The sequence below is a fragment of the Oryza brachyantha genome, chromosome 3 (genome assembly GCF_000231095.2).
Source record: "Oryza brachyantha chromosome 3, ObraRS2, whole genome shotgun sequence".
Classification (NCBI taxonomy): Eukaryota; Viridiplantae; Streptophyta; class Magnoliopsida; order Poales; family Poaceae; genus Oryza; species Oryza brachyantha.
In genome coordinates this window covers 22,808,326-22,922,806 of record NC_023165.2, presented here as the reverse complement: position 1 = coordinate 22,922,806, position 114,481 = coordinate 22,808,326, and the positions used below count along the sequence as shown (strand labels likewise).

At 40.8% G+C, this 114,481-nt stretch overlaps 13 protein-coding genes and 1 long non-coding RNA gene across 17 annotated transcripts; 5 read left to right on the top strand and 9 right to left on the bottom strand.

Moving 5' to 3' along the window:
- Nucleotides 1–2,329: 2,329 nt before the first annotated feature.
- Nucleotides 2,330–5,747, bottom strand: LOC102700320 (suppressor of disruption of TFIIS-like). Its single transcript, XM_006650384.3, has 7 exons — nt 5,595–5,747; nt 5,316–5,479; nt 5,124–5,161; nt 4,940–5,027; nt 4,569–4,799; nt 4,148–4,213; nt 2,330–2,769 (listed from the first exon to the last, which is right to left on the bottom strand). The coding sequence occupies exons 1-7, from the start codon at nt 5,641–5,643 to the stop codon at nt 2,584–2,586; spliced, it is 822 nt and encodes a 273-aa protein (XP_006650447.1). The 5' UTR covers nt 5,644–5,747; the 3' UTR covers nt 2,330–2,583.
- A 1,859-nt stretch (nt 5,748–7,606) lies between these two features.
- LOC102707573 (pre-mRNA-splicing factor 18) lies at nt 7,607–10,240 on the top strand. Its single transcript, XM_015834544.1, is given in 6 exon segments — nt 7,607–7,612; nt 7,757–8,341; nt 8,744–8,816; nt 8,993–9,036; nt 9,607–9,698; nt 9,700–10,240. Coding segments are annotated over 6 exon segments (1,086 nt in total). The 3' UTR covers nt 9,986–10,240.
- Nucleotides 10,241–11,936: 1,696 nt separating this feature from the next.
- On the bottom strand, nt 11,937–21,417 carry LOC102700039 (importin-5-like). Its single transcript, XM_006650383.2, has 19 exons — nt 19,849–21,417; nt 19,079–19,183; nt 18,926–18,991; nt 18,690–18,854; nt 18,448–18,522; nt 18,210–18,364; nt 17,765–17,900; nt 17,609–17,678; nt 17,401–17,528; nt 17,247–17,303; nt 16,595–16,780; nt 16,010–16,102; nt 15,374–15,459; nt 15,212–15,278; nt 15,038–15,104; nt 14,824–14,960; nt 13,807–13,898; nt 13,597–13,663; nt 11,937–12,429 (listed from the first exon to the last, which is right to left on the bottom strand). The coding sequence occupies exons 1-19, from the start codon at nt 21,274–21,276 to the stop codon at nt 12,265–12,267; spliced, it is 3,345 nt and encodes a 1,114-aa protein (XP_006650446.2). The 5' UTR covers nt 21,277–21,417; the 3' UTR covers nt 11,937–12,264.
- Nucleotides 21,418–25,491: 4,074 nt separating this feature from the next.
- LOC102699762 (protein ETHYLENE-INSENSITIVE 2-like) lies at nt 25,492–32,744 on the bottom strand. Of its 2 annotated transcripts, XM_006650382.3 has the most exons (7): nt 31,766–32,744; nt 31,388–31,474; nt 31,125–31,238; nt 30,835–31,047; nt 29,912–30,088; nt 27,096–29,738; nt 25,492–26,277 (listed from the first exon to the last, which is right to left on the bottom strand). In XM_006650382.3, the coding sequence occupies exons 1-7, from the start codon at nt 32,015–32,017 to the stop codon at nt 26,020–26,022; spliced, it is 3,744 nt and encodes a 1,247-aa protein (XP_006650445.1). In that variant the 5' UTR covers nt 32,018–32,744; the 3' UTR covers nt 25,492–26,019. The 2 variants fall into 2 exon arrangements, with proteins under 2 accessions (XP_006650445.1, XP_040378015.1); XM_040522081.1 differs by lacking the exon at nt 31,125–31,238 and having other exon boundaries at nt 31,766–32,743.
- Nucleotides 32,745–37,726: 4,982 nt separating this feature from the next.
- On the bottom strand, nt 37,727–44,805 carry LOC102699485 (probable linoleate 9S-lipoxygenase 4). The gene is made up of 9 exons (XM_006650381.3): nt 44,354–44,805; nt 43,052–43,341; nt 40,447–40,690; nt 40,013–40,351; nt 39,819–39,904; nt 39,613–39,720; nt 39,194–39,501; nt 38,830–39,093; nt 37,727–38,726 (listed from the first exon to the last, which is right to left on the bottom strand). Exons 1-9 carry the CDS (start codon nt 44,562–44,564, stop codon nt 37,943–37,945), a joined length of 2,634 nt encoding a protein of 877 aa, XP_006650444.1. The 5' UTR covers nt 44,565–44,805; the 3' UTR covers nt 37,727–37,942.
- Nucleotides 44,806–59,709: 14,904 nt separating this feature from the next.
- Nucleotides 59,710–64,923, bottom strand: LOC102723035 (putative linoleate 9S-lipoxygenase 3). Its single transcript, XM_040522335.1, has 9 exons — nt 64,734–64,923; nt 63,878–64,176; nt 62,534–62,771; nt 62,068–62,403; nt 61,885–61,970; nt 61,645–61,752; nt 61,174–61,481; nt 60,816–61,079; nt 59,710–60,719 (listed from the first exon to the last, which is right to left on the bottom strand). The coding sequence occupies exons 1-9, from the start codon at nt 64,921–64,923 to the stop codon at nt 59,948–59,950; spliced, it is 2,601 nt and encodes an 866-aa protein (XP_040378269.1). The 3' UTR covers nt 59,710–59,947.
- Nucleotides 64,924–82,362: 17,439 nt separating this feature from the next.
- On the top strand, nt 82,363–82,945 carry LOC107303889. The gene has a single exon (XM_015835173.1). The coding sequence runs from the start codon at nt 82,408–82,410 to the stop codon at nt 82,711–82,713; it is 306 nt and encodes a 101-aa protein (XP_015690659.1). The 5' UTR covers nt 82,363–82,407; the 3' UTR covers nt 82,714–82,945.
- Nucleotides 82,946–83,391: 446 nt separating this feature from the next.
- LOC121053810 lies at nt 83,392–89,026 on the top strand. Of its 3 annotated transcripts, none has more exons than XR_005811298.1 (4): nt 83,392–83,544; nt 87,166–87,481; nt 87,612–88,172; nt 88,312–89,026. It is a non-coding gene; the product is annotated as an uncharacterized LOC121053810 (long non-coding RNA). The 3 variants fall into 3 exon arrangements; XR_005811297.1 differs by having other exon boundaries at nt 87,166–87,575; nt 87,657–88,172; XR_005811296.1 differs by having other exon boundaries at nt 87,166–88,172.
- Nucleotides 84,056–87,911, bottom strand: LOC102722753 (linoleate 9S-lipoxygenase 1). Its single transcript, XM_006650379.3, has 9 exons — nt 87,707–87,911; nt 87,252–87,544; nt 86,568–86,805; nt 86,152–86,487; nt 85,982–86,067; nt 85,778–85,885; nt 85,377–85,684; nt 85,028–85,291; nt 84,056–84,940 (listed from the first exon to the last, which is right to left on the bottom strand). The coding sequence occupies exons 1-9, from the start codon at nt 87,891–87,893 to the stop codon at nt 84,169–84,171; spliced, it is 2,592 nt and encodes an 863-aa protein (XP_006650442.1). The 5' UTR covers nt 87,894–87,911; the 3' UTR covers nt 84,056–84,168.
- Nucleotides 89,027–89,935: 909 nt separating the features above from the next.
- LOC102722476 (F-box protein At1g55000) lies at nt 89,936–92,088 on the bottom strand. Its single transcript, XM_006650378.3, has 2 exons — nt 91,589–92,088; nt 89,936–90,522 (listed from the first exon to the last, which is right to left on the bottom strand). Exons 1-2 carry the CDS (start codon nt 91,874–91,876, stop codon nt 90,148–90,150), a joined length of 663 nt encoding a protein of 220 aa, XP_006650441.3. The 5' UTR covers nt 91,877–92,088; the 3' UTR covers nt 89,936–90,147.
- A 2,313-nt stretch (nt 92,089–94,401) lies between these two features.
- On the top strand, nt 94,402–98,258 carry LOC102707299 (N-terminal acetyltransferase B complex catalytic subunit NAA20). Its single transcript, XM_006651664.2, has 6 exons — nt 94,402–94,601; nt 94,727–94,817; nt 95,508–95,640; nt 96,517–96,586; nt 97,828–97,888; nt 97,983–98,258. The coding sequence occupies exons 1-6, from the start codon at nt 94,524–94,526 to the stop codon at nt 98,072–98,074; spliced, it is 525 nt and encodes a 174-aa protein (XP_006651727.1). The 5' UTR covers nt 94,402–94,523; the 3' UTR covers nt 98,075–98,258.
- Nucleotides 98,259–98,766: 508 nt separating this feature from the next.
- Nucleotides 98,767–102,461, bottom strand: LOC102707019 (adenylosuccinate synthetase 2, chloroplastic). Its single transcript, XM_040521572.1, has 4 exons — nt 102,121–102,461; nt 99,638–100,330; nt 99,249–99,560; nt 98,767–99,112 (listed from the first exon to the last, which is right to left on the bottom strand). The coding sequence occupies exons 1-4, from the start codon at nt 102,412–102,414 to the stop codon at nt 98,942–98,944; spliced, it is 1,470 nt and encodes a 489-aa protein (XP_040377506.1). The 5' UTR covers nt 102,415–102,461; the 3' UTR covers nt 98,767–98,941.
- An 818-nt stretch (nt 102,462–103,279) lies between these two features.
- LOC102706741 (pescadillo homolog) lies at nt 103,280–108,980 on the bottom strand. The gene is given in 15 exon segments (XM_006651662.3): nt 103,280–103,721; nt 103,989–104,183; nt 104,298–104,508; nt 105,044–105,165; nt 105,382–105,489; nt 105,589–105,869; nt 106,004–106,097; nt 106,669–106,779; nt 106,880–106,937; nt 106,939–106,962; nt 107,187–107,312; nt 107,404–107,523; nt 108,326–108,454; nt 108,711–108,796; nt 108,890–108,980. Coding segments are annotated over 15 exon segments (1,779 nt in total). The 5' UTR covers nt 108,914–108,980; the 3' UTR covers nt 103,280–103,631.
- Nucleotides 108,981–110,144: 1,164 nt separating this feature from the next.
- On the top strand, nt 110,145–113,662 carry LOC102706463 (denticleless protein homolog). Its single transcript, XM_015834543.2, has 16 exons — nt 110,145–110,351; nt 110,471–110,579; nt 110,703–110,767; nt 110,872–110,910; nt 111,009–111,105; nt 111,198–111,294; nt 111,404–111,470; nt 111,555–111,631; nt 111,806–111,878; nt 111,948–112,027; nt 112,106–112,190; nt 112,302–112,370; nt 112,455–112,522; nt 112,608–112,656; nt 112,866–113,322; nt 113,432–113,662. Exons 1-15 carry the CDS (start codon nt 110,145–110,147, stop codon nt 113,241–113,243), a joined length of 1,560 nt encoding a protein of 519 aa, XP_015690029.2. The 3' UTR covers nt 113,244–113,322; nt 113,432–113,662.
- The last annotated feature ends 819 nt before the right edge of the window (nt 113,663–114,481 follow it).

Below are 114,481 nucleotides of genomic sequence, written 5' to 3'. Positions count from 1 at the left end.
CGTCACGTGTGCGCGCTTCTCTTTGGTCCAACGCATCAGTGCATCACAGCACAGGCACAGCAACAGGGAGTAGTGTACGGCGTGTAGCCTATCCAGCAGGGTTTGAAAACGGTCGGAAACGGTCGAAAAAACTGTCTAACCATATTTATTCATGTATTTTTGTCTTGGAAACAGGAGCGGAGCAGGAACGCCGATCGGAAAAGCGAAATCGGTTACACGGTATATCGAAAATGATTCATTTCGATCGGAAACATTCCAAGAATGATCGGGAATCGATATTTCAAAACGAGAATAACAATAAAGGTCGCGCTGTCGAACAGATGTCATCGCGCCGCGCGGAGAGGAATGGAGGCGATGCCGACTGCACAGATGCCTACCCTAGCCGATCCGATGTGTCGAGCTGTCTATACGGAATTTGGGCTGGGCTAACTACCAAGCAACAGAGAGGTGCGAGGTGGGCTGGAAGATTTGGGCCATTTTGCAGCCCATGTACTGGAATAACCACATGAATTATTCCGGGAAAATATGAAAACCGTGAAAACGGTTAGGAAAACACCTAAACCGTTTTCGCTACCATTTTCATCGGTTTTCCTGTTTTTTTTCCGGTTTCTTATTATTTTTCATGTCAAAACGATATTCAGATAAAAAAATCGATATATGGTACTGGTCGGGACGGGATTTTCCGTCCCATTTTCAACCATACTATCCAGTATCCACACGGCGTACGCACGCGTGTGCTCTTATCCAAAACGCCGCCGTTCCGGATGCGTGGCGTGTGCGTGGTGGACGGACTGGTTGGTGTGGCCTTCCAATATCTTTTTATCAGGTTATCTCGATAAGAACGCGCGCGTTACGCTTCGTCCCCACGTACGCTCACCCACGCGACCGACGGCGACATGTGGTCTAGTAGCTCCATGTATAATGGAGCGAGCTGCTAGCTAGGCATCGCGCCGTTGCGGATGGCGACGACAGCTCGGCTTGACGACTGACGAGGTTAGCCGCGACCCTATCCCATTCCCATCTAACCTGCCCAAAGGCGAGGATAATTCTAGAGACGTAGTACGCACGCACGCACGCACAGTCTGTCCGCGTCAGCGCCCACGCATACACCGCGGTCGCTCGGTTGATGCGATCCCATCCCGCGCGCGACGCGTCGGTCCAATCAGCTCGCACACATCGCACGCACTTCATCCGTTTAATCATTTTTAGCATTAATGTCGTTATAAGGCTCCCGTTGATTCGAAGGAAAACATTGAAGTTTTGGAGGGTTTCAATCCAATCATAGAAATTTTCTATAAAAGCTTTTAAAATAAAAGATTGCATTGTATCGTTCTCTATAAATAGGGCAATCGTACAGAGTTATTGGAGGAAAATAAACATTATATATTACCTCTTTTTTTCTTCTTATATAATTCTAAATGTGTGCTTCTCCTATATATGAATCACACGATGATTTTGAACTTTCATGTGTTTCCAATTTCTATAGAAATCTAGTGGACATGTCATTTTATTCCTATACTTTTTTCTATTCTCGCATTTTCATTATCATATGTTTTAAAAGGCCCTAGCATTTATGGTAATTTACAGTAACACTTCACTTATCAATCACTTCACATTCAGAATTTTTTTTACTTTACCCACACATGCTCTCTCACTCCATCCATTACTCGCTATTAATAGGTATTATAGTCTTCCTTTTGTAATTTTATTTTTTACTCGATAATATAAAAATACATACTATATTTTATTAAGGCATAGTTAGCGGGTATAGTACTAATAAGGCTAATTATTTAAATATAAAAATAGCTCTCTCCATCTTTCACACTTGGCTAGCTGTTGGCTGTGCTGACAAGGGTAGGATAGGAGCTGATGAGTGGTGACGCGGGTAGTCGAGTATATGCCGAGCCATATGCTGTAGCTGTTTGCTGCTAGGATGGAGGTCACGGAGCATATTGTAACGACGACTACACAGAGACTTCGTTTTAAACGTGGGGAGAGCTTCTCGATTCAATTGTTTTTACCAGTTTAAAAAGAGCTAACTTCCACTTGAATCGAATCGTTTCATATTAAATCATGATTTCCCAACAGGTGGCCCAATCAGCTTCTACTGCAATTACTTTTTGTAGTCTGTAGGTCTGTAGTATATAGAGCATGATCTACTTCGTGATGGACATAAGAGCATTTTGTATAGGATAGTCGCATCTACTATCGTGTACGGTGACTCAACGATTTTGAATTAAAAAGAAAATGGTTGCTTCTATTTGTCCAGTGGAGCACAGAAGCACACACAGTAGTTTAATTCGTTCAAAAATAAAAGGACAGAAGCACATAGTAATCATAGACAATTCATGACTTGTTTATTCCCTTGCTCACATCACTTACATTTTACAACAACCAACGCTGATCAGAAACTAGTATACATACACATACGTACATGTTTCCTTGTCAGCCAGACCCCATGTACACTGCACACACACTCAGCATCAGCATCAGGAATCAGAATAATTTACATGATATATAATTAAGAGGCAGCTTTTATTAGTGGTGATTTGTTTATGTGCCAAATGGATTATTAGGAACCGATTACGCCAGGACTGACGTTGGCTGGATGATGGAGCTCAGGTCGGGCCTCATTCCCTTCTCCGCGCCGTGGTCGAGCTGCTCGCCGGCGACGGCGATGCCGCCCCAGATCTCCGGGATGGCTCGCCGGAGGCTGCCGATGCTCTCCAGCGCGTAGTCAGCCTCCTTGCTCCTCACCCTCTTGCCAACCTGAACATTAATTGAGGAGATTAACCAGTGTAAGCTCGTGTTCATGGAGGAAGCTTAGCTGCAAAGTATGCAGATTAGTTGGGTCTCTATGGGCCATGGCCCCTGTTAATAAGACTGTTCATCGATGCGATGGGTTAACGGCTATACGCAGGTAGAGAAGATATTTTTTTTTGTGTGTCTCTTGTTTTTTCCATTATTTTTCACTAGGTTTTGTTTTAGTTGAAAGGAATATATATAGATTTTTTTTTTGGGTTGGTGCGGGGTATTGGTTATAGTGCGTCAAAGAACACATAGCATCAAGAGCCAATTAACAAGTTCAACTCTCCTTAAAAAAATTAACATGCCCGACCAACGATCCATGGGGCGATTGTTTAGGTTTTCATAAAAAAATCCAAACGGTATTTTGAAAATAAAATATAATTTATAAATAAACTTTTATATATGTATTCTTAGCGATCTAAAAGTCAATGCTGTAAAATAAACTTCGGCGAAAAAACCTTAAAATGAAGTTTAAATTTAAGGTTTGGAATTTAAATTTTGGCTTATAAATGTAAGCAAAAACGAAAAGATGTGGTGCATTTCTCGGTGATCATATGTACCAGATGGAAAATTTTGAGGTTCTTAAACAGCATCTAATATACTAAATTTCTAATATAAAATTTTAGTACTTTCGAGTGTGTAGCACCAAGATACTGAAGTTTTATATTATCTCGGTATATGTTTTAAAGATGGTAAAATAGTATGCGACAAATATATCAATCACACCGACCAGACCACTGTTGACGACATTATGTCTATTTGTTGCCAGCCACAAATGCTAGAGCGCTAAATTATGTGACCAAGTGTGCATGTGCAAAAGCGGGTTAACCAATAATGCACACGCAGTTGAGTGCATAAACCAAACTCTTGGCATCACGGCAATGAAGAAAATGGGATATGCTTTTCTAATCCGACGAGTCCAGCACCATCAAGCGATGCATCAGCTGGCTGGAGGGACGCTGTGCGCACCGGCCACCTGATCGACCAACCCATCGACGAGAAACGGTGAAATGGACTGTCAGACAGCAATGTTGCCCAACACTAATAGTTTGATGTGAAAACATTCGTCGATGCATGGATATTTTCATCCCGGTTACTATAGGAATTAAGCCGATACCTATAAATTTCATGTAAAATTGCATTCAAGTTACGGCATTTTAGACACGGCTAGGTCTCGTCGGGAACTAAGTTTGTATGAATAGTTAGTATAAAAAATTCAGATTACCAAATAATCCGAAAAAAAAAGGAAATACTGTCACTTGGGATAAAATAGCTTTAACCACAGTGGTTTGCCAAAACTGAAGAAAGAATGAGATGTTGTCATGTTGTGGGTAGTTACCAGGGCGGTGCGGAGGCCAAGAGCTTTCCCCGCGGCGATGTTCCTCTCGCTGTCATCGAGGAAGAGCTGACAGAGCAAGAACGAGTTATATACTAGCGTTGTGATCATTGACAAGAGCGCAAACGAAGCACGTAAAATCACATATACCCTATGTGTGTGATATGTTTGTTTCGATGGAAAAGGATATGCTGATAAAGACCTGTTACTTGTTACTACTTTCTAGGCTTTCGGGTTTACACTTAATGTCGCTTTCCAAGATATGCATATATACTCCATGGACATATTCCCTTCTAAGAAGAAAAATGGAGGCACTGATTAACACGTTTGGGTTTGTGAATTTTCGGTTTTACTACAGAGGGCGCACCTGCTGAACCATGTGAGACTGAAGAGAGAAATGTTGAGCAGAGTGGCGGCGGCTTACCGTCCGGTGCGGATTGGTGCCGGCAACGCGCAGGGCGGCGACGATGGCATCGGGTGACGGTTTCAGGATCACGGCGGAGCGGTCGACGCCGGAGCAGTCGCACGGCGCCTGCTCGCCGAAGAGGTGGGGGTTCATGGTCTCGAAGCACACGACGGCGTCGAAGCATCCCTCGTCGACGCCCAGCCGCTGCAGCGCCCTCCTCATGTGCGCGCGGTCGGAGTTGGTGAACAGCTGAAAACACAGAGCGGCCGACGGCGTCACAACACGATCTGCTGGTTTAGCATATATCGATTCTGAAAAAAATAAAAATGCAGGAATTTCACGGCAAAAAATTTTGCAGGATGGATATGATTCATACGCGTGGTGCTTACCACTTTGCGCTGCGGGATGCTCCGCAGCAGGCCGGCGAGCTGCGGGTCCTCGGCGATCCGATCGTAGGGAAGCCTCCCGTGCACGTAGCTGCACAAATGAACAGGATCAGCACTCGGATTAGCCAGAAAAACCTAGCCGGTTGATTAGAAGCGCGATCCGGTTAATCGAATTAGGTGTGCTGACCTGTGGTACTCATCCGGGTGCACATCATAGCCGAGGGCCTGCCGCGGAAACCCCAAAAACCAAAGCCAAAGTCAGAAACGGAAACGGACGGCGAGGAAAAAAAAACCGCGGAAAAGTAGAAGAAGCCATTGTGAGGCCAGAAGGGGCGTTGGACTGGAGGAGAAGGCGAATTTGGCCAGTGTGGTTACGTACGATGAGGCCGGCGAGGGAGCTGCCGTAGGAGCGGAAGAGCTCGACGCGGAGCGCGGCGGCCCTCTCCGCCGTGGCGCCGCAGCGGGCCATGAGGAACTCGTCGATGTTGCGCTTCGTGGCCAGCCCGATGCCGGCGCTGCCCGGGTACAGCGTGTCGTCGAGGTCTTCACGCACGTAACGATACACGAAAAACAAAAACGATCGCGGCAGAGTTTAGACGGTTTCCGATCACGCTACCATAAGTGCAGAATCGAGAGACAGGCATAGGTGGTACCGTACCTAAGAGGACGCAGTCGAAAGGGGAGGAGGTGGCAGCGGGCGCGGCCATGGTCGGTCGATGACGCGACGGCGGCGGAAGGGAGGAGGTGAGCGGTCGAGCTCGAGCCGAGCAGAGCAGAGCGGGGCGAGGCGGGGGCTGATCAAAGAGAGCGAGAGGGGGGGAAGAGCGGTTTGGGAGGGTGCGTTTAAATAGAGCGGGAGCCGAGCTAGCCGGAGGACGCGTGGATCACGAGAGAGAAATGGTATATTTTTTTGGGGGGGTGCCGGGTGCGTCGCGTGGTGGTGGTTCGGCTCGTGTTCCTTCCGCCCCTCGCTGTACGCGGTGTGCACCGCTGGGCGGCCCGGGCCAGCCACGCGGGGCTCCTTTCTTTCCGCGTGCGCAGTGGCGAAAGAAGGGGGCAGGCACGGCGACGGCACCCCGGCAATCGTTAGCTTCGCTTTCGCGGTCGGTTTCGGTGTAATCCTACAGCCCTACCGCACGCACGGCATCGCTAGCGTTGTCTTGCGCGCCTTTTCACCGTGCGGTTCGCTCTCTCCTCCACTCCTCCGTTGCTACGGAGTACGGGGCTGTCCCCTTTCACGACAACAGGGCTTAGAGCATTCTAACAACTTATCTAAATTTAGTTTTATCATTCATATCTTTATGCACTCCACTAGATCATCTATATATGACATCATCTATATCTCTTTAGAGGATAGAGAGATCATCCAAATATGAATATTCTCTCTTCTAATATAGATGACATCTAAAAATAGATGACATGATAGTCGTTTTGTTGGAGCTCAATTTGTAGTCTCTATACTCTATTTTCAGGATAGACGATTCATATTTTAGAATATAGAGTGAGTATTTTTTTTTCCTGGTAAAATGATTGAATTGGGGGATTTACAACACCTCCTATAGCAAATTGATTATTAGAGAACAATTTCTCTAGTCTTGTTTGGTGTTTTTAGTTCATTTTTGCAAACACTGTAATAATTAGGTGTAACTCTTTTGAATTAAAGGATGGATTTTTTTCATCCACTATCTAAAAAAAATAGCGAATAAAATCACTCATCTGGCAAGTTTTTTTTTTGTGGAACTTACCAATCTAGAATATGGTTTCAAGCTTAACACATTTGCTCATGTTTATAATTATTTTTTTAATGGTATGGTAAATGTTTTTTTATATTTCGAAAAAGAAAATGAATCAAGACGAGATACCGGTAAGAAGATAACGAACACTGAATCGTTTTTATTTACTAATGAGATAAATTTATAATTGATAAGAATATATAAAACTATGTGATTTCAAACTTTGATTAAAAGAGCATAGTCATATAGAAAAATTAAAAATTCCAAATCAATACATATTCCGACGCCTAATCTAGAAAATTCCAAACCAACAAGATGCTACCATATATGACTTCAGTACGGCGCGACTCCTAAATTTTTAAACTTTGAAAATATTGAACTGTTAGATTTCGAACAATAAAACTGGGGACATTTAATCGAGATTCGAAAACCATTCTAATTTCCTCCATAGTACTCCGTCCGTAACGTCGTTGACTTTTTTATACACGTTTGACTATTCATTTTTTTAAAAAAATTATATAATTATTAATTATTTTAATATTATTTTATTCATTATTAAATATACTTATTTATATATTTATATATTTTTAAAAAATTAAATAAAACGAACAGTCGAACATATATAAAAAATTAACAGTGTCATACTGTTTTATAGGCTTGCTTTGAGCTTGAGCTACCTATTAGCAGGCCAAAATTGAAAATGGGCCAGCCACATATCGTCGCTCCATCTAAACCTCCGAAAATCGGGGATTCGAGAAGGTTCGAACCGCGCCCCCTTCGTCTCCGTGCCCGATGTTTCCAGAACCCCGCTACTGCCTCCCCACCACCTGGAATCCAAAGCCGATCACCTCTCCGATCAGCGGCGATCCAGAGCCAATCCATCGATCCGAATCGAAGCCACAGCTAACAACTCGGCGCCACCGCGAGCGGGCAAGCCATGGACGTCCTGAAGCGCGAGCTGCAGCAGAAGCGCCAGCGCCTCGAGTCCGACTTCAGCGGCCGCAAGCTCCTCCGACGCGCCGAGATCGAGTGCCGCGAGATCGAGCGGATCCGGGAGGTCGAGCGCCAGCTCCTCCTGTAGAAGCAGCTACGGTCCCACCACCGCGCCGCGTCGCCCTCCGCTCCAGGGGCGGCTTCCGCCGGCGTCGCGGCCGACGAGTCGCGGGTGGAGAACCGGGGCGACGAGGAGAAGGACGCACTCCCTAGGGAGGAGGTCATCCGGCGGCTGCGGCTGCTGCGTCAGCCGGCCACGCTCTTCGGCGAGGACGACGCCGTGCGACTCCGCCGCCTCCACGCCGTGCTCGAGGACCCCACGGCGCTCGCCGACGTCGACTCGGCGAAGATCGGGGAGGGGCAGACCAACGACTTCCTCCACGATATCCAAGCGCTACGGGCGAAGGCCGTCGCAGCATCGGCGGTGAAGCCCAAGGCTAGCGCTGTGGAGGGAAGAACGGTGGTGGGCGGAGGCGAGGCGAGGAAGGTACCGTTCGAGGAGCTCTGCGACGAGGACAAGATCATGGCCTTCTTCAAGAGGCTGATGAGCGAGTGGAGCCAGGAGATGGACGAGATGCCCGAGGCGGAGAGGCGGACGACGAAAGGGAAGGCAGCGGTGGCCACCTGCGAGCAGTGTGCACACTACCTCGAGCCGTTGTTCGAGCTGTGCAAGAAGAAGGTATGTAACAGCATTCACGTACAAACATTTTCTTGGTTGGTTTCAGAACAAATCTGTGTGACTATGGGTGCGGTAATTGAATTGGTTGAACCATTGAACACCTCTTATGCTTTCGAAACCCCAATTTTGGTACAAGTTTTTAGGATGTCCTAAAATTAGCATATGCAGCGCTACCAGCGCAGATTTCTGACAACATTAGAATTTTACAACCAATATTTAGTGCATAAAACATGTTAGGAACTTGGGATTGTGTGCATTTCACTCATATTGCAAGATTCCTTCCTTTCCAAGAACGACAAAGTTACATTGTTTAGGCATGAAGCCAATTGTTATACTATTAAACTAAGTGATTTGAGTGTGTTGTTATATGTTTTGATGTGTTCTCTTCTTAGTTCCTTGTAGTTTGAAGACATTGACAGAACCTGGCAATCACAATTCACAGCGCATCCAGTGAACAAGACATCAGATATTACATGTATTACTCTCATGTTTCAATCATTGTGTTCTCATATCATCACTTTCTCACACGATGCTTTCAGAGTAAATCTCTGTACACAGAAACACTATATTTGTTCTAATTTTTCTCTTGGCCGTTGTAATAGGACGGCGCTATTCTGAATCTGTAAAGACAAATCAATTATCTGTTTGCAGGTTATGCTTTTAGGAAGCTTGGTGATCCCTTCATGATTTCCCTGGTATTGGCTTACTAGTTATTATCTTCCCTCTAGATGATGACAGGAGAGAATTTGCTCTCTGGCTGATCATCATTTCTATGTGTTAATTGTGGCTACTTTGTTTTCTGTGTGCTACTGCAGTGATTTTCAACTGGAAGTATGATGTCCTCATTTCATTTGGTTAGTCTTTCATGATAATTGACTTAATATAAGGCTTGCTCTATGGTATGCTCCAAGAGCGACTATTTACCCTCATCTTTTTGCTTATGCCCATGCTTATAAGCCAAAATTTAAATTTTAACTGTAAATTTGGAGTTGATTTTGGGGTTTTTTTATCGAAGTTTATTTTTTAGCCTTAGTTTTTATATCGTTATGAATACGTATATTCTATAGAAATCATGGTTTGTAAGGAAGTAAAAGATACCAATTTTTTAGTATAAAATTTTGACATTTAATACATAATAGAAAAGATGGTACTTTAATGGACCTTCTAAAGGGATGTGTAAAAAAAAGGTCCGTATACCAGACATCCAGAAACAAAGTCATTTTTCTGATTATATATTTTGATATACCCAAAATATCCAATCACAGGCTCTCCCTGAAGATGTTCGTGGATCATTGCTGGAGGTGGTGAGGTGCTGCCTGAGACGGGACTACTTGGCCGCGGTGGACAACTACATCAAGCTCGCCATGGCCAATCGGCGTCACGATGGTGGGAATCCACGAGCGGTCGGCCCGTGAGAAGATCTACACCAACAGCGTGGCGCACATCATGAACGACGAGACGACCAGGAAGTACCTGCAGTCCGTGAAGAGGCTGATGACCTTCTGCCAGAGGAAGTACCCCACGGACCCGTCCAGGTCGGTCGAGTTCAACAGCTTGGCCAACGGCAGCGACCTGCAGTCCCTCCTGGTGGAGCAGAACGCCAAGAACTCGGGGGAGACGCTTCGGTTGGTGGCCGCGTCGTGACGAAGAATCTCCTCCATGGGGTGTATTATTGTCCTGCGTGTGTCCCGATTCTAGAGCACGCATGGTGAAATTGATGTCTTCCTTCGACGACATCGCTAGTAATTTGTCATGCTGTAATTGAAAATAATTACAGGCGTTCTGCTGAATTGTCTGTCCAGTCGTCCTTGTACTGTTAATTGGCTGATGATTAGTGTTGTTGTTGGACATCACAAAACTTGATCGAATGTTGCTTTTCTTGTTTGGCACATACTATAACCGAAGATTCTTGGAGTTGAACACTGAAATATTTGTACTTAGCATCAACGGGAAACGGTTGCTAATATATCCCGTAGGCTGAGGAGCAAAAAAAAAAGAAAAGAAGGGCCTGTTTGGATGCCGTCCGGAGCATCTCGCCTGACTCAACTCAGGCGTCTGATTTTGGTCATCTGCGGCTGGATCGACGTGCCTGAGCTTTGAGCGACCAGGCGAGGGCATGAACCAAACAAGCCCGAAATCCATCCAAGGAGGGGCTCGCGTATGATTAGTTAGTTAGTGAGAATAGCTTACTGCTACCTTCATTTTATAATAACTTTATTTTTATCCTATAATAACTTTATTTTTCGATTTATGTGTTCAACGTTTTTACCATTCGTCTTATTTGAAAAAACTTTTAAAAAATAGTCTTCTATAAAATACTATTTATATTTTATTATCTAGTAACAATAAAAATATTAATCATAAACAAATTCAAATAAGACGAAGAGTCAGAAAATTGTATTCAAAGACTAAAAAATAAACTTATTTCGGAACGGATATAGTAATAGCTTACTAGAGCGATGATCAATAGCTTGTTCGAGAGTAGGACAATGATCAATAACTTGTTCGGGAGGATAATCAGCCACACTCACACTAAGACACTGGGGGACTAGGACACAGTCCATACCCCTACGAAAGGCAAAAGGCAGCAGTGCGGAATTTTTCGCAATGGGTGAAAGGCTGACAGAGCAATGAAACTACCTATTCTGACTGGGTAAAACAGACCATTCTATAGGGTGAATCAAGCCAACTCTTTTCTGATTTAAGTTGGGTTCTTTTGGGAGGAAGTTTACGTGAAGTCCCATGAAAGATTATCTAATGAGAATGAGACTTGGAGAAAATTTTACGTGTAGAAAACTAATGCTTTTGTTTATCTGTAGCAATTATAGTATATCGAACATTCTGTATATTCCTTTTTCTTTAAAAAAACATATACTAACTCTGTCACAGAAATTAAGGTCGACAAGAAAAAACTAAGATGTCATTTAATAAATAAGAGATAAATTAAGAAATATCTGAATGAGAAGTGATTTATGAGGCAAGTATATGAATATGTGAATAATACCATAAATACTTATAGTTTATTACCAGATTTAAATTCTAAAAAATGCATCTCATTCCTAGGCACGAGCTAACCATCACCTATTTCAATCATAAGTACTAAGAAATCAAGCACCTGAAGCTCAAGTGCAATACACAACAATACACAACAGATACTACTCTCAGATAAAGTAAATATCATTCGTTTTGAGGTGTTCTTAGTTGCCGACTTAAACTAACGACTGCCCTCATAACAATCCCGACATAGAGCTATCAAAATATGCGTTCCTCCTAAACGTAAATGCAATCAGCACTGAACCACATCAAGCATATCAACGGCCTAAAGCTAGTGCCTAGTGCACTATCAGCACTTGCCCTCTAACAAGACTGCAGAGCAAGCAAACTTAACCTCTAACAAGACTATGTAGAGCAAACAATCTTCTGAAACCTGCATGAAATAATTGCAATTAGCGCAGGGGTATCAATGACAGATGCAACTTGAGCACTTACCTGTTCTAAAAAGTCTGTATAGCAAAGCTGAAGCCACCAAGATTATTCTAAAAATGTTTCAAGACAAGCAATCTAAATGCAAGAGGCAAGGTGGGGCGAGAAGTTGGAGAAAATATGATGTCAAAACATCGACGATCAAAATTGTGTTAATTTACATTTTCCAATCCAACTAAATTGCTAGTAAAAAAACAAAACATATAACTTTACAACTTCACTTGCAGTGAAGCGGAGATTGCTCAGCCCCATACACGCTCATGATATTCTGTGATAGTATACATTTCTGATGCAAACCATGCCCTTCATACAAAAGCTCAGGGCATTTGTATGCTGCACAAAACCCAAGAACCCAACCACAAAACCACATGAAAACAAAAAAAGGAAAGCAAGATGCCAAGGCCAGCCACATGCGTAACATTACTGATGTTACTGTTCAGCTATGACGACAACACAGACTGTAGTGCAAGCTGTTGCTGTGGCTGCAAAGAAGACCATGTTGACGCCAGTACTGAAGGAGGCAATGTTGTCTGAAGCTGTCTCAGCAAATTAACCATCTTACTAAAAGTTTGTTCTGTTGCCAGATCCTTACCCGCACATAATATCTGCATCCAAAAGGAAATAGATATGATGTTACAAACCAAAAAATGTTCTAGAAACCATGGTGGTTGATCACTTAAGTTTCACCCCCTCGTATGGTCTGATCTGAGCATCAACAAACAGCAAATTAGTATAACTACTTTCTCTTTCATAACTCGCAGAAAACAATCACCATTCTGGAATGTCTCACAAATATCTGATTTTCAGGGTTTGGACCAACAATGCTATGCTAGCAGTACATGAGACAGGCATTGCTATTTTTTTATTATCATCCAAATTAAAGATCTTTACATTGACATGTGAAAATCAGGAAGAATCTACAGTGAAGTTGCATAAGTATATTACAATTACTGTAATTCAAAACTTGCATAAAACTACCACATTAGTGATTAATCTATCCAATATAATATATTTTGTTACTGTGATATGACCAGCAATTTCCAATTCAACACAATAGTATAATGGAACGATGGAAATATGAAACATTCAATATTAGGACAGGAGAACTAAATGGGATAAGGGAAGTGACTACATTATGGACCAGATAAGCAGCAAAATGTCACAGAACGAGCACTACATAAACTGGTGATGTCGTTTATTCATTTGAGATCCAAATTGCCAATACCCTGGCACTATGTACTCTGTTGAAAATTATTTAACTGCTATACAGTGGTAGCTCACAGCGACCCAGTTCAGGATCAAAGGGTAATTAACCTGACAACCTCAGTTGGTGACAAAGTCCAAGTGGCCACCCAAATTCGATACTAGCTTATAGTAATACTTTTTTGTGTTAATTTCTAGACTATGTGCATATTTATAAGGTTAAGGCCTTAAGACATGAAATTGCATGTTTAAAAAATATAGGTAAGAATCCTATAGAACTGAAAGATGCACAAAGTTGTGCTGTGGCTTTCTATCACTCTATGTGTACTATTCTAAAAGAAAGTAATGGTGGTGGCAGTGAATCTGCCATCCACCGACTATATTATATATTTTCTTACCATCTACTTCTTTATGTATATAAAATATTTAAAAACAATCCTATATATTGGTTCTATTTTTTATCTCTAAAATATAAGTTCCAAACAATACTAACATACGTGTAATTCATATTTCTCCATAGCAAAACACGGGTATTTAGCTAGTATAAGAAAAAAAAGGTTAAAAGGTACCTCTGCAAAAATAGAGATAATCTTTGGAAGATATTGGTTGTTTTGACCCAAAAGCTCCCTATCTGACCTGCAAGCCAATAAAATTGAAAACAAAATCTTCAATGAAATGAAAAATAAACATGTTTAGCAATTAAAAAGATTGATGTTTCTACACCGTGTGTCCAAGCCAAGCTGCATAAACCAACAGAAAAAAATAAGATTGTTACTTACTTCTCAAGCATCATACATAGCTGTTCATGAACAATCTTAGCCTCGATTAAGTCATTTTTTAATGGCAAGCAACTTAACCAAGCAGGAACAACCTGTAAATATTTAAAGAATAATGCACGATCAAAACTTAGAAGCATTACACAGTTAAGGAATTACTACGCACAGTACAATAAATCAATTACTATTTGGAAGGGCTAATGTAAGTGCAAAATGGATAATACTCTATTAATGATTGGTCATGTCAATTATGTTTATCTTTTAGTACAAAATTAATCAAATCATACTGGGCAGTCACTCAAGTCTTTCAACCTGTTCATTCAATGTTTGCATGCAGCATACTGTATGCGGCTGAGGCCCTATTAGGATGTTACGTGCTTTAAGTATTTATCAATGACAACAGGAGAAACTTGCTATTACTTAGTTTCTATAGATAGCAGTTTAATTGATCAACAAGACAAGTAGCAACACCATGATTCCAAATGAAAATATGTAAATGACACCATGCCTTTCTGGATTCAACAAGGTGATAAATAAAGGATTTAAGCCCAATACTTGTCATATAGTATTAACCAACACTATATATGCCTTCTCGGAGTCTATAATAATCCTTTTAAAAGAACAATGGTGCTGGTGGCAGTGAACCTTCTACCATACCAAACCCTGCACTATGTTTTTTTAACCAAATGCTGGTTTAGTGAAGTCCTTCAACATTAGACTCTAGCCCTTGCCCATAGTATATTTTACTTTTGGTCTCTGAAATACAAATTTATCACAAAAAGGCCTATGGCCACCAAATTATAACATATATAGTATAAGAGCTAATTTTTCCATTAAAATCATGAAAATTGTCAGTGTTACCTGTAATAAAATTAGTGAAGGCTGAGTTCAATTTTTTTTAAAAAATATTTATTCATAGAACAATATTAACACATATGATGATATGCATGAGTGTTTAGCTAGTCTAACTTATCTGCCACTTCAGAATAAGAATATAAATTCATATGGCTCGTAAGACACCTGAGATGCATCAATGCCATCACGATGAAACTGACATATTTTCCCAAGAGCAGAAACAGCATTGTCATATGCCATCGCATTATCCAAGTCCAACGCATTAGGATGTTTGATTACATTGTGTAGTCTAGACAGGGCCTCTGCAGAAATGAATTAACAACATCATAAGAAATTCAGCAATAAACTAAGCCTAGTTCACAGTAAATGTACCACATACCACCAGTGTGAGGCCTAAATGCAGAGCCACCAAACTCAGCACAGATGCCAATACCATAAACTGCAGCCTAGAAGCAGCATAAATGCACACTCTCATTTTTTTTTAAATCAATGAAATTGATATGAAATATTGCATAATGTCATTGTGCATCAAGTAGAATATAAAAAATCAAACCTGTCTAATATCTGGATTTTCACTTGTGCAGGCTTCTAATAGAGAAGGAAGGTATGCATCATAATATCTGAGAAGAACAGACCATACAAATTTTGCCTCATAAAAATTTAGAAGAATCATTTCATTCAATAAAAAGGTTAAAAAGGACCATTAAACTGTTACCTGACAGCTGCTTCGCGACAGTGCTCTGCAACATCATCAAAAATGCATATAGCAATCCTTCTTTCCTCTACTGTTTTGTCCTTGGCCTAATATTATTGATCAAAATTAATAAAGGAAATACTTACAATGCCCATCAGGTTCTTATGTGTGTATTTGACAGTAAAACTTATGTAATCAAATGTTCTATAACAATCACAGGCTATGAGATCTGAAAATGAGCTCAAATTGGAGATATTTGCCATCACATAAGTTTCTATTCCCTCCATTTCATATTATAAGATGTTTTGGCCCTACCTAGATTCATCCATGGATCAATGAATATGTTTTATATATGTGTCCAGATTCATTATCATCCATATGAATCTAGTAAGTGCTAGAACATCTTATAATATGAGACGGAGGTGGCAGTAGTCTTTAACTCTTTATGTTTACTTTTCGGAACATCTATGCAAAGGATTTCTACGGAAAGCCTAATGAAATTCTGGGTAGAGGTTAAATCTGAAAACGACCCCTAAAAGATAAACTATGGTTCAAGGTTTCATACTGCTAAAAATCACTCTTGGTATAAAGTTCAGCATTCAGTATCTTGCACTTTCATCGCCAACTTCTAATCAGATAGTTCATCATTACACTTACCAACATAGGTGTCAGATAGACGGAAAGTTCATCGAAAAATGGAAGGAAATAAGTCTTGAATGTCTTAACAAGAGTGCCCAAACAATCACCAATCTGCAAAAGCCACAAAGGAAAACATGTATAAATTATTTCTAATAAAGCTCCGAAATTAAAAGTCACAGCTGTACCTCTGCCATCCAGTATAAGTTAAAAGTATAACAGTCATCCTTGCTCCTTTTAGTTACATTTTTAAGGTACCGTACTCTCTCATTCAACTTTACATGGCATCGTTTAACTTAGAAGTTAGCACAGTCTTGCAGATTGGACTTTGACCATTAATTTCTCTTGAAATATATTATATCTAACGAGAAATTCATGATCATATGAAAGTACACTGAGTAGCTCCATCAGATTTTGGATCACTAAATCTAATTGTTGGTCAAAACTTGCCAAGTTTGACACTATGAATAAGTGCACACCTTATAAATAAATGTAGCACTATTGTAAATTGCTCTATGTATCACAAAAAAAATTGAAAAACTGGTAGATCTATAAATATACCACTATTGTCCAAAAGTTCTAGCAGTCTAGTTTTCAATAGCTTACTTGATCAAAGATTTCATCCTCCTGTTCATTTTCTTCTCTGAGTAGATCCTCTTCTTCTGAATCGAAATCTTCAGCTTTTGCCCTCTCTGTTCGTTCTGTCCTCCTGAGAACACTCGCAGTTATTACTTCTTTAATTCCATCCACTATAGATCTGACCTGTCCTTCCTCAAGAAGTGTTCCTGATAACTGAGTGAAGAAAAGAGAATACAGATTAGTACAGTGGCCTGTATGGAGTAAAAAGGAGTGAAGCATAAAAATAAAATGGGAAAACAAAAAATATTTTTGTTACAGATATGAATGACAGAGTTTATATCCAGAGAAGTGGAATGGTACAGGATATGAGGATAGTTACACTAATGGCCGTAGTTTGCCAAAAGAGTCAATCAACAGAGTGCTGCAAATTTGTTAGCAGGAGTAATATGGTGCAGAGCAGTTAATACTAAATTCGCTCAAACCCAGCCCTGGGTAGTACCTCAAAGCATGATTTTTTTTAGTGTTTTACCATCAGTTGAAGCATAGTTTAAGAAATACTAACAAATCATATGGGCTGCACAAGCAAGATCTAGCTGTACAAAAAGTAAAAATATTGAAGTTTCTCAACTAAATTAAGCTCTCAGTGCAAAATCACATAAACTATAACTAGAGTACATACCTGTATGGATTCATTCAACGATTCCAGCATGCTTGCACAGATTTGTGTGTCGGGTTCCTGCATAAAGTTTCAATAACATGCTTAAACAGAACAGTGACCAACCAAACAAGTACTATGAAAAAGTAAGGAGTTTCAGTTAGCATGTTATGCTTACTTTATGTATAGCTTCTACAAGAGCTGGAACTATGTAATCAGATAGTTGCTTAAGATAAGATTCATCCCGACCTTGCGACTGGCTCTTCTCTATTGCCAACTTTGCTGAACGTAGAAGCTCAGGCATTGCTATGGAGATAACACAATGAACACATGAGAAAAATGTTAAACAGAAGGGAAAATACATTGAACATATGGTAGTTGGAGACCTGAAACAGCTGCCTTCCTAACTTCTTCATGAAAATAGAATTTGAGGAGAGGCACCAGAGTAGTTGCAACCTGTACAGGTTCAAGGTTCAGCTCAAGCTCTTCACATAACCACGCACACACAAACACACACAGTGTTCACAAAATCATAACATAACCTGATCAATCCATGGGAAAAAACCTTCCTTGAGCTCATCAGCATAACAACATAGCATATTACATGCTGTTGCTTTTTCCTCCAGCAGACTGGTTCGGATGCCAATTCTCTTATCTCCTAGCGTAATTGTCTCAACGCTGCATTTATGCAGGTAGTCAAATAAAACACAAAATTTTACAGACTTCATCTGGTGGTACAATCAGACATGAACAGGAGATCAACATTCAAATTATGCTCTGTTTGCCCATATGGATATGACACATACATGCAAATTTGAAACAGGAAACAAACTAATATCATGCCTGCCATGGTAGCATTCACCATGTTCAATCTTCTATCATGGGAATTTGGGAAGGTGACCAGCAGATGAAAATTAACACATGAAACACAACATTGTGGTAAGGTGCTAGTTTAACAAAAATAGGAGCGAACTCCCAAAAACATACCCCTCATCATCAGATTCACCATTTTCATCTTCTGGCCCAGCAGATGTGACACTCACGTCAGGTTTAAGCTGAGCAGACTGGAGCAGAGGAGGCATAACAACACTCATGTATGGCAAGAAGTCCTGACCTAGGCATTTACACAGCCTCGCCCATGCCTAGAAAATGCAATGAGAATAAGCAAAACTGAAGCAAATTAGTGATGGCATAAAACGGCATAGTATTTCAAGCTCCAGCATACTTGCAGCATGTAACTTGTTATAGGGTCATCAGCCTCCATCTGAGATCCTTGCAGTGTCATCAAAACTTCCATCACCTAGCAAGAAAAATATGTCAGCCAAGGAAACAATGCATTCAGAAAACAATGTTCAAATAAGATCATCAGCAATAAACCAGAAAAGTCATAAATAACATCTATATAACACATTTTGACCCCTTTTTCATCATGAATAATTATTTATCAGAGCAACTAGCAATCATTACCTGCTTAGCATCATCCTTAAATTTTTGTTTCCCAACGGCCATACCAACTAAGCTAATGCATTCCATGGATTTGGCCCGCAACATTCTATTTGATTTGTCAGTTGCATTCATGAGTATAGACTTGAGATATGGCATGACTGCGTCATAATATTTTTGGAAGTGCTCCTGAAACAATGAGATTGCAAAACGTTTAGCAAGATTGAGTGAAAAACTTTCAAAAGTATTTCGTCTTGTACCTGAGAAGAATCTGCAGCTGATGCTAAAGCAGTTAAAGCACCTTCTTGCACCATTTGGTTTCCAGTCTATGAAAAACAAACAAAATGTCCAAACATGAAACAAAAATTACTAATGTTTATGCTGTATAAAATGAAGGATCCATGATCATTTACCTGAAGCAATAACAGTAGTTTCCCAACTATCCCATCCAAGTATGGTGTCAAAATATCAGGCCTGCAGTTTTCGCTGAAATTCAGAATCGCAGAAGCTGCATGTGCCTGAATACATTGGAATATAAAACAATGATTAGAGCATGTCTTGCTGATAACTTGATGGGAATTAAGTACAAGTCAGTTGTTATTTGTAAGTATACTTCAAAGAAATCTAGTGGCCTGAATTAACAGACACCAATTTAAAAAATCGTGTAACCATTGGACACACTATAAAGATATTATGTGCAAATAGCAGTTTCATTAAACCTTCCTAGATCATTGCATCACGAAACTTGATAGCAAAAAAAAAACAGTGTACACAGGCTAGCATAATCACTTGCATTGTATGGTACTGTAAACATCAGGCAACCAAGGTGGAATGAGATTGAGGTTTGTAGTTTGTCGGGTTTTGAGAGTTCAGAGTTTTGTTTTTACCAGGTTGCATAGTTAGATGGTTGCAACTAGATAAACCCATTCTTTACCTTTGTAATGTAATTGAGAAAATTCGCATGTACAGTGTTCATTTGTTTAATTTCACAGCAGTGTCTACTCATTCTAATAATGTCAAAATAATATTTTGTTTCCACATTTCACTGAACTTGATACTTTTAGTGATACTTGTGGGTCACAGGACCGACAATGCTTTATAGTTTACACTATAAGATACAATGCAAATATTGAAAGAAGTGCAGCAGAGAGTTAAGAGTTGTAAGTCCTCAACAATAACTTGCCTGTACACGCGGATTCTGGAAATCATCCATGGATGAAGCCAATGCAGGAAGTACAACATGGTGCAATTTATTTTGCAACTCAGGCCCAAGGTCCGTCGACAGCTGCCCAATTGCGTTGATAGCTGCCCATCTCACCCGAGGATGAGGATCCTGGAAGGAATTCAGCACCATCCCAACTACCTGTTCCAGATTCTTAATCATAACCTTAGCACAGCCCTCTGCAATCTGTGCTATTGTAACTAGTGCCGCATGCCGTCTCTTCCACTCTTCAGCAGAAAAGAAAGAAGGGAGCAACTCAGCTGCCACAGGTAAAATTGTATTCCCACCAACAGCAATTGCAAGCCGGTCAAGACACTCCTGTGCGAAAACGTAGCTTCCAGTCTCTCCAGCATCCTCCTCCTCTGACACTGCAGCATGCCATGCAGGTTCATCCTGGACATCGAGCAGCATTGTCATGAGCACTGCAAAGAGCCGGCCCACATACCGTGGCAGCCTTCTCATCATCCCGGGTGCACGCTCCCTCGCTTCAGCAAGGGTAACAACAAACTCCACAGCAAGGTGGCGCGTGCCATCCTCTAGTCCAGGAGCCTCGGCAATTTGCAGCATGGAACCAACAACGTCAGGCAGCTGGCGGCGGAGGAACCGTGGTTCAGCGCCTGCAAGCTCGATCATCATCTCCAGCGCCTCCTGTGCGGAGCCCTCGTTCCCACAGTTGAGCGATTCGGCAAGGGCACGCATCATGGCAGGAAGGAGGTCCTGAAACTGGTCTCGGTCGGCAGCGGAGGGGAGGGACTGTATGAGGCTGATGGCGGCGTTGAGCCCAGCGACGCGGACATCAGCGGACGAGGGGTGCGAGAGCGCGGAGAGGAGGAGCGCGTGGAGGTTGGGGAAGCCGGCGGCGAGTTGGGAGGCCAACCGAGCTAAGATGTTGAGCGCCGACTCCTGCAACGCCGAAGGCGAGGAGGGGGAGGCGATGGACTTGTAGAGGAAAGTGAGCAGGTCGGGCCACGCGTTGGACGGCAGCAGGAAGGACGCGAGCTCGGCGACGGCGTCGGAGAGCTTCTTCGAGATGGACTTGGAGAGCCCCGGCGCGGATGCCGCGGAGAGGAGGAGCGCGCGGAGCGAGGACTGCGTGGCGGGGGAGAGCGCCGGGTAGACGAACGCCTGCGAGCCCGGGGAGATGAGGCGGCGCAGGAGCACGGCTGCCATGGGCGCGGACGGGTGCGCCGGCGAGAGCAGCAGGTGCGCGAGGCGGAGCGCGAGCGCGTCCGGGTGGGAGGCCCTGAGCGCGTGGAACGTCCCCTCCGCCCTCGACCTCGCCTCGTTCGCCGGCGACGTCAGGTCCCCCAGCAGCGCCGTCAGCCCCGCCGGGTCCGCCCCCAGCACCGCCGCCGCCGCCGCCGCATCACCCTCCGCCTTCGGATCCATGCGCCCCCGGCCCGGCTCGACTCAGCGGCGCGCGACCGCGGGGGGGACGAAGCGGAGGAGGCGGAATTCGCGTGGCCGCGCGGGATTTTTTTGGGTTTGGGGGCGGGAGGCGGGGGATTTTTGGAGCGCGGCGAGGCGAGGCGAGGCGACGCGAGGGGGGAGGAAGGGTTGGGTTGAGTACGATGCGCGAAGAGGAGTTGTGCTGGCCGTGGAGGCTGGAGGGGGAGAGGGCCCAGGTGAAGTTCGGTTATTGATGGTCCATGACGGGTGGGCCCGGGGCGTGGTTTATCAGAATCAGAGCAGCTCACGCTGCTTAATTATTCCATCATCTCTTTGATTTAGCGGTGGCTTTTTCTTTGCTTCTTCTCGTACTAGCAGTGGCTTTTTCGCCCCCTCCCTGGTCCGACTAATAATTTGTCCAAACGAAATAATTTATTAATAATATATATATATATATTCTTAGTGATCTAAAAATAATGCTAAAAATTAAACTCTAAGATTAAAAATTTAAATTTTAATGTTATAACATCCCAGCCCAAAACTTAATGGGAATTGATAGATACTCATACCAATAAGTTACAACTTTTTTTTCGGAAGCTTATCTCGAGAGAACTCCAAGGTTAAGTGTGTTTGGCCTAGAAAGTGCGCAGAAAAGACATGTGTGTTGGTTGTGTGAGGGAAGTCTTGATGTCCTAGAGCACAGGCCCGATCTAGGGGTTCCTAGGGTTAGGACATGACAGATGTATAAGTATAAACAAAAAGGCGACGTGATCGTGAGCGAAGTTTAAAGAGAAATGTGAACAGGAGAGCATGGGTAGATTTTAAGTTCCCTTCAGGATGATTGGTTTGTTCGCTCCGATGCGTAAATCAATCTAACAATTTTTGGTATTATTAATATTTGATAAGATTAAGATGTGTAGACTGTATTCGACGGTGAAGGTGATTAAGGGTCATGTTTGGGTTATCATCTTAATATAAATCTCGATAAAACCAAAATTTAATGGAGTTTATTCTAAACAACAAAGGTAAATAGTCCTGTAAAAACATTGGACGGTGTTATGACTTACGAGGAATGTGATAATGGCCCTAAATAACCACGTAGCAACGCAGTTCCTCTTTAATTTCCCAACAAAGTACACGGTCTATTAAGAAAAATCTTCTGAGCTTCTATTCTAATCTTCCATGCCTCCAAATAGTCTACATACCTGCCCAGATTTGAAAATTGTATTTGTATAATAAAAAAAACAGAAGCTATGGGCTGAAAAACCCATCTTTATCGTGTTGTGAGAAATTGGTTTATCATTGACTATTTATTACAATCTTAAACTGTCTGGACGGGCCATCATATCTCCGGCATACTAGTAACCATATATAAGATTGGCTTTTCTTTTTTCTTTTTTTCAAAGTATTGTCTACGACACAACTCATTTGTGGTGTGCAAAATGTTGAGTGATATAATGCATTGGGTACCTAATAAGTCGTCCAACAAAAAAAATGACGTAGGATAACTTTGACGGCTGGAAACGTGCAGCTAGACTTACACAATCTCGACTTGGGATGCATTCTTTTAGAAGACGGGATAAGAAATAATTTTAATTTTTTTATATAAGCGGTACAATTGTTGCTACAAAGTTAAAATTTTATATTATAAAATATGAGATGATAAACTTATATGTATTTTTTGACAAAATATCATTTAGTAGTTCGGAAAGTATTGCTTAAAAACTAAAGAAAAATATGAGAAAATTTTGGCAAAAAACACAGGCTTGATCGTGTGACATAGCTCATTCCAGGTGTAAGTGAGAAGAGATATACCGTATACGTCTCAAGATACCAAAACATAGTATTAAGAGTTTTTTATTATTTTTAAAAAAGTATTTTAAGGTACCATATTTTTTATATAAAAAGTGTGGTATTTTAAGGTAAAAAAATTTGTAACTAAAATTCGATATTTTTTAATGATGATAAAAAGTCATACTATTAAATATAACCCAATTTATTATTACGCATCTAGACAGACTTATAGTGCTAGCAAATTCATTGTACGACATTATGTTATATCCAGCATTAAGTTTTAATATTCTATGACAAGGAAAGTAATCTCATCTTTAATAGTTTCCTCCCTTTTTTATAGTTAAGTTATATGTCTTGGAGTGGCTACATCCTACATGCTTATTTCTCGTAACAAACTTTCTTACATCTCTTAATAAATGTTGCTGACGTTATTTTTTCTTTAGTTCCAAGATGCAATTTGTTCAAGAAGGATTGGATCTATCCATTGGTCATTGCCACCAAAACTCACTACTAGTTATACACCCAACATATAAAAAGATGGCTATAAAACAGTAAATGAGAGATGATTATAAAACAGATGTTTAGAGTGAGATGGCATGACATATAGATAGGTGCATCATTAAGTGCTTATGCAAGACTCCTCTAAACATGGTTGTACAGAGAAGGCAGCCACATTGATGAACCGGCGGTTTCGGGGCCGGCCTGTACGAGATCACTGCTTTCATGGGGTAATCACTGTGGCTAGATCGGGGGCGAGGAGATCATGCGGCACTGTAGCAGCCCGTGCAGTAGTACCGACATGCTAACGGCCGGGGCAGCCAGCCAACCCAACCTCTGCCTGCCTCTGGTTATTAGGGCTCAACAGCCGCGCGAATCGTTCCGGGAAGAATTTTTTTTAAAGCTTTTGAATAAATAGTTTTATTAGCAAACCTCGGAGAAAAATATATTTACCATATTAATCTTTTGCTCACGCCACTCATATTGGTACAGTAAAACAATGTTTGCCACACAGAGTTTTTGGTGTGACAGTCTTACCACGCTAACCGGTTACGTGATAGCGTCATCTTGCTACATCACTAACACTGACATCACTAACACTGACATGACTAAAAGTTCATATAGTGAAAATATTAGTACTAAAATTATTTATTAAAAATGTTTAAAAAATAAATTTTCTTCCCGAGAGGGCTTCTCGGTGATGGTAGAATAATTTATAATGAAACTTATATATATATATATTTATAAAATATCAAAGATCATAAAATTATTTACGATGAAAAATCTCTAAAATCAATACTAAATTTAAAATTTAACTTAATCGTAAGCGAATAGATGAAGCAGTATAGTGGCTTGGATACAGCCAGCCGGGTATAAAGCTGGTGGCTCGTGAGTACAACAAATTTGACAGACAAAAAGCATTTACTCATACTTGTAAGTATACACTTCTATTTGGTGCAGATTTTAGAATATGCATTGTAATTTTACTTTGTCCGAAGAAAAGTCTTAAGTCACACTGTTATAGAAGGAGATGTTATTTATGATCAGTCCTCGATGATTTGCGTTAATAAGGGCGCTGAAATATGAACAAAAAAATAATTTATAAATTTCCTGTATATGTTATATTCACGGTTTAAAAGTCAACGTTAAAAAAATAAACTGTGATAATAAAACATTCTAAAATCAACTATAATATTAAAAATTAAAATGTTGCTACAACTGATAATTCAACGAGCAAAACGATAAGATCTTAAACTTTGCAACTATTTTACAATGGCAATCTAAAATTAGTTCAAAAACAAGCTCAATCCAATAGCTTTATAGCAGAAAGCTGAAAGCCGTACAGTAGCTCACAAATCCGTTAATGCTGCAGGCCCAAAAGAGTGCAGCTTGTACAGATCGATGCATGCGACGTGCAAGTCGCCAGGTGAGATCGACAGCGTACATTGCCGTATGTATCTTCACCTCCCCACTTGGTACTTCCATGAAAGCATCTTTAGAAAAAGCTTGGTGGTATTGATTATGGCACATGCGAATATGCAATGATGTAATGTGGGGGCCCTTGTCCAAGACACTGCAGCCCCAGCTGCACAGAAATCCCAGGGCACCCTGACAAATCCTGCCTGTCCAGAGTGAGCTACACAGTAGCAGATCGTGTGTCGAACAGAGAGCCCCATTGGTACTCTCTGCTGATCCAGAGCTTTTCATAGTCAATCAGGATCCATCCAATTGCTGAACTGCTGATGATAAAATTGGAGGCTCATAAGAATGTTCAGTAAGATTATTGTAACAGTGCATTTTCCTGTAAAAAAAAGTTTACAACAATGCAAACATTGGAAAAAATTTAGACAATATCAGTAACTAGCATGCATGCTGAGCCATAAACTTCAGACAAGTAGGCATATGTGGTGCACATGGGCACACTATGCTATTGCATCGGATGCCCAGCCCGGAACTCAAGCTCAGTCGAGCAACAGAAAATTTTCAGTGTCCTAACAACGAAAGAAACAGCAAATCCAGTGGAGATTTTAGAAAGAAAAGACAAGCCAACCGTACAAGGCGAGCTCCTTGCAGCCTGTAGGGATTGTAAATATCTCTACAAAATCACATACGGCACACAAGGCCAAAAAAGAGGGGACTGAGAGTGAGAGCTACATCAAACTTTACAGCATCCGGAAAAAAAAAAGGAGCTTTACAGTGCTGCTCCAAGATCATAGCTCCAGCAACTACTAGCTAGCATCTATGGTTGAGGTCTTGATGACATAAAGGTCACCTGATAAACATATGCAAAAATGACCAAAGATCAAGAAGTTCTCAGGTCCTATGAACATCTTGTGAAACGAAAAATGCCCAAGGCTTAGGAAGCAGAGTAAACGAAACTTTGTGGAGCAGTGCCAAGAACCCTATACAAAAAACAAAATAAAGCTCTCTACCATGCTATTGTTCTGCAGATTACTTATTCGAGAGCCTCCTTTTGTACCGCTTAAGGACAGAAGCCAGGTTCTCCTTCCCTTTGGGGAATGCGACATCTCCTGCTGCTGTGCCACTTCTGCCCTTGCGGCTAGAAATGGCTTGTTCCACGTCCTTAATCACCTCCAAGATCATAGCTGCCGTTGTGAATGTACCAGAGATGGGCCTGGCAACTTTCTGAAGGCACACACATCCTTTCACAGGTTTCCGAGGCTTGGAAAATGCAGGATCAAGGATTCCCTATCAAGTAAACAAAAGAGAAAGTTAGCAAACTTGAAATCCAAAATGAACAATGTGCGGAGAAGCAGTTTGACCAGTTCTTCTGCATGTATGTCACATCAAAAGTCAATTTCCCAAGGCAACTAAACCGAGACAGGGTGAAGGAAGAACAGTAGATGAGATTTCCAATTAAGGTTTATCTTATGATTAGAGGTGTAGAGTAGGAAAAACCCTGTTACAAGTTACAAAGCACATCTACAGGCAAAGAAAACAATAGAATCATACACAACAGAGTTCTCTGCACCAACATCTATATGTTAATTTCAATGTAAATGAATGCCATCTATGCAGTGTTTCATACTTGCATCATGAAATATTCCCAGCCACTATAGCAAGTATAACGGTTAGTACAGTTGTTATGTATGCAGTCAGTGCTTGTTTTTAAAGTTTGCATGGAAAATAGGATTGCTATATATTTTCACAATCCATTGAAAAATCAGATAGAGTTTGTCAAATAATGTTATCAAGCTGTTGCTATTCTCCCATATCTGTTCATTTCATTTCTACTATTTTTGGGAAATCAACATCTCTTTTGCAATTTGGTTTAGGTGAAAAAGCAGATAATAAAACACCAAAGTATCTTAAAGCCATCATATGAATCAAGATTATTGCAATCCACAACAATGTCAAATAACCTATATAGTATGTATGCAATATGCTACATGTAGGAAGCAATCATTGTTGATCTGAATCCCTGGGTGCACCCCTTTTAATGGTAAGACAAAATTACCACCTGTATTGTAGTTTGCCTCAAAATAGGCAACAAGAGGGAAACATACCTGGAGACGATTAAGAACATATGTATACTTGCCCCAAAGTTCTGGCCTACTTTCGACAAGGCACAGGTTCAGAATCTGGCGGATGCACCAAACACCAAAACTAACAAGTAAAGGAGCCTGCCAAACACAATCATCCCCACACTTATGCAGTAGGCGCATGCCATCGGCATCCCTGTTATTGTTTCTTCGTAGTGGCTGCAAATTTTCATCAGAACTCTGGATCTGGAGATCAGAAAATAACTGATTCTCAGTTATATTTTGTGAAATTCTCTCAGCTGTAGCAACTTGATCAACTAAATTTTCATCACAACCACTATTTTGCTCGAAAAGCCATCCTGATCCTTCCAGTTTCAAGAGCTTCATGATGCAAAATCTAAGAGATTGAAGAAGTTTTGCCTCGTATTCTGTGGGAGAGAAATCATCTTTAGTGACACCACTTGATCTCTGGTTGGTGTTACCTTCACCCTTATGCAACTCTGGTCTTGATACACCAAGTAATTGTTCAAACGGCTGCTGGGTCCAAAGGGATTCAGTCCTTGGGTTCATACTTGACTGCATAGACGATGTGTGTCTATGGAAATTAGGCTGTGAGTGCTCACTAACTGCAAGTTGAGCTGTGGACCTGGTTCCCATGTTCACACATGGTGACCTTTCACATGCCAAATTTCCAAGGTATGACCTATTTCCAGCATCACCTCTCAAATTTACTTCATTTGGCAAATAATTCCTACCTGCAGCAATTAGTGCAGATATGTCAGGTGAACTATGGTACTTCTTTGAGTAAGCAGATGAACCAACCCCTTCGATCTCATTAACGGAAGTAGGGTTGTAATAGTATCTCTCCACTGTCATTGTATTTAAACGGTTTGTTGCTGTATTTTGCAAAGAAGTGGTTCCCAGTGAACCAATTACATCTTGATTACGAGTACACTTTACAGAGTCCGCGTAGCTAGAAACAGCCGAGTCAGATGATTTAGGAAGCCGACGCGGGTCTAGTGTAATGCTGGAGTGTGAACTCTGGCTTGCATTCATACCTTTCAAAGAGGTTGCCAAGTGATACCCATGAATTGTAGCAGGCTGATAGGACTGATTGTCAGGGTAAGAAGGCACATTATAATTTAAATAAAACTGCGTATTTTGTCCAAACAAGGAGCTAGTTGACCTTGGGATGTCAGCATTAGATGGATGCATGCTCTCAGACCAGTTTGATGATCCTATGGGACCCATCTGAAGCCCAAAATTAAAGCCTGGACTAGAGGCTTCTTTATCATAGGAGTCCCATGCTTTCTGTATGGTAGCTGATCCTCGGATTGCATCTTTCATAAAGGAGCTCTTAGAAGCTTTGATGGCTTGGTTATCCGTTCTAACTGTTTTCGAGTATGGACCAAGCAGCAAGTTGAACCCTTCCGCATTAGCATTTTGTGTTAGCTTACCATGATAATCAAAAAGATGCCCCCAGAACTCATCAAGAATTGCTGCTAACTGCCTTCTTACTGCACGACCAAAACCAGGCAGTCTTGGGTGGTTACCACTACGATAACCAGCATCAGAGTCTCTCCCCTTGCTCAAAGTAAGAGATGATGGGCCAGGAGAAGCTGAAGGAGGTGCCTTGTTTCCAGCAGACTTTCTGAATTCTGCATTATAAGAAGCCTCAGCATCACAGTTCATGCTATCTTCTGCTTCTTCTTTGACATCCTGTGAGATCATACTCTTCATTTTGATGTTCTCTGCAGTGTTTTGTTCTACTACTGTGGCAGTGCAAGCCTTTGCCACTGGCTCTGTCCAGTCAACCGCATGAGCTGATTTTGGTTCCTCATGTTTGATAGATGGTGAGACTTCAGGGATAGTTGGCACAAAATCAGTTAGTTGTTGAGCGCCATGATCAGATTCCACATTGATGTCAGAATAGTCATCATGCTCCAACACTGATGTTTGACAACTTTCCGATGGAACACTGGGAATAGTGTTAATAGTAGAAGCCGAATGGACTTCTTCCTGTTCAGCATTTTCAAGAGAAAGCTCTTCTCTATGATGAGTGGTATCTGGATCTTCTCTCTGAGAGTGCTCAGATAGCTCCTGAGTTTCAGGTTCATTGCTTGCTGACTTCAGTGGAGTAACAGCCAGGAACAGCGTATAAGCAATTGTTGCACAAGAAATTAGGACTAGAATGGCATGTGGAACTACCACAGGGCTTTCAGTGTTCCCTTTCAGATTATTTGTCCAGGTACTATCACCAAACAAGATTTCCGCAGCAAAAATGATATTTGTAAATAGCATAAGAAGAAATGCTAGGAAGGCCAATATTTCAACGTACAGAGATATTCTGTATCTGCCCATTATAACTCTTGATGAGGAAACACGGAAAACAGGAATGACGGATGAAGGGAGGAACATAGCTTGGACAACTGGGCATATAATGAGTAGCTGATATATCCCTTCAGAACCTGCGATCTTTGCATAGTACATAGTAGGAACCATGGCAACAAACTTTAATAGCAGGTGATGTGCCGAATGAGGCAAGTTTACACCAAAGAAATTCTTCAAAATTGCGTGGCTGCCAATAATAGATGTCAGTGAGATGACATGGCTTGAAAAGATAAGGATCACTAAAAACACAATTGGTGCCACCGGATTCATAAACATCTGTAGAAGGAAAGACTTTAGAGGAATCCATGAAGGAGCTATGGTGAGAAGTTCACACTCAAAACAAGAAGAATGAAAATATTTTAAGAAATCAAGGTCACTTTTGTGATTTAAGAATTATGATTGTTCTACTGATACAAATAGGTTGAAACTGGACTACTGGAGGCACAAACCTTGTTCATTAAATCTACAGCATCTTGAAAAGCAACCAGTGTGTTATTGGATTCAACCGCTGCTGAGCCCATTAGAACATAGTTAACAAGAAAAACCCCAGTAAAAATAAACAATATTGAAAAAAAGTGATCGTGGAACAGGGCACCAAGGGAAAGAGTTGTAGATTGTCTCTGGGCCTGCACAAATGGTTTCTGAATTAACAAAAACAAGCCATTGCAGATAAAACAAAGAAAATGTATAAAGGGGGGAAATGGTTTTGGTTCACCAAAACTGCATGTCATGGAGAGTAGAATGCAAAAGGTACAGCAAAACCGATTTACATGTGCACAACAATTTTTAAGCTTCAGAAACATTTTTTAATTGAATTTCCTGACTTTCTATTAGTTGATTGTAGAAAAGGTACAGCAATGCCAAATGAGGGTTTAGCAAACATTATTTGCTTGGTGAAAATCATGAGTAACTTATCATGAGCAAAAGATCAAATCAGGGCATTTGGGTCAGTCTCTGCGCAATTCTTATTCTTTTCTTGATATGGCAAGAATGTGACTACTGACAAGCATAGGGCACATGATTCTGGTTTGCCAACCCACACCAGTTTATATAGAATATCACACCACCAAAGTTGCAGAATTAGGCTTTAATAGCTTAGCATGAATCAGAATTAGCTTCCTGAGAGTTTAAAACTAGTGCTAATTAGCTTCCTGCCAGGTGTGGGAAATAGACAAAATGAAGGACATAAGTTTTTTTTTCAACAAGTTGCAAGTAATGAATTGTGTTCAGAACTCAATAGACTGATCAGAATAATTACATAAGTTACAGCAATATCTCCACATAATTATAAATTGTGATGGTTGTACGAATTCGACAAAAGTCACCATCTCACCAATTTTAATTAAGCATCAGAATAAGCAATGGAGCTTACCTGTACAACTGATGAATGAACATAAAAATTGTGAGCTATTATATTTCCACCAAGAAGAGCCATCAATGAATAAGCACTTTCACCACTCAACTTGGGGAAAATTGCATTCGTATCAACTGGAATTTTTGGTTGACTGACTAATAAACCAAGCACAAAACAAAGAAGTGCAAAGCCAGCTATGCAGGCATTCAATGTCCCAGCCATCCTTTTGCCCTAGAATAAAGTAAATACATGATGTCTTAGAGATGCTCTTGATGATGAAGTTATTCTGAGATCAATAATAAGTTTACCAAATAAGCCATAGTGTAAGGTAGCAGATTGACTACAACACTTGCAAAACATAAACCGGCGATAGGATCATCATATTCAAAGACCAGGTTGAACCCAACTGCTATGCCTGAAAGCTGATATAGCCAAGTATTAAATGTTTGAAAGTTGGCAAAAGCTTGAATTCTCTGGTAGTGAATGCTCTATAGGTCAACTATACTCACTGGTAAATTAATACTCTGGAGAAAAAACAAAAAGGAAATATGTCCTAAATGTATGAACATACCATGGTTAGTTCCGCAGTTAACAAGGACAATACTGCCTGGATGCCAAGGACGACACATATTGATGGGCTGTACTCCTCGCGGCAAATCTTTGTTCATGTAATATTATTAGAAAAAGTTAAAAAATCTCGAAGAAAATGATAGATGAATAAGATATAAAAATACAGGCATGTATTTTCTAGATAGATAACTTAAGCCTTCAAACGAGAACCATTTGCATCTTAAAAAGATGCACCCCCCCCCCCCAAGGTTTTGCAGAGTGATTGATCCTATCTGAATAACACACTAAACAGTTTCAAAGAGAAAAAGGTAAGCCGTTCATTGTACTAAATTGAAGAAATTTGACTAACGGTGGCAAAGAAATGTCAACGATCTGGTACCTCTGCAAGATTTTTCCTAGTGACCATGCTGATACAAATGGACAGATACTGGCACAGAATGGCGGAGAAGTTGAAAAGCATCACCAGTATTACGAGATCATAGCCAAACCGAGCACCGGCATCTATCGTTACCACCCACTTCCCGAGGTCAATATACCCCATCGAGATCAGGAGCACCGGTCCAAGGGTTCGGGAAAGATGATGCCGACCATCTCCAGTAGCCAGAGATTCTATACCACGGACACCATCCATTTTGTAGCAACAAAGCTTACACCAACAATATATATTGGTATGAATCCACGCCGCTGTATCAAATGCCCGAAATGCTCATCAAATTCAGGTTCCTTAAAACGATCTTGCTATGATACAAGCAACCTAATCATAACCAAACCCTCCAAAGCTGGTGAAAATCCACAACACCATGAAACACCTCAATAAGGATCAGCAGTCTAATCAAATCCTCCAAAGCTGGTGAACATCCACAGCACCATGAAAACCCCCCAAGAAGACACCCCTGATCTAGGTTGTCCCTGATCTAAGCTCCATCCACCACAACCAGTGGCGGCTCTAGCGTGGACCATATAGATGCTCAGTTGAACGAACCCACCCCCAAATGCTTTGGAGAATAAACTGGTATTGCCTATCACCGACTTACTCCTCCAGCACGAAGCAAACAAAACCGCGAGGAACGGAAGAACTGGGCAGATTGGAGTGCCCCATGCGGGACTAGATTGATCTCTCGCAGCAAACAAAGAGGGTGGGACACTCCTCCAAGTTAAACCCCCCACACAGAGACCGGAGCAATCCAAGCTAGGGGTTTGTCGCCGGTGGCGGTGGGAGGTGTAGGGTCTCCACGCGGCGAGCGGCGGAGAAGAATCCGGTGGAGATGGCAGTCGAGCAGTGCTTGAGAGCGTGAGAGGCGAGACGAACAGAAAAGATGCTGTCGCTCGCTGCTGCTGCTGCCGCCGTCGCGAGGTGAGGTGGAAGGATGGGGACCATGGGAGGATGCGCGCAAGGTCGGATGGCTGTCGCTTTTGCTTAAAAATATTTGGGCAAAGTTTGAATTCATTTGCTTTTGTTTCCCTCTTCCACTCAGCCGGGAGGAATACTAATAGTTATTTGTGATTTGTAAAAATGATCATAACAATTTGATACGGCATACTACCGTATATTTGTCTCTGAGATAATTAAAAAATACCATTGACAAACGTCTAAGTTTAAAAAATATCATTGATGAATATGAGTTCTAATAAATGTCATCTTACAAATAAATTTGTTTGAAAAATATCATTGCCGTTAAGGTTCCGTCCGTTTTTACCGTTAAATACACTGTTCATACTATAACGCTTAAAGGAAAATTTGGACGGAAACCTAACCGCAATGGCATTTCTCACATAAATTCATTTGTACGATGATGTTTTTTAGAACTCGCATCATGATGGCATTTCTTATAATTAAGTGTTTGTGGCATTTGTTAGATTTTCTCTTTGTCTCTTGAAAGAACACTTTAGTGATCAAATATGACTTGCTCTTATTTAGGAACGAATTGGTTTCCAACTTTTGACTTTAAAATTTAAACTAAAATTTAGAATTTCAACCTAAAATTTAGAATTGATTTTAGAGTTTTTTCGTCGAAGTTTATTTTTTAGTCTTAACTTTACCTATCAGATAGGTAAGAATACATATATAAAATTTTTATTTATAAATTATTTTTTTAGAAAATATATTGTTTGAATTTTTTTCATGAAAAACAAAATAATCATCCCTACAAAGCGGTGTGCTTTTATATAATATTATAGTCTCCTAAGACGATAATCTTATTATTTTCTATCATAATAATAACTTAATACTTAATATAGGACAGTTTAGCATTGAACAGTTTAGCATAGAGACAAATCCATCGATCAAACGTGGAGGGGGAGGAGGTGATTACCTTTTTCTTCCTCCATCTTCTCAATTTCTTGCCACCTTGCTCTATACGAGGATCCGGCGTGCATGTACAACGTCTATCTTTAACCCGTCTATATGTTATGAAATTTATAAAAAACCCCTCTCCATCTAACAGACGACCATAGTGGCTCTTCGCGAAGAGACGGCGGGGTGTGTACTCCAATACCAAACCGACACCACTAGCACTGTTGTACTCTGCGTCTCGCCTATTCGCTAGTACTATTGATTACATTGATTTATGTGTCAAAGGATAAATTAAATGTTTTATAGACAAACAAATAGATAAATCATTATACATGCTGTCTATTTAGTTGTGTGTGTTAAATAGATAATAACCGTCTAAACAGTTGTAATTGCTCTAAAGGAGGCTAAAGCCCCACAAGCTGCATGTTGGATGCATCCTTGCAGTTTAGTGCTATTTATAAAAAAACAATTATAGACTAAAAAGGCGAGCACAATTTTTCATGCGACCGATTTAGGTTACGGTGGGGTCAAGATGAGGGCACCATGCATACTGATCATGTGCCATAGACATAGTCTCAGGGCCATATTTTTACTTGTTAGGGAAAACTAAACAACATATATACAAATGAACAATAATTTATAAAATATTTTTTTATATATGTGTTCTTAGTGATAAAAACCAAAGCTAAAAAATAAAACTACAATAAAAAAATCCTAAAATCAACCATAAACTTAAATTTAAAAATTTAGATTTTTTCCGAGTATAAGAAAAGGCTAAAATGAGGAGGGTAATGACCAAACACACGACGTTGTCCCGTTGTCTCTTGGGTTCCATCAAACCGCTCTATCTCGGGGAGTTCAGCTGCAAAAAGCGTGCCGATCGATCCAATCTCGTCCCTGTTTCGTCGTCGTCGTCGTATGTAGCGCCTGCAGCCTTGCAGAGTTGCAGGGGATTGCACCGTTGCACGTGTATCTCGGGCAACTTGGTCACGTCCACCTGGGGCTGGGAGTTCAGTGAGAGCAAGTTCAATAGACTAGTAAAATAGCAGGCTATAAGTATATTTTAAAGAGATAAGGGAGGGGAGAAAAGAGAAGGAAGGTAGGCTACTAGTTTTTAACCAGATACACATGTGCTACAAGATAAAATATATGTATGACATATGAGACCATGTATTGATGTTTTGTAGGTAACTATTGTATGAATTGGCTATTGTAGTGCTACTGGCTTCAATTCATCCATAGTCAATCTAATAGTCAATTCATACAATAGTTCGCTACAAAACATCAATACATGGTCTCACATGTTATACACACATTTTGTCTTAGAGCTCGTGTGTAACTGACTACAAATTAATAATAGCTTATATCTCTTCTCTCTCCCTTCTTATTTTTTTTAAAATATATTTATAGCTGTCTTATAGCCTGCTATGATACATGCTCCAAATGGTGTCCTGCACTCCGGACTCTACCTGCTCTCAGGAGCTCTGGTGTGCTCTCAAGATGAGTTTGCCGATGTGATAGCCAGACATGGGAAGCAGCAAACCCCATGCCTAGCTACTGGGCTAGCAGGATGATGGCCACCACAGCGCTGTCTCCTCCTAGTAATTCGTTCGTTTGAATGATTCTCGACTGTTCTTTACGAGTTTGGCAAGTATTTTGGCCGCGTTCCTGGGTGGAATTGTATTCCGGCACGAAAAACGCCTTAAATTAGTATATTATTAATTAATTAGTAGTAATTAAAAATTTAAAAATAGATTAATATAATTTTTGAAGCAATTTTACTATAAAAATTTTTAAAAAACACACTGTTTAGCAGTGTTTGCGATACGTGTGTGCGAAAAAGAAGTAATCTAGATAGATAAGCTATACTGCCGTACTTAGAGCAAGTTCAATAGTATAGCCAACTATTAGCTCTAAATCATCTATAGTCAATCTAATAGTTAATTCATACAATAGTTACATATAAAATATATACTACACTATTAATACATAATCTCACTTGTCATACACACATTACGTCTGAAATTTCATGCTGTAGCTGGCTATATAAATATGTAGTTCACTCCTCTTCTCTCTCCTCTCTTATTTTTTTAAAATATGTTTATAACTGGTTTATAGTCTGCCATTGTACACGCTCTTATCTGTTATACTGTGTTACTCTGTCTCCACAATTATTCGATGCTTAGGAAGGTTTGGTTAGATATTTCGAACTAACAAAAACATTATATTGGAATAAATTTATAAAATTTATGGTTTATAATATTATGATATGTTTTTAAGGCTAAGCTACTCATACAGTCATACCATCTGTATAAACTAAGCATTTCAAACATTATTTTGATCGTCAAAATTTCAAAAAGTTTGAGCAAATATCTTCTCAAGCGTTAGATATGACTAAGAGCAAATTCAATAGTATAGCCAACTACTAGCTCGAAATCATCTATAGCCAATCTAATAGTCAATTCATACAATAATTACATACAAAACTTTAATACATAGTCCCACATGTCATACACATACTGCGTCTTAAAGCATGTGCTACAGTTGGCTACAAATTAGTAGCTCATTACTCTTCTCTTTCCTCTTTTACCTCTTTAAATATATTTATAGCTGGCTTATAGCATGCTATTATACATGCTCTAAAGCAGTTACTAAGAAAAGCCTAAAAAGAAGCCATCAAGTCTACTAGGATAGACTAGGTGGGTAATTGTTTGATTTTTACAAACGAAAAATAATTTGTGAATAAAATTTTCATAATATATTCTTAGTGATTTAAAAGCTAAGGTCGAAAAACAAACTTTGATTAAAAAAACTAAAGTTAACTTTAAATTTAAGATTAAAAATTTAAATTTTAAACGAAAAGATAAGAGCGTACAAATTTTTTGTTCCATATTATCAAAACTACTGCACGAGCATGCATGTGGATGTTTGATTCGCTTCCTAGTCCCTCCATACACGAATGTATGACGTTGGTTAGTTCAAACAAACGGTCATACAAATAAAATGGGAGGGAGTACTTTAGATTAGTTAACTGTACTTGCCTTTCTTTTCATGATACCAATGTTTCCCCAACCACACGCGCATGCCTTCCCGCCCAATTTTTCGCACGTGCCCTCGGATATATTGCATTTGTGCCTATGTATTGTCCTTTTGTTTTTATATATTATCTTTTAAAATCTTTTTATCTATAAAAAGTGTTAGATTTCTAGGGAAAGTATTTATGTTATCAGTGTTTTTTTAAAAAAACTATTTTATTATAGAAGCTCTTTATAAAAATACAAAGTTTACATAAAATTTACATATAAATTAAGTATCAAGTAGAAAAATATTTACATTCAAATTATCTGCTTTTAAAAGTAGCTAGAACTAAGGTCTCTACATTAAAAAAATCTACTTAAGAAGTTCTTATATATAAACAGTTTTGTATGTAGAACTATTTGAATGTAAAAATTTGTTGTGTATAAAGTTTTGTACGCATGAAATATGAGAAAAATAAAAGAAAACGATTGTGTTGGGCTAGAAAGGCTAAACATGGTACGTATGGCTTGGAACACATGTTCTATTAGGATCATGTTCGTCGTCGGGGGGGGGGGGGGGGGCGGGGGCTTAATTAGAAAGGCCATGTTGGTGTATATTTGGTATATAATACGTGGGCTGTGGGCCAACCCACTTAAACACAACTTTCTATTTACAAGCTTTATGTATATATTCTTTATAAAGACTTTCTATATATAAATTTTAATGTCCAATCTTTATAAAAATACATACAAACCATATACATTGATCAATAGATTAGTCTAAATAAGTTTAGAAAGTCCTAATGAAGTACTTATCTTTCAGGTATTCGCATAAATTTCATTATGCATGTTTAGTACTTCCTTTACAATCATATATTCATAACATATATAAAAAATATAACACCATGTAAAGTAATTTTGGTTGGAAAATAATAATATCTTTAATCTTAATTTCTTTGCTCATAATGCTCAACTGTAAACGGTGTTGTTGATTATTTGAGAAAGGAGCAGTAAAAGCTGAAACGACCTGTGAGAGCAAAGTGACTTTATTAGCTTCCATTCCTTGTAAATAATTCACGATGAAATTATCCATGCCTCAAGGTCCACTGACATTCACACTGACTTATTTCTGACTATGAAGAATCACGGTAACGTGGTAATGCACACTGATACAAACAAAACAAATAGACGACCGCAAACGCGGGACACTAGCATATGCATCGATCTAAAGAATACACACCGACTCTCAGATGGAGATGCTGTTTGGAATACCCATGGCGGTGAGGCCTTCGCCCTTCTCTCCGGTGACGTCCGACGTGTTGGGATACAGCAGCATGTACGGCATCTTCACTGGCCCGTTCCGGTTCTTGAGCGCCGGGTCGACGTTCATCGCCGTGATCCGGTTCTCGATCTCCACCAGCCGGCTGCCGAACCTCTTGAACGCGTCCAGCGCCCTGGCGTCCGACGTCCACTCCGGCGTGTCGCGCTGGCCGAGGTACACCTCGTCGGAGGAGTGCTTGGACAGGATCTCGATGAGCGAGACGCCGAGGATGGACTGGAACTGGCTGGTGATGGTGTGGATGAACACCAGGTCCGCCTCGTCGCCGCCGCGCTGCAGCTTGGCGTACTCCTCCGTGCCAGGCTCCGGCATCGGCCGCCGGCTCACCGTCGGCCGGTTCGGGAGGAACCCCGCGTACGGGTACTGGCCGAAGTTGACGGCGGCGTGCAGCGCCGACGCGGTCCAGATGATGGTGGTGCACGTCCTGGTGAGCTCCTGGACGGTGTCCATCTTGGGCCACCAGTCCCGGTCCTTGAGGTCGCCGTGGGCGACCTCGCGCACCTCCTTCCACCACGCCTGCAGCTCCTCGTCGCCGCGGAGCACGCCGTCGTTGGGGTAGTAGATGGCCAAGTACTCGCCCACCCACTGCTCGATCGCCCACCAGATGACCAGCCCGTCCACCGCGTACGGGTAGTCCTTGATCAGCAGCCGGACGTTGTACGGGCTCGTCGGATCCGGCACGGCCACACCTCTGCACGCACAAGCAAAATAAAATAAAAAATAAAAACTCCACATCCTGGTCACGCGGTTGTTCTGATCGCTGATCATTGCAAGATTTCATTTTTGGTTTTTACCTCTTGACGAGATCGACGGGGAGAGCCTGGTCGGTGAATTTCCAGTTCTTGTAGACGACGGAGGACATCTCGAGCGCGTACTTGCCTGGGAAGACGGTCTTCTCGAAGATGCCGCCGGCGTTGATGAGCGTCTGCCGCGCCAAGGCGTTGATGTTCATCGTGTCGCGGTAGTGCGGGCTCAGCAGCTTGTGCACCGGGTGCACCACGCTGAGCTGCCGGTTCGTCGCGATCACGAACGGCTCGATCACCGCGTGCGTGTTCAGCCTGCATCGGCAACAAGCAAAAAACATCGTCAACTCTTTTTCGTGAAAACGAAACAGCACGAAACAGAGGAGAGGAGGCTGGCTCTGTACGTAGTGTGTACCAATGGCTGATCAGCTGGTGCCAGGCAGAGTCGTTGACGGAGGCGTAGGCCTTGGCGAGCTGCCAGATTTGGCTCTCGACGCCGGTGTCGGCAGGAGTGTACACCTTGCTCACGGCGCCGTGCTGCTGGCCGTCGGGGTGAGGCAGGCTCAGCTCGATGGCCAGGGGCTTCAGAGTGCCGTCGTCCTTCAGGAGCAGAAGTGTCCTGGTCGCATATATGAAGTTGCCGTCCAGCTTGTTGATCTTGTCCAGGAACGGCATGAAGTGATCGTGGTGGTCTAGGATGAAAAGCCTGTTGTTCTTCAGCGCCTGCACAGCATGGTCACTTATTGGTCAATCTCCTGTGTAGATGCAGTTCATGTACATACACGATTTTCATTGCGAAGATATTCATCTTTGTATGTCAATGATTCAGCATACATTTTGCACCGTGAGGCCCTCCATGTTGTGCTTGATGTGAGCTTCGGTGATCTTGCTGGTATGGTCGCCGTACACATTTGGATCCAGTGTACTTTTTGCCGGGAAATCCTGTGATCAGTTAGAGATAAAAAAAAAGATTACTCACTCCATTACGCGAGCACAGATGTGCATACTCGCATATAGCCTACAATGATGAAGTTACTAACCGTTAGACGCTCGATCATCACTGGGTTAACACCTGCGAGCATTTCTCGTGCAAACTCCTCATCAGTCCTCCAAGCAAATTTGTCCTCTGAAACATTATAAACACTAAGTTATGATGATAGAAAATAGAAACAAAATCAAATTAGCCAATGAGGTATGAACATACAGAGTTAAACTCATGCAGGAAGCTGAATACCTTTGATAACATGTGGGAGGGGTAACTTCAGAAGTTGATCGCCAGCAACTGGCAAAAGACTCTTAATAAGATCAATGGGAATTGTCCTCTTGATCTCTGCTAGTGCTGAGGCATTGGTCACTTTCAGCCCACCTTCATAGAGTTGCATGATGTCTTCAAAGGAATCAAACTCCTTTGGTGTTGTATCGACATAGGTCCTTATTATCGGGAGAACACCCTCAATAATAGCCTTAAGAGAGTATCCAAGGAAGTCTGACATCTTGAGGTGTCCGAAGCGTTCGTCGCGCGGGACATAAATGTTCAAGTTCAACAGAGGAAGCCTGCTTTCTGTATTTGGGTCTGGAGAAAAAGATTAAGAGAGAAAAGAATGAGTGAGCCAGTTGCAAGGTGCCATAAATTTGAATGGAAAAAAAAATGCAGGACGTTGATCTCACCAGTCTCTGTCGGGGCCCGGCCAGTTCTGCCTCGACGGGGATAGGGGAGTTCTTGGCTGCCACCGAGGACTGGTCGTGCCTGTTCACTGCCTTTGTCTGGCTGGCCAAGGTCGTTGTAGTAATCATAACGGTAGATACGGTCATGCTCCTTATACGGTCCAATTTTACCATCCCCTCGGAGAATGTTGAGCTCTTCTTGCCGGTAAGGGATCAAAGGTGCAGGCATTTTGCTAGGCAGATAGGTCTGTAAAACAAGAAGAAGATAAGGCAACTGATAACCTTAACAAATCAAATTAGCAGTTTCGATAACTCCCCAAGAAGATAGACTAACAGATGACAACCAATGTAATAACAGGAGTCCTAATTAATCAATGAGAATAGGTAATTTATATTATTGTGAATGCTTTAAAACTGAGAGAAAATACAGGCTGTATATCTGACATCCATTTGATTGTCAGAGGAGCAGCTGTTACTTGTTCCTTTTGCAAATAAAAGGAAAAAACAATTTCTTTTATATCTGTCAACTAGTTGTAGATCAAGAGAATCATATAGGATAATATATATGGCGACCAAGCTAAACGATGGTGACCAAGCTAAACTATTGTTTTATTTGTTTACTTGCAAGTTGAAAGACCAGATCGCTAATAGGGATGGGGGGTTGGTGACATGGGCATTCAGATTGGTGTTATTTAGGAGTATCAATCTGTTATCTAGGACAGATGGACAAGAATAATTCAATCATTTTGAATGGAAGACTCAAGCAAAAGTAGCTAATAAAAGAACTGCTCAAAATGGAACTTAGCAGGCATATTTTTCTAGAGATATGACGTCTTGCATCATTTGACAGTAGGATTATTTTAACACACACTGATGCAGAGCTAGTTATCAATGTCATAACGTTCAAAAGACCATCAACTTCAATTTTTGTACTATCGACTAATAAAAGCTAAGCAACATGGTGTTTTCAATCACTATAGTTTTGTTGTGCAAAGCCCTGAACCCTGAATATCATTATGGACACCAGTTGACTAGACTGGACACCAAGCTCACAAACTTGTTACTAACTTAAAAAAATAACATTGTTATATCCAACTTTTTCTTTTTGAGGTAAAACTACCCAACTATTTTTCCCTACTGTATATAGCATAGAAGTCAAGTCAGCTTCGATAGTGACCTGCTGACAAATAGACTCGACAAGAGAAGATACAATCAAATTCTGGAGTACATCACAGTGACTGCCAGAAGATATAACCAAATTTTTGTACATTCCTTCCTCTGTACCCCAATCTTCTCTCACTGTAACAACAACCCATTTTATCAATGAAATGGATACAAGGCAGAGCCTCCTCTACCTTCTTACTTCAAAAAAAAAAAGGATGATATTAGGATCTACTAGGACAGCTATCATATTACCTAGTCCAATCAACACTTTTTAAAACAAAAGTTGACCATGATCCAATTCATAGTCCTTAAATGGGCAACTATCCGGTGCATTTTACTTGTAGTATTATACTAACGGTAGAAAAAGGGTATTTTTGTACTTTGTTAATTACTTGATTAGCATTACTTTGTAATTTTGTTTTTTTGCAATAAAGATCATAATAAAAAGGACAATATTACCCTTTCAAATTTCTACTACACCTAATATTATTGGTAGTGTAATTTAATCACAGTCGTCTGATAAAAATAGATCAATGGTATGGATTAAATTCTACTACCAGTAAAATGCACCGGAGTCGGCCCCTCCTTACATACATGCTATGACAAAAAAAAACTATAGGTTTGTTTAGTGTGATTTGCAGAGATTGAAATTCTAAATCCATGAGATGGTGAGAGCCGGCCAGTACCCCAAGTCACTGTAGATGCATTTACATATTTTCATTGTTTTGCAGTTGCAAATGCACATGAAAGATGGTATGTCCAAGATTCATACTGTTCCTGATGTTGCTACTTTTTTTAGATAATGGATAACCCGGCCTTGACTTCAAAAGAAGCTACAGCCATCCAAGTGGTCATCAATTATTGTACCATTGCCCACGGTAATGAATTTCCTAAGGCACGTGTCCAAGATTATTTGGCATGGACCATCCGATCAGAAACCCCCGCATTCAGTGTATGATGATGAAAACTTCTCCTTGAATTATTCTATGATCACAGAGGGGAACAGATCAGGTTGGCTGAGAGAGACCCCACCTGAACAACAATCCCTTACTCCAATCCAACTATACAGATCATTATTTGCAAACTCCAGATAATTTGCCCACATTAATAAACTGAGTTCTCGCAACATAAAAGATCTGTAGCAAGGAAGCTCAAAGATGGATGTTTTAATGTCAGAGGTTCAACTAAACATGTGTAGTCCATCCTATCCATTGTCAGTTATCACCTTTTTTTAGCTTAAGTAGTAGTAATCAGTTAGCAATTAACCATGCCCTTCAAGCAACGTTGCAGAAGAGCAGTGGAATTGGGAATGTACTGCGTCGTGTGAAGAAATCAATCACCATAGATGCGTTCGTCCATGCGGAAACGAAATGTAGTGATCTTCTATAGCTAAGATCAGCGTCAACTAAGAGAAGGCTAGGAGGTGTAACAGGTGTTGACTCACATCGTTGGCGAAGAAGACGCGCTCGTAGTTGTAGTTGTCGGCGGGGTAGATCCATGAGTTGGCAACGAAGACGACGGTGCCCTTGCCGGGGACGCCCTCGAGGGTGAGCGTCTTGAGGAAGAACTCGGATCGGTTGGAGTTGGTGACGACGACGGCGCCGGGGATCCCCTGTGACTCGTCCCACTCGAACGCGACGCGGAAGACCGACTCCCCCGCCGCCTTCGACTTCAGCGTCACCACCAGCTCCTCCAGGTGCGCCGGCTTCCCCAGCTTCCCCCTCCCTCCATTGCCTGCAGCCACGACGAGCCATCCGCCACCAAAAAGAAAAAGAAAATCAGAGATCGACAGAACATAGAAGTGGCAGTCAATCTGACGTACATGATGCTTCTTGATCGAATTGGCTCAAGTGAGTGTCCCTTTCTTGATTTAATTTCATCACATTTAGGCTTTGTTTAGTTTCCATTTTTTTTAAAAAAATGCATCGAATTTTTAAACGCATAAATAAAACATTAGATATAGATGAATAAAGAACTAATTACATAGTTACGGAAGAAATCTTGAGATGAATTTTTTGAGCCTAATTAGGTCATGAGTAGCCATAAGTGTTACAATAACCAACATGTGCTAATGATAAATTAATTAGGCTCAAAAGATTCGTCTCGTGATTTTCAGGCTAGCCGTAAAATTCGTTTTTTATTCGGATCTAAAAACCTATTCCAACATCCGATCAAACATTTAACGTGAAATTTCTTCTAAAAATTTTATCAATCCAAACACAAAACGAGAACAGTGGATTGTAAGCCTGGGCAAGGGACGTGTCGCGACGTTGACCATCAATGGCTCCACCCGTCAAGTCGTCAGTCTTCACGTCCCACTAGTTAACGCTGCCTCTCGCACTGAATGCATTCAGGATAGCGCCCAAAAGACTGCGAGCACGCGTTCAAATTTTACAAACATTTTGAACAAATTTGAGTGTTTTTTGCTCGGAAAAAAGATTGCATGGCTAAAAATGGCAAAAAAATGATTTGTAACTAATCTCGACAACGGAGAGATTAGTGAGGGTGAGGGCAATTAAACGTAAACCCAAGACGCAGCAGTTTCTCCTGTTGGGGAAACGAATCAATCACGGCAAGGCAACCAATTGGACCGGAAGGGGGAAAAAATCACCGAAACGCGCGCGTTTTGGCCGGCGCCGCCGCTTCGCCCCGCTTTCCGCAGCCGGCGCGAGCGGGAGCGCGATCGAGGAGAGAGAGAGAGAGAGAGAGAGAGCGTGTGTGAGTGAGGAGTGGGCGCGCTGCTTACTTGGGTCGCGGGCGGTGGCGCTGACGAGGCGGAAGGAGACGCCCTCCCTGTGGCCGAGGATGTTGTGGATGCCGTCGAGGAGGTTGGCGTGGAAGTCGCCGAGGTCGAGCACGTCCTTCTTCACCAGCACCACCGTGCCCCGGATCCTCCCCTCCTTCCACGCCTCCTTGTTCCTCCCCGTCAACCTGTCGAAGAACCCCTGCACCTGCATCCTCTCTCTCAACTCTCACTCCCCCCTCCTCCTCCTCCTCCTCCTCCCCCCTCGACTCCTCTCCTACCGAACTAAACCCAAGCGCAACCCAGAGGAGGGAGTCACCGAGACAGAGTTGAGAGACGAAGCAAACTCTACTCTGCTACGAGACCGAGAGACGGGGAGAGACGAAGCAGCTCTGGGATTTATAGCCACGCCGCCGCCGCCACCACCAGCCGCGGCGGCTATGGAGAGCGCGAGATGGAAGCAGAGCGGAGGAGCTCGTAGTTCGTAACGTTGCGATTTCCGGATCGGGTCGTGACGTGACATGGGGCGGGCGGGCTGTGGTGCACGGGTGGGTATACTGGTGTACCGGGTTCACGTCTTTCACCACCTGGACCGCGTGCTTTCATTTAATGAAGTTTCGTTTAAATGAAAGAACATTTTTTCCATTCACGGTATCTCATGCTACTACCTCTATTTCATCTCTATTTCATAATATAAGATATTTATTTTTTTTACGACGTTTGACCATTCGTCTTATTAAAAAATATAGTATAAATATAAAAAATAATAAGTCGTGCTTAAAGATTTTTTATAATAAAGTAAGTCACCAGCAAAATAAATGATATTTACATAATTTTTTAAATAAAACAAATAGTCAAACATTACAAGAAAAAAGTCAAACTTCTTATATTATGAAACGGAGGGAGTACATTTTAGTATCTAAGGTACCAAGAGTTACGAAATTTTATATAAAAAATAGTGATACCTCTTGGTACCTACTCAAAAATGATAAAATTGCTCTAAATAAAAACAAGGATAAGAGATTTTTTAATTTTTATGGTATATATACGCTAAAAATAATTATAAAGTTGAAAATCTATTTTATAACATAAGATATGGATTTCTAATATTTTTTTATAAAAAATAAACTGTTGAATAGTTTAATAAAAATATACGTACAAGTCGAGAGAAAAGAAAACTGTGTAAAGATATTTGTTTAAAAAACAAACTGATGATAGCAGATGATACACAGCTTTGGTGTACCGGTCACCACTTACGCTTGATGCCCTAGTACACTCGGGTTGACCGCCAAGCTGGCACAACAAAACCAGGGAATGATTGAAATCAGGAAAGGCACAGGGTGTTTCTCTCCAGCCACCAGCAAAACCGTGTGTGCGTGACAGCGTGAGATGGTCAGATGGATAATGCATCGCAAAGTTCTAGGAGAATTTGAGCCCGGAAAGGAATTCGGTCATTCAGAAATCAGAACGTTGAATTTGATTTTAGGTTCGTAGAAAAGTTTGTGTCTTCCTATCTGAAGGTGACTAATCCACAATGTCTAGTAGCGTGAGCTTAAGAATCCGATAAACAACCGATAAGAAACCAATTTATTAGCATATGAAAAAAACATTTTTTTAAGCTCAGAGCTTCTAATTTATTTTATAAATTTTATAACCTTAGAATCTCGAAAGCCCAGTATGGTTTGTGAGAGATTCGTAGAAACTCTTTCAAAAATGCCCATGGAATTACTAGAGCAAGGCCACGTCACCAGAGATCTTTTTTTATTTGAATATTAGTGTGACTACTTTTCCTCCCATGAAATTTGATTTTCTTTTTAGAAACTTATATATGAAATTTCTGCGTTCAAGGCCTTAAACTCTACAAAAATACACTCTGATTTGTACGCATATTTAAGTACATTTAAATTTTTATGACACGTGCGTTTATTTAGAGGGGATCTCTCTCTCAAAGAAAAGAAACAGACAAATAGCTGGGTCACACAGAGCACGAGCAACAGCTAGCAGCTAACCATCACTGTAATATACTACTAATAACACGTCATTTTGTTTTGGACGCGAGCAAATTTTTTAGTCGATCGGCTGGTGGCCTAATTAAGCCTACGTGCATGACAAGCCATGGCCGTGGACTCGATCGATCACGACCAGCCATGGCCGTAGGAGTCTGTGTTCTCGTAGTGGACGGATAATAAAAGATTATATAATTTATTATTATTATTTAATAATATAAATGATGTAATTTAACTATTGTAGAATTAAAAATATACTCTATAAATATATGATGATGAATTTTTAGTTAAAAATATTTTATAAAAGTATATCATTTAACAGTTTATAAAATATGCACACAAAAGACAAGGAATTGGGGTGATTGTTTGCAAACAGCGTATTTACAAATAAAAAATAATTTATAAATAGAAATTATATATATATATATTCTTATTGATTTAAAAGATAAAAAGATAAGACCGAAAAATGAACTACAATATAAAAAAATACTTCAAAATCTATACTCCCTTAAAATTTGGCTAAAAGATTAAAAGGATGGGTCTGAAAGCAGCCTAAAACCACGCACGCCTCGTGTTACATGAATCCATGGGCGCGCGTCTTGACCGGGTTAGGGCAGGTTAATAACAGAGTGGCTGTAGATGCTAACCTGGACATTATATAAGTAATTTATGTTAAGTTATTAATTATAATTGTGAGGCCTAACTTTTAGAGCAAGTTCAGATAGTATAGTCAGCTACTGGCTTCAATTTATCTATAACCAATTTAATAGTCAATTCGTACAATAGTTACCTACAAATCATACTATTATGTCTCACCTGTCATATACACACTACGTCTTGCAGTCTATGTTGTAGCTGGCTATAAATTTATAGCTCACTACTTTTCTTTCTCTTTTCTTATCTCATTAAAATATGTTTATAACCAGTTTATAACATACCTTCTCTTATTATTACTATTAATTTGTTCACCAATCATAGAGGTCGTTACGGCCACAGTCTGCCTAGACGCCCGTGCAAGCTGTCATCTAATTAGTCATCCATATTTCTCTCTCCACACAATCTCTTCTAACTGTGCAGAAAATCCTATGTAACCAGTTAATAGTAAGCTAACGTTTCCTTATTGCACTTGCCCTACACAAATGAGTGAATGATCACGCCCCGAGCAGCACGCGCGCTCGCAAAATGGTGCACGTCAGGTGTGGCTACGTGGTACGTGCCCATAGATGTGAGGACCCCACCATGCAATTTTTTCAAACTTTTTACTGTTTTCAATCTAATTTTTATATCTTAGTTACTTTAGTGATCAATTTTAAATTTTAAATTAATTAGATTTTTTCTAAACATCTGTTCTACTCTGGAATTATTAAAACAATCTAAATCATGGTAATCAGTGCATAAATATTTATATTATTGTAAAATTTAAATATTAAAATTTTACAAAAAAAGGTGAGTAATTTTAAATTTTAACACTTCAGTAACTTATTTTTATATCTAAATATTTTAGTCATGCCACTCACTTTATGTGGCTAAATAACAGTCACATATGTATGGATGGCGTAACCATGTTGTTTGGTCACATCAGCGAAAAATAGCACATCAACTTAGGGCCTCTTTTAAATCATAGGAATGAAAAAAAATCAGAGTATTGCAAAACACATGAAATGATCGTTTGATTGGACCACGTGAAAAACACATGAATTTGAGAAGAGATAAAGACAAAGGATTTTTTTTCCAAGAGGTTTTACCTCTTGCTAAATTTACTCTAAAATTTGTATGGAAAAGGTATTACATAGAAATTTTATAGATTCATTCCTTTGATTCAAAGGGCTTTATAGCAAAAATTCCTATAGAAATAAAATCTTTTAAAATTCTTATAAATTTTCTTTGAATCAAATGGGGCTTATCATGGCATAAGTGCATAAGCATAACAGTGTTATTAGACCATCACAAGCGATGCAACGTATTGAAAAGTTCAGATATGAAGGCAAGTTATAGGAGTATTTAGTTTGAAATTAAAATTAAAAAGAATTAAAAAATAATAAAACTTCCCAGCACCACCTGGCGAAGACTTCGACGAGTACGCTGCTCCTTTTTTTTTAAAAAAAAAGGAAAAAAAACCTTTCTCGGCTATGTACAATACGCACATAGATCGACGACGGCGTGAAAAGCTGTGATATTACTTTTTGCAACTATTAGTACCTCTAGAAAAGTATTCTATCCGTTCAATGATATAAGAATTTCTCAGTTTATTTGTCAATATTAATATTGAGGCCAGCAATTGGTTAGCAATATGATTGACTGAGATTAACAAATACCACAAATATTCTTATATTTTTTTAACATATTTTAAATTCTTGATGTCTTTATTTATATTTATGGATGGAGGAAGTATTCAATTTAAAACGCAAAAATTATATGACCATATTTTTCTCTGTAAATTCTTTATAATATTACTCCATCCATCCAATAGTAACTTCATTTTCACATGCTACACATACCAATAAAACACAGAAAGATTAAAATACCCTATATTTCCACAAATCCAATACAATTGTTCCCTACTTGTACACTCTCACAAACTTCAGTGAAATGACTTGAAATATGAACTTATTTAGAAAATACAAAAGAGGATAAAGACAAATCTTATTTTGGAACGGACGTGGTATAATTTTGTTAGATATTATTAAGTGTTATATTCTAATAGAAAATAATATGACACCAAAGAGTAAAAAACGTCATCAATGTTATATATTTAAATACGGGTTGACTGCTATTTATTTATTTTTAAAAGAATATGTCAGTCATCTATGCGCGGGACATAGGACATGTTTGCTTACTGCACTCAAATTCGTGCCTGGCCCAGGTGTTGTTGTTAGGCGTTTGATTTCGGTCACCTGCGGATGGATCAACCTGCCTGAGCAACGGTCTCTAGGTGAGGGTAGCAACCAAACAACTCCATCATACTTCCTCCGTGTCAAACTATATGGCATATATTATTTTATAGGACATGAGTTTAATAAAAATACTTTATTAATATATCATTTATGTGACACATAAGTATAATCATAAGAAAATAATTCCAAAAAGAAATGTAATAATATTAATTTTATATAATGAAGATGTATCCTAATAAATAATCTTTGATCCAACATTTTTCCTAACAAAACAAAATACACACCGTAGTTTAAAATAGAGGGAGTAGGATCATGGCCAGCAGAATACTATGCATCTCTTTGATAGGAGAATGTTATGCAAATTGGTTACAATAATTCATATTCATAGCTTGCACCAATGAGATATGGCTGATGCGTTCAACAAAGGCGTTGAGAATTTAAGATGCATATTTTTTTTTTAAAAGGAAAACACGTACCATCTCTCTTGTTTGCTCGTCTGAATTTGGACTTAACATTTGTTGAGATCATGCGGCCCTCTGGCCCTTTGTTTATCTTAGTTGACGCAGTGTAATTTATTCATCCAGCTCACAGCGTCCGTACCTCATTGGATGGTCTGTTTGGACTTTAGAGCGAATAATACGCAGCATAAGATGAGATTAGGACACTGGACACCTAAACAAGTCCTGAGGTTTGGTATGAAAAACGAGTATGAAAGGAGCTAGCTGCACTTTTTCTATTACTTTATTTTTGTCCAATCGTTCTTATGTCCATGATCAAATGGTAGTTAGTCGCAATTGTTTGGCTCTTTCATTAAAAAATTCAAAAATATATTTACAAACAAAAAAATAATTTATAAATAAAATTTTTATATATGTATTATTAGTGATAGAAAAGCCAAGATAAGAAAATAAGTTTCGATAAAAAAACCCAAATCAACTTTAAATACAATAATAAAAATTTAATTTATAAATATAAGTTGAAAAGAGACTTCATATCTACTACAGGCAAGCTACGTACGCTAGCACGTGAAACACTAGTACTCAGTCCTAGTTAATACACTATACTCAGGCAGGCAGGCAGGATAGAAATTTAAGTGTGATGCGCATATGGCCGGGTCATGTACCATTTAATAGTATTGGACTTGGAAGCTGAGCATCCACTAGTATTATTTAGATGCGAAATGAACGTGCTAACCTTTATTTCTGCTTGACATCTTCGGGCGTCGTTTTAAAAGTGGCTCGGATCAAATAATTTCTTGTCGATTAAGCTACGACCGATGAACTACAGAAAAAAATAAATGAAGAAACTAAAACTAATTATGGGTAAAATTTTTATATCTGTATTTTCATGGTTTAAACAATAAGAGTGAAAACAACTCAAAAAATATTTTTTAAAATTTAAATTCTCACTGTGACTAATAAGAAAAAAAAGATGATAAAATCCTAAATTTGAATTGTATTCGGTTCTATAGAACTATAGAACTATAGATGTGTCACGAAACTGTCGACCTCTTTCTCCCACCGTGCAACACACCACGTCACCCTGGACCGACGAATTGTAACTTTTTAGATAATTGATAACACGACTTGACTTCAAAAGAAACTACGGTCAATTATTTTGACGCACCAGAAAATTTAATAGGCTTAAACATGAGATAAAAACAATACATAATAGTAGACACTATAAAAGACCAGCCATATTCAATTTAATACTAAATTTCCAATGAAAGTGCCAAAAACTTGCGTAGCCAAAGTATTTAATCAACCTCAATCAACTTTAAGAAAAGGGTGTGTGCATGTTATCGAAGCGAACTATTTGCAGTTAACAAACCTGGTCAAAAATCAATCGTGTATCACGTGCATATTCACGTAGAGTACTGTTAATGCCATGTCATATACATTTGCAATACTAGTATTTATTCAAACTTTATTTGAAATTACATGTGAAGATATTGAATAATTTTGGTCTAAAACATATATTTATGCGTAAGTACATTTTCTATTTTATAATTACTAGTTTGAATCTTTATATAAGGAAATGTTTTCTTGTGTAAAAAGTAATTTAATGTTGTGTAATTAAATAATTTTAATCATCAAAATAAACCGAATAACTTTATCAATAGTCGTAAATTCAAATTAGTGATTCATTGATCTACGGATCCATCAAATTTAATTTGAATTTTTTTGAAAACTTTAATTTTCATTTTTTTTCAAATTTATGTTGAAATAATTATGTCCCATGTTTTTGAGGAACTAATCTTTTTCACTTGAGAATTGTGTTTCGGAGCTGGCACGGTACAGGATCTTCTTGTCACCAACCGGCAAACCTGAAACTTACCTTCTAACGGCAATTACGCTGTGTTCATTTTTATTAAAAAATAAATGATTTTCTTTTTTTTTTCATAGCTCTTGAAGGCTATAAATGATAAAAGTTAACTACTTATAAAATAAAAATCTGTATGTATATTTTTAAAGAAACACACCACTTAATGGTTTGGAAAGTATGTAAGCAAAAGTTAAGAAAAATGAGAATAATAACGCAGCCGAATGCTGTTCACCAAGCCGAGTGCGTGTTGTTTTTTGTGGCATTCACAAATGCCTCATTTTTTTTTATTCTGATTATGCTTATAAGCCAAAATTTAAATTTTTATATTAATTCTGGAGTTAATTTTAGAGTTTTTTCACTGGAGTTTATTTTCCATCCTTGGCTTTAGACTGCTAAGAATTTATATATAAATATTTTATTCATATTTTTTTATTTGCAAACATGATATTTGATTTTTTTTTATGACAAAGCCAACCAATCAGCCCATGAACGGAAGTCCTCTTGACAGGAAATCACACTGACACGCTAGAATGAAATAATCGACTGAAAGTGAAAAACAATAAGTCACGGTATTTTTCAATTGCTAATTAAGTAAATATACTATACATATCCTATAGATACTAGTTATATGTCGTGATAACGCTACGTCGATATTTAATAATACAAATCATATATTATACCATTCACCGTCAGTCATTTCATAATTCAATACAAACTAGATTACACTATTCCAAACAACTACGATAATTCATAACATATGAAGTTATTGGGCATTTACAAACCAAAAGTTCGCATGGCTTCGTACATCCTACTACGTATATTGTGGCCTACTTACATCATGGCTCATGTCCATGGCATTCTTTGAAATATTTACAAATTAATATCATATGACAAGCTGCACTAAAGATATTGAGTTATATATTGTGACTAATTACACAAAACCAAACAGGAGTGTAAAATCATTGACATGCTAATAAGTTCCGGCGTTAAACTGAAGCAAGAATAACTCATCAATTTTTGTCCTTGTTAATGTTTTTTACACTTCACTGTCATGTTTTTGCACACTTGAGCTATCATGATCGGGTTTTATTCCTTGATTTATATTCAGAAAGAATCCAGTCTCTCTGATTTGGCCCTTGTCACCACAGACAGAGCCGACCAACCATCCATCCAGGCTGTCTAGTATTTCCCCTACAAACAATTTAAAATTAAATTGGAAGTCCACTTGATTTTTGACAGCAAAATGCATATCCTATAGTGGGCAGGTCCACGGTTGCTACAGTGGTGTGTAAACTTTGCAGATAAAACGGAACGATGAAAGCAGAATGATGCCAAAAAAAATACTCTCTCAATTTCATATTATATGTGACTTTCTGTTGGTAATGTTTGACCACTTATCTTATTAAAAAAATTTTTAAAAAATATTTTTTGTTTATTATTAAAGCAGTTTAAGTATTATTTATAAATTTGTATATTTGCACTAAATTTATAAATAAGACGAATGGTTAAAAATTACAAGTGAATAGTGATAATCCTTATAATATGAGAATGAGGGAGTAAATGAAAAGGAGAATGATTCCAATAATTGCGATGGTTAACAGTCACAGATGACACGTCAATTTGTTTTTCATTTTTGGCATAAATTATTGTTGCTCATTTAATTCCCCACGTGCTTAGTGATCATCTGTTTGTTTATCAAGAACTTTGGACACTCTGTAGTGCTAGAAATTACCGTGGTTTTTACTCTGGATATCATGTCAAGAAACTTACACAATATAACTTTTATATCTTATTATCATATGTTTCACTAGTCTCTTTCATATGCAGTCTTTTTTACGGAAAGACACTAGGTCTTAATCTAAAACCAGTTTCATCATTTATCTCTCTCTTCATAAATAAACTGCCACAACAGTAAATTGCTTACGTGGTATAGCAATAAATACATATAGAAACTATCCTTGAGTTTACACTATGAGAGCAAGTACAATAGCAGACTATAAACCAGCTATAAACATATTTTAAAGAGGTAAGAGGGAAGAGAGAAGAGAAGTAAGTTACTAATTTGTAGCCAGCTGTAGTACAGACTATAGAAAATATCTAAGAAAACTATAGAAAATTTTAAAATAAATACTATAGTATATTTGGTACATATAGGACATATTAGCTGCTAAATAGAAAAATCGGCTTGACCTTTGCTAAATGTTTGTCATTCAAACAATTATAAATCATAATTTCCAAATTGACCGTTAAATACAATTGATATTTAAAATTCTTACGCGTATCATAGATAAATGTATCATAATATAATAATCAAATAGTAGAAATGTTATGACGTCCACCCTACAAATAAATGTTACGATAGAATCAGAAATGATGCCACCAAATACCTTTATTAATTTTCTCCAGATTTCTCGATTTTGGCATAGAATTTGATTACAGAGTTGGAACATTGTCACACCCGGAGTTTTGTCCCAAGCCTAAATTTATAAAAGAAATTCGTAAATAATAATTGGCTTAATTAACTCAGAAAAAATCCCTCTAAAAGAACTTAATTTAATTAAATTGAGGTTCCAAATCGATTAACAGGATTTAAACTCAAATTACAGAGTATAAAATTTGGCCAAGCAAATTAATTTAAAACTTGGCAAAAGTGGGGCTTTTCCTTTTTTTTCCCTCCTTTTTCTTTCCTTTTCCTTTCCTTCCCAAATTAGGGCGAAGTCCAATTTTCCTCCTCTCTCTTTTTCTTTTTCCTTTTCTTTCTCCTCTCCTCCTTCTCGGGCCGGCCCAGCCGAGCCGGCCCATCTCCTCCGTTCGGCCGGCCCAGCCGAGCCGGCAGCTCGCCCGCGCACGCGCCCTCTTCCCTCCGCCTGGGCCGCCGGCCCAGCTCGCCTGGGTCCACACCCACGCCGTGCCAGGTCTGCATCACCTCCCCCTCCCGCGTCGGAGCCGACCCGGACTCTGCGCCACCGCCGCGCCGCCGCAACCGCCGCCCGCAACGGCCGCCGCCGACCTTGCCGCGCCCGACTCGGTCTCCAACCGCCTCCCCGCCCTAACCGCGCCACCCCGCACTATAAAGCTGAGCCACCGTCGCGCCGCCGCACCCGTTCCCGAGTCGCCGCCACGCCCAAGCTCGCCGCCGCCGTTCGATTTCGCTGCCGGACGCCGATTCCCGCCGTCCAGCCACGTCGCCGCCTCCGCCTCGACCTCGCCGACCCTTCGCCGACCTTCATCGCCGCCGGTGGGCACCCCGCGCCCTTCGTCGCCCCTTCGTCCCCTTCGCCGCCGCACCTGCCCATCTCGCCGCCGCGTCCGTTTCCTCGCGTCGTCGCCGTTCGCCGTCGCGGAGCTGCGCCATCACACGTTCCCGGTCATCGCCGACTCGCCACCACCGTCGCCGTTGCCGGTGAGCGTCTCCACCTCCCCTCTCCTCCTCTCCCATCGTCCCGCCGCCGCCGCCGGGCTACCCGCACCGTCGCCAGGCGTCGTGGACCGTCGGACGTCGCCGCCAGAGTGCCACCCGACGTCGCCGCCGCCACGCCAAAGTGGTGACGCGCCCATCTTCCCGAGCGCCGTCGTCCTCGACGCCGTGCTCCGCCACCCGTCGTCTTGCAGCCGGCATTGCCCTCGCCACCGCCATCGTCGCGCTCGCGCCGCCATCGTCGCCCTCGCATCGCCCGTCGTCGCCATCGCCGTCGCCGACCCTCTGCCGGCGCCACCCGCCCGCCGTCATCGCCCGCTCCGCCAGCCGTCGCCTCTCCTCTCCCGGCCAAGTTCACCTCCCCTCTCCTCCTCTGTTTTGGGCCGCTGACGAGCGGGCCCCACTCGTCAGCCGACCGTCCCTCCCTCTCTCCCTCACCGACAGGTGGCCCCCACCTGTCAGCCGTCAGCGCCTCCTCTCTCCTTGCTGACGTCAGCAGCCCCATTAATTGCGCAATAATTGATTTAGGACTTTTCTGTTTAGTTAAAAACCCAGAAAACTTCTAAAATTCATAACTAATTCATCTAGTCTCCGTTTAGGCCCATTCAAATTTCATTAAATTCATAAAATTGTCAAGAATCTTAAAAATACTTTCTTTTACTGTTTCAGTAGAGTATATGCCTGTTTTATTTATTTTTGTGCTTTGTCGCTTAGATTCGGACCCCACCGAAGAGCCGGTTTACTTCGAGATCGTTGCCGAAGTACGCCAGGGGCCAGAGCAAAGCAAGTGGCACTCATCTTTGATCATATTGAACCCATTATTGCAAATTCCCCGCTTTATTTATTCAAATATGCATTGTTTTAATTAAAGTATTTACTATATTTATTTTTCGGGTAATCCTTATTATTATGCCGTTGATTATCCAACTTTATTCATGCTAGACCAAGGGTAACTTGATTAGAGTTAGGCCTAGGTTAATGCTTAGCCGTGCTTAGAACAAGTAGCTCATAGGATCACATTTAATCATGCTTAGTTCTGAATAGCTGTAATAATGATTCATTACCCGGTTCGGGCTAATGTCAACTAAAATATTGCTAATGGTGGACTGTGGGTGCATGGTTTTGAGAGTCACACCCATAGCAATTAAGGACCGGTTTACGGGAAACCCTGAAAGTAATTTAGTGCTAACCACATGTCGAAATGGGTAAGGTGGGATTTGAAGCATGGCTTCGAACTATTTGACGTACCAAGGCAAGGGTAGACGTGATGGAATATGGACGGGCAATCGTGGTGTAACGAAAGTCTCTGCTGCTTCCAGATTTACCAAGGCACAAGAGGGGACTGCCCGACTTGGTGTAAAGGAGGGGGTGAAACTTGAAGTGCGGTGCGATTAAATAGGGAGGGTTATGTGACGGGTCCTATCACGGTCTCCTTTTCGTTATACCATGGTGGTATGTCGGCGCACGTTCAAGTGTAGTGGAGTTGTGTCTTGTGGGTACAGTAGTACACCTCTTATCAGAGTATAACCTATTCGAATAGTCGCGCCACGGTTACGGGCGAACTCCCAGTTTCACTGTGATTAGTTGAACCTTTAATAACCCGATTAAACTGGCTTTCGCTTGGGACTACTGCAACATGGTATAACGTTGAGTAGTGGTTGGGCCTGTCGCAACATGGTGTAACGTTGGACAGTGTTGTGGTATTTTACAACTATTATTTACTTATCCTTTAATGTATTTTTAATTACCTTTATTCGATTTATTCTCTGTTATTTGTTTAAATGATGTTTTATTGCAACTAACCCTAGCCTATCCTTGATGACCCCTATGCATCATTTATTCCTCTCTTTCCCATGCTGTTTGTTGAGTACGGTGGTTTGTACTCAGCCTTGCTCAATTTCCCCCTCCAGAGCTAGAAGTTGAGTCCGATAGAGGTGACTCTCAGGAGTGAGCTGGTCTACCGTTGAAGCTTTGCCTGTGGACTGGAGCCGTACCCGCTGGAGCTAGTCTACCTTTCTTTCCGCTGCATTTTCGTTAGAATAAGTGTTATTTTCAGTTGTTTCTAAGAATGATGGTTATGTAATCAACTGTTTGTGTACCCTGTCTGGTCCTGGACAGGGATTTTAATACACAATTAAGTTCAGAAATTTGTATGAAAAATTTTTGGGCGTGACAAACATGAACCTCCCACCTGCTTGTATTTGATTGCTCATAACAGATTACAAGTGGCATAACATTTGATCTTTCTTCTGTTGATAGAGTTCCTTTTCATTTTGAAACTTACACGTGACCTTGACTTTTTAAATTAACAGCGGAGAAGAGGGAAGGAAATAGCGGGGGTGATTAAAAGGCAAACGAAATATTTACAAATAAATATGAATAAAACTTTTATACCTGTATTCTTAGCTATACAAAAGATAAGGCTGAAAATAGACTTTGGTGAAAAAACTTTAATAAATTTTACAAACCTTCTCAAACTCTCGAGACCACAATAATCATCTACAACATCTGTGACTATAATATAAGATAATGATGGAGTGTTACAGTGACCTTCTGCAAACAACTTTATCCCACTACACTAGCTGCAGTTTTCTTCTGTCCAAAATAGTCATTAGTATTACTCTATTGCATTTTTTATGGGTACAAAATGATGGACAACACGTCCCAGGGTTCATGCTACCATGGTAACTGTGGTCTCCGACAACAAACGGTTTTGGTATATCGTAGTAGGGCTATTTAAATTTGAGGGGACTTTAAAAAAGAAAATTTGGTAAAAAAAGTATGTTAGAGATTAATTTGTAGTAAAGTTTGGTGCAAGAAATAGATGGAAATAAAAAATTTACGAATGATTAAGAATTCATAGTGAAAAGGAGGGGAAAAACAAATTTATAATAGTTTATTAGTTAAAAATTGTTTGTAGGTATATGTTTATATGAAAATTTGACATGAGGGCGGTATTTTCGATGAGATTGATTTGCAAACATGTAACGATATGTTTATACATTGTCTGGTTAGGTTATTATGAAAAATTAAAATTATAACTATCATTTGTTAGTTCATAGTGAATAGCTTCATGAGTTAATTAATTTAGTTAACATTTGTAACTTTTAAGTAATATGTATGCACGATAAGTATACATGATTATTGGTACAAATTACATGATTTATTTGTTTAAATGACTGCATGTGCACTATATAAAGTAGATAGAACCTCTGATCTCGTGTGAAAACATGGAGATTCCATGATCATGTTTTTCCAAAAACATAGTCTAACTATCAAAATTATAGTTAACTAGTAATTTTTGATTTTTCTTATAATTTTACAGTTTTTTCAAATTTATTTCACCTTAGTTTATACTATCGCTTCAAACCACGTGGTTGGGACCGCTTATCTCACGGTTTTAACCGACAAGCCGCGAGAACTGTGTAATTTAAATTTAAATTTGCATCGGTTTCCACGGTTGTCACGGCTACCGCACATTAACTGCGCCTTTACCGGAGAGCGATAAGAGGCCCTCAGACAGTTTAGGCAACACTGCTTGTCCTAAACCTGCTCTAGGATTAACGTGGGAGCAGAAAAGTCACCATTTAGTACATTTAAAGATAGAGAACTACTAGCGTACGACGTTCTGTTCGGATGAGACTGTTAATATACGGGTGTCCTCCGCGCGTCTCGCGCCGCCTCCTAGCCATGTTAACTCACCGTGCGCAAATATCATGTGGGACTATATGATGTCATATTCTGGTTTAAACTGGTATCATATGATAACAATATATATAAGTAAGTATCAATAGATATCATTTGATTTTATATGAAAAACTGAATGATACTAATTAGTATCAACAGGTGACTACATCGTATTATATTCTGGTTCTAAGTGATATCATATGATGACAACATGTATCAATAGATATCATTTGATTTCATATGAAAACCTGGATGATACTGATTAGTATCAACAGATGTCAGATGATACCAAAAGATACCTGATGTTATCATCTAGTATCAATATGGTATCCATTAGCTTGTAGTGTGGTATCAACCGGTATCACGAGGTATCAACAGGCAGTGAAGACAATCTCAACCTGCGCGTGCACATGGAGATAAGCATCGGCGGCGGAGGTGCGCGCTGCCTGCACGGTCAGTCTGCACATAGCACGGCGACCACCGTTGTCCATACGGCCACATCGTGCGTGCCCATGCGGCTGACAGTTGCTAGCGTGCCGTCGACGTCACCGTAGCGTGCGTACAGAATGGTCAGTTGGCGACGTAGGGCATCGAGTCGAGGCCAAGCTTGGCGCATAACGCATGCACCTCACACCCGCGAGACAGTAGTCCGGTGTGTGCGGCAAAGTCATTGGCAAAAAGACATTTAACCATCTCGTCTGAACATAACACCGTTCTTTAAACTTTTTGTTAAAGATACTATGTTCGGCAGGTAAGGTACCTATTTAGCATGTGAGGGTAATTTTAACTTTCTTACTGCTAGTAAGGGTAATTTTAACTTTCTTACTGTTGTAAAATTTAGCGGTACCAATATCGAAGTATTTTCTAAGGGTTTTTTATCGTTCTTAAAAAGTAACTTAAAGTATCAAAAATTTTAGTATAAATTTTTGATACCTTAATATACCAAACTTTTTAAAAAATATGGTACCTTGAGATATTTTTTAATGATGATAAAAAAGCTCATTTTCTAATGAACAATAAAGTTTTCAGACATATAAACATGGCGAGAATCAGCTTCAATTTGGAATATGCGAGTTTTATCCATATAATAGTATATGTATATAGCACCTCACAATGCTCACAGTTTGATCCAGTGATCGAGCGACCAGTCAGAACTTTGCATGCATGCGGTCGCTTGAATATAATTGCTGCAACGATCGACGCTTATTCGTAGCCGTAGCGTAACTGCGTTCGTATTGGTTCGTGTGGCTGGGCGGGCAGGCTCAGCTCAGATGGAGATGCTGTTCGGGATGCCCTTGGCGGTGATGCCGGCGGCGGCGCCGCTGACGTCGGAGGTGTTGGGGTAGAGCAGCATGTAGGGGAGCTTGGCCGGGCCGTTGCGGTTCTTGAGCCCCGGGTCGCCGTTCTTGCCCACCACCCTGCCCTCGATCTCCACCAGCCGGCTGCTGAACCGCCGGAACGCCTCCAGCGCCTTGGGGTCCGACGTCCACGCCGGCGTGTCGCGCTGCCCGAGGTACACCTCGTCGGAGGAGTGCTTCGACAGGACCTCGATCAGCGAGATGCCGATGATGGTCTGGAGCTGGCTGGTGACGGTGCGGATGAACGCCCGCTCCGGGTCGCGCCCCAGCTCCGCGTACGCCTCCGTGCCGGGCTCCGGCATGCGCCGCCGGCTCACCGTCGGCCGGTTCGGGAGGTACCCCGCGTACGGGTACTGCCCGAAGTTGACCGCCGCGTGCAGCGCCGACGCGGTCCAGATGATGGTGGCGCACGCGTCGCGGAGCTCCGACACGGACTGCATCCTGGGCCACCACGCCGCGTCCCTGAGGTCGCCGTGCCCGACCTCCCGCACCTCCGTCCACCACGCCTGCAGCTCCGCGTCCCCGCGGAGCACGCCGTCGTCGGGGTAGTAGATGGCCAGGTACTCGCCCACCCACTGCTCGATCGCGTGCCAGATCTCCAGCCCGTCCACCGCGTACGGGTAGTCCTCGATCAGCAGCCGCACCTTGTACGGGCTCGTCGCGTCCTCCACCGCCACGCCCCTGCAACACATCACATCACATCGCACGATCAATCACATTTCACACACTGTTCTTGACTTCTCCTCATTAGATCAACGGAGATGTGTTGTGTAGTACCTCTTGATGAGATCGTTGGGAAGGGCTTGCTCGGTGAAGTTCCAGTTCTTGTACACCATGGAGGACATCCAGAGCGCGTACTTGCCGGGGAAGACGGTCATCTCGAAGATGCCGCCGGCGTTGATGAGCGTCTGCCGCGCGAGGGCGTTGATGGTCATCGTGTCGCGGTAGTGCGGGCTCAGCAGCTTGTGCACCGGGTGCGTCACGCTGAGCTGCCGGTTCGTCGCGATCACGAACGGCTCCATCACCGCGTGCGTGTTCAGCCTGGTCAACCAAATCAATCCATGAGCAACGCTTGATCGATGAATCGATGGATTTTTTTTTTCTTCTTTTGAGATAATCTCGTGCTGGAACGTACCAGTGGCTGATCAGCTGATGCCAGCCGGAGTCGTTGACGGCGACGTAGGCCTTGGCGAGCTGCCAGACCCAGGCCTCGACGCCGGTCGACGCCGGCGTGTACACCGTGCTCTTGGCGGCGGTCACGCCGCCCTGGATCAGGGGCTCGCTCAGCTCGATGGCCAGCGGCGCCAGCGTGCCGTCGCCTCGCAGGAAGAAGAGCGTCCGGGTCGCGTAGATGAAGTTGCCCTCCAGGTTGTTGACGTCGATCAGGAACGGCATGAACCGGTCGTGGTGGTCGAGAATGTACAGCCGGTTGCTGTCCAGCGCCTGCACGTACGTAAAATCGCCACACCCATTCGAGCGAAATTGTTACACTCTATACGGTCAGCGTGCAGCAGCAATTTAACGTTGCCAAATTTACGTACAGGTGATCGCAACATATGCAGCAACCATTTTGCCTGGCTTGTTTGGTCATTACGTGCATACGTACCTGTTGCACGGTGAGACCCTCGAGACTGTTCTCGATGTGCGCCGCCGTGATCGTGCTGGTGTGGTCGCCGAACTTGCTAGGATCCAAAGTACTTTTCGGAGGGAACTCCTGCGATCGAACACAGAGATTATCTTAATCTGGCACCAAATCTAGGCTGCAGAAGGCGTGTGTAAGACCACACTGCAAACCGAAAACCGATTGACCATTTCCAAAATTCGCACGAACGAACGCATCACTCACCGTGAGACGCGTGATCATCATGGGGTTCAAGCCGGCGAGCACCTCCCGCGCGAACTCCTCGTCGGTCCTCCACGCCTGCTTGTCCTCTGTTGCACCATACACCAAAAATCCATGGTCAGTTTCGCTAGCTATATATTCATCAGTCGCCTGAAAAAAAATAAAAAAGAAAGAATCAAAGCTCACGTTTGATGATGTGCGGCATGGGCAGCTTGAGGATGTAGTCGCCGGAGGCCGGGAGGAGGTCCTTGATGAGCTGGAGCGGGAAGCGCTTGCGGAGCTCCTGCAGCGCCGGGACGTCCGGCAGCCGGAGGCAGCCCTCGTAGAGGTTGACGATGTCCTGGAACGAGTCGAACTCGCCGGGGGTGGTGTCCACGTACGTGCGGATCGCCGGCACGACCCCCTCGGCGATCGCCCTGATCGAGTAGCCCAGGAAGTCCGCCATCTTCAGGTGCCCGAACCGCTCGTCCCGCGGCACGTAGATCTGCTGCACCAGCGGCAGCCTGCTCTCCGAGTCCGCGTCTGCAGCGCAAAGCAAGCGCGCGCGTGTACGGTCAACGCATCGGTCAGGTCAAAGTCAAAGCCAAACGCATGGCCTTTCACGGTGGGCCCGCCGTCAGAGAGAGAGGGGGAGAGAGAGTGATGCGTGTACCCTTGGTGGTGGGCTTGCGGCCGGTGCGGCCGCGGCGAGGGTAGGGGCGGTCGGGGGAGCCGCCGAGGATGGGGCGGGGGTTGCCGGAGTCGGGCTCGCCGAGGTCGTTGTAGACGTCGTAGCGGTAGACGCGGTCGTGCTCCTGGTACGGGCCCTGCTGGTCGTCGCCGCGCAGGTTGCGGAGCTCGTCGTCGCGGTAGGGCTTGAGCGCCGCCGGCATCTGGCTCGGCAGGTACGCCTGCGTGCGTGCGTAGGCCGCAGCAAAATTAGCACTCAAATATTAATTAATGCACTTTGCTAATTGTACTAGTTAATCACCCAAATCAGCCCCATCAGTATTTTGCCTGCCATATACTAATTAACTCCGTATTTAACATAATATTAAATTCCTCCGTATTTGGCGTTATTAGCTTTCTAATATACGTACGTATGATCATTTGTCTTATAAATACTTATATAATAATTATTTGTTTTATTATGATTGAAATTATTAGCAATGCAATTTCATTATAACTCACTATTCTACATATTTACATAAATATTTTAAATAAAATAAATGATCTTAGTATATAAAAAAATTAACCACATCATTTACGATGAGTATTACTGCTCCAGATGGCTTGTGACTGCTTCAGTAATTTGTCACTTTGAGCCATTTGTTCACTTTTAACTTTTACCGTGTCATGTTTCCTAAAGTAAAATCGAGTTCTATCTGCGAAGTCCATCTTCTTTGGAAAGCTTGTTGGGGCCATCAAAGAGCGTCTTGGGTGTGTGAACTGTGGACGGCGCACAGCTATGATGATGACACGTGAACTCCACATGCCGCTCAGTCGAAGGACTATTCTAGATTCCTATAGTAGCAAGTAGCAACTCTGCTATTATCAACATGAAGCATATCCCGGGGCTGTCACCGCAATCTTTTCGATTTTTTTCGTATTTATAAGTTAAAATTTTGTTTTAAATTTTAGATCTTCTCATCAAAGTTTTTAGATCGCTAACATATATAATTTTTTTATTTATAAATATATAAATATGTTGTATTGCTTTTTCAAACAATGAGTAATGCATGTAGTTCACTAATAAATCAACTCTACCTACCACATGAACAATTCAGTAAAGTTCACTCACTTCTCACCAAACCAAATATATCTTCCCTATTTTTTTTTGTTAGAGAAATATATCCTCCCTATGACTCCTTCTAAACAATCTACGGGTGCATTAAACACAGCTAATTAAGCAACTGCTCCATAAACAAAGTTGCAGACAGTACGCGTGCAGTACACACAGGCAGAGGCAGCTCAGGCAGGGCAGAGCAGAGCAGGGCAAGCTAGACGAGGGACTCACATCGTTGGCGAAGAACACGCGGTCGTATCGGTACTTGGCGGCGGGGTAGACCCAGGAGTTGGCGACGAAGACGACGGCGCCGGCGCGGCCGGGGACGCTGTCGAGGGTGATGGTCTTGAGGTAGAACTCGTTGCGGTGGTGGTTCTTGACGATGACGGCGCCCGGTACGCCCAGCTTCTCCACCTCCCAGTCGAACGTCACGCCGAACCTGGACTCCCCCGTCGTCAGCGACGGCAGGCTGCTCGTCGGCCACTGCTCCAGGTTCGCCTCCGCGCCCACCTTTCCACGGTTGCCGTTGTCTGCACGTCGGTTCGATTAGATAGCAGACTATAATCCGGACATACTTTAGGAAAATAAGAGAGAAAATAGAAGAGTAGTGGACATCAGCTCTAGCACGAACTCCAGAACACATATGACAGCGGAGAGAGGGTAGTATATGTTTTATAGGTAGCTATTATATAAATTGACTATTATATTGACTGAAACTAGTAGTTAACTATATTATTGAACTTACTCTTGGTACGTTTTTAATTAGTCAAAAACCAATCGACTAAATCGTGTCCAGATGTTAATTAACTTCATGCTACGTGTCACGTCCTCACGTCACCGAGGCTGACTCTGTCTCAGGCATCCAGTTCAAAGTGCTTTACTTTGTAGCCACATTTTTCTTTTCATTTTTCCTTTTGGGTTGGGCATCCGGTACCCTACTAGCCTAGCTCTGCTCCCCGTTGTCTTTTACTGGATATTGCGCTCTTCTTTCCATGTCCCATCAAACGATGACCGAGCTAACCGGCCATGGTCGCCCATACAGAGAGAGAGAGAGAGAGAGTAAAAGCAACAAGGGAGGGTGTCTCACTTTGGTCGACGGCGGTGGAGCTGATGAGCTGGCAGGTGACGCCCTTGCCGACGAACTCGCCGAGGCCGTCGATGACGGTGGCGCCGAAGTCGTTGAGGTCGAGGACGTTCTTGCGCATGAGCACCACCGTGCCCTTGAGCCGCGACTGCTTCGACGACCCCGTCAGGGAGTCGATGAGCCCTCCCAACATCTTCGCCTCCTGAGCTTGGACTGCAGTGAACTGATCAGTATGGCACTATAGCTCGCTCTGGATCGAGTTCGTGTTGCAGTGAACGAGGGGTTGCTGGGTATTTATAGCCAGACGACGGGGACGGGGAGTCCCGGTGGTGTGGTGCCACCGTGCCAGAGGCAAATAAAAAAGAAAAAAATCAGACGTCCTGCCCTATAGCCGCTGCATGGAGCCATGGACACCATGGTTGGCTTCGCGCGTTCTCTTATCTCTCTGTCAGCATGCATTCAAATCTCTCATCTACTCCCTCATTCTCTATCTAGTTTTAATATTTTAAATATATAGAAACATATTTTAATATAGTAGTGAAATACATCCGTCCCCATATTAAGTTTTGTTAGTTGTTAGATAGAGTGTTTTGACTCTTCGTCTTATTTTAAATATTTTTGCGATTAATATTTTTAGTATTACTAGACGTAAACATGAATAATACTTTATATGTGACTAATTTTTTTTAAAGTTTTTTACAAAATTTTCAAATAAAACGAATGGTCAAATGTTTGGAAAAAAAATCGAAAAATAAAGTTATTATGGGGAGGTAGTATTTACTATATTATTGATGTAACATTGAAAATTGATGTTTCGTCAATAGAAACTAAATGTCTCCATTGTGATCAAATTATGTTTCAAAAATTTAATAATTGAAATATATTTATGTAGTGCATGACTTTTTTTGCGCAAAATCAGATACCCGATCCGTAGGAGCAGGTGGTCTCAAATTATTGGCATACATTAATAATACTACTAGTGAGCGACTGAGCGACAGTTCGGTTTGTCGCTTGCTGAAATTCTTCAAAATTAAAATTATTGGACACCAAGTAGTTGAATCATTGACAATAATATCATATATAAATCTCTGAAAAATATGATTGAGTACTACTTGGTGTTCTTCAAATTAAAAATATTTTTAGCACCATATTTTTTGTGAAAGAAGTAAATTTCTTGATCTGTCAAATGATTCATCATTGTAGAATATTTTTTATATCATTGAAAGATTTGTGCACCTCCTGATAATAACAAACTACAGACACAACTAAAGAAAATTATAATTAGTAATTTCACTTTGTTAAAAATGTCATATATTTTCTAAACTACAAAGAAATTGTGTGATAAATATTTGTTATGTATTATACGATCACTTAATATTTAATTTAAATATATTTTTACGTAATATAAGAAGACACAATGAAATTTATTTTAAACTCATGATAAATTTTGGACTTTGAATTACGTGATATTTGGGAGTTGCACAACAATTTTTTTCTTTGACATATACAAACGTCAACAAAACTTTATTTACTATAGAAAGACAAAAAGTTATATGTGATGCAACTCATGTTTGTATAAAGTAGTTTTCATTAAAATAGCTTTATATAGTTTAAATTTTATGTTAATTTTAGATAATATAAGTAAATTATTTAATTAAAATTATCCTTGCTTGATATTGTAGTGATTCTGAAATTAGTGTATCAATTTGTTATTGTAATGTTTCTTATATTAGCATATAAATTTGGGCCTTGCAAGTTCTGCTATTACCGTCCCAAATTAAAAACTTGAAATTTATTACAACATGGTCCAACCTATAAATAATTTTATAAAATTACAATAATCATTATTAACTAGTGTTTTCCTATTATTTTATCAATTAAGTAATTAGATTAATAAATGCTTGGTAGAAAAACAAATTCAAAAGTTTGGTTTATATATGATTGCATTTAAAAGAATTTATAATATCTTATTTGTATTATTAAATTGATCTATAGCGTTAGCACGTGTATAATACTACTGGTGATGTAATCATCCGTTAGATGCTGAGGTTCTATTAATTGGAGCCAATAGTTAACGACATTAATCTTGCTGTAAGATGATACTTCCTAAAATATAGTTACATGCATATTAACGGCAGGATTTGGCATTACAGCCGTTTGGAAGTTAATGCTGGATCGGATGAGGGGCTAGAAGTTGGATGAAGCCGATTGGGAAAACAATCGAATAGGGAGAAAAAGATGAGCGATAGAATCTGAATCAGATAAGAGTAAGAGTTGGCATCAGACAGAAGACATGACTCCAAGGAAGAATCGGCTAGGAGTCCTTGTTGAAAAAGTACAATGTAAAATAGAATAGTTTAGATTTATTTATGTATTAAGAAAGTTGAGTTTGGGTATGTAAAGATAAGTTAAGGTACGGCACTTATCCATCTAATAAGGTTAGTTAGTTTTTTGTTATAAATACATGAACCCCAGTCCATGTAAACCATCAGATTCGACGGAGCGAGCTGTCCGAGCAGGGTTGTGTTGATCAATCCCGAACATCACGATGAAAGTTAGCTTTCGTCGCCCAATTGAGCAGATTCGATACGACTTTCTCGATTAAGTTCAATATTCTATCTAATTTATTAGATGGTTTAACTGATGTTTTGTGATTATCTAAATTAGTTATGCACATTTGGAATAGTCACAGTACATCATTCATGATTCGTATGTATTATCGGTCTGGTTCAAGTTTGCAATGATTTCATACTTAATTTTGTCTCGGTTCAGTCTGATCAATTGTGCATATTTTCTAGTGTTAATCTGGATCATGTTATGTATAGATATGGATCGTTCATTGGAGTTTTAGATCATAATTTTTTAGTGGCCTGTTGGCTGAGTGTTTAAACCAACAAATCTTTGGTTTAATTCTTATCTCGTTGGCTCCAACCCTATACCGCCTCAGTTCGGTCTTGCTTTCAAGACGGCTACGGATTACCTATAGATTTGCTTAGTTTAAGAATTCAAGCTAGTATAGTAGGTCACCTTGAGTCATCAATTCAAAAATGTCCAATCCTGGTTTGAACATGTTTTCACTATTCAATCTTAAACTACCTCGATTCGATCCGATCTTCTAAGATTGTGATCAGTGACTATTGGTTTGGCTAGTATTAAACACACTTTGGTCCTTAAGTGATGAGACATGTGTTTATGAGCATAATTATATAAATAGTCTTATTGGCTTACGTTTAATAGTATAACATTCGATGGTATCGGCTTCGGTTCGCCTCAATCTTGAACTGTCTCAATTCGGTCCGATCTTCTAACATGGTTCTAATAAATAGCATGACCCATTGAATGTTATACTCCACCTTGGCCGATAAGATATGTTATATGTTCCTTTCTTGTATGCAAATTTCTACGGAGTTGATTACTGAATCACTAGGTCCTAAAGCGTTATTATATCTTATCAATTATATGGTCACACCTATTTTTAGCCAAGTTCTAATTAATACAGAGACTCTCAGACCTTTATGTGTGACACGCTGAAATACTATTTTCGATGTCAATTGTGCAATAAAATTTAACATATTCTATAAATACAAATCTTGATAAGATCATATACAAATTCATATTGCTATAATGAATTAAATCTCGTACTAGTTTTATGCACTATGAAATAAAGACCGTAATACATTTGTGCAACTTATCTGCGGATAATTCCTCGGTTTTGTGCACTAAACGATGTGTTATTTATAAGTTTTATATAGAAGTTTATTATCTTATATTTATAAAATATTTTTTAAAATTTTCATTAATTTCATCGTTTATAATAGCAAGTGGCTAAAAATAAATCCCATGACTGCGCTGCTGCTGACGACGACCTTAGCTGGTAGGGTACCCTACCACGTGTATGATAGCTTAAGACCGAATTTTCTATTTATACCGGGCAAGACGTGAAACGCGTGGGAATACACGTCTCGATCTCCTCAGCCCCACCCCTCCAACCGCGACGTCGACGTGCGTCACGTGCTCGGCTCGTGGTGTGCGTGATTTTATTATTCCTTGAGTAATTAAGGTAGTAATTAAGGTAGTACTAAAATTTTACACTAAAAATTTAGTACATCATGATATCTTCTTAAGGACTATAAAATTGCTCTTATTCTACAATAACGTAGACTAGCTCGAAACTTTAACAGTTACTCGATTTTCGTTTCCTAAATCTTATATTTTAGCAAGTTTATAAATAATATGGCAAAAAAAATTGTTTCATCCCAAGAGTTAGGGATATTACACTTAACAAAAACAAAAACAGTGCTCAAGATCGTTGGAAGTTGTCATGAGACGAGAGGGAGATCGCATCCAGCAACCCAGAGCAGAGCCGTCGCCAGCCCGCGCGCCCGCCCGCGACGTCCAGCGCCATGCCGCACTACTCTTGCTAATTCAAGCCGGAGGTGCTTGCAGCTTACAAAGTCACACCCGCCTCACCCCAACTGCATCACACATCCAAAGGAAGAACACTAGAACAGAACAACTAGTCTCAGAAGCAATACAAGATCAATTAGCACAAGCAACACTTCATATAATCAAGTAAGCATTTCGGTTTTTAGGATTAACTATGAATCCGTTGTACTCGTCATTTTTCAGGAAATGCTCACCGGAGGCCGTGCTGCGGGGTGAAGCGCGCGGGGTGGGGCGAGGCGCTGCGCCAGGAGACGGGTGTGCGGTGCCGGGAGCGCGAGGGCGATGCTGCCGCGACGCTGGGCGTCGGCGGCACCGAGGCGCGTGGGGCTGCGGGCGTTGGCGGGGGGGGGGGGATGCAACGGCAAGCGGGCGAGGGGCTGCGACGCTGGGCGGCGGCGGCCAGGAACGGGCCGCGGAGTGCGGGAAAGGGCCTCGACCGACGGTGGGACGCCGGTCGGCGGCGGCTCGGGCAGTGGGCGCCTGGGCGGCGCCTCTGAATTGGCAGTGGGCGACGTCGGGACTCCACGTGAATTTCCAGCAGGAGGCGCGAGAGAAACCGAGCGTCGTAATTTTCTAGATGCTAAGTGAAATCCAGACTCCTATATATACACGCAAACGAGAGGATATATATGCGCAAGGAGAGGATATGACAAATTGCTAAAATTTAGGAACCCCGAATAACAAACAGTTGGATGCAGTTTTTTTACAATTTGCCAAAAAAACAGAAATAACAAGTTAGGATATAGAGCTGTTGGAGTTGCTCTTAGCAAGCAAATAGTATTATGGCAAGTTAGCAAGCAAACAGAGATGTGCTTGAAAAGCAGTACATAGGGAATAAAAAATTTCATTCAGCTACCTTTACGCATTATATAACTAGTCTATAGCAACTAAATAGTAAAAGTTATCCATAGCATTATGGGTAGACAAGAAGACAATAAAAAATATAGTTGTCACGTCAGTGTCGGCGGTGTGACAGCATTGTCTTGCCACGTCAGTAACACTAGCGTTTTTGCCATATCACCAATAACGATGTGGTCAAAAGATATATACAGTAAAAATATTTTTCGTCGAGGTTTAGTAATAAAATTATTTATTAAAAAGTTTTTTAAAAAAACTCGATTGCGTTAGGGCTGGCTCTACAGGCCCTTAAGACTATTATTTTATATAAATCATATTACATATATAAACCATATGATATAATCATATCAATAAACACTATCAATATAGTATAAAACTAAAATTAAAGTATTAAAATAGTATGAATACCTTGAATTGTTAATGAGAAATACCTATCGTATTTTGCAGAAATAAACATCTACGGTCATTTTTAAAGCAAAATTATCAATGATATTTTTAAAATTAATGTTGTCCAAAATATTGTTTGTGTGTTTCGCTGAGGAGGGGTTAATAGACCCTTTTTGGCATGGGCCCTAGGTCATCACCCGCCAGGCTTGGATTGTGTCACTGAGGTGACCAAGTTCAAGACTTCTTGGGCGACGGTGCGACGCAAGCGCCGTTCAACACGTACCTAGGAGGCCTCCTCATTGGTGTACATGGACGGCACAGTATACATGGTGAGGTGACTATCATGACAGGGCACAACCACATAATGTTTGCGCAAAGCAATATGTTCTACGTGGAGTCCTAGAGTTCTAGGCCGAGGGTTAGGAGTGTCTAGAAGGCCGGGTGAAATAGGGTGGATACCGTGTTATCATTAACTCTACTGAGACGCCGGAGTTCACCGTCGATGATCAGGTGAAGGAAAAGGGAAGGTAGTGGTTAATATGTAGGCCTCACCGTGCGATTGGCATGTGAGCCCATCATATATCATATGTGTGACCTTACAAATTCCTTTTTTATAGGATAGGTACTTATAGATTTGTTGTTGATGGTTTTATTGTTTTACTGGCTGTAATTACACGTAAGCTATACATAGGATAAAGATCAAGTTAACGTGCCACGTAAGTGACACATCAGTCAAAACTGCGCCGATAGTTGAGAGAGGCTAAATGTAAATGACCTTTTTCTCTTTTGGAAACGAGCCCGTCAAGGCAGGATCGAACGGCGGGCTTTACCACGTATGACGGCAGCCCACGCTAGGTGCCAGCTGAATTAAACCCAAAGAGAAAGCCCAAACAAACGGGAACTCGGCCCCTTCCCGTTCTTTAACGAGAAAGAAGGCCCCTTGCAGGCCTTTGACGATAGCTTATTAGGTAGTGTTTAGGTTGAGAAAATTTTTGGGAGAATATCACGTTAAATATTTAATCGGATGTTGGAAGATGTTTTCGGACACGAATGAAAAAATGAATTTCACGGCTAGCCTAGAAACCGCGAGACGAATCTTTTGAGCCTAATTAATCTGTCATTAGCACATGTTGGTTACTGTAGCACTTATGGCTAATCATGGGTTTAATTAGGCTTAAAAGATTCGTCTCAAGATTTCTTCCGTAACTATGTAATTAGGCTTAAAAGATTCGTCTCAAGATTTCTTCCGTAACTATGTAATTATTTTTTTAGTTCATCTATATTTAATGCTTAATTTAGGTGTCAAAAATTTAATGTGATGTTTTTGGAAAAAAAATTTAGTAACTAAACAAGGCCTTAGCCCATCAATACACGGGCTCTGGGTCACCCTAAGCCTCGGCAACCCAACCAGACTCGAGCACGTCCCCAGTTTTTGGGCGATACTCCACAAATGAAGGCCCGCGACCGACCGGCGCACTGCTCATCTTCTCCGATTTCAGCGACAGCGGCAGTGTGGTGTACTCCACAATGGTCCGATCAATTTTATCATCCATAAGAGATAGAAAGTAACACTGTTTTTTAATAAAATTTAATACCTAAGTAAAATGTACTAAATTTTACATAAAAAACAGTGGTAGTACCTCCTAAGGATGAGAAAAATGCTCTTCGACAAAATATCTATCCCCATGGATCATTCTGGTCACTGAAACTGCTTCTCTAGCGTCGAAGTTAATAGTCTGATTGTTTCGCTTATGCTAAGAATAAATAAAATGATTTATAATTTATAGATAAAAATTTTGTATGTGTTCTTAGTAACCTAAAATCCAAAATTAGAAAAATAAACTACGATGAAAACTTCAAAATTAAGTTTTACTTAATTTATAAGCATAAATGTGAGTGAAAAGATAAGGCTACAATACTTCATTAAGAAAAACTAGTATTATCTGAAAAAATGAAAAAAAAAATCTAGTATAGAACCGAACTACTCCCTCCATATATATTAAAAAAATTAGATGAAACATAAGTACTTAAGCATGTGTAAAACATTAAACATTTTTTATATTGGTGGAACTTGTTTTATCCCTATAAATACTTTAGCATAATATATATTATTAATATATATACATAATATGATAAATGATTAAACAATTAGTCTAAAAGTCAAAAGCATCCTACATCCAAATACGGAGGGAGTAAATTTTCGGTTTACTGTGCTTACAAAGTGTGGTTTATATTGACTATATGTAGTGGGTGGCGTGGCGTGTCTTCACTGTCATGCATATTTATATCCAAAAGTCAGAATCGAACTTCTTGGATACCATGATCTAAGACGTATTTTGCGACGATCAAATACCACTGATATATACACACACTAGTTTCAAAATTGTAGATGCTCTAACCTTTAATAGATGATAAATCGACAGATAAATAAAGACGGTCAACAAGGGAAAACACGGAAAATCCTTTTAGGAAAAACACGGAAACAAAACACGGCGACAGTCACGACATGAGGCGTGTTTACAAATATACGGGAATTACACCGAGCCAGGCGCAGATTATGGATTTACCCTGTGAAAGCTTCCTGAATACTTTGCAAAATCAACCTCTTATTTTTTCAATTTTCTCTTAATAACTCAATTTACACCGTCCGCTAACGCTTAAAACATAAAATTTGAATTCTTAACCTTAGATTTAAAATTAATTTTAAAAATTTTTACCAAAATTTATTTTCAACCACTAGCTTTTAGATCACTAAAAATATATATAGAAAATTTTATTTATAAATTCTTTTTTATTTTCAAACATATCATTTAGCTTTTTCATAAAAATCCAAACCATCACTAACACGTGTCACCTTACATGAGTTGAAATTTTCTTTATTAAAAAAATGCTGAGTACATCCGAGAGGATAGCCTGATTCTTACCACTACCTCATAACCCTGCAGCCGGCAACTCTGCTACCGTAAACAATCAGCATTCCACCTTCCTCAAATAGAATTCAGATTTGCACGAACTAATCAACAATTATACATTGGGAAGTGCATCACGGTTTAAGAAGTCAACGTTCAAATATCATGTCCACGGGCCACGCCGTGTCTGCGTGCATCTGGTAATCCAGTGACAAAAAATTAACCTGGCATCTGCAGTGTGTTTCCTGCCTATAAATAATGCCGGCTAAAACCTGGCTGCCAAAAAAAAAAACCCAACACATCCAAACACCTCAACTTGCCACTACAACTTGCTTGATCGACGTCAAATCCAAACACCACGGATCGACTCATCCATGGCTGCCTCCGGTCGCGCCGCCGTCGCCGTCGCCGCGCTCTGCGCCGTGCTGCTCATGTCCTCCGCCGCGGAGCAGGCGGCGGCGCAGGTCCCCTGCAGCAAGTGCGACGAGGCGTGCAAGGAGTCGTGCAAGGGGTACGGCCGGGACGGCTCGTGCAGCGCCCCCTGCGGCGACCCCTCGAACAAGGCCGGGTGCGAGAGCTGCCTGGACGCCTACTACGCGAAATGCCGCAACTACTGTGGCCAGTCCTGCAGTGTGACCTGCACCAGCGGTTGAACTGAAAAAAAAAAGAAGAAAATCCTATGGGCTAGCGGCGGCACCGACTGTCCTGTCGTAAAATATGAAATGTTTACGTGCTGTGCTATGTACGTATATGTGTTACCACGTTGTACACTTGTACTGAATTTATTCTAAAATAAAATTATTTTGGTCCACTGTTTATCATATCAAAAATAAGTTAATCTTTCATTAATTATTATATTACTACCATATTGTTTATGTATTGTAACGATATTTTATTTAAAAAATCATTAGCATCTCTGAATTACTGCATATATTTGTTATTGACGTGTGAGTCTATTCATTGCGCAACTTTTTTTCTTCTCACGAAAAATAAAGTTAGTGGATGTGATTGACATATAGGTCTATTGTCACTGTTTTTCTTTTAAAAATAAAAATCAGGGAGCTTGTGAGCTAGTGACAGATTCATTGCCAATAGTTATTACCATTGAGAATGTTTAGATGAGCAAATAAAGTTCGTAAAAAACATTTTACAAATATATTAGAACTGGATAAAACTAATTTAATAAAGTTAAGATACTTTTTTATTAGTAAGTATGGAATAAGCAAAAATAAAATTGTTTTGGGAGGCATGCAGCACTAGGGGTGGATGTAGCAATGGACTACGGAGGCTCTAGCTTTACACGCTGGATTCCTATAAAAAATAAAAGAGAAGAAGGACAGGAACAGGGGGAGAAGAGAGGGAAAAGAAGGTAGCCAGCCCCCAAATTTCAGATCGTAGATCCGGCCCTGTGCAGCAGTACTGTGTGCAGCAGTACTGCTTCGGTAGCGCGTTCCTATCTAGAAAAAAAGGAAGAAAAAGCACGTGTGGTGTGGTCGGTGATGCGAAGCAGCTGCGCGGTACCTGTAGTCTGCAGATGCCGCCGGCCGGCTCGGCTTCGTGGTCAATATCTGTCTCGAAAATGTTGAAATCGTTGTTAACGAAGTCTTCAATTCTCCCCCTACTGTCAAACTAATGAGCTCGATTAAAACTTCCCACCCACCTCATCGGATCCATATCCTAAACGTTGCAGTTATAATTAGATTTATCTATACATAAATATTATACATAAATATTATATATGTATATGTTCATTTAACACTTATAAAAATCGATAATATTAGAAAGCGTAAAACGTATGCAATACATGGCTGCCGAGCTCCTATTACCCACGCAAAAGCTCATCACACTTTGACCATTTATTTCATTTTGATTTAATGGCTAATTCTTATAATATTGTTTAAGTATTTATTTTATTTTATAGTGTAAGATTTTCTAGTTATATTTAGATACATAGTCTTGTCAGAATTTAATGGATGCTAATATGTCTATATATATATATATATCATAAATATTAATCGATAGATCAATTTGATTTATATGGACACTAATATATATGTATACCTAAAATGGCAGGTATAGCTACAAAGGGTTAACAGGAAGTTATATTTTACGATTAGGCAATCGTATATATACGTGTTGTGATCATTTGTATGAACTGTCCAATTAAAATTTAAAAAGATTTAACCGTGGTTGTACCATATCAATTTAATTTAATATGTAATGCACCACTGAACTTTAATAATAATAATAATAATAATAATAATAATAATAATAATAATAATAATAATAATAGCCCACGTAACACACAAACTTATTACCTTCTCTGGCCAGATCTTCTAATCTTTTTATTAGAAAACCAGTTCACTGCGCACGCTGCCCCATCATCATCAGTCCTGTATTGCCTATGCATGCGCCCCAAAACAGTTGCTGGCTTTGTACAACTCCATAGGGCGCGCTACAGCAACACAGCCTACGCTGGCTGCTTGCTGGTTTTTCCATCGTCCATTCCATAACAAATTGAATGAAACCGCTTCAGATTTATTGTGATAAAAACCCTAGTTCCGCTCTCGCTCGCCAATACTAACGGGTCTCGATTGATTTTATTTCTTTTAGCTACTTAGATGTTTCAGTTTGCTAAGTTTAAAAAGTCAAAAAGCTCTGATATTATTTTTTTCTTTTCCTCAAAATAAGTGACTATTTTAGTCAATTTTAGACAAATTAGTGTTCATGTATAATAACATATACACACACACACTTACCCTTTTGTAATAAAAGGTTCTATAATAATTGTGTATGTTCCTATTTAATGTCTTTTCCTTCCTTCTTAGTCTCAAAGTTGTTTCTTATTTTGGGAGAATATTTTTGTCCAAAATAATCACTATTTAAAAATATTTTTGAGATGGAAAGAGTACAAAGATCTAATTATTGATTTGACGGATCATATCATATCTTGGTAATAGATCATGTTGATTGTTCGTGTTAAATAAAACATACAATTCGAAATAACAGGACTCTTATTTAATTATTCTAAATTTGTACCTATCTTGGATTCTTAAATCTTATATTTTAATAATTTAAACCAAAAACTCAAAATTAATCGTTTGTAAACTGTAACTTATGTGTATTTTTTAATATAAGCAACTATATTTCATAGACAATAGTTCAGTATGCATGGGTTTATCGACTAGTAACGGTACTCCCAAGCTAGAAAATATAAGGTGTCCTTGTTTTCCACGAAGTCAGTATTCAATTTTTTTTTGCTAGTAGTTGAGCTTACAATATATTTGTTACTACTAGATTTGTATTTAAAAATATATCCACATAATATTGATTTTATAGTTGATGTTAATATAATATAATAAAAACTAACGGTCAAAGAAGAGGTGAGACAGTGTAAAAGTGAATTTTCTATTGTTAAACCTTTTAATTTTTAATTATAAAACTAAACCATCCTAAAACTTATATCAAGATTTAACAAAGTGTCACACTAACGTGTCATAGTGTCATTTAGTCAGGTAGATTGTCGTAATCAATAGGTTCAAATCTGTAAACAAGTTTTGGGAAGGTTTATTTTTTTAAAAAAATAAAAATGTTCAAAAAATAATAAACAATTGTAAATGCTATCATGCCTTATTTTTTAAAATGAGGTATTAATTTATGGTGGGATGTTTAATTTCCTGCCATTGTTAAAGGTCAAAAATCTAGCTAGAATCGCTCCAAAATCGAGAGAAATTTATCAAATGATTAAGTAGGAGCGGTCAGCCAGCACATGCATATCGATTTAACTAAATCAGAAACTCCGATTTCACAGGGGAAAAAAAAAGGACTCCAGGTTAGAGGTTTGAAGCCAACATTTACCATGCATAATAGCCAACGCTGCATTTGCCATTATGACTATAAATAGAGCGTAGATCGATCAACCAATCAATTCAGTACATGAAGATCTAGTTTAGGTCACAGTCGCAATTGATCTGATCGATCGATCTCGTGTACCTCTAGGCAGAATATACGGCGGCTTCCTCCCTCTCCCATGACATCCTCCGTCGCCGTCGCCGTGGTGCTGGCCGTGGCGCTGGCGTTGTCCTCGGCGGCGGCGCAGACGATGGCCTGCAGGCAGTGCGACGAGATGTGCAACGCCTCCTGCGCGAACGCCGGCAGCGGGCCGTGCAGCTACAATTAACTGCAACTCCTGCCAGGGCTGCATGCAGGCCTACTTCTACCGGTGCTTGCCCCGCTGCGGCGACTACTGCCGTTCCAACTGCGTTTAGCAAGATGGAAATGCACGGGCAGGATGTGCTCAACTCTCTTCACCAGATTGCTGCTACGATACGATGCATACGAGTGCTTAGGGGTGTTTAGATTGAGAAATTTTTTTAGAGAAATGTCACGTTAAATATTTGGTCGGATGTCGGAAGGGTTTTTCGGACACGAATAAAAAAACGAATTTCACGGCTAGCCTGGAAACTGCGAGACGAATCTTTTAAGCCTAATTAATCCGTCATTAGCACATGTTGGTTACTGTAGCACTTATGGCTAATCATGGACTAATTAGGCTCAAAAGATTCGTCTCAAGATTTCTTCTATAACTGTGTAATTAGTTTTTGATTCATCTATATTTAACGTTTTATTTAAGTATTTAAAAATTCGATGTGATGTTTTTGAAAAAAAAATTTAGGAACTGCTGGCTGTGGTGCCTGTTGTGTCATTTGGAACCAAAAAGTCATATAGTACTCAAACTGGGTATAAGAGACAGGAGAGACGGGCCTGCTTTAATTTGTCGGCGCTTTTGTGTCTGTTGCTTTACTTTGTCGGTGTTTTGATGCTGTTTAATTAGCCACTTGATTAAAAAATATTTATCTCTTATGACATGATTTGATTAACTTCTAAAATTTCAACCACCAATTATTTCTTGAATGCTAAATTTGAATGTGATACAAATGATATACATATGTTCTTCTCCTTGAGAAGTATTATCACATTATTTGTTATTGAAATTTGTTATCGAAATTATAGAAGTTTAACCAAAACCTATCCTGAACGAAAAATAATATTAAACATAGAGGAAATATATATACTATTTTCGGTCCGATCGCTATATTTTAGGAGTTGTCTGGTTTGTCCAAAGTTTGCAGGAGCCATCGGTTGATCTGCTCCGGTCATCCGAATATCTGCAGACCGAAACTAAGTTCTTACGCTGTAGACGGGTGTCTTGTTTGTTTAACTTAGGAGCTGTTTGGTTGGACTTTTTCAGCCTGTATCCGTTACTATGGTAACCAAATTTATTAAAAATTGTTTGTTTGCGGAGGCCCGTAATCAAATACCCCGCAATCGAATACCGGCATAATTGAGAAGGGTTATCGATCCTGGCTCGAAGTGTATCACTTAACGATAAGGAGCTGTCGAGTGACCTCATCCTCTTGCTCCCAAGCGACACAAGTCGTGCCACCCCTATTGCCCACACCGCCGCCGTCGCGCTCGCTGCCGCTGCTGTTAGGCTCGCTGCCACCACCATTGCGCTCGTTGCCATGGCGGTCACACACACCATGACGGTCACACACACCAAACAACGTGAACTGATACGTATGCGTTACAGCATCAAATCAAACAAAGAACGCAATTTGATACGATGTAATCAGGTAGCACCAGAATTACTCCCATTTACATTTACATTTACGTTTACGAGATCAAACCAAACAGCACCTAATCTATCTTAAATGTAACGATCCCATGTATTACAAACGGTCTGTATAGAAGCGATGCTATACGAACGATATTTTTTGTACTATATATGGTTGTACTACGACGATTTTAGTCCTGTTCATGCGCACGTGCGCCGTGCTCTTCTTCCTGTCCGTTTGGTCGTACGAGTGTCGTACGAAAATATTCGTGCTTATAGCTATTACCTCTGTATAGTTCAGAATGGTTGCCAAACACTAACTACGCTAAAAACACTAGTCTAAGGATCTATTTGGCAAGGCTACACTTAAACTTTTTATAGAGCTGGAGCCCAACTTAACAATTTCAACTCTACGCAAAATAGAAGTGAAATAGGCTATAGCGATCTAAAAAATAAACTAGTGACATAGAACTGGGTTCGAGTAGCTCCACAACTCCACTCTAAATTTTGCTTCTACGGGAGTTAAAACATATCAAACGATATGTAACGGATGTTTAATATGGAGTACAACTTTAACATATATTAGATTAATGTTTTAGTTATGCTTATTGGTATATTTTGTAGGCTTGATCATAGGTGGATGTCTGGGGGACAGACTGAACCAACGGTTGAAACACGTTAATGATGTGGCTCAACATAGACAGTCGTTGAGTATATATATTAATATATCCAACACCTTACCAATATCTTATTTCCAACAATTATTTATTAGAGCTCTTTCCATAATTACTTGCATATTACACATGTGTTGTAACAAAATTTTATTAAAACAATATAATTAACATCTTATTAAAATAGAGTCAGTAAAAATGGTTTGATACATAGTTACTAGTTATTTTTCATTTTAAAAAGTACAAGAGGATTAGTGGTGGAGTAGATAACAGACTCATCACCAAGAGTATAAATTAAAATGCTTTAGTAGAACCCAATATATTATATCTCAATATATAATCTTAAATATGGGCGAGAGGGAGGACAAGCCCTATCAACAAGTTAGGCGATGTGGGCAGTGGCAGTGTAAGCGAGACAGTGGGACGAAGGGTGGTGGCGCTTAGCCTCCCCCCATGCCATGGGCGTCCAAACCAACGGCGGTGGGTGGTCGCACATAGCTCAAATGGGAGGGCGGAAGTAGCTTCCGCATGAAGGGAAACCGTTTTTAGTACATGGGTGTATGTATATCCGTGTACTTGTATATTATCTAAATAGTCATAAAAAATATAAAAAAATTTGACAAGATAGATTAATATGAGTTATATCACTTCACAAACATGCATGTTTAAATTCAACTTCTACAAGTTATAGAAAAAACAAATAAAACTGAAACTAAGTATATGCATATTCATAGTTGTTTTTGTTATTTTTGCTAAAACTTGTAGAAGTTAAATTTAAACTTGCATGTTGATGGAGTGATATAACTCATATCAAACTATCTTGTCAATTTTTTTATATTTTTTTATAACTATGTAGATGACATGTAAGCAACGGGTGTATATACACCCGTGTGCTAAAAAACTTCTTCCCCGCGTGAAGGTCTTGTTGGCACCGAAGCAAGGGTGAGAGCTAGCTGGTGTTTTTTTCATATAGATAATGGACAAAATATTTTGAATCTTGTTCACTAACCATCCTACGTACAAAGTGTTTGCCACAAATCCACGAACGTTTGGATAGGCGTCCAACCAAAAAGAAAACATGTATTGAGGTCTTGAGGATGGGTTTCCTCTCCCCTCCTGTTTTAGGGACAGTGAACCGCTTTGCTCGTGGAATATTGGGATTAGGAAAACTATTGGAGATCTAGGAGGATACTCCTATATATAAATTTTAGCCAAATTTAGCATTCTTGATAAGATTCCAAAATATATCATATTTTTTCTAGTATAAAATTTTGATATATTTGAATATCAGGTACGTGAAGTATTAACATTTTACGCTAGCTATAAAATGCTCAACAACATGCATGCACTTTGAATCAACTTTAATTGGAGCTGGTTGGAGTAATTCTGGAAAGTAAGGGTAGTTTCTATTATCCCCGTTTCACGATATAAGATTTTCTACCACTGTCTTAATTTATATTGATGTTAATAACTTTAAACATATATATAAATAATTAATAGATTGGTGGTAAAGTAAAAATATGTATAGCCCTGTGATTACGAGTCTTTTTCTTTCCTTTTCTGCTCAGTTGCACTGCTGTTATAACGTAATCTGCAGTTGCAATCTGTTTGCTCTCTTAATGGACTTTCACCAGCGTCCAAAGCAATATAGCTTCTGTTTACTTGTGCCGATATATGCTTATCTTTAAGTAGTCTGTTAGGTAGGATGGTCAAACAATCATCATGTTACGCATCGGTTAACTAATTGATTAAAGTAGATGCTCTTTCCATTCGTATCCAAGGGGCGATTGAGCAACGTACGACTTGCAATTGTAAACTCCTCGTCCAGTCAACATTTTGCCGCGAATGGAGCATGCACGTTACCCGCACATGCATTCTGATCACCGTGCACACAACTTCGCTAGCAACTAGCAAGTGGCATGCAGTCTCAGCTGTTCGCAGGTCAGAATTTAAATTTAGTATTAAAATTAAAGTGATTTTAAGATTGTGTTCATCCTAGTTTATTTTATACTTTTTATTTTTAAATCACTAAGAACACACATATATAAATATATGTTGTACTTATAAATTATCCACCCCATCATTTTGCTTCTGTTCATATTTATAAGCAAAACATTTAAATTTTTACCATTAAGTTATGAATTGATTTTGAGTTTTCATTCTAGTTTAATTTTTAGACTTCACTTTTAGATTGCTCGAACACATATATAAAAATTTTACTTTTAAATTATTTTTTATTTACAAATGCGTCGTTTTCCTTTTTTTTCTTAAAAAGTGAAACAATAGTCACATATTTCGTTTACAAATATATTGTTTAGTTTTTCTATCAAAAAGCCAAATGACGACTAGTCACGTACTTACGTCTGTTAATTAGTATTATACTACCTGTATAACTAATCTCATTCGTTGATTTAAGAGTATTACGGTATTTTGTTAATTACTTGATTAGTTGTATTTTGTTTTTTAGCAATAAAAAGACGATATCATCCCTTCAAATTTCTACTGCAACTAATATTATTGACAGTATAATTTAATCACAGTCATCTGATAAAAATAGATCAATGGTGTGACCGCTTCAAATTTCTACTGCAACTAATATTATTGACAGTATAATTTAATCACAGTCATCTGATAAAAATAGATCAATGGTGTGACCGATACTGGTAGAATGCACCGGAGCCGGTCCCTGCCTATAAATAGAGAGCTGATGAAGCAGCTAGCGACACTCAAATCTAACTGAAAGATTCTGCTCTCCATTTTAAATTCCTGATAGATCGTCGAATCGATCGATGGCCGGCGCCACTTCTCCTAGGGCGGTCGCCGTCGCCGCCTGCGTCGTCGTGCTGATCCTCCTGTCCTCCGCCGTGGAGCCGCTGCAGGCCACGGCGGCGGCGCCGAAGACGAAGCCGTTCCCGTGCAGCAAGTGCGACCACGCGTGCAAGAAGTCGTGCAAGGGCAACGGCCGCGACACCTCGTGCAGCGCCCCCTGCGGCGACCCCTCCAACAAGGCCGGGTGCAAGAGCTGCTTGAAGGCCTACTACGTGAAATGCCTCAACTACTGTGGCCAGGGCTGCCGCGCCGTCTGCATCAATTAAATCAATCGGCATCTAGCTAGTAATAATCCCTGCGTACGTGTTGATGTCATTGTGATCTACTGCGACTTGTAGACGAGCAGGTTAACAGTAACAGATCAGTGTTAGTGTGTTACTGCGTGTGATTAAATAAGCGAGGCTATGTCAACTCCATCTTTGGAATATGCTTATATTTATAAGCTTAAATTTAAAATTTTAAGTTAGAGTTGATTCTGGTTTTTTTATCGTATTTTATTTGTCAGCATTTACTTTTAGATCATTAAGACTTTATATAAAATTTTTATTCATAAATTATTTTTTTTCAAATATATAGTTCATGAAAAAAGGGTAAAAGATGACCTGCTGTGTATGTATGCCGGCCAAAGTATGTTTAATTAGCGAACGGCGATGCTCGTATGCTAACTATTTGCACTGTCGATGCTCCGAGCTGAGGCTGTGCCTGTATACATGTTTAACTGACGTGAAAGCTGTGTCCGCTGGCTAGCCCATCTATAGATGTACCATGCGACATTGCTTAACTATTTTTAGAGAATGAGACATTTCTTAACTTAACTTAATTAATTGGCGTAGTTAGGACATAAATAGAACCAGGCCCAGAAGTCCCAGACTCTGGGCCGTCGGCCCATATATTTCAACTTTTACCGTCTAGTTTCGACCCATTTATCACTGGGGCTTGGCGTAGCTTACGAGCGAGAGAATACCGCCCCAGTTGGATCGGCGATCGGCTTCTCCGATGATCCCGCGGTGGTGGCGGCGGCGGCGGCGGCGGCGGCCTTGCGTGGGGGCATGGGCGCGTAGACCACGGCGGCTCCCTCCTCCCCTCCGCTTCCTCAGGTTCAGTACCACCCCCTCCTCCGCTTCCCCTCCCGGCCTCCCCTCTCCTCTCATACCCTGTAAGATTCGCAATGCGGAGCTCGACGTAGTGAGTGAGTGAGTAAGACGCCCGAAACTCTCGCTGCTTGCGGGTAGACTGGATGGGCTCGTGCGTTCCAGAGTGGAGTGGCTGCCTTGATGTGTAACCAGAGCTTCCGAAGGAGGGCATGCCGTTGCGGGGGTTGCCTTGACAACTTAGGCGGGCGCAATATACAGCTAGATGGAAAATTGGCGGTAACCTCACTTGGTCGCCTTTGTTATCCTGCGTTGTGTTTAGTTTCTGATTCCGCTACTGGTTATGCTAAATTTACGATAATCAATTTGTGATTGAGTGAGATAGCATTCATCCCATCAGAGAAGTAAGGCTGCATGATTAATCATTCCTGTTGCAGCATCGCCTCTTCACTTGAGTTTGCTGTGTGGAACTGCTTAAAATTGGAACAAACGTAACAGTCACTTTATTGTTCATTTGAAGCTTTATTCGTGCGCACTAGCAAATAGTACTAAGTAGCTTCCTTGCTTGTACCCTAGGACCTAATTAACACAGCCACAAACCTACACCAACGCATGGCACATGCAGCAATCTCATATTGAGATGCTGTTGGGGATGCCCCTGGCTGTGATCCCGGCTGCCGCCCCCTTGTTATCCGACGTGTTGGGGAACAGCAGCGTGTAGGGGAAGTTGGCTGGACCAACCCGGTTCTTGAGCCGGGGGTCCTTGTTCATGCTCAACACTTTGCTCTCAATCTCCACCAGCTTCCTGCTGAATCTCTTGAAAGCCTCCAGCGCCTTGAGGTCTGATGTCCACTCAGGCGTGTCACGCTGCCCAAGATAGATCTCATCCGATGAATGCTGTGATAGAACCTCGATGAGCGAGATGCCGAGGATTGTTTGGAACTGGCTGGTGATGGTGCGGATGAAGAACTTCTCTGGGTTCTGCTCCAGCTCTGTGTACTCCTTGGAACCAGGATCAGGCATTGGCCGCCGGCTCACAGTCGGACGGTTTGGAAGATAGCCCGCGTAAGGGTACTGCCCGAAGTTGACGGCTGCATGGAGTGCTGATGCTATCCAGATGATTGTGGTGCAGGCCTTGGTGAGCTCGGGCACGGTTTGCATCTTGGGCCACCAATCCGCATCCTTGAGATCGCCATGCCCGACTTCCCGCACCTCCTTCCACCATGCCTGCAACTCCACGTCGCCCTGGAGAACACCATCATTCGGGTAGTAGATGGCACAGTACTCAGTGACCCACTGCTCAATCGCTTGCCAGACCTCCAGGCCATCTGTTGCATAAGGGTAGTCCTTGATCAGCAACTGCACCTTGGATGGGCTGGATGGGTCCTTGATGGCAATGCCTCTGCATTACAAAATTGTAACATGTTATTTAAAGTTACGTGGTTTTTGGTTGTTCCTATTGCTGAGGTGGCTCTTGCTGGTTGATTACCTCTTGATTAGATCATCCGGAAGGCCCTGTTCTGTGAAATTCCAGCTCCTGTAAACTGCAGAAGACATTGCCAGTGCATGTTTGCCAGGAAAGACAGTTTGTTCGAAGATGCCACCGGCGTTGATGAGTGTCTGCCGTGCCAATGCATTGATTGTCATAGTGTCGCGATAGTGTGGCTGGAGGATCTTGTACAAGGGGTGTGCCACACTGAGCTGCCGGTTGGTAGCGATCACAAAGGGTTCCATCACAGCATGTGTGTTCAGCCTACAAGATTTTACATCAACATGTTACATCAATGAAATGGTGTGCTTACTGTTTTTACCAAAGAGCTACAGTTGCCACTATGTACCAGTGGCTGATTAGCTGGTGCCAACCAGAGTCGTTGACAGCAACATAAGCCTTGGCCAGCTGCCACACCCAAGACTCGGTGCCACTCGATGCAGGTGTATAGACCTTGCTCTTTGCGGTTGTCAGGTTGCCCTCAATGTGTGGCAAGCTCAGTTCAATTGCTAGCGGCTTCAGGGTATCATCACCACGTAAGAACAACAGAGTCCTTGTGGCATAGGTGAAAATACCATCTAGGCTGTTAATTTCAATGAGGAATGGCATGAAATTATCATGATGATCCAGAATGTAGAGCCTGTTGTTATCCAATGCCTGTGTTGAGTCATGATTGACAGCAAATCAATTAATGGTGGCTTGTTAAATGACTATTCATGGTACTTTAAATGAAATGGATCACTGTCTAACCTGTTGCACGCTAAGGCCTTCGAGGTTCTTCTCAATGTGAGCTGGGGTGATTGTGCTAGTCTGGTCACCATACTTGCTAGGATCAAGAGTACTTTTTGGTGGAAATTCCTGTGAACAGAGAATGATACAGTCGCATCAAACTTGTTTGTCATGCTTGCCAGGAGCAACAAACCATCAAAAACTGTGTAGTGTTGGATAGTTCACCGTGAGACGCCTGATGACCATGGGGTTCAGACCAGCAAGAATCTCTCGTGCAAACTCCTCATCCGTCCTCCAAGCAACCTCATTCTCTGCAAAAATGCATAGTACAATAGTTCAAAAATAAGCCCACTGCCCATTGACTACAGTAATTGACACATGGCTAATCACAGCACCTTTGATAATATCAGGTTTGGGGAGTTTGTGCAGGTAGCTGCCTCCAACTGGGAGCAGGTCCTTGATAAGCTGGACCGGGAAGTTCTTGCGCAGCTCCTCTAGTGCTGGGATGTTGGGCAGCTTCAGGCCACCCTTGTAGAGCTTCATAATGTCCTCGAACGAGTCAAACTCACCAGGCGTGAGATCAACATATGTGCGGATGGCAGGCAAGATTCCCTGAACAATGGCCTTGAGTGAGTGCCCAGCAAAGTCCGACATCTTGAGGCGCGCGAAGCGCTCGTCGCTTGGCAAGTAGATTTGGTCCAGCAAGGATAATCTGCTTTCTGAGTTTGGATCTGCAGCCATGTGCATTCATGGAGGTTAGATCTATTAAGAAGCGATCTCTAGATGCAGAGAGCCAAGAGGAACACCGTACCCTTTTTAGTTGGACTCCTGCCAGTGCGACCACGGCGCGGGTACGGGTGCTTCTGTGAGCCGCCTAGAACAGGGCGTGGGTTGTCCCGGTCAGGCTCACCGAGGTCATTGTAGACGTCATAGCGGTATATGCGGTCATGCTCTTGATATGGCCCTTGCCTATCTTCCCCTCTGAGGTACCGGAGTTCATCCTCACGGTATGGACTCAGTGCCTTTGGCATTTGACTGGGCAGGTAGGACTGCATGGAATTAAAGGCAAAAATATATGAATTACTAATATCCAAATTCCAGAACGGACGAAGGTCTTACTTTGCATCACAGACTTTTAAACTGCATGATAGATGCATCCGACGCATTCTTGTGGTTGTCACAAACTTCCGTTTTTGTCTACTCATTATTTTTTATGTTTGTAATTTCGTAAACTGTTGATGCCTATTACCGCTTCACTTTGGCTGTTCTGCATGCAGTTTAGGGGCTTAATTATGGACATTTTTACTGACCAATGATTGGGATGATTAATTGAATATAACATAGTCCTTCGCTATCATTTAAACTATGTATTTGCAGGGTGATAAATTACCCACAATTATCTTAAACAGGTAAGAAGATTTGCTGAGAACAGATTTATATTGTTTGCAAAGAAGATACGATTGTAAGAAGATTTGCCAAGAACAAACTTACTTACATTGTTTGCAAAGAAGATACGGTTGTAGTGGTACTTTTCAAGAGGGTAGATCCAGGAGTTGGCAACAAACACAATAGTGCCACAGCCAGGGACATCGTTGAGGATGATGGTCTTGAGGAAAAACTTGGTGCTGTGGTGGTTCTTGACAATGATGGCTCCTGGCACACCATGCTTGTCCATGTCCCAGTCGAACCTTACCTTGAAGTTGGATTCTGCATGTGTTAGCGATGGTAAGTTTGACAACCCTTGCTCCATCTTTGCCTCTGATCCAACAATGCCCCTGCCCCCATTGTCTGCAGAAAGTATACATTCAACAGACATTAGGTTAGTCACTTTATTTGTGTCACTGGTGCTTTGCAGCTCGTTTCCTTCAATCTGTGCTGACCGTCAATTCTTTCTACATAGCAAATATGCACAGGCTTGAGTAAAGTAAGTAAGGAGAAATAGAGTGGTACTTGGATCGGTGACAGTGGCACTGACAAGTTGGCAGGTGATGCTGTTGCCAACGAGCTCTTGGATGTTGTCGAAGAGTGAGGCAGTGAAGTCCCTTGGGTCCAGTATTTTTCGGCTCATCAGCACAGCCGTGCCTTTGATCTTATTTGCATTTTTCCCTGTCAGCTTGTCCTTGAGCCCTCCCAGCATCTTGCGATACTGTTATCACTGGCAAAAGTCTCTTTGTTGGTGGTAGTGGTGATGATGGGGTGTGTGTGTTGCAGTTGCAATCGATAGGGAGGAGCTCAGCGGTGGAGATGAGTGTTTATAGAAGGGGGCAAGGGAGGTTGGTGATGTCGGTGTGGCTGTGGGTACCGGCTATTTCTTGTATGTTAATGCAATTATGCAAGTGGATATTTCATTTGGTTATCATTTAAGGAAGACCGAGCCCCAAGGCGTCAACTAGCTCATTCACTTGGGCAACACACAGTAAGTTGCCCTTTCTTTAGTCGAGAATTGCAGAGGTGTTTATCCTGTTTTAAGAGTGTAAATTTGAATCTAAGAGATCGATGCAGTAATTCCTGTCTCAGCCTTCTCAATATACTAATTCTTGTTGCCATGTTGATAGGAGCTGACAAGGAATCATAATTTTTACTCGTATGAAGCTCAAGTTGTCAAGTTCATGTTGGCATTGAAATGAACCATTTGTGGACCTGAGCAAAGTTTTGGGATATGCTGCCAAAATATTCATTGTAGGATCACTTTGCGGTTTTCATGGGTGTGAATGCGTGATACACATGGCCGTCCTACCTGTTATCATAATATTTTTACATTGTCCTTTTTATACTGAGGTTTTAACCATATAGAAGTTTTGGCTTTCGATTAGTATCAGCTGTCAAGTCTCCTGTTAAATAACTACCTGTTGATCTCTTGGCTTTACTTGCTGGCAGAGTGGCAGGCACTTCATCCGCATAATATCTAAATCGCCCCATGGTGTGACGCCCATTGACGACGACCTGAGCTACGGGCCTAAGGTGTGTTAAAGCTTTACTCCAATCTTGGATCTTGCAAACTGCAGTCTCAGATTTAACTGGGAACAAATGAAATGATGGGCATGTGGATATTTAGGACATGTTTGCAAGTGACCGTCTGCAGTCACTGGCCAATTGCTTCCATGAGTGTGCAGTGTTCTGTTATCCATCCATCTCTTAAATACTCCGTCTTACAATACTTCTTATCTCTCCAAAGAATTCATATCGTGAAAGATTCGTTGTAAAAATGTGAGCCACAATTGAACCTTCCAATCATAAATGCATGTGCTTCCAATCATAAATGTATGTGCTTGATCAGACTTATCCAGATTTGACCACTAATGTAGGAAATCAGATGGTGATGGTTTAAACGGTATATTTGCAAATAAAAAATAATTTATGTATAAAACTTTTATATATATGTGTTCTTAATGATATAAAAACCTAAGCTGGAAAATAAATTTCGGTGAAAAACCTTAAAATCAACTTTAAATTTAAAGTTAAAAATTTAAATTTTAGTTTATAAGCATAAGAAAAAGATGTATATGATCACGGAGAATGGCCATGAAGCATTGAAGCAATGCAACACGTGCCTAAATCTTGTCAGAAAGTTAATGGGAGTAATTGTTATGAGTATAGGATGCAGCGTCAAGATAACAATATTTCGATCTGTCAGCGTTGTAGAAAATGTATTATCCATTTTTCACATATCTGCATGTCTCCAAGACTTTCAAGGGACAAGATGGACAATGTCTCAATAAAGATAAGATGACACCAGCCGAACATGCTATATTGCTATACTTGGATCTCCATGAAATCTACGTCACAAATCAATTGCTATACATGAAATTTAAATTTTAGTTTATAAGCATAAGAAAAAATTTAAATTTTAGTTTATAAGCATAAGAATTTAAATTTTAGTTTATAAGCATAAGAAAAGGATGTATATGATCACGGAGAATGGCCATGAAGCATTGAAGCAATGCAACACGTGCCTAAATCTTGTCAGAAAGTTAATGGGAGTAATTGTTATGAGTATAGGATGCAGCGTCAAGATAACAATATTTCGATCTGCCAGCGTTGTAGAAAATGTATTATCCATTTTTCACATATCTGCATGTCTCCAAGACTTTCAAGGGACAAGATGGACAATGTCTCAATAAAGATAAGATGACACCAGCCGAACATGCTATATTGCTATACTTGGATCTCCATGAAATCTACGTCACAAATCAATTGCTATGGATATTTCTTCAAAGTTCATCGCACCGAAAAATACGTTACATATGTTCACAAATTCACAATATATTACACGTAACAGAGGGTAAGCCACAGAGTATATATATTTTATTCGAGCGGCCAAACAGGTAGTAATCTTCCAATAACCTGCACTCATCAAGTGCCATACCCTTATCTTCTCACTGACCTTACATCTAGTGGCCTGTTTGCTGCTGCTCCCACCTTAGGTCCTCAGAGTACTCCATCATGGCTGCCCTTGGATCGCCCTCTGTGACAGATAAGTAGTATGCAGCAGTTCCATCATCAGTATGCAAGCTTCGCTTCACCGACTCAAGAATCCTTCTGCTTCGTCGTTCTGCAGCAGCAGCGCTTGTCAAGGATTCTGCTTTTCCACTAGGGCGTCCCTCGGGGTAAAAGACCGCAACCTCTCTTCTTGCATTATAATCCATTTCGATGTAGCATGTGCTCCCCAGAAGGATTTCAGGATTGCTGATTGGTATCAGAAGCCTCTCCCTCGAGTAGATGCCGTGGTCGCTCATCATGTTGTTGAAACGTTTTACATCAGTCACCTGCTTGCAATTTAGAAAATCGAAGAATGGAGAGAAGCTTATTCACACAAGCAGATTACAACTTTCCGGGATAGAGGAGACATATTTGTGGAATGGCATAAATAACAGAATTTACTAACGTGCAAACTGATGTTATGTATGGATTTCAAACTTCAGCTGCATCAACAGCTTCACTAATGGAGAGCATTCCAGCAAATTACACCACACACGTGACTCTACTTATGATCAGCTCTACATGTCAACATATATATCAACAAAACTTAGCAGCTGAAGGTGCATAGGCATTGCGCAACAATCCCTAAAGAATAATCTCTTTAGACAATTACCTGCAGCATTCTGGTGACCAATACATAAAGAGAGCGAGACACTCAGCCTTCAATAATGATAAACAATGTACTAGTACACTAAAATAGCTGCGAGCTCCACGGTGCTGAGAATGGCCAAAGGTATAAAACGGCATGTCCTAATTATTTAACCTTAAAGGTATTCATTTGCGGTGGTTGATCTTTGTAGCTACAGATTACTCTAAGGTCCAGTCGCTTCATCTTAGGAAAAGACATGATCTCTTTACTCTTTTTTAAATTATCTACTTTGATGATATTGAAAATCTAAGAAATGTCAATTGACAAATATATAATTCTAAGAAATATTATCAACAAGTATGAGTTACGAAATATCATCATACAAATGACTTTGTGAGCAGTCCTCCATTAAGCGCTATAAGATGAATGGTGTATTTAACCGCGCGAAATGACGGGCGATGACATTTCTTAGAAAAAGTCCTTTGTATAATGGTATTTTGTAAAACTCACACTCGTCGATGATATTTCTTAATCTTAGACGTTTATCAATAATATTTTTTAGATTTTCTCCGTGTTAATTTGATGTGATGATACTCAAGTTAAGTGTTGCTTGTGCTTGGTGCTTCGACATGGTAATTAGGGGCAATCTAAATCAGAATCTCTTCCGCGCGGATCTCACCTCTGAGGCTTTGGCAGGTGAAGGATACTTAGGCGCAAATATCCACACTGCGATGAGCTATCAGAATCAAGCGGGGCGACGGTACCTGGACGGAGTACTTCAGCGCGATGCCGGGGACGGTGTCCCCGCGGCGGACGGTGTGCGAGAGCGCGAACCGGCCGAGCGACGCGGCGCGCCAGAAGGCCCTCGTGGCCGGCTCGCCGACGACGCGGCGCACGCCCCAGGGCGAGGCGAAGGCGGCCTCCAGCACGGCGCGGTCGGAGGCGACCGCGCGCCACAGGCGGCAGACGCAGGCGGCCCGCGCGAGGTCGGGCGGCGGGAGCCGCTGCAGGACCGCCCGCAGGAGGTCCCCCGGGAAGTCGTTGCCGTCCATCGGAGGGGAAAAGGGTACGTACGAGTTACGGCACGCGATCGATGGGGGAAGGCGGATCGGGAGCTCCGTCGGAGGGAGGATGGTATGGATGGGGACTCCTGAGCGACGGGCCCCCGCCGCCTCCGCCGGCGCCGCCGCGGCGGCTAGTGGTGGGGGGATCGGAGAGGATGGAGGCGGGTGGGCTCGCGTGCGGTGGTGCGGCCGTGGCGGAGTTGGGAGATGATGCGGTGTTGACGAGTGGCGCGTGCACGGCGCAGCGGCCGCCACGTTGGCACTCCTAGCGGCATCGGCCACCTCGATCTGGGCCGCAGGATCCCGATCGGGTGGCTGACAGACGCCTGGATTCGGGTCGCTTCCAATTAGTACTTTATTACTATATATTTTTAATTAAAAAAATTATATAACTATATTTCTTTTCATATATTTGCACTTCTTACCCCTAACACCTTACTACGTGATTATTTTTTTAAAAAACACCCCGCTGTTGACTTAGGGCATGTATAAAGGGCTCTCATTATCGTCTCTATCGATACATGTGATATGGAAGAGATGATAGGAGAGAGAAAAGTAGTTATTTTGCATGGAGTTAGCAAAACATCGACTTTTGGCGCATAGAATTAGAAGACAACTAGAAAATCTGCTTTGTACGTGTACTGACTTTAATCAGAGACGTTGATTGGATGGAATGCGAACGGAAAATTAGTTAGCGTGTAATTATAAAGAATCAATTTGAAAGATTATTTATTGTACGAGGAGTTTTTTTTTCTAAAGTTAGAGCCATTACCATTGAACCTGCCTTTATATATTCAATGTGCAAACAATCGTTAACCTCTGTGTATGGGTAGCCAACGCTGGTCATAACATTTACATGTGCCCCCGTTAATGTCCAACTATGATTTATTTAGCTCAAAGGGCCACTTGCAAGTATTACGGGGATTGCAAGCATAAAAGAGGGTTGGCCAGTTTGTAAGCGATCCCCTTAACGTTCACTAGTCAGGTGATTTATTTGGTATTCTTAAATGTATTTTGCATGAATAGCACATATAGATTTAGCATCAATACATATATATATATCATATACATAAAGATATATTTAGCATTATATGTATACATGTTTTGATAAATTATATGTTATATTTATAATGATAAATGCATCTATATGTATATTGCTAAATATATTCATAGGTATATGCCAATTTTTTTGTTAAATATATCTATTAATGCTAAATATATCTATGTTTTTCATGCAAAATAAATTTCTAGATTTCCGATAAATCACCCAGTTAAGAGGGTCGTCCGTAAAAATTATTAGCATATATCACACATTAACAAGGTCTTAAGGGTGTCGCATGTAAAATAGTCGATCCCTTCCTTCAGGCTCTCCCTATAACATTTGTAAGCAACCCACTGAGCTAACTAGATCACCCAATAGCAGCGCAATAAGGATGCCGCTTGCAAATGTTACGATCGCCTAGCCTCCGGGAGGTACCATTTGCCACATCGGATTCATAACCTAGCTAGCGGGCATTTTTAAAAATAACCCACTGGTTGGCTTATTGAATAAGCAGTATAGAGTTTTTCATACCATTGAGGGTATAGATTTGTAATTTTTTGAAAAAAATATTTTTTTTGTAAATTTTCAATAGAAAATATATAAATAAAAATCCATCGGTAGCAACATGATCCTGGATGGTTCAAATGGCAAAATACATTAGGGTTCCATGTGCAACATAGCCTCAACTGTTGGGCCGCAGAATCCTCGTAGGGTGGCCAAAAAATGTTCATATTAGCACTGCCAGGAATAAGTTCATTTGAAGTCCGTTAACTTGACGATAAGTTTGATTTTCATCTCTGAACCGCAATACAAGATATAACAGGTCCCTCAACTATCAAAACCAGCGTACGAGATTCCTCGATGGTTTAGATGGTGGTTTGAGCTGACGTGGTACCTACATGGTTGGTTTGACTCGGTCCTCCTCCTACGTGGCAGTGATGTGGCACTGAAAGCAAAATATAAAAAATATGGGGTCCACATATTGGTTAGAAAAAACAGTGTCTCACACTCCTTTCTGTCTCCACGACGAGTTAGCACCGCCTCCTCTCTCTCCCTCTTAGCCATCTTTGCCCCCACATATTTTATTTTATTTTTTAATTGTTAAATTTTGCTTCATGTGCCACTTCTGATGAAGAACAAATCAAATTAGTCATATAGCTGTCACATTAGCTGAAACCACCATCCAGACTATCTTACACATCTTTTACATCAGTTTTGACAGTTGATGTGCCCGTTGTATCTGCTTTTTCGGTTGGAGGAGGAAAATCGGATTCGATGACAAGTACCTCAGATGAACTTTTTCCGCACCGCTACTAAGTTGGACTATATATGGCCCATAAGGGCCTCTTCCGGTGGGAGTTTGTATGGGCCGAAACGTAGGAAATGGGCCCTGTGAGAGGGCCCATCTCGGCCGGAGGCCCGCTATTATCCAACGCCGGAACGCCCATTTCCTGATTCCTCCGACCGCCGCTGGAAGCTTCTTCTTGGAAATCTCGACGCGCCGCCCCCCGCAACGACCGACCGTCACCGTCACCGGCGCCGCCGACGCCGACGCCGCTGCCGCCAGAAGGCCAAGGGAGGAGGCGAAGGACCATGACGACCATCCGCCGGTTCTGCTGCGACGATCTGCTCCGCTTCTCCTCCGTCAATCTCGACCACCTCACCGAGACCGTATGCAGCTGCTCTAAACCCTTCTTCCCATCTCTTCCCTTGATTTGGGCGTGGCGTGGTGTCCCGCCGTCTCCTACGGCCCTATCCCTACCACCAACCTGACCCGTGAGGCATGCTCGTCGCAGTTCAACATGTCCTTCTACATGACGTACATGGCTCGCTGGCCTGACTACTTCCACGCCGCCGTCAGCCCCGGGGACCGCGTCATGGGATACAGTATGTTTCTCACCTTTGGCCGGCTCGGTCTCTGCATTCTAGCTGTTTTTTTTTTCTAGTGATTATGCCTCTTTGTTTGTCAGATTTGGTTAAGTTGTAGAGTGAACCCTGCATTTACTCTTCGAGAAGTTTGGAAATTAGGGATTGTTTAGCAATTGGCAGTAGTGGTAGTTTAGAACACCATTTTCAGGCAAAGTAATGATTTTGGAGATTCCAGTACATTATAATGATAAATTGGTAAAGTGAATGGTATTTGTTGTTGATTAGGGGTTGTAATTTGCCTCTCAAATCCTCTCATGGAATGTTGAGACTCGAGACACTGGGACTGGAGTGGTGTGCATACCACAGTTACCATGTGGCTTGAGCCTTGAATTGGGAGCAGTTGAGTTTGTTGGTGCTACAAGTGTTAAGTTATCCTTTTTACTGTTGAATCCAATATTCTAGTGGAGGACTGTAATAATTTACCTAGTGGGATCAATTAGCTTGTTTAATATTCTACTAGATTTATATAATTCTGTATATATGTGTATTTCGAGTAGTACAAAGGTCGGTCTCAAAAAGGCTTTGGAAGTCAATTGACTCCAAAGCTTATGCATTGGCTACCATTATCAACTATTATGTTTGTATCAGCTCTTCCCCATGCACTTTCCGTAGTTTACTGCCATTTATTTAGTTGGCTGTCTGTTGCAGTCATGGGTAAGGTTGAAGGACAAGGCGAATCTTGGCATGGACATGTCACGGCAGTGTCTGTTGCCTCAGAATTTCGGAGGCAGAAGTTAGCCAAGAAGCTTATGAACCTGCTGGAGGAAATCAGTGATAAGATGTAAGTATTGTGACTATCCATATGATTGAACTTCCACACTGATTTGGTGGTTGTAATTTGTAATGCTATCCTTTGGACATTATGTTGTGTGATCAATTGTTTATATCATCTATTGTGATCTTCAAACATTTATTTTCTTTCTGAATTGCCTAGCAATACAGTCTTCCATCTCCTATGTGTCTGCATGATATCAGTACTGGTTGAAGCTTATACCTTGTCATTGCAGCTTTTGCTAACCAAATCAACAAAAACATCCCCATCAAAACAGCTTACTTTAAGTTTAAAGACCTTTTTGTGTTCCTACGGGGCCGGTGGCTGGCCAAGTCAGCGCTAGTAGTCCCGCTATTGATTGATATAGGGTGCAATTTGTTTTGCACACTTAAAAAGGTGGTAGAATGGAGAATGTATGCTAGGAAATGACTTGTGGTATGTACCCTGTCGTGATTGCTTTAGGAGGATGAAGGAATAATTGTGTATGGGTTGTAAGAGGTAAGATCATAAGTAGGGTCATGGTGTGGAGGCCCTATTAAATCAAAATGCAAGCCTTGTGAGTATCTGAAAATCTTATCAAATTATATGCCTCATACTTTCAATGGAGACTAATTATCGGAAGCATCACAAGCTAGAAATTCTACAGTGGTAAGACAGTAATGGTATTAATATTCTGGCTTGCTAGCTCTCTGAAAGACTTTCTTTCAGTAAGATTCCTTGAGAGTTTTTGCCCAGGTATAGGCACCAGATTTCTCAATTCATAGATTTGGATGCTTGAGTTAATATATCAGCATTTATTACTTGTTGCTTTGCTAATGATACTAATATTATTGTATATATTAATTGTAGATACTAATATTATACTAAAAATGGTTATCCTGTCAGGGATAAGGCCTACTTTGTGGATCTCTTCGTAAGAGCGTCTAACATGCCAGCGATAAGGATGTATGAAAAGGTACACTAAATTTTATGATCATCAGATTACTAAGGCCCTGTTTCTTTCAGCTTATGATTATTATAATCTAGATTATTGAGTTAGATTACTATAAGCTAGATTGTTAATAGAGATGGCAATTGGACCCACGGGGCCGGGGCCCCAACGGGTTTTGTACCCAATGGGTACGGGTATGAGTGAAGATTTGTACCCATGGGTTTGTGAGGATGGGTACCCGTGAAGCTATGGGTTGGGTACGGGTTTTAGATTTAACCCGTGGATGCCCATTGGGCCCCAAAAATCTAGCAACACTTTGAAATTTTCGACATGAAGCATGCTTATTGTTCAATATTATAAGCCGGGAGCATGAGAATACTGTTGATGCATGATTGGCCGTTTGTGTCTATATGATTGGATGACTGAACGTTAGAATTCTTCGAGCTTAGTTTTACTTGCTTACTATTGTATCTTTTTGATTTTCTTGTTGCTATATTAATCAATCGACTATGTTTATTTGCTTATTCCCTGCATTTAAATATTGAAAAACCTTAATATACTCATGGAAATATCTCAATTAAAATATTTTTTGTTTGACATGGTTTCACCCATGGGTACCCATTGGGTTTCGGGTACCTGGTGGGTATGGGTACGGGTTTAGTTTTGCACCCATGAAGGTTTATGGATATGGGTTTACCTTACAGTCACGGGTTACAGTCACAGGTTCTATGACAGGTGGGTTTTTGCAAAACCCGCCCCAAACCCGACCCATTGTCATCTCTAATTGTTATAATCTGTAGTAGAATAAACTGTGAGTTGTTTCTTTCCTAGATTATTAGAGCCTAGATTATTGGGTTTGCAAATCTAAAGAGGGAGTGGGGTGGCATGGTGGGTAATTTTTTATCCAATAATCTAGAAAAAACTCACATAAATGGACTTATCAGATTATAGTAAGCTAGGCTCTAGATTATAATAAGTTACATCAATAAGTTGTCTGTTTCTTTTAGCTTACTTCTAATAATCTGGATTATAATAATCCCATGCTGAAAGAAACAAAGCCTAATTTTTATATGATTATATATATTTACATGTCAATACTGAGTAGTGAATGCTTGATCTGTCTAATTAATCCCCTAAAATATAATTGGTTTTAATGAAAAATCCATGTATGAAGGTTGCAGCATGAGGGTTTTATACTTGAAATTTTGAATGCAAATGACCCTGTCCTGAGTGAACTTATCAAATGTTATTCCTTGTTTCCGTAGCTTGGCTATGTAGTTTATCGAAGGGTGCTCCGCTACTACTCAGGGGAAGAAGATGGCCTTGGTAAGCACCTCCACATTGCAAGTCCTCATGTTTTATCATATTCAAATTATTTACACTGATGATATTGCTCACTTCTGCCCTTGTTTTTGCATAGATATGAGAAAGGCTTTGTCACAAGATGTTGAGAAGAAGTCCATCATACCACTGAAGAGACCAATAACACCCGATGAACTTGAATATGATTGAAGTAGACTACTGCCAATGTTTTGTTTGGTGTTAATTATAATGGCTTCTATGGTGATTTACTAAGATTCGTTTTTATCTCTAGTATCATCTAGTGAGTGACTGTTGTTTTGTTTCCCACACCTTGATAAGATTCAGCATAATACTATGGTGATTCTGTCGTTTGGGAAGGAATGCATCAAGTAGTGCATAGGTGACATTTTGTAAGCATTCTTTTCTTGTGATACTGCGTTCGTTAATGCGTTCATCAGTTCCGCCCATGTTTTGGCTTGACTAAATATAGCCTTCACTAGCTCTAGACCTCGGTAGCGTTCTACTCGGCACTCTCCAAAATCACCATTTGAGATAAATTGCAGGAATTTTACTTGACTAAATAGAGCAGGAATTTTTTGACCTTGCTGTAACGCTGAAACATTTGAGATAAATTGCTAAAATCCACAAGATTGCTTCTCATAGTTACATTAGCCCTTATGTTTTCCGGTAAAGATATGTGAAGAATAAGGTCATGTACTCTACAAAAGTCCATAGAAAATTTCCTCCAAAATGCATTTATGTTTTCTTCAAACTGGCCGCTACATATAATCCCCCCCCCCCCCCCCCCCCCCCCCCCCCCGCCCTAATCTGCTTGACTCCCACCTCATCTTTCATTTTATCAAGCTCAAGATTCCACTAAAATTGATGATAGCTAAAAATAATACCGATGGATAATGGGGATCGTATAACCATGTTTGTTGGAATTCCTGCACCCTCCAGGCCTTCACAATTTGAAGGTTTATACACTCCAGCCAACCAATGTCCTTATTAGGAAAGAAAAAGAAACAATATTCTCCTGAACAAGGGATCTGATATGAGATGTGCTTCCTGAAAGTCTTATCTGTATATGAGAGCATCACGGCCAGGTCCTACCCCGATGTAGTGGACTGGGATACCAACCAGCTCCTCTATCCTCTCCACGTACAAACGAGCAGTCTCTGGGAGATCACTGTAGCTTCGTACCGAGGAGATGTCATCCTCCCAACCAGGTAGGACCTCATATTTGACCTATTACCAACAGAGAGAGATCATAAGAAGTTTCATCCATTGGCAAGAGTCACATTGTGCGACTTAGCATTTTCAAATGGCCCGTGCAAAATTACAGCATGAAATATGATTAACAGGATCAACTGTTCTTCCTCACCTTAATTTTCTCTAGAAGATCAAGGTCTGCTGGGAATGATTCGATTGAGTTACCATCTTCGGTACAGTATGAAGTTCCCAGCTTTACTTCCTTGAGACCAGTCAAGACGTCGAGTTTTGTCAGATTTAAAGACGAGAAACCGTTTATTTGGCAGCAGTACTTGAGTGCAACTATATCAAGCCAGCCACAGCGCCTTGGCCGACCTGTTGTTGTCCCAAATTCCATTCCAGAAGCACGAAGCAAATCACCAGTCTTACCCAGCAGCTCTGTTGGAAATGGACCAGAGCCGACCCTGGTTGTGTAAGCTTTTACCTGCACATGGAAATGTTAGGTTTATGGAGGGAGTTAAAATGAGGATTGCTAGGCAGCTGAAAGATAATTGAACTAACCACTCCAATGAGATCACCGATATTTCTAGGAGCAATACCAAGGCCGGTGCAAATACCACCAGCTGAGGGACTTGAGGAAGTAACAAACGGGTAAGTGCCAAAGTCAATGTCTAACATGGTGGCTTGACCACCTTCAACCAATATTTTCTTCTTTTGCAAGATTGACTGATTCATGAAGTGCACAGTATCAGTAATATAAGGTCCTAAACGCTCGGCAAACTTTTCGTACTTCTCAACCTCCTCTTTAAGGGTCTTGGTACTGTACTCAAATCCTTCAAAGCGAAGAGCTGCATCTGTCAGTAAGGTATTGAGTTTAGCACCAAAGGTATCCATATGCCGCAGATCACTGACTCTAAGTCCATTCCTTGTAACTTTGTTCGAATAGCATGGTCCAATTCCCCTCTTTGTTGTTCCTATAAGGGAATTTCCAAGCTCTACCTCTCTGAGCCCATCAACAGTTTGATGAAAATCAAATAAAAGATGGGCACGATCGGAAACTAGAATTCTTCCTTTGCAGGAAACCCCATTTGATTCCAACCCATCAATTTCCTTAAAGAAGCCAGGAAGATGAACCACTGCTCCGTTACCAATCACACATTGTGTGTTCTCATTGAGGATGCCTGATGGAACAAGATGCAGTGCAAACTTCTTTCCCTCTGAATTATATATAGTATGTCCAGCATTAGCTCCACCCTAATAACATAAAACATCCTACAAGTTAAAAAGGTAAAACAGATATAACCAACTATTATTGGAGGAGAGTAAGTCTAGTCTAATTGCCACCTTAAGAAAACTGAACTTCATAGCAAAAAGACCTATAAAGATAGTCCTCAAAACACACTGATGCAAAGAGAACGGTAGGAGAAATGAGCTCTATGTAATCAAGGTTTTTTATGAAGCGGTTTAATCATTTTTTACCCAGAAGAATTGCTTGTGTAAATATCATAGCCAAAACGAGAAAAAAAATCATTAATTATCAATACTGCATTATTGCCTCTACTAGATAACTGGAAAGGCTATCGCTCTTTTCAAGAGGATGTTTTATGATCCTATTTTTTAGTAAGAAGATTTCGACATAAAAAAAATGAACATATAGAAAGTATATCCATTGTGATTGTGGGTTTAGAACAATTGAAATAAACAAAATGCATTCCACAGATATTAAACTGATGCTTAGAATAGTTCAGCTATCTTTAATTCCTTATTTCTTAATGATGAAATAGCTATAAAAATAAGTAAATGATATAATCAAGAATGAGAAAACAGAGAGGCTATGCTGCGAAAAGACTAGCATCTTTCAGCTCATACTTCTCTCAGCAATACTTCCGTCTCAGAAAGATTTCATTTTTAGCTTATTGCACACATATCAATACAAAACTAAAAAGACTGAAATATTCTTTATTTTTTCAAATTCAAATGCATCTGTCTCATGTTTTCTCAAAGTCCAACGCACTTGTCTCCTGCTTTTGTAAACTTCAATATAATGATTACTTAAAAGTTAAAGTCTTTGTGGAACAAATAAAGTCAACAAAAGATTATGTCTTTGCCGGCGGAGGTAGTAATATGCTGAGATCAAAAGGGCTTCACACAATTCCAAAAAAAAAAAAACTGCCTTAATGATAATACATCTATAAAAAGTACTACTCCCTCCTTTTTTTTTATATTTGATGTCATTCACTTTTGGATATATGTTTAACCATTCGTCATATCAAAATTTTATTTTGTTGGGATCTTTTTTATCATTAAAGAAAATTTAATAGTGGCTTATACTTTTGTATGCTCGCACCAAAAATTTGAACAAGACAAATAAACATATGTCTAAAAGTTAACAATGTCAAACATAAAAAACCAAAAGGAGTAAATGATATAACCACGAATGAGACAAAAGAGAGTCTATGCTGAGAAAAGACTAGCGTCTTTCAGCTCATAATTCTCTCGACAATAATTATGTTGAGATCGAAAGGGCTTCACACAATTCAATAAAACCTGGGACCAATGGTACAGCCCATGTTGATGTCAGTACTTTTATCAGCATAAACAGAGCAAAAATCACAAACCCATGCTCAAATCATTTAGAAGTGCGCTTTGTAATACCAAGCTTCCTCTGTAATGCGGAATTTTTTTCCTAATTTCTGCTAGAATTGAATTCCTATGAAAATCGAATTTTCTGTTATTTCTTTGCGGTAAAAAGGAGGCCTAACTCCTAAATGTCAAGTACAAGTAATGCATGGTTACAGTAGTGCGTCAGCCGTCGCGAATGGCGCCACAAGACAAAAACAGCCTTCAAGTACCAACCATAACGCAAATCCACAACTAGTGCAAACTACGTGCATCCCAGTTCAAGGATCGTATCTGGAAACTTGTCAGAATCTCGTACTATCCTACCGCGAGGAGCCAATTTGTCGAACACCATGCGGACCAAGTAAAGAGGAACAGAGTGCGCGCTCACGGGGGCGCGCGCGAGAGAGAAGAGGAGACCAGACCTGGCACCGCGCGACGACGTCGAACCGCCGCGCGAGGATATCCACGAGCTTCCCCTTCCCCTCGTCCCCCCACTGCGTGCCCAGCACCCCGGCGACCTGGCTCAGCGACTCCAGCCGCCCCTGCGCTGCCGCCGACGCCGGCTCCTCCGCGGCCGTCACCACGGAGGCCTCCGCCCTCACCCTCACCGCCCGGCGCGAGCGCGGCGCCACCGCGCATGGCGCCGGGGGCCGCGCGGCGGCGGGGAGGAAGGAGAGCGAGGCGGCGGGGTCGAGGCAGAGAGCGGAGAAGGGCATGGCGGACGGCGCCGGTGGAGGGAAAAGGAGTGCGGAACGAACGAATGGCGGCTGGTGGTGGGCCCTCTCGGTCTGGAGGCGATGGTCGTGGGTGTGCCGTTATCCTCCTCTCTGTTCGATTCTCCCATCGCGAGATCGGACGGCTCGGATATTTCAGAAATGCCGTCCTGTTAGCTACGGGTTTACGTTGCCGACGACCGACGATTGATTTATGGGACCGCTTTTCGAAAAACTTTGGCTGAATTTTGATCAAATTTGTTGCTTGAGATTTGAACTTATTAAAGTCATTCCAAACTTCAACTGGGAATTAATTTCGAGCCACGTCGAAACATTACGAAAGGCTTTCGTCGCTTTTCAAACCCAATCCTGGTTCAGTATTCGTTGCCTAAACTCCGGAGCTACCCCTAACGTTTGTGTTGAATTTCCAGCAAAACTCATCCAATCTAAACTCCTTTAAAAAACTTTAATGTGATGGCAGTGAATCTACTAGCCCATATACTCTTGTAGTTTTTACATATTATCTCTTAAACTTATTAATATTAAGTAACAACTGAATCTAAATGGATAGTTAGATATAAAATGAAATTAAGGTGGATATTTCCTATAGCAAAAGATATTTTATGGAAAATGTGCTTGATATGTTTTTTTGTTTTCATCCTAGCAAAGCGAGAGCATTTAACTAGTTTTACAAGATTTCAACAAATTGGTTATTTTTGTTTTCATCCATAGCAAAGCAAGAGCATTTTGCTAGTTTTACAGGATTTCAACAAATTGGCTCTCTCCCTGGGGCTCTGAAGAACGCGAGAATGGCGTGTTTTTCCCAACCAAAAAGGTGGTCCGAACACGTGAAACGTAGCACTTTCCGTAAATTTGTCATGTTTGATTTGCTTTTAAACTGAGCTAAGTCGACCAAGTTGTATTTTGCAGCACCACCAGCTGGGCAGCACATAGGCCCTGGTTGATGATTGTTTTAAGCAACGTAACAAAATTTGATATATTAATAACTACTCAATAAGACACTTGGTAAATAGCTCAAAATTTTCTAATGGTGTATCTGGGTACATCTTGAAGCCCATGTAAAACAACCTAAATATAGCTACTTATCATGCAAAAGAACATGTGGATGTGCCGATCGTAGCAGCAACTCCAGAGAAGCACTGATCGATGAACAATTTCAGTCAACAGATACAGTGAGGAGATGAGATGAGCTTCGAGCCTCAGCGACCTTTGGCAGAAGCACTGGAATCAGCATTCTTTTTCCTTTTCTTCAGTAGGCTCACTTTGTCTCTTTTCCTTTCTTGGTGAATCTGTAGTTGCAAAGGTTGATTAGTTAGCTCAGAGCCATAAGTAACAATGCAAATGTTCATCCATGACAAAGGTTAGCTGGCAAACAAATACAAAGATGCACAAAAGCATGTGTCTTCTGAAAAATGGCAATGTGGCTAAAAATATTCACTGGATGCTTATCCAGCATGGATCTACATTGATGCAGAGACAAGAAACAGCAAGCAAGCAATAATGGAATTGCTAGTTGCAAATGACAAATACATGCGAGACAATATGAGCACACATACCTCAATTGCTTGAAGAAGACCTCTCTGCTTGCGAGACATAAGGGCCTTAGAAATGTCAGCAGCATCCTTCTCGGCTTGTTTACCATCATTTTTGTCCATAACATCTGGTGGGTTATCTGTCGTCCTATTTGAGAAGGTCATTCCTTCACATTCCATCTTCAGCTCATCATGGTACTGCTTCTCTAGCATTTCCAACTTTAGAAAAGAAAAGGGCAAAATGAGACAATAGAAAAATGCTTTTGGTAAAGAAGAAAATGAGACCACACCCGAAAGGACTATTGCTTTTATACTACACGGTGTTGAACTTACCTTCCTCTTCTTGTCAGCAACTTCATTAGACTCTGATCGATCAATAATTGCCTCTACCAGCGAATTTTCCATATCTTCGTCACCAATACTTGGCAGAGGCAACACCTGGTTTTGAGCAGCAGCTTGTAGCCTCTTAATGGTCTCTGCATACTCGGGAATGTAACCCTCTGCATCATTGTCCACGAAGGGAGATAAATGTGGTGGAGGCACCCTGAGACAAGAAAAGAATATTAATGCCAAAATTTTGGATAAGCATAACTGTAAATTTACTAGTGAACTTTTACACATATGGGCCATATTTCAGCAAGGTTGTTTCCCTCCACCTAAGATTGTGCAAGCAAAATTTGTAAAGCGTGCTACAAATTAAACAATTACAGTACAGTGATATTTAATTAAGTTAAAAGAGGGACAAAAGCCAGACTCTCAACTACAGTAGTGTCAAAATTATATAATCAGCACTTAAGAACTGGATAGTCTCCAACATCATGTAGTACAGGGACAAAAGCTGGATTCTCAACTACAGTAGTGCCAGTATTATATAATCAGCACTCGAGAACTGGATAGTCTCCAACATCATGTAATAGAGCAAGCAATTGTGATTAGTGAAGGTTTGTCCCCGCTTAAATTGCAGTTGGGAACTAAATACAAATAGCCACCCACAAATTTTAGCATAAATATGTAGAAGAGCCCACAACAGTAATCAATAAAAATTGCATATACAATTACACATATGCCATGATGTATACCTCCCAACAAAATAACCTTCTGTTGGCAGTATGATGCGAGCATTCACGCAATCATATATCCACTGTGGTTGCACATACTCCCTAGAGAGAAAAACATGGCTTTGGGTCGGTCTATCAACAATCTGCAAAATAATATAAGTTGTATCAGTATTATGCAAATACCATAGCTGCAAGGTAAATTGCATTAGAAATAAAGCAAAAACAAAAGACTGCTCTAATATAGCATTAAATATACGAGTATTTGTATATAAAAATTATTTCATTTAATGAAAGGGTAAAACAATTCTCTAGATTAAAGTTGGATAACCTCAGGTAGTCTTACAGAAAGATAAATATACCTGATGGGTGATGTCTTCATCTGTCTCATCAAATGGAGCTCCTTCTCCTTCCCATGAAACGGTACCTCCAAACGCTGGAATGATAAATAAGAGAGATTCCCTAGGCACCTGAAAGTGGAAAATACAACAGATAATATATAAGATTAAAATATTTAAGATGACTTGCATAAATATATCCTCCTAGCATACAAGTTTTCAATGGCCTACCTCGCGACTTAGGTAGAACTTCAGGTTTCTGAATAAACTCTTGCATTCTTTGGCATCTGCGTCCTCTGCATCAGTAGCAGTAGATTCTTGTACAAGATGCATTAGTGCTCCAGGTTCATTAGTTGGGAGTTGATGTTGAAGCTGCGCCAATCGGATTTCAGACTCGTCTGTTTTTGAGCTCTCTTTATTATTTTCATCCTCTTTGTCTTCAATTAATCCAGCAGACTCTGAATTTCCAGGTACCCTTCCAGAAGACATGTACCGGCACAATGCATAGAGCTCTAGTAGGAGTATAACAGGGGTTGTCAAACAAAAAGTTCAAAGAAAAGATATGTAAAATACAGGCAAATTATAGTAAGCTAGTGATGAACACAAAGAAGGATAAGACATAACTACAATAAGCACCGGCACTTACCAGAAGCTAAGGCTTCCAAACGAGGATCCAGAACAGGAGGATAATTTACATTTATTGAATGGTAAAGCTTGAAGTTTATAAAACCGAGAAGAGTCTGCAGGCAGTATAGTAACGTCAGAAAATTGAAAGAACCATTATAACACGCACTTCTAACACAGGCGTTTATTATATGTACTAAGTGATCAATCTTGACAATTTATTGCTAGGCATCCTAACATAATATATCTAAAAAGTTTCAACACAATCATAGATTCGTCAGGTGTACATGGTAATAGCTAGACTGCAATATAATATTTTGCAACAATCACAATCTTTCATGAAACAGAACATAAATATTAGATACCAATATACCATACATATCCGGTTCCAAAAAAACAAAAATATATGGCTTCAGACCTACAATCGAAACATCACCAGTCATGCAACATTGTGGAGTGCAAGTTCATGCTAGACAGAACCCACAAGAACCAAGATCACAGTTGTGCTCGAAGAAATGTGCTTACATTAACCTCTTGTATTTCCTTATGTGCTATATGTGTGATCACAGTTTATTACGCATCAAAATTTCATATAGCAGTGGCAGTATTATTTGGATAAGAAGTGACACTATGTTGCAGAATAAAACAGGATACATAGTACTTAGGATAGCTCATCATCATTGTCACCTCATAGAATTCCAAAAAGGTAAGCATCACATTGAAGTCGACATCGTCGGTTAAAACTTGTTGAAGAGCATGTGGAGTTAGCCAGGTGACCTTTTGACCTTGAACTTCAGCCTACAAAAAGTAGTTTTGTCTTATAGAAATCTACAATATGATGCACACTTACAGTGATTTCAAAGGCAAGGACTGCAAGTAGACAACTACACAAACTTACTTGGTAATATATGCCCTTGACAGATATAAATGTCTTCCGCAGGGAATGAGTTCGAGATATATGCTTGCCACTCATGGCTCAACCTACGAAGTTAAAAGTACAAACATGTATCCAAATTAATAAAAATATATGAGCACTCCATCATATATTAGCATTGCCAAACATGTCAGATATAGCAATGTAATATATTAGGGATAAAGATGGGGCAAATGGCAGCATGATGAATATTTATTTAAGAACTAGGAACCTACAAGTGTGGGGATTGAAGTGTGTGAATTTAAGGAAGGGAATTCATTAATCTGGATACCTGCGGCAATTATGAATCCGCTGAACTTGCACACGTTCACCTTCAACAGCAGGCAACGCAGCAAAAAGATGCACCATTGTCAGGCAATCATCCAAGTCACGAAGAGCATCAACAAAAGTTGGATATCTGTAAAGCAAAATTATGGGGATGATTTTGTATGGAAACAACAGGGTATAGATGTGACCAAGAAATCACATTAAACCTAGTAGAGTAGTACCTTTCAAGAATGAGCCTGTCAAGTTTGTAAGTTGGTGGTCGGTTCAACAATCTATCTGCAAGATCCTTATTTTTCTTGGCAAAAGCCTTTTTGACCTTCTTCCTGTGGACCTTGATTTCTCTGAAGTCAGGCAACAAGGAAATATCATTAAGAGTGGGGGACATCATAAAAGAACAGTGAATAAAGTAGCTACTACATCACCAAACTGACAAATCAGGAATAATGTGGTCTTATAAACTCGTACTTTTTAATACAAAGACAATATGCAACACAATGTAGCAACTAAAGTTCTAATGAAACTGTCAATCATACAAGACACACCATGATTCCCATAACAATCACATAACTGCAGGCAACTAGTTTACTCCCTCAGTTCCATATGAAAAGTCATTTTGAGTTTGTCCCAAGTCAAACTTTTCAAGTTTGTCTAACTTTATAGAAAAAAACATAGCAACATCTACATGGCCTAGATAATGGCTCTCTGAAAACCTATATTATGTTGGATTTCCTAGTCTGTCTTTAGTAAAAAAAATCCATTTTGCTTGTCATAATCTCCACTGCAAGGACCGAACACAAAAACAATTTGGCATCATTGCAGCAAATAAATCACATAACAAGAACACAATACAAAAAAAATTCCAGATCACTAGCACAATTAAGATATTTTCAGATTACCTATCTTGACTCCAAGGCTATTAACAAATAAGAAAACTGAAGGAAATGTTACCCCATTAAAAATTGAACATGCATTCAGCTAAATTTTGAGATTCTGTTACACTACATGCCTTGTATAGAGAAAAATGCAATCAACCAACAAGGCATGTAATCCAAATGCTTGGTGAGTGCATACTGCATACTGAATATTTCTGTAATCATGACACTAAAAAGCAGATGGTAGATCTTTGACAAGAAAACTAAGTACCTGAACTTCTCAATCAAGGGATCATGGACCAGGAAGGCAATATCCTTCATGTGGTAGTAGGTCTTGTGGTTCCCTTCCACCTTCTTCTTTGGATCCCGGGGGAAGACGCCCTTGAGAATGCATATCTTCCTGCAACCGATTGCAAAATTTTAACTTTTTAACACGGTTGCTCTCGACTTAGCAATTATCATGTAAGCTATACAAAACACAGAGAACAATCCTAATCGGTTGCGTTATCGAGCTAAAGGGCACCGCAAAATGCGTTAATTTTAGCCCGTTAGCATCAATAAAACCAATAGAATTAGCCACAAATACACAAAAAAAACAGCGCCAGTATGAGCTGCCACATCATTAGCCAGTAATAGCTCGGAGAATAGAGGATGACCTGAAGGTTGCGAGGCTAATCTGCAGGTACTTCACCGCCTTGCTCCTGGTGATGTACTTCGCCGCGTTCCCCTCCTTCTTCTTGCCCTAGAACGCCACCCAAAGCAGCAGCTGAGAGGCTCCGCGTGCAACACGAACATGGGTGTATGGGGGTGGCGGGAGGAGTAGAGAGTCAATTACCGCAGGCCGGTAGTGCTTCGGCATGGTGACGACGGCGGCGGCGGCGGCGTTGGCTCCTCGGACAAGAGGGAGCGGGGAAAGGAGAGGCCAAGATGGGAGATGGGTTTTTAGGGTTTTTGGTTTATATTGCGGCTGATGGCTTTGGGCCCTTTTTGGGCTGGAGCACGCCGTGGCCCTGTGACCTGTCGATAGATTTTCCCTGCAAGGGAATTGTATTTGGACAGAACTTAGGCCGCATTCGAATAAGTTATTTTATTCCTTTCGTTTTCCGCACGCATGTTTTTTAAAATGTTAAATGGTGTATTTCTTGTAAAAAATTTATTGTCTATTTTATATTTTTTTAATAATTAATAATTAATTAATCATATACTAATCTATTGCTACGTTTTCCGTGCCGGATAAGTTAACTTATCCCTCTACCTAACGAACGCAGCCTTAGGATATTCCACAGAACTACACTTTCTTGGGTTGGGATCTTTATTCGGATAAAAGGGAAAAATATCTGATTTCAGGATAGCTATTTAATTGTATAAATGATAAAATTAATTAATATAAAATTAAAACCTACTACATAGAGGTGTGATGATAAACTTATATGTAGAGTTTTTTTAAAAAAAATCATGGTTTAGCCGTTTAAGAATCGTGTGTGCAAAAAACAATAAATAATTTAAGTAATATTGTGTGTTCATATGCAAGAAAAGAGAAAGGAGAGGAAGGGAGAGAAAGAGAGAAAAAAATTTGATATGTGGGATCCACTGGACACCACGTCAATAAAATCGGTTAAAAAATAGGTTAATACTGCCGATGCCGATGGACCACTTTTAAAAGGATTAATTGAGTTTAGGGTACACATTTCATTTCGGTTAAACGACGAAAAACAAACTCGGCTCCAAGTTAAGGACGTCTGGCGGACTTCTTCCTAAAAAAAACTGTAGTTTTCTCTTTGGACGGCCCAAATAGCCTACCACAATGCGCAAAACGTCCTGAAGGGCCTCGCCAGTCAGCGAGCTATCAAAATCTCCAAGGAGAGCCAGCGCCGCCAACCTTTTCGCGGCTTCTCTTGTTTTTTTCTTTTCCTCGTATTATCTTTTTCCCGCGGCGCGATTACGAAAAGAAACTCTTCCCGCCGGCGCGCCACCTCCCGCCGACCAAAACTCCTCCATAAACCCCTCGTCCCTGCCATTCTCCTCTCCTTCGCGCCTCCTCCCTCCCTCTCTCTCCTCTCCTCCTCTTCTCTCTCCTCTCCCCTCCCCCGATGGCGACGCGGCCGCGATCCTCCCCGACGTTCTTCGGCGGCCTCCGGGCCCGCGAGCTCAGCGGCGCGAGGGTGCCCCGCGCAGCCGCGGCGCGGCTCCCGTACCTCGCGGACCTCTCCTCCGACCCCGGGGGCCGCGGAAGCGGGGTCATCGCCGTCGAGCACGACGGCGACCGCGCCGTGCCTTTCGCCATCTCGTTCTGCAAGGTGAGCCTGGCCCCCGGGGTTTCGTATCCCCCTCCTTCGTTTTGATGCGTTTTCCGATTTGGAAGGGTTAGATTTGAGGAGGCTGACTGCTCGACGAAACCCTCGCTTTTTTCTTCCAGGCCAAGCAGATCTCTCACCTTCTGGCGGTAGCCGACGAGGAGGGGTACGTTGGTCTCTACGACACCCGCCGGCGCCTCCCATCCAGCTCGTCGTCCCTGGAGAAATCAGGTTGGATTGGATCCCTCCCTGGTCTAGTTTCCTCACTTTCCGATTCAGATCGTGGGTGTCTGAGGCCACTCGTGTCGTGCCATGTTCGATATGTTCCAATCTGAAATCGTGACCTTGTCGCAGCGGAAACGAAGACGGTGGACTGGGTTGCCCACAACAATGCAATCTTTGATGTGTGCTGGATCAAGGTAACACCGCTCATTCTTAATGCTTGAATCATGTTAGAATTAGCGCTATAAAATCCAGCCCTCATCAACTTATATCATATTCTTTTTTGTTGTTGTTTATTAAGGAGGGATCCCAATTACTGACTGCATCAGGTGATCAGACTGTAAGTAAAGCAATAGGATCGAATTATTTGCTGCATCATTGATTCAATGTACTGATTGCGTCTGGCAGATCTCATTGGGTTTGTTTGTTCTGTATCAGGTGAAGATATGGTCTGTGGAAAATAAGAAATGCCTTGGTGTTCTATCAGGGCACACCGGGAGTGTGAAGTCGTTGTCATGTCATTCTTCAAATCCAGGTTAGTATTATGTTGAAAAAAATTATATTCTTCATACATGCGTCTATAGAATTTGCCAGAACCTTGCATCCAACAGCTTATTGCCTGTGCAGAGCTCATTGTTACTGGTTCGAGGGATGGTTCTTTTGCCCTTTGGGATCTAAGATGTGACCCCAAAACCCCAAAAGGTCATCGTGAAGCTTGCCTCATGTATGTTTCCTTGGCTGCTGCAATCTAAATTTTCCCTTCCAACGACGGTGATAAATAAATAGCAAATTAGTATCTTTTTTCACTCCGTTTGGAATTTGACACATGCTAGGTCATCCGTTATTGTCAAACAAGCACATAGTCCCACACAAGGAAACCGAACAAGGTGTAGAGCAAAGGTATTGAATTTGCATGAAATGGTATTTGATGTGTATGATCATACATCCTACTTTGGCCAACTAGCTGACATTGTTAATCATTAGGCGGTTTCGACAAGCATCACATCTGTTCTTTATTTGAAGGATGATATCTCCATTGCTACTTCTGGAGCTGCAGACAAGTATGCTATTCCCCATCCTTTCTATTCTTGTATTTCAATGGCATGATGCTGTTTCCTTTTCTGTGATACATTTGAATATGACCATATTACATAGAACACAATGCAGTTCGTTTTTGTTGGTTGATTGCATTTAACTGTCTGAATATTGATTTTCCACTTTTAATAATGTTTCAGTATTATAAAGATATGGGATACACGGAACATTAAATTGTCTCTCATCAACAGAAGCTCTCAAGCACAACCATTGGTAAGCAGCTATCAGTCAGTATAAAGTATGTTTATTGCTCAATTTGAGACTTACTGAACATTCGTTCAGGAGGGGGTGAAACATGGGATCTCTTGCTTGTCTCAAGACTCATATGGTGCCTATATTGCTGCGTCATGCATGGATCACAGGTAATACCCGTTCTCAACTACAGATTACAAAGCTAATATCAATGGTGAAAGCTGCTTTTGACTTTATAAGCCTTTCAGGATCTATCTGTATAGTGTTCTTCATATGGATAAAGGCCCAATTAAGGTTTACACTGGCAGCAAAATCGAATCTTTCTTTGTGAAGGTCAGTGAGTGACAACCTGAGTTTGTTTTTCTATTTTTCAAGCAGCATTCCTGCTTGTTCTTAGGTAGTCATATATATATGTCTCATAACACTTGATAAGGTCAAATGCAGTCTGCTATCAGTCCTGATGGAACTCACATTCTTGGTGGTTCGAGTGATGGCAATGTGTACTTATGGCAGGTAGTTGGATCGTGTTGCCATTATGCACATGCATTAGTTTCTCTTTACATTTTATTCATGCCAATACCTTTTCCACTGACATAGGTAGATCAGCCTGAAAGTGGTCCTATAATTTTGGAAGGTCATGAAGGTGAAGTTACTTCAGTTGACTGGTACGATCTACATACAATAGTTTTTGTGGAAATCTTATCAACCATCCAGTGTTCAGATTTCAATACGGGGTTTCACAATTTTCAGGTGTGCATCAGAGATTGGGAAGATAGCAACAACATCTGATGATTCCAAGGTGAGACAGCGTGGTTAACCTTGCAAATTTTGTTCAAATGCAACCTTCATGAATCTTAGATCGTAGGGACCTTTTCTTTTGCTATTACACACCTAAGTGTTGCAAGACAAATTAAATGATTATCTTATCATGTACAAAGGGGAGGGGGTTGCAGATATTCAATTTTTTTTTAAGAAAGACCACTGATAACACTGTATAATGCACACCAGGTTCGCGTATGGAATACTGAGAGAAGGGTCTCCCCCAAAATAAGCTCCCCAACAGTCATCCGCAAGAGAATAACCGCACCAAACACCGCATGCCGGTCTGCTAGCCACGAGCTAGCTACAACTTCAAGAGATGTACCCTGCACCAGTACAGATGGTGAATTGCCAACTGGTGCACGCTCTCCCCTTCAGCCCAGAGTACTGGAGTTTGGCACACCGGAGTCGGCGAAAAAGAGAGCCTTTGGGTTGTTTCAGGAGGATTCCTTGGACATGAGGAAAAGCCCAGGTGCTCAAATGAACAGCCCATCTTCAGTTCTAAGCCCACCTCCTTCACTGAAGAGGAGAACAATTCGGGACTACTTTGCTAGTAGTACATCTTGAACTTTGACAGTTGACACCTTCTGACAAGCAGACTGTTTCTTGAATTCTTAGCTGTTCTGAGGAGCTTTCTGAACTTGCGGTGAGAATCTTGTTTTTCTGCCCGAGCTTTACTCTTTACCCCATGGATTATTGCAGCAACTATTGTTTTTCTAGAACAGCAATTAATAACTCTTTTTTCTCCTTTACAGGACTGGATTAAGTATCAGTTCAATTGCTAAGAAGGCTGATAATTTTGGGAAAATAATGTTCAGTGGAGCTGTTGTGGTAATGTTAATGATTTTTTTCTCTGAAATGCGGCTGTACATAATAGATTTGCTACAGTCCACCTGACTGCCGGTCTTATATCATTGTTATTGGCTCCAGTTTAACAAAACTAAAAGAATTTTTAATTCCTATTGAATCCATCAGTATGAGTGTTAGATGAGCAAAGATGTGCTGTCTCCTTGGTAAAATCTTTTGGTAATAATGGGAATAGCATATCATGGAACTTAAAATTGTGCCTGGCTGCTGGCTGTGTTTTGAGTTGCCGGATTGCCATGTCACATGACTAAAGGCCAGACCAGAAGATGAACAAAGATTGGTCAGGTATACATTGATCCATTGACAATCGTGCAAAGTGAAGTAGTAGTATTTGGCAGTGGTGCAGTGCCTGTATTAATAATTGTGTTCGTACTAAATTAAATGGTCATAAGGGTGCGTTTAGTTACAAAAATTTTAGGGGTGAATGTAATTTTTTTTGTTTTGGGGCCTTTTTTGCTATTTGCAAACTGAACGGTGGAGCAAAAAATTTTGCGTTCACATGGATAGAACAATGTAGTCAAATTTTGGTGGTGTTTAGTTTGCAAATTTTTTTTGCAAAAACATCATATCATGTTTTTCAATACACATTTGAAGTATTAAACGTAGTCTAATTATAAAATAAATTTTAGATTCCGGTTGGAAACTGTATTTTTGAGCCTAATTAATCCGTCATTAGCACATGTTGATTACTGTAGCACTTATGACTAATTACTTTCTAATTAGACTCAAAAGATTCGTCTTAAGATATCTTTCGTAACTGTGCAATTAGTTTTTTGATTTATCTATATTTAATACTTTATTTAGGTATCCAAAGATTTGATGTAATATTTTTAGAAAAAAAATTGTGATTGCTTATAGACGTCCTCTACCTCTTGTTCCCTATCTGCTTGTGTTCACGTTGTGCAATTGATGAGGGCAGTTTTGTCTATTGCTTGGAG

Coding starts and splice junctions, on each gene's coding strand:
- LOC102722476 (XM_006650378.3), bottom strand. CDS start 91,876: ATGGACGGCAACGACTTCCCGGGGGACCTCCTGCGGGCGGTCCTGCAG. Junction 90,523..91,588: donor CGCTGAAGTACTCCGTCCAG/GTACCGTCGCCC, acceptor AATTGCAAGCAG/GTGACTGATGTAAAACGTTT.
- LOC102707019 (XM_040521572.1), bottom strand. CDS start 102,414: ATGCCCTTCTCCGCTCTCTGCCTCGACCCCGCCGCCTCGCTCTCCTTC. Junction 99,561..99,637: donor TCGGTGATCTCATTGGAGTG/GTTAGTTCAATT, acceptor TTCCATGTGCAG/GTAAAAGCTTACACAACCAG. Junction 99,113..99,248: donor ATCTTCTAGAGAAAATTAAG/GTGAGGAAGAAC, acceptor TGTTGGTAATAG/GTCAAATATGAGGTCCTACC.
- LOC102706463 (XM_015834543.2), top strand. CDS start 110,145: ATGGCGACGCGGCCGCGATCCTCCCCGACGTTCTTCGGCGGCCTCCGG. Junction 110,580..110,702: donor GTCGTCCCTGGAGAAATCAG/GTTGGATTGGAT, acceptor ACCTTGTCGCAG/CGGAAACGAAGACGGTGGAC. Junction 110,768..110,871: donor TTGATGTGTGCTGGATCAAG/GTAACACCGCTC, acceptor TTGTTTATTAAG/GAGGGATCCCAATTACTGAC.
- LOC102707299 (XM_006651664.2), top strand. CDS start 94,524: ATGACGACCATCCGCCGGTTCTGCTGCGACGATCTGCTCCGCTTCTCC. Junction 96,587..97,827: donor CGATAAGGATGTATGAAAAG/GTACACTAAATT, acceptor TTGTTTCCGTAG/CTTGGCTATGTAGTTTATCG. Junction 97,889..97,982: donor AGGGGAAGAAGATGGCCTTG/GTAAGCACCTCC, acceptor GTTTTTGCATAG/ATATGAGAAAGGCTTTGTCA.
- LOC102699485 (XM_006650381.3), bottom strand. CDS start 44,564: ATGCAGGTGCAGGGGTTCTTCGACAGGTTGACGGGGAGGAACAAGGAG. Junction 43,342..44,353: donor CGCCACCGCCCGCGACCCAA/GTAAGCAGCGCG, acceptor TCGTGGCTGCAG/GCAATGGAGGGAGGGGGAAG. Junction 40,691..43,051: donor GCGTCTTCTTCGCCAACGAT/GTGAGTCAACAC, acceptor CTTGTTTTACAG/ACCTATCTGCCTAGCAAAAT.
- LOC102722753 (XM_006650379.3), bottom strand. CDS start 87,893: ATGCTGGGAGGGCTCAAGGACAAGCTGACAGGGAAAAATGCAAATAAG. Junction 87,545..87,706: donor TGCCACTGTCACCGATCCAA/GTACCACTCTAT, acceptor TACTTTCTGCAG/ACAATGGGGGCAGGGGCATT. Junction 85,292..85,376: donor CACCAGCTAATCAGCCACTG/GTACATAGTGGC, acceptor AAAATCTTGTAG/GCTGAACACACATGCTGTGA.
- LOC102700320 (XM_006650384.3), bottom strand. CDS start 5,643: ATGGCCGCGCCCGCTGCCACCTCCTCCCCTTTCGACTGCGTCCTCTTA. Junction 4,214..4,568: donor GCACCAATCCGCACCGGACG/GTAAGCCGCCGC, acceptor TTGCTCTGTCAG/CTCTTCCTCGATGACAGCGA. Junction 2,770..4,147: donor TTGGCCTCCGCACCGCCCTG/GTAACTACCCAC, acceptor ATTAATGTTCAG/GTTGGCAAGAGGGTGAGGAG.
- LOC102723035 (XM_040522335.1), bottom strand. CDS start 64,923: ATGTTGGGAGGGCTCATCGACTCCCTGACGGGGTCGTCGAAGCAGTCG. Junction 61,753..61,884: donor TGATGATCACGCGTCTCACG/GTGAGTGATGCG, acceptor GTTCGATCGCAG/GAGTTCCCTCCGAAAAGTAC. Junction 61,080..61,173: donor CATCAGCTGATCAGCCACTG/GTACGTTCCAGC, acceptor TTGGTTGACCAG/GCTGAACACGCACGCGGTGA.
- LOC107303889 (XM_015835173.1), top strand. CDS start 82,408: ATGGCCGGCGCCACTTCTCCTAGGGCGGTCGCCGTCGCCGCCTGCGTC.
- LOC102700039 (XM_006650383.2), bottom strand. CDS start 21,276: ATGGATCCGAAGGCGGAGGGTGATGCGGCGGCGGCGGCGGCGGTGCTG. Junction 18,365..18,447: donor TAACAAGTTACATGCTGCAA/GTATGCTGGAGC, acceptor TGCATTTTCTAG/GCATGGGCGAGGCTGTGTAA. Junction 16,781..17,246: donor CGTTGAATGAATCCATACAG/GTATGTACTCTA, acceptor TTCTTCACTCAG/TTATCAGGAACACTTCTTGA.
- LOC102699762 (XM_006650382.3), bottom strand. CDS start 32,017: ATGGATGGTGTCCGTGGTATAGAATCTCTGGCTACTGGAGATGGTCGG. Junction 31,239..31,387: donor TAACTGCGGAACTAACCATG/GTATGTTCATAC, acceptor TGGCTATATCAG/CTTTCAGGCATAGCAGTTGG. Junction 31,048..31,124: donor CTTACACTATGGCTTATTTG/GTAAACTTATTA, acceptor ACTTTATTCTAG/GGCAAAAGGATGGCTGGGAC.